At 39.4% G+C, this 133,692-nt stretch overlaps 5 protein-coding genes, 2 long non-coding RNA genes and 5 other non-coding genes across 13 annotated transcripts in view; 6 read left to right on the top strand and 6 right to left on the bottom strand.

The window, feature by feature from the left end:
- Nucleotides 1–58,734, top strand: part of ptprga (protein tyrosine phosphatase receptor type Ga) — a 255,305-nt gene extending 196,571 nt beyond the window's left edge. The window contains exons 7-29 of the mRNA XM_046874758.1: nucleotides 4,480–4,637; nucleotides 11,593–11,773; nucleotides 19,025–19,209; nucleotides 24,394–24,502; nucleotides 24,608–24,657; nucleotides 26,042–26,795; nucleotides 30,082–30,214; nucleotides 36,326–36,417; nucleotides 38,367–38,458; nucleotides 43,084–43,180; nucleotides 43,304–43,386; nucleotides 43,814–43,948; nucleotides 44,862–44,996; nucleotides 46,688–46,860; nucleotides 47,571–47,706; nucleotides 47,802–47,948; nucleotides 49,079–49,172; nucleotides 50,010–50,086; nucleotides 50,920–51,048; nucleotides 51,467–51,613; nucleotides 51,847–51,989; nucleotides 55,374–55,509; nucleotides 56,144–58,734. Of these exons, the coding sequence (XP_046730714.1) occupies nucleotides 4,480–4,637; nucleotides 11,593–11,773; nucleotides 19,025–19,209; nucleotides 24,394–24,502; nucleotides 24,608–24,657; nucleotides 26,042–26,795; nucleotides 30,082–30,214; nucleotides 36,326–36,417; nucleotides 38,367–38,458; nucleotides 43,084–43,180; nucleotides 43,304–43,386; nucleotides 43,814–43,948; nucleotides 44,862–44,996; nucleotides 46,688–46,860; nucleotides 47,571–47,706; nucleotides 47,802–47,948; nucleotides 49,079–49,172; nucleotides 50,010–50,086; nucleotides 50,920–51,048; nucleotides 51,467–51,613; nucleotides 51,847–51,989; nucleotides 55,374–55,509; nucleotides 56,144–56,290 (3,533 nt within the window). The 3' untranslated portion in view covers nucleotides 56,291–58,734. The remainder of the gene's footprint in view (nucleotides 1–4,479; nucleotides 4,638–11,592; nucleotides 11,774–19,024; nucleotides 19,210–24,393; nucleotides 24,503–24,607; nucleotides 24,658–26,041; nucleotides 26,796–30,081; nucleotides 30,215–36,325; nucleotides 36,418–38,366; nucleotides 38,459–43,083; nucleotides 43,181–43,303; nucleotides 43,387–43,813; nucleotides 43,949–44,861; nucleotides 44,997–46,687; nucleotides 46,861–47,570; nucleotides 47,707–47,801; nucleotides 47,949–49,078; nucleotides 49,173–50,009; nucleotides 50,087–50,919; nucleotides 51,049–51,466; nucleotides 51,614–51,846; nucleotides 51,990–55,373; nucleotides 55,510–56,143) is intronic.
- Nucleotides 58,735–63,381: 4,647 nt separating this feature from the next.
- On the top strand, nucleotides 63,382–74,269 carry cse1l (CSE1 chromosome segregation 1-like (yeast)). The gene is made up of 25 exons (XM_046875589.1): nucleotides 63,382–63,535; nucleotides 64,566–64,655; nucleotides 64,738–64,880; nucleotides 64,974–65,075; nucleotides 65,482–65,627; nucleotides 66,727–66,817; nucleotides 66,903–67,010; nucleotides 67,106–67,198; nucleotides 67,540–67,707; nucleotides 67,841–67,970; nucleotides 68,074–68,139; nucleotides 68,297–68,499; nucleotides 68,612–68,696; nucleotides 68,779–68,840; nucleotides 69,112–69,248; nucleotides 69,880–69,983; nucleotides 70,096–70,193; nucleotides 70,696–70,846; nucleotides 71,121–71,329; nucleotides 71,690–71,787; nucleotides 71,869–71,954; nucleotides 72,069–72,150; nucleotides 72,499–72,645; nucleotides 72,909–73,140; nucleotides 73,698–74,269. Exons 2-25 carry the CDS (start codon nucleotides 64,571–64,573, stop codon nucleotides 73,785–73,787), a joined length of 2,916 nt encoding a protein of 971 aa, XP_046731545.1. The 5' UTR covers nucleotides 63,382–63,535; nucleotides 64,566–64,570; the 3' UTR covers nucleotides 73,788–74,269.
- Nucleotides 70,266–70,395, top strand: LOC124402651. Its single transcript, XR_006928764.1, has one exon. It is a non-coding gene; the product is annotated as a small Cajal body-specific RNA 11 (non-coding RNA).
- Nucleotides 74,270–77,712: 3,443 nt separating the features above from the next.
- On the top strand, nucleotides 77,713–80,591 carry LOC124402373. Its single transcript, XR_006928704.1, has 3 exons — nucleotides 77,713–78,008; nucleotides 78,564–78,790; nucleotides 80,015–80,591. It is a non-coding gene; the product is annotated as an uncharacterized LOC124402373 (long non-coding RNA).
- Nucleotides 80,592–90,326: 9,735 nt separating this feature from the next.
- LOC124402604 (matrix remodeling-associated protein 8-like) lies at nucleotides 90,327–93,929 on the top strand. Its single transcript, XM_046875740.1, has 5 exons — nucleotides 90,327–90,474; nucleotides 91,861–91,920; nucleotides 92,066–92,392; nucleotides 92,516–92,818; nucleotides 92,979–93,929. Exons 2-5 carry the CDS (start codon nucleotides 91,884–91,886, stop codon nucleotides 93,215–93,217), a joined length of 906 nt encoding a protein of 301 aa, XP_046731696.1. The 5' UTR covers nucleotides 90,327–90,474; nucleotides 91,861–91,883; the 3' UTR covers nucleotides 93,218–93,929.
- A 5,444-nt stretch (nucleotides 93,930–99,373) lies between these two features.
- On the bottom strand, nucleotides 99,374–101,613 carry LOC124402146. Its single transcript, XR_006928667.1, has 7 exons — nucleotides 101,476–101,613; nucleotides 100,877–101,040; nucleotides 100,482–100,590; nucleotides 100,213–100,279; nucleotides 99,951–100,002; nucleotides 99,691–99,752; nucleotides 99,374–99,507 (listed from the first exon to the last, which is right to left on the bottom strand). It is a non-coding gene; the product is annotated as an uncharacterized LOC124402146 (long non-coding RNA).
- LOC124402650 lies at nucleotides 99,567–99,657 on the bottom strand. The gene has a single exon (XR_006928763.1). It is a non-coding gene; the product is annotated as a small nucleolar SNORD12/SNORD106 (small nucleolar RNA).
- On the bottom strand, nucleotides 99,823–99,912 carry LOC124402647. Its single transcript, XR_006928760.1, has one exon. It is a non-coding gene; the product is annotated as a small nucleolar SNORD12/SNORD106 (small nucleolar RNA).
- Nucleotides 100,076–100,167, bottom strand: LOC124402649. The gene has a single exon (XR_006928762.1). It is a non-coding gene; the product is annotated as a small nucleolar SNORD12/SNORD106 (small nucleolar RNA).
- Nucleotides 100,351–100,438, bottom strand: LOC124402648. The gene has a single exon (XR_006928761.1). It is a non-coding gene; the product is annotated as a small nucleolar SNORD12/SNORD106 (small nucleolar RNA).
- Nucleotides 101,614–101,623: 10 nt separating the features above from the next.
- On the top strand, nucleotides 101,624–122,963 carry bmp7a (bone morphogenetic protein 7a). Of its 2 annotated transcripts, XM_046874902.1 has the most exons (8): nucleotides 101,624–101,755; nucleotides 108,899–109,467; nucleotides 118,084–118,267; nucleotides 120,273–120,421; nucleotides 120,504–120,719; nucleotides 120,817–120,893; nucleotides 121,037–121,147; nucleotides 121,507–122,963. In XM_046874902.1, the coding sequence occupies exons 2-8, from the start codon at nucleotides 109,053–109,055 to the stop codon at nucleotides 121,654–121,656; spliced, it is 1,302 nt and encodes a 433-aa protein (XP_046730858.1). In that variant the 5' UTR covers nucleotides 101,624–101,755; nucleotides 108,899–109,052; the 3' UTR covers nucleotides 121,657–122,963. The 2 variants fall into 2 exon arrangements, with proteins under 2 accessions (XP_046730858.1, XP_046730857.1); XM_046874901.1 differs by lacking the exon at nucleotides 101,624–101,755 and having other exon boundaries at nucleotides 107,062–109,467.
- Nucleotides 122,676–129,036, bottom strand: LOC124402144. The gene is made up of 3 exons (XM_046874900.1): nucleotides 128,894–129,036; nucleotides 124,218–125,538; nucleotides 122,676–123,259 (listed from the first exon to the last, which is right to left on the bottom strand). The coding sequence occupies exons 2-3, from the start codon at nucleotides 125,331–125,333 to the stop codon at nucleotides 123,026–123,028; spliced, it is 1,350 nt and encodes a 449-aa protein (XP_046730856.1). The 5' UTR covers nucleotides 125,334–125,538; nucleotides 128,894–129,036; the 3' UTR covers nucleotides 122,676–123,025.
- Nucleotides 129,037–133,692: the final 4,656 nt, after the last annotated feature.

Genomic DNA, 133,692 nt, shown 5'->3' with positions numbered 1-133,692 from the left:
TATACATTTTCTGAGAGGTCGTATGGGACAAGATGAGAAGAAACTCTGATTATCTCTTCATCATGGCACCTGTAGTGTGTGGGATTTATCAGGCAGCAAGTGAACTTTTTGTCCTCAAAGTTGTCCTGGTAGAAGCAGGAAAAATGGCGAGCGTAAGTGAGTTTGACGAGGGCCAAATTGTGACGTCTAGACGACTGGGTCAGAGCATCTCCAAAACTGCAGCTCTTGTGGGATGTTTCCGGTCTGCAGTGGTCAGTATCTATCAAAAGTGCTCCAAGGAATAACAGTGGTGAACCGGCGACAGCTCAAATTGTTAAAGAGGTTAATGCTGTTGCTCAATGCTCAACAGGTCAGGACTGTTTTGGCAGCAAAATGAGAACCAACACAATATTAGACAGGTGGTCATAATGTTATGCCTGATCGGTGTAGTACACTATGTAGGTTCTACAGCACCATCATTTTATATTATATGTTATGATCATATACCCAACTGTGCATAAAAAGCAGTTTGGGATTCTGCCTAAATTATCCCCCCTCCAGCATTATATCTCAGCATCATGAAAGCCATAATGCTCGTAAATATATACACAACAATTTTCCATAATATGCAACACACATTTCATCTTTCATGGCCCGATCCATATGCATGATGCAGTGCAAGTGCTGATGTTCGTTATGATCTCATTAATATTCATTTACATTTAAATACTAACATCTTTATAGACTCTGATTGTACACTCAGTATGTCATCACTGTCCGTGTGTGGAGAATTTTAAACACACACACACACACACACACACACACACACACACACACACGGTGCAGATGGAAAGCCCTGCACAGCCCAGCTGTCTGCTTTCTTCTGCTCATCCACTCATTTCCTTCACTTAATATTTAACCACACATTAGAACTGTGTCCATACAAAAAGTCCCATGTTAGTAGACACAGCTCATGCACTGAATTTGTCATTCCGTGCATGCGAACCCGTGTGTGATGTGTAGCATTGTGAATATTTCCGGGGACGAGTCAACCTTTATGTGAACCTCCGGGGCCCTGTCTCGGTTTAAACTTTAATGCCGGCACGAGTCCTTTGTTCTCTCGCTGTGTAAACTTCAGCATGACTTCAGGCTCGGATTGTACTGTAGTGCTGTGTTTGTAGCTCAAAAAAAAAAAAAGAAAAAAACACACTACATGCTTACCTGGCTCTTCCTGCTGAAGTCAGATTTTTTCTTCGTTTCATTCATTATGTAATGCTAGGATGGACTGGTATTTATTTGAGGATGTTTTTAGACCAAATAATGCATTTGTTTGGATTCAATTACGGATTTATTGTTACGAAGGCAAGCACTATGCGCTGTCTTCTGCATACACCAACTTACACATGCCTAAGATTGCGAGTGTCGCTCTGATTGACGATGAGGTGAGCACATGGGATCCATCTCAATCAGAACCCACAGACACTTGTGCTCTCTTGGACTCCTGTCTATGGATGGGTGTGGCACATAGAATGTTTTGACCGTTCTGAAATCGCTCTAAGATAATTACTTGTCATTAGATTAGATTAGATTCAATTAGATTAGATTAGATTGAAGTTGATTGTCATTGTGGAATGTACATGCACAGAGCCAAAGAAATGCAGTTAGCATCTAACCAGAAGTTATTTACAATGTACAGTGATGTACAATGATTAATGTACAGAAGGTAATAAGATATGGTATATAGTCATATACAGTATATCTGTGCAAGATGTGCAACATGCTCAGATGATTTACATATGTACATATATGAAGTTTGTATTGTACAGTTTATACAGAATGTAATTAGGTTGAATATACAGTAGTACACCGATTATGACATTATAACATTATGAGCAGTAAAGTGAATAACTTATATAAAGTGATTATCTCTTCGTCATGGCACCTGTAGTGTGTGGGATTTATCAGGCAGCAAGTAGACATTTTGTCAGCAGCTCTTGTAGGATGTTCCTGGTCTGCAGTGGTCAGTATCTATCAAAAGTTCCCCAAGTAAGGAACAGCGGTGAACTGGCGACAGGGTCACGGGCGGCCGAGGCTCAGTGATGCACGTGTGGAGCGAAGGCTGGTCCATGTGATCCGATCCAACAGAGGAGCTCCTGTAGCTCAAACTGCTGAAGATGTTAATGCTGTTAATGATCGAAAGGTCAGAACTGTTTTAACAGCAAAATAGGAACCAACACAATATTAGTCAGGTGGTCATAATGTTACACCTGATCTGTGACCATTAAGTTGTGCCTGGTTGGGTTATTTGACACCCCAACATGATTTTTCAACTCATTCAACGCAAAAAAAACATGCTAGATATGAAATAAAACTGTTATTTTCGGGCAGGTGTTGTTAAGAAATAAACCGACCTTGCTGTATGTTTTTTCGCACCGGCTAACATTCACTCCTCCACTGTGAAGAAATCATTTATTTTCCCCACAGTGACTCATGCAATATGATATATAATCATGAAAGCACAGACAGACTCATAGAATTCTGCTCCTGCTGTTCAGAAAAGTCTATGTTTTAAGGACAGACTTGGTAGCTTGCTAGGTTGGTTATAGTTCTGCAGTTGGGGGATTCTGACCCATGGCTCTGGGTGTGCATGTGTGTGTGTCAGTGTGTGTGTGTGTGCAAGCAGCCAGTCTCATCCATTACCATGCCACTGAGCCGCAGCCTCTCTTTCTACCTCTCTTAGTCTTCCTCACTCCAGTTGCTCACCTCCTGTGTAATCTCATGTGGATTGCCATTCATTCAACCCTAACTCTAATATGCACACTGCAAAAACACATTAGCATAGCCACTTAAACACACTCCAAGCAAACCCATACATCTTAATGATTTCCTCCACGCCTCTTCGCCACCCCCTGCTGTCCGATTCAGTGAAATCTTAGAGCCCTTGGAAAGAAATGACCAAACTTGGAATCTGTCTTTTTTTAACAGTAAATGAAAGCAAAACTGGATTAATATTTTAAAGATCTACTGAACAATGACAAGCGCTTCCTGAAACATCACTCCGAAACCTTCAAGTGTCCAGCGAGTGTGAAGATCATAGTATGGTCTTATCAAATCACTAACTGAACCATGTGGGTGGGGACAAGTGGATTCCCAGCACCAGCAGTCTATCAGAACTAGTTCTCCTTTCCTCGGCTTTAGGCTTTTTAATCCCGACTGCTCTGATTAAGTAGGCCACGGCATATGCAGCAGCTTTTCATCTGCTGGTAAACCCTTTTGAGCAAGATTCTCTATTGTAGTCTCTCTCTCTTTTATTTTATTTTATTTTTTCATTTCAAATCTGGGCTAGTGATTTGACAAGCTATGCTTACATCATTGTCACTCAAATCTTTCATTTAAAGGATCTTCATGTCATAAAGCCAAGCTGAACATTTGTGCCTCGTGGGTGCAATTCGATCCAAACAGGATTGGGATGAGAACGTCACAGATTGCATCCTTTGCAGAATTGGTCAGCTTTATTGGGTTTTTTTTGCTATTGATCATGTGTCATTCAGGGAAAGCCAACAACCATGATAAAAAAAAAAGCTTTTGAAGCATTCAGAGTCAAAAATACAGCTACTGTTTGCTGTGTATACAAGCAGAGATTTGTTTTATCTGTTATGTTTGTAGATGCAGAGTAAATTAGTGGATTTTCCAGTATAAACCAATATTTAATTCAGTTCAATTCAGGTTTATTTGCATTTTTTTTACATTGTCCCAAAGCAGCTTTATAAAGGCAAATAGGTAATGAAATATAAATGTATAAGTTTAATGCCTATAAGTTTAATGAGTGATCCACCGGAGACAATGACAAGGAAAAATTCCCTATAATGGTGTGAGGACGAAACCTTGAGAGGAACCAGACTCAAAAGGGAACCCATCATCAACTAGGTGGCACAGAATGAACCGCATGACTGCTCGTGTTCACATTTCTCTGCTTGAATGTAGGAACTCTATAAATTGCATGCAAATAAGTTTCCTGTCCTGTGGTTCACCAGGATGTCAAAGCATCCCAAGGATTTTTATAATAAATAAATCTTGCATTAAAAAAAAAAAGTCACAGAGCCTAGTGCTAATGTTAGATAAGAAAGGTTAATGCATCATCTGCTTATCAATTCCCTGCATGAGTTTACCTGGGTTGTGGAAATGGAAAGCTAAGACTTATACAACCGGCTATACAACACAATAAATTAAAATATGAAGGTTGCACATAGGTTGTTGCTTCAGTAGTAGGGTTTCTGCTCTGAAACATCTGTTCCACAATATACTTTGTGTACAGAATACTCTCACAGTGTACTATTATGAAAATGCATTGCAGTTATTTTTAATGTTCCAGTGCATATCTTCTTCTTCTTTTTCTTTCGGCTTCTCCCATTAGGGGTCACCACAGCGGATCAAAATTAACCTAAATTGCTATGGATGGAAATGCTGTATATTTACAATATATTATCCTGTTATTTTCAGAGAAAGAGACATTTCTGGAGCCCTTTGTTCTGAGGGACCTGTTGCCATCTTCTATTGGGAGCTACTACCGGTACATCGGCTCTCTCACTACTCCACCCTGCAGTAAAGTCGTCGAGTGGATTGTCTTCAGCCGGCCCGTCTTCCTGTCCTACAGACAGGTGAGTGTATGCATGTTATTTGAAATGTGTAAGAGTTTTTTTATTTCTTATATGCATTTTGCAACTTCGAACTGGCTCACTTTATAATCTAAGAACTGGTGAGCCAGCCAGGAGCTGCAAAATACAAAGAAATGCAGACATTGCAGTGATTTAACATACATTTTATGGAGGGATCATTTCTATATGAATGTTCACACCGTTAAGCTCTCACCAAACTCATACTCAGGATAATAAGAATGTGAGCATCCAGAAAAGAGGGTGTTTAACACAGATTTAACCCAAATGCGCCGCCCTGATAGGTATTTTTCCACGCTTATCACACAAACCTCACTTATCGTACTACATTAGGTGTGTTAGCTGAGGTTGCAACAAAATTCTGCAGGGTAGTAAATGCCTTACGAAATGAATAGCACTTAGGAATAAGAGCCAGGCTGCACACTGGATCTTTCTAATTATCTGCGATCACAAACACAATCTCAAACTCATTCTCAAACTCATTTCATTCTCTTTCATCCACTGCTCCTTCTCTCTTTATCTCTGCGGCCTGTTCGATTCTCTCCCACATCAACATCAAGGTCGGGCATAAAAATGCAAGTTGCTGGATAATTCCATCCTCCTGCACTTGTTAATTGACACAGGCGGCTCACATAGTAAGCTGTATGCCGCTCTGTAATAATGGAAACAAACAGCCGAAGGAAGCTGTGTGACGGTGCGTTAACTAGACGTCCCGAGGCCTCCTACCAACCTCCCACCACCCTCCTCTCCTTCTCGGCTACCCCTCTCCTCCGCCTCTCCGGCACGAAGAGTGTTTGGCTTAAACCCTAATGAGCTGAAATGAGTTTGCTTATGGAGCGCGACGAAAGCAGGCCAAGTGTGGATGACGAATTCAGCTGATTTGTGCGAGCACGCCGAGGAAGCAAGAGACACGACGATAAGAAGGGGGAGGAGGAGAAGGCTACTGGGGCGGTCCAGTATCGCACACTCATCCATGGAACGGTGAAAAGATAGAATCAGTCTATCAGTCGGACAGCTGGTGTCAGCAAAAAGGAGAAGGAGAGGATAAAACCGAGAGGACAGAAAGTATATTTAGTAAAAAAACAGCAGGATAAATATCTCTAACACAGATTTTTTTCATGTATATACACATGTGTAACTTTGACAACAAGCAGGAATAATGTTTCAGGTCACGACTATATTTACATTTAATTCCTGTGTTCACTTTAATTAGCTACAGAACATAGGATTTTTGAGCATAGGACAGAAGAATATGCTATAATATGATATTTCCGTGAGCAGCTGTGAGTCTGTGTGGCAGCCCTGTAATAGTCATTCACGTTCTGTGCTGTGTGTCTGGAGCGCTGAGTCACAACTGGTCGAAAATTTCATACGCCGGCTCGGATACATCACACATCAACTTCAGGCGGAAGAGAAGTTTGATTGTTTTTGACACGTAACTGGATTCAAACGCGATAGATTTTTCTTATTGAGCACTTATTTGCCCTTATAATTTGGCTGTAAATGATTTTTGGTGTAAGTTTGTACCTTTGAAGGTTGGAATTATGGAGTATTAAGTGTGAAAAGCTACTTTTTGGTTTATTGTGTGAGCAGCTATGATGATTCAATGACAGAGCAGTTTGGGTTGGTAAAGCCTTGACGACTTTTTTCGACAAAGAATTTTAAGTTCAGAAGTCTTTGGAGTTGCGTTCTGTAGTTAAACACTGTACAGTTAAAAAAATAATATACAGTTTTGCAATCGACAAGACAGGCTAGTTTTATACTCTTACACTATATTTTCACTGACTAGTCCGTATCATTGGGTTTTTTCATGTCTGTTGATGTTCGACACTTGAGTAGCCTTGGATAACACATATTTCACATAAGACCGGATCAGCCATCAGACGCTTGCTTTTTCACCTGCTACTCTTAGAGTCTCACTGATATTAACAATAAAGATTTTTTTTACTTTGTAATATTAGGGAAGCACAGCCTGCGGTTATATTCTCCAAGTTGTGAATACTTGGCTGTCATTCTAAATCCCAAACTTTTTTTTTTTTGTGGTGGCATTTTATAACACTGTACGTTTTGAGTTTAAATGTTTAAGAACGACACGTAGTATGAAATAATTAGATTTTTGTACTTTGCTTATCAGGATGTTTTCTGTACATCTGAAAACATTAAAAAAGATCGATAGAAGGCAATGAAATTATTCAATTATTATATTATTCAGCACCGAAATCTTGTGCTGTTATAGTCTGGGGTCGTTTGACTGTGAAATGTCTGTCAAAGGAAGAATTTGATTTATTTTTGCCATGTATTTCATTATAAGTATGACATCCAGAGAGAAAGGAGACGCAGAGGCACAGAAAGAGTTTTTAACCTAGGGTGGCTCACAGCCTTTCATGACAAGGCAAGACTTTATTTCCATCCTTTCTCCTCCAGTTAGTGGCCATTAGGAGGTCATTTAAAGCGATTGACACCGGGAGCGCTTTTGTCCTCCTGTTTCCTCCTGTGATTTGTGTTTGAAAAGAAACAGATAAAAGCGGCCATAGACGATGACCACAACCGTGCCGCCTCTCTCTTATTTCTTTTTTTGCACTCCGTATTTTTCCCCTCGCGCTCTCGTTTTTTTCTTTTTATCTCTCTTTGTTGCTGATGAGTCGGTGAAACTAGGTCACAGCGAGCGACAGGCGTAGCTCAGAGGTACTTTTAGCGCAGATCGATGCCTTCTCGCTCACACAGGTCTGACACACAGCTGGTACATGTCACACACAGGCTACACACACACAAAAACGCATAAACCCTTATGAATGAATATTGTGACAGGCACTCAAATCTGTGTTGTGTAAAGAGCTGGTGTATGGTGTGGCATCTCATCAGGGATTAGTTCACTTTTTTTGCTTCATGCACAGATTCTCAGGATTATTGTTGCACTAAGCTGTTTACCTCCGAGGTTTCGGCCATATTAAAGAGTCGCAGATTTGGAGATTATCTCACATCGCTGCATATTGACACATGGCTAGAGCAGCTCTGTCTTGTGGATCAAACGTCCTCGTCCAAAAGATATCAACATCTGACGGTTTTGTCATCGTGGAGTTTTTGACATTTGGCCTGGTGAGGAAAACACTTTTTGTTTAATCAATCCTTAGTTCTATCATAAAACATCTAGTTCTAGCATTAAAAAACTTTTGGTCAAGAAACAAAAACTGAACAAAAAACAAAAAAAAAGCACATGAACATTGAAGTGAGTTCTGAGGATTGTTTGAGATACAACAAAATATAGAATATCACAACATCTGTCTTATTGCCAAGCTGAAAAGCAACATTGTTAATTCCAGTGCTAGTGCTAACGAGGCTTGCAAACCCGTCCACTTGTTATTTGTATCCTGTTTCATGAATAAACTCTCCCGATTCTGAGAAAACGTGTCACAGCGTCTCCCTGTCACCAAGCAGTGTCTCTTTCTGCACTTACTCCCTATCTATCTGATAAATACAAGAGTTTTATCTAAAGAGTGTGTGTAAAAGAGAGAGAGAGAGAGAGAGAGAGAGAGGAATGGAGTGATGAAAAGCTATAGGGACAGGGAGGCAGAGTGTTGGGCAGCTGGTGCTGATGGAGATGAGTTTGTGTGATGGTTATGGCCTATGTGGCGCCCCACCTGGCCGTGCTTTTCTTTCACACCTGCTCTCCGACTCGCTCGGTCTTCACGAGAGAAGAGCTGTTTAGGAAACGAGTGCAAAATGAGTAAATAGGATGGAAGGAAGGGGATTTAGCGAGAATAAATCCCAGGCTGAGATTCATCTGATCTATATATCTATTCAGTCTCTGGAGGCCTGTTAGAGGGCAGTGCTTACAAGCACTGGTACATACACACACACACACACACACTCAAACACACACACACACACACACACACACACACACACAGATGTCTGTTGTGCTGATATAGCTGTATTTTCTAGATATCATATGCCTCTCTCTGTCTCACTTTCTTTCTATCTCTCTTTCTCTCTCTCTCTCACACACACACACACACACACACACACACACACTATATGTTACATTATACATTATAGTTACATTAAATGTCAATGGCACTGCTCGGTTTACATGACCGATTACACGACCGATTTGCGGCCTCTGAAATGCAAAACGTAAGCATGGCGAATGAAAATATCTTTAATATTGTCATACTTATGTAGTGTTTTTATTATACATTTACAATAAACCGAATATAAGATTATACCTGTTTCTGGACTCGTTTTCAGCTTAAGATGAGTATTTTTTTTTTCATTTGGCAGATAATTTTGCATTTTTCTACAAATAAGTGCTTAAAATATATATATATATATATATATATATATATATATATATATATATATATATATATATATATATATATATATATATATAAACAGTACATACACACACTTACACATATATATAGTATTGGGTGACATGTCGTTTTTCAGCCATATGTAGTTCTTTCCTCAACCTGTTCCCACAAATTTGGAGGCACACAGTATAGAATGTTTTTGGATGAGGAAGCATGAAATCTTCTCCTCACTTTTCACTTTAACTGGGGGACCTGAACCTGTTCCAGCATGACCATGCCCCTGTGTACAAAGCAAACTCCATGAAAATATGCTTTACATTGGTGATCATGAGTGAAATGCTCTAAAGCTCAAACCCTATCGAACACCTTTGGGATGAATGTGAACACTGACTGCAGGCCTCCTCACCTCACCTACATCACTACCTGACTTTACTAATACCTTTGTACCTGAATGATCACAAATCTCCAAAATCTTGTCGAGCATCTTCCCAGAAGAGAAGGTTGGATGTTATTATAAAAGCTTATGAGGACTAAATGTGAATGGGATGTTCCAAAGGCACATAACAATCTTATAGTCAGGTGTCCACAAACATTTGTCCATATTGTGTATATTTATATAATATTATAATATAACAAATGCAATACAAATGTGATTAGATTTTTCTGTCCTTTTTGCAGTGTGGTTAGAAACATTACACCAGGTGCAGTGTGATAATCAGATTACTGTTATCTTTCTATGGATTACTTGCTAACATTTTTTTAATCATGGTCTATTAATTCTTAATTTACAGAGTGTGTTCATAAACTGCTTGATAGCTCTCATTACAGCTGTTAATGATATATCTCCTGTTTTGGTCTTTGGAGCTTTTTATTCTCTTCATTGAAAGGGTTCATAGTAACGATTTATTAGCAAGTGTATTGTAGTGATGATTACTCTTCATGCAGTGCACACTACCTAAAAAAAAAAAAAATACTTAATGAAAACACATACAGAATGATTTTTTTCTTCTTTTTCTTCTCATACCATTTGTGAAACATTCAGGTGAAACGTAGCAAATTGCAAAGCCCACACTTTCCATCTCATGAGTAGTGGAAACTTGAAAACACGGTTTGTGCCTCTTTTTTGGCCCTCAGTGCCCTCGTCATTTCTAAGACCCGGATCCATAATTCTCAATCATCTGTTATGTGAGGATGCGGCTCTTTTAAACAGACGCGTGCATGCTAATCGACTTTCGGCCGTGCTTGTAAAGGGACACTTTTATGTTTGGTAATAAAAAAGTATTAATATCAAGTTTGTGTAATAAATCCAAAATCAATCAGGTTATACCGCAATAACTCAAACGTTATAATTACATTTTCAGAGTCATTTACCCAACACTGATTATAATTGGAGTGGCACACTGGGGATCATTGCTGCCTTGTAAGCTCCAGGACCTCTGGTTTAATCCTGAACTTAGAGTTTTTGGTGTGAGCGTATGAACGGAGGTACACGGTGGATATTTTATGTCTGATTGTGATTGGAGTGACACACTGAGGATTATTGCTGCCTCATAGCTCCAGGATCTCTGGGTAAAACTTTACCGTTTAGGGTCTGGGAAGAGTTCTGCATGTGTCAGCGGGGTCGTTCTTTAGTTTCAGTAAATTGGCTCTAGGTGTGAATTAGTGTATAAATGGATGGACAATGGATGTATTTTCATCTCAGGCTCATAAACCCTTCTGGGAAATACTTTTTTAAAAGGTGTAATATAAAAAGAATTGGGTGTAACGCAAATCGATGAATGAAGGTATGAATGAATAAATAAATGAATTGTTGTAGGATTTATATATGGCTTTAATATTGTAATCATCAGATGACCTGATTACATTTTGCAATTGACAAGACAAGTTCACAGCAAAAGCAAGTTTTTTTCTTCAATTACGTCCCCTCTATTTGAGTATATATTATAGATATTTCAGCAACTTAGGAACAAGACAGACTAGACTTGTTGGAGGAAAAGGTGTCCATGTCGACACCAATGGCTTTGAGTTTTTACTTCTTAAATACTTGTTCTGTGCAGTATGTTCCAGTGGGCAGCAAAGCTCTTGAATTGTCTTAAATTAATTGTGAAAATGGATGCAGAAATAATATTTCAGAGCAGATTGAATTAAATAAAGAACACAAACACACACACTGTAATGTCAACGCAAGTCCTCGGCGCATACTTTTGGATCATTGCAAATGCGGGTTTTTTAATCTTCCGCTTAGTTCCTGTGACAAAACCCTCAAAAAAGGTTTGAAATAATCGGCAGATTGACTGAATAATCCTCACAAGAGGCGCTATTCTACGCCGGGGGTTGAATTATGTGATGTACTCAAAGATGAGTTTTTTTCCCTCTTTAGCATACGAGCTGCACTTGATGTTATAATGTTATGTGCTCTCTGACATTCTGAAGCTACTGTTCTGAAGCACTCTGAGAGGAAGCATGTTTCTCTTTGCATGTGTGAATGTATATAAAGCAGATTTCAGAACTTAGCAAAAACTTATTCAGCCAAGAATTTCTTTTCTTTAGGTAAACATAGCCTTGGTGAAGTTTTTTTGTACTGTATTGACAAACATCTCTCTGTATTTGTCTCGGTGACGCAGCTGGAGGCGTTCTACTCCATCTTCACCACCGAGCAGCAGGACCATGTGAAGTCAGTGGAGTACCTACGCAATAACGTTCGCCCACTGCAGAGCCTGGACAACCGGGAAGTGTACAAATCTGCCGTCAAAGACGCCTGGCAGTCCTATCTGACAGACCCCTATGGCACAGAGTCCTCCAAAGGTGTGTGTGTGTGTGTGTGTGTGTGTGTGTGTGTGTGTGTGTATGTATATATATATATATATATATATATATATATATATATATATATATATATATATATATATATATATATATATATATATATATCTCAATGCATGCATTTCAATGTCCATGACTTTGTTTGGGTACCAATAGCAAACTCTTTCTCAATGACAAGGGTGTGTGTGTGTGTGTGTGTGTGTGTGTGTGTGCACGGGCACATTGCCCTTGAAAAGCTGCAGTCCAGTGCCTTTCCTGCGAGAGTGTACTGCTGTCATGCAGGGAGGAGAGAGGAGGCTGGGTTAAGATGGAGTGCATAACAACACGCCATATGCTACCTACACACATACACACACACACACACACACACACACACACACACACACCCTCTCTCTCTGTTTCTCTCTCTCTCTCTCTCTCTCTCTCTCTCTCTCTCTCTCTCTCTCTCTCTCTCTCTCTATCCCACACACAGACACACATGCATACAGTTGCATTCACTAATAATAAGTAATGATGTTACTAGTAATGATGCTACATGCACCACAGAATATAAACATGGTGAGGTGTGTACAAGCATGCACATGTTTGTGTAAACACACACCTTTATACCTTATAAATAGGTATAAAAAAGAATGGTGTGTGTGTGTGTGTGTATACATATATATATGTATACACACACACATCGATATAACATAAATGGGAATAAAGCAATAGAGCACATGATAGACACAGACTCTGCATGTGCATATGGTTCACAGGAGCGTCCATGTTCTTTGTAGTTAGCTCACGTTTTCTCCGCTTGCAGGCGCTTCATGGCGAGATAACGATAGCTTAGTCCCTCACGGCTCCTCCGTCCATCACCTCAAACGCACTGTATTTTTTTTCCCCTTCCCCATTTCTTGCTGTGTTATGATTCATGTCCCCCTCTGTTTTTAAACGAGCACTTCAGCATGTTTTTAGCCTAATTCGTCGAATCAGTTCCGGCTAATGTGACGGTCGAAAAATGAATCTCTAGTGAAATAGGAATGATATGAACATTAAAGATAAGTTTGGAGGTTAATTAAATATCGCTTTAAGTTCTCGTTCTCTTTACATCTGATTTCATGCGATTCATTACTATTTTCGTTTTTCTTCCAGTGCAAATTCAGGCTAATCAAAGTTTGAGGGGTCATGACCTCATGTCATTGAACTCAACTCAAAGCTCAATTTTTTTCCCACCTCGTCATCCGTTTTCACACAGACGTTTCCACGACACGTTCTAAAATCCCACCAAACATACCAACATAGCCTGGAGCAACCTCCAAGCTCTAATCAGACTCCGAATTAATTTTCAGTGCTCAGAAATAATACAGGAACAAAAGCAAAGGAGCTTTATTTTATCCTCGACGTGTGATTGTTTCATCTTGGCAGCATGTCAAAAAAACATTTTGGACGCGATTCTGGAAGAACGGGGGCGACAGTACGAAGGGGTGGGAGTTCAGAAGCAGGTGGTGTAAAGAAGGGATATACGGAGGCGTATCAAGGGAGAGCTGGAGGCGCGGGTGGACCGCTCATGCTATGTGTCAAAGCATATCATCAGATGAGTAAGCAGAGGGGTAGCGTGTGGTCATGGGGCATTGGCTTGCAGTGTATAGGCCTTGTCTGATAACCACACACTTCTAGTTACGACTACTGAAGTGATATTTCAGCTTAAATCTTATACTAAAATTCTCTGAAATCGTTATGCTTGTCCGCCCTTCTAGCAATTGGCACTTTTGGATGCCTCAACTCCCACAAACTGACAAGATTTTATTAAAACGGCGACACCAGCACACAATGTTATTAAACCCGAATAAGGCTGCAGAAGTGAAAACTTTCACTTTGAAAAATATCCCTGAACATGTTATTTTACATTGTTATGAATAATATATGTAAAATAATACACTGTTTAACGCCGTAGAGCTACCAAAAATGGACTGTCAAATCTCCGCATCTTTGCTTTCACAGAAACATTTCAGGATCTTTGAATGTGCAAGAGTTTGGAATGTGAAAAGTTGACTCTTGCCATCGCAGTGAGCTAGCGAGCTAGTTTACATCTTACTGCATTTATCACAGGGTCTCCTAATGGAGCAGTTCGATATCAGACTCTCATATTCACAGCTGTACACCACAATGACGAATGTATTAAATATTAATTCCATATTTTTTCAACATTTATTATATATACAGATTAAGTTTATGGAAAAATGCAAATAGTGAAACACCGATCGAAGCCAATATCCAAACAGGAATAAAAGTGAAACAGGATCCACTCCAAAATCAACCTCGAGCCTCAACGACCATATGAAAAAGGTTGTTAAACACTGACCACTTTGTTTTAAAAAACTCTATAGCACTACAATAAAAGTACATCCCCTGCCTTTCTCTCTTTCTATTTGTTCAGCATGCTAATGATCTCCACTTCTTTTGTGGTCACTTTGCATCACTTCCTCAAGGCCTTTGCTAATTGGCTGCATTTTCACTCCGATCTATATTTCAGTACTGTATTAGCGTCTGCGTTTTTTCCTTTTGCTTTTTTGCACCCCAACACACACTAACGCACACACACACACACATTAATCTTCTACGACTCTACTAGAGTCAAATATCCGCAGGGTCAGGAATAGCCTTTTTTAAATTAAATGTATTTTTGCTTGTCTCCTAAGAGTGCTGCTTTCTCACCATGCACCCCAATCCACAGGACAAAAAACAGGATCAAAAATAAATCTAAGGGGACCGACATGCTAACCGGTGTTTCTCTAGTTCTTATTGTTGCTGACTGTGTTACTATCCACTCTACTGCTGTGTGTGTGTGTGTGTGTGTGTGTGTGTGTGTGTGTGTGCGCATGTGTGTGTTTGTATATGTGCATCCACTTGTTTAGGCCCAGTTTTTTCCACACTATTGCCTACTGTCTTTATCTATTACTATAAGGGTCTGTAGTTCAGTCGGTTAGAGCAACTCGAAACATCAACTATCACGCCACACACACACACACACACACACACACACACACACACACTAATCAGCCTGAGGATGCTCGTTTCCTCCTAAATACACCGAATTAGAGCACCAGGACGTCCACACACAGACCCAGTTTACAGCAGGGTTTTTTTGGGATTAGGAAAGGAGCCTTGTTTGTGCTCAGAGTAAAGCCTTCATAAATCCCAGTGGTCAAAACACATGTTGTGTGTTTGTTAGCTAACCTGCTAGCACACCAGGCCGACGCTCTTGCTTTTGCTGTGTGGCATGTTTTCTTTTTTCGAACAAGATTTGGTTTATAATACCGCGCTAAAACAGATTAAAGCTCGATGTTACATATATACAGAACCATATGCTACCACCTAATATGCTAATCTCTTCATTTTTTTCCGTCGTACAATCAAATTAGAGCACATCTTCAAACAGGAAGTGTCACACTATAAGCTGTTTGGCTCCAAAAAAAACCCTCAGAGCACCAAAATGAAAATAGCAACTAGGCTAATAAATATATATTATAAATATATGAGGTGTTATTGCATCTTCTCCCAGTGCCTCTGGTATTCCTGAATTGTCTTTACTTTTGATATTGGAAAAGAAAAGGTTCTTTAAGTGTAATATCCACCCTGGCAAGCGAGCATTAAATTACATTATTGTGTCAGGAAACCTGGCTTTTCTGACATAACATTATTACTAAGAGTACAGCCGAGATTTAGATTTATATGAGTATGCGATGTAAAAACAATTTCCGTCTTTATTATTCCAAATGGAAGACACACAGACACAAAATGCCTTTTGAGCCAAACGAATATTTTTATTTTACTGCTCGTTTGTGCTCATATTCGTGACTTACCTTATGACTGGATTCAGCTCATAATGTGTCACTTAATGCTTCGAATACACATTTAGTCATTATTGAATTAGTGTATTAATTCTTACTCTATTAATAACATCTTTACTTGACTGTTTTACCTCAGAATGTTATTGCAACTAACACAGACCATTACTGCTAGCATGGTGCACTGCATGTCACTGTCCAGTATTGCTTTATTAAGTACATAAAGGCATATAAATGGCATTTTTTCTCTATGTAAATACAAGCATGCACTCTTTTCAATAGATGTGAGCTAAAGCACAGGAAGTTTACTCAAACAAATGTCCTGAGCTGGAACATTTGGAACTTTCCCTTCCTTTCTCTATTATCTGCTAAAGTCAATCTTTTCTGATTTTACTAGTTTAATTCTTTCATAGCTCACTAGCTACTGAAGCTCTCATAATGAGCTCGCTTGCTTCGAGACATTCTTTCTCAGATAGGCTCCGTTCTGTATTAACATTAATGATCTTCGATTAGCGTTAGCATTAACGTTTCTAGGTGTAGCAGGACGTGTATTTGATGTTAGCGTTTGCAACATGGCTTTGCCTTTATTGTGCCCGGCCACAGGAGAGCGATGTGTACTGTTTTACTAATACACGCTGAAGATGCACCTAGGTCATAGATTTGTGTGTGTGTGTGTGTGTGTGGGTGGGTGGGTGGGTGGATCATGGCCACTGAGGCATGTTACGAATGAAAGTCATCTCACGCATTACCATAGGCATTATAGTGCGCGATTGTGCCTGCATATTTATTAGCCCTCTTCTCCATTAGCGCTGGTAATAGGAGCCTCTTCAACATTACAAGTATCAGTAGAATTAGTTTAATTAGCATCGTTTTGCATGCAGTGGTTCCCCTGTGGCTGTAGGTGAGCGTGTGGATGTGTGTGGGGGGAATATGTGTGCGTGTGTGGATGTGTGTGTAGGTGAGTGGTGGGTTCATTGGAAGCAGGGAGGAATAAGATCTGTGTGTGTATTTGTGTAGAAGGTGGCCATGGTGATCTGAGAGAGCTGGTCAGAGGAGGGGCAGCATGGAGACGAGCAAGGTTTGGGGAAGGCATGACGCAATCCACAAAGGGAGAAAGAGAAAGAGAGAAAAAGGAACGAGTGGGCACTCTGGTCAAACAGAGCCATCTACTGGACACTTAGTGAGGAGGTTTATGGGAGCTAGACTCGGAGAAGATAATAGTGGGAGAGTAAAAAAAAAAATACCAGACATAGCAGTGTTATTTTCACTGGCCTCTTATTTAGTTCAGTGTTATTGTGGGGTTTAGAAAGAGGCAGAGACATTGTGTAGAGCAGCACATGGGCTACAGTTAGTAATTGTAGACCACGTTGATGTCACTTGGCTCAGTTTTTAATCCGAAAATCGCATATCAATATAAGCTATAAGGTCTCATTTAAATTAAAGTGTAACGATTCCTCAAAATCTTGTGTCTTTACAGCCAAAAGAATCTCCATTGTTTGTCTAGCTAAGAGGAATTGGGTACTGAATGGATCCAGGTGTCTGTATACGTCTATCTAACTGAAGGTGGGGCCACAGTGCCTGTCAGTCCAAATGGAAAATGTTGCTGAGACTAATGAAAGGTGTGCCAGGACTAGAAAAGTAGGCAAGGCCTTTAATCAGTCTCAGAGAAGAAGGTATACGGCCTGTGTCTGTCCGTCTGAGAGAAAAAGGAGTGGCCTGTGAATGTCTGTCCCAACGAGGCATGACATTTGTGCGTGTCAGTCCCAATGAACCCTGTCAGTGGCCTTTCTGCCTTTCTGAGTCACTGCAGGAGGTGTGGTCTTTGTTTTCAGTTTCAGTTAACTATATATGACTGCTGGAGGCCTCTGTGTCTGTCGGTCCCAGTAAAGGAGGTGTGGCCCCTGCCTGCCAATCCCAGTGATGGAGGTGTGGCCCCTGCCTGTCAGTCCCAGTGATGGATGTTTGGCCTGATCCTGTCAGTCCCAGTGATGGAGGTGTGGCCTCTCTCTGTTAGTCCCTGTGATGGAGGTGTGGCCTCTCTCTGTCAGTCCCCGTGATGGAGTTGTGGCCTCTCTCTGTCAGTCCCAGTGATGGAGGTGTGGCCTCTCTCTGTTAGTCCCCGTGATGGAGGCGTGGCCTCTCTCTGTCAGTCCCCGTGATGGAGGTGTGGCCACTGCCAGTTAGTCCCACTGATGGAGGTGTAAAGGAGATGTGACCATTGTTTGTGAGTTCCAGTGTTGAAAGTTTGGCCTGTGCCTGTCAGTCCCACTGATGAGGTTGTGACCTCTGTACCTGTAGTCCCAGTAATGAAGGTGTGGCCTCTGCTTGTCAGTCCCAGTGACAGAGGTTTGGCCTCTGCCTGTCAGTCTCACAGTTGGAGGTGTGGCCTCTGCCTGTCAGTCCCAGTGAAAGAGAGCAGACGTTATTTTGTTTAGTTTTTTCCCTTGAGTGTGTGATTCAGAAAAAGTTAGAGAAGGCCGAGACAAATGGATTTGACTGATTTGGAGAAATGTAATTATCCAGCTCCCATGGGGTGCCAGTGTCAGGTAAATATAGCTCTTGTGCATGATAACGGTGAAAAAACACGTTAGTCACAGAGCTTCACTCAGAAACACATCACTGCAAATTTGTTCCAGAACTAAAGACGGTGATCAAAGGCTCATTGACCATCAACAAACAAACAATAACAATATATTCAATGTTCCAAATGAAACGCGCAAGTATGAGTCGAGAACCGAATATCTTACAGGGTTGATGGTAGATTGTGGATATGTCAGCAGTAATGCTTTAATGTTTACACTGTGCTATTTTCTTTTTTCCATTAAAAGAATGGCGTATATAGATAAAAAAAAAAACAACACACACAGCTCACAGCAAAACCTATTGAGAGCCGTAGGAGAGAAGAGTTGCCGGTGTTTTTACATTTTCTCATGTAATTTGCGCTTTATCTTCTCGGATGAAGCAATAATCACCGTATGCATCTCACACGAACGTACGCCGTTTTGTCTCTTTGTCTCTCTCGTGCTCATTTACTGTTGTTTATCCGTGTTTAAGAGAGAACACAAAAACACACAAAACAACACACGTACTGGCAGTATGAATGACCTGCAGGCAGGTATATATGAGTTTGTGGATTATATTATGCACAGTGAGGCCATGGGGAGCCATGACTCACCCTCGCACAATTACAACACTCTCGATTTCTCCATATCTCTCACTAGAGCCGTTCCATCGTGCATCCTGCGTTCATCTCTTTGTCATTCAAAGCAGCAAATAGACGGTCATGTCCTAATCAAAGCAGTCATTATTAAACTCTCCTCTCTCTCTCTCTTTCTCTATCTCTCTCTCTTTCTCTCTCTCTCTCTCTCTCTCTCTCTCTCTCTCTCTCTCTCTCGTACAGCCTGCAGCAGTGCTCCCATCAACATGCAAGTTCAGCCTCTGAATAAAACAGCCCTGGTGGTGCGATGGTCCCGGCCCGAGATTATCTATGACCCGCCCATCATCAGCTACCTCATCTCATACAGCTGGACCCGAAACGACGAGGAGTACGAGGAGACGTACTTCAAAGGAAGTGATCAAAAACTGGTGAGTCCACAGTGTCAAACAACTAAATAATAAAAAAAAAATCCTCTACAAATAAAATTGTCAGTAATGGTTAATTGGACAAAGGTAAAAAAAAATCCCCCCCACCACCACCATCACACACTCGCGTTGCAAAAGCGATTATACACCTGAATGAATTAAAATGCGGCGCGTGAGAACGTGCATTACCGATCCGTGCAGTTACGATGAATTAGGAGCGTTCCTGTACGCATTTAATTTCATTTCTGTCACATTAGAAATGCGTCTGTTTATTCGCCAGTCGAATGTAAAATGAGGAAAATATTACCGAGGACCTGGAAAAGTGTAATGTGACTCCACAAGGGTGCATATTGCAGAATATAACTCACTCCACACTCGGATCATTCTTCATTTCACAGTTATTTTTACCAGCAAAAGCATACTGATATACAATCTTGTCAAAGGGGGTCTGGCCAAAAGTCTAGCATAGATTGAATTCTTTGTTTATGTGCTAAGAATTAAGAGCAGTGTGCTCAGGTAGTGAGGGTATTATTTCGTTCGAAGGAGTCCAGGGATGTTTGTTTCTGTTGTTAATGCCACCGTTTTGACCTCTGGATCAGTGGTGTACGAAATACACAAGCCATGTACTTGTGTTGGAGCAGAGATACAGTAAGTAAAATATGACTCGAGTAAAAGAATAACTTTCACTTGAGTAAAAGTACAAAAGAATTTCCTTCAAATGTTCTTAAGTATTCAAAGTACTATGATTTATCATGACTATAATGATTTATTATAAATTTAAATGTATTATAATTTTTCTCACAAGACTGTAAAAAGACTCTGTTACTCTTAATACAACAATCTATTAATGTTCATATTAATGAGTCAAACACTGATTGATATCTATTCAAATTATCATGATCCCCACAACCTTCTTTTTAACTATGTCATAAAAATAATGCAAATAAGGCCACGGGTGGTCTTGAGTTTCTTCCATCCTTTATTCCTCTCTGAATGTTCTGCTTGCTGTTGAACTGACGCTGAACCGCGAATACCACCAAGTACAGATACATGAAAAAGCTACTTACTGTACAGTAACAAATTAATTTTACTTTGTTACTGTCCACCACCGTTCTGTATACGGCTATTGAAATTTACCCCAATTGAGGCATTGAAGCCACGATTGTATTAAACAAACATGTCTACTGCTGTAAGAGTAACTAGCTAACATCTGCTAGGTTGCCACATCCAAACTCATGCAAAGAAACATGTGATAAAGAATAAAATCCTAATTGAGCTGGAGTAAATAATTGTGTGATTTAAGAACTCGGTCCCTCTCCATTATTTTCAGGTTACGTGGTCACATTCAGTGGACACATTTTTTAGCATGTCTGCAGTCTTGATCGGATCCAGAAATCCTGTGCGCTGATGTTTGACTTCACTGAATATGAATGAAAAAGTGACCGAAGCGTTTGGTTACCATCAGTGAGCAGCGTTTCATGTGTATGTATATGTGTAACAGCCGAGAAGAACTTGGCAGATGTGTATGTGTGTGTGTGTGTGTGTGTGTGTGTGTGTGTGTGGGTGTGGGTGTGTGTGTGTGTGTGTGTGTGGCAGATTTCAGGTGAAAATCTCAATAAACCTATCTGTGAGAGCTCAACTTTAATAATGAATTTCAAATAGCCAAAAATGCTGCCATTATTAAATTTTTTTTTCTTTTCTGAGATTTTAAAAACACTAAAACGTCATTTGTTATTGAGATGTGTGCAAGAAAAAAAAAAACTATTTCTGTTCAGGAAATAGAAGTTGGGGGGGGGGAGCAGCCTTGGAAGTCTTCATTTGATTAAATCATTTGCCAGTTTCGAATTCACTTTACTTTCTTCTTTTTGGCATGATTTCATTTTAGAAGAGAGCTTCAGGAACACAAGGTGCTCAAGCCAAGCTTGCCAAGTTCTGCTTTTTTGCAGTTGTTCGTGTTGCCTATACACAGTGGGTGTGGGTGTGGGTGTGGGTGTGCAGGTGCATTTGCGTATTAATCTCATGTACGTGTACATTATATCTTCCAACTGTACCACAGATCAATGACTTAATGCTGCTTATGCTGAGCCACTCCGCTTTGATGCCATTAATCTTACATTCGGCGCTGCTGTAGAATAAATTAGAATAATGCAGACCTTATAGGCATTCAGGCGCTAATACAGTATTCATGCCGCTCTTCTCCGTCGCCGTTATCTTTGAAGTAGCGCATTAGGCACATACACAATAACCCGCTCACACCTGCGGCCACACCTGTAGTCATTTGGATGCCGCCATAATTATCCAATGGCGCGTACTCCATCTCGTCTGTAGAGCTAAAAAGCTTCAATCAGTCCAGCTGCAGATTATCCAGTGCATTTCTGGACATTAGCGAGGAAGGGGTCTCGGCAGGAGCACCCGACCTCCATGTTCTGCTTTTGGAAATACTAATGCAGTATTCACAAGCCTCGGAGCACTCAAGTAGACGGTCCAGATTTTGCACGTGGTTTTATTATGTAGCAGTTAAAAAAGTGGGAGGGGGGGATTAATGAGGGGACGCGATTGCCAATTCCCTGCTCCTGGGTGACGAGAGGTAGGGATGTTTTCTTTCTTTTCTTTCTTAAGCTTTCCTCTGCGTGATCGGTAATAAAATCACAAGCGCCACGGAGACCTTCTCCCCATCCACATCTGCCCACGATCCACATCCCTTCTGTTGCTTTACCTCTCTGTTTCTCTCAGCCTTTCTCAGCTGCTCTCACTCCCTCTTTCTCTCTCTCTCTCTCTCTCTCTCTCTCTCTCTCTTTTCTTTTCAGAGCTTCATTTCCATTTTTATTCTCAATTTCCTCCCAAGACACTGCAGTTATCTGGGTCACATTAGGGACCGCTGTGGCTTTATGAAGGCGGGAAAAAAAAAACTTCGACCAAATCAACGAACAATCCACTCAAGATCTGACGGCTTTTCCAGCACCATCGTATGAGGTGGATAAACTGATTTTACAAGGGGGTAAAAAAAAGAGCCTCTTTAGCGGTATTAAATCGTGCAGGACTGGAATAGAACAGAATTGGCTTGATATAAAATTCAGGATGAGGTGTGAATCCTCACACGGTGGTGTGATGCAGGTACGCTTGTGGTCACTGCTTCTACATGATGAGCAGTGAAGTGTTAGTGTAGGTGTGGTTTGGAGCAGGGAGACTGCATGAAGAAGGAAAAGAGGTTGCTGGGCAGCTGTAGGCAAATAATCCTCTATAACTACAGTATGAAATTTCATTCCTTTACCCAAAATGTTTTCTCAAACAAATTAGATCCTGTTATATGGCTTGTTATAACAAGAATGTCTCGTTAGAAAGACATCAGAAAGAGGGCTGTTTTGAATGTTGGACTGGAGACTCCGCCCAAAAATTCTAAAGTAACATCATACTAAAAAGTCCAGAATATACCAACAATCTTATTTTTGTTCATTTCTTTTTTTTATTCATGCTATGTAGACTGATAATCTGCTGTGTACCTGTCATATGACCCTATAACCCTTACGTTTGAACTCTGATCTGTGTTCTTCCTTAAAGGTCACATGACTAGATAAGCAAACATTTGCACTAAAGCTAAGCTTGTCCAGGCAACTTGTATTAACAAGTCAATATTAGCTCATAGGTCTCATCCATATTGCTGGAATTCCCTAGAAATGTAACATGCGAAAAGGGCTGCGTGATATCACTCTTATTATTTGGCTCTAAATAGATTTACATTAGAGCTCATTTGCATTTTCTAGTAAAATTTGTTGCTCTCTATATTGCTCATAAACTCAAATTATACTCTATTACTAGTCATTGTGGCCGATGAGCTCATTTATTTTAATCTTTTTATTCTGGATCTTTATCTCTATCTTTTAATTTTGTCTCAATTCACGACACTTTTTTTCATATTAAATAATACAAATGACACCGTGTACACGCACAGTGTGTGGTTTGTAAATCAGCATTTCCCTGTTCAGGTTTGCTAAAAATATGAGTTAATTTCCCTGAAATGACTGGGTGTATAAATGAACGGCCCACCCAGCGTGGGGCCAGCTCTATCTCTCTCTTTCTCGCTCTTAATCTCTCTTTCCCACTCAGTGAAGCTTACAGGCCTTAGGGACAATGAAGGTTACATGAAGCGAGAGAGAAAGATGGAAGGAAAGCACTAGTGATATGTGATAAAGACTCCTGAACTCAAGAGAAAGAGCTAAACATTTCAGAAAAATGCTATTTCACGGGCTGATTTCTACCGCATGCCTACACACACTATATCGACAAAAGTTTGGGGAACACCTGATCGTAAGTGCGACCATTGGTGAACATCCCGTGTCAGAGTTAGTCTACATTTGCTGTTGTGAACAGTACACCTCCACAATGATAGAACTGTAATGAATAGACAATCGGTGCCATTCAGATGAGGATTGGTTCCCTATTTGACTCTGGGTCTTCTCAAGCTTTCCTCTCATGTCGTCTACGGGAGTTTTTCATGCCATGGCTTGCTCATTAGGGATAAAGTTAAAATCATAAGAAACAAACTTATAGGCACTAAACGTATACATTCTTTTATACAACTTTATAACTTTAACTCTGAGTTAAAATGAATTGAATAAAATTGAATTGAATTGAACGATAACCTCCACTCTCCTAGTGAGATGTTCCACTACATTTTGTTTGAGGAGATTTGTGCACATTCAGCCACAAGGGTGTTAATAAAGTCAGGTACTGATGTAAGTGAGGAGGCCTGGGGTGCAGTCAGTGTTCACATTCATCAAGGTGTTGAGTTTAGTACTGCTCTATAGCAGGCCACTCGAGATCTTTCACTCTAACCCATGTAAACACAGGAAGACCTGAAGTTGTCACTGATGATCCAAACCAAAGCAGGTATTTTTTCCTTCTGGGGTGCAGTGCAGCCATCCAAATGCTGCCTGGCTTTCAACACCTCTTTAAAGAACATACGGGGTGAAAATAGTTTTGATAAAATAGTAAAAGGCTGTGTGGATGTTAGCTTGTTGTTTCTATCCTCCCTTTGTGTTGTGAATCAAACGCACCCCGTGCCTTTGTGAAGATAACACGCTCACATCACACACTCCTCTTACAGGAAGTGCTCCCCTGCTCTGCCTCCGAGCCCCAGGAGAGCCCGATGCTGCACTTATTTCCAGCATGTTTGTCTGTGTGTTACAGGAGGCTGTTATCAAGCCAGTTTCACCAGACGTGCTGTATCTCTTCCGAGTCCAGGCAGTGTGCTTGAACGACAAGCGCAGCGACTTCAGCCAGAGCATGTTGTTCAGAGGTAAATACACGCACACCGCCAGCCAGACATACACACACACGCAAACACACATTTGTGCTCTTAGAATTTATTGGTCACATCCATATGTTTGCTTTGTCGTTACAGCAAACACCACCAGAATATTTGAAGGGACGAGGATCGTGAAAACAGGAATGGTAGGTTCTTCACTGTCCAGCAGGTGGCAGCTCTTTTTCCCTGTTTCATACACACACACACACACACACACACACACACACACACACACACACACACACACACACACACAGATATATTTTGAGTCTTCCAATTGAGAGTTTGAGAACAAATAATATGAAAGCGATCCGATTGTATCATGAGGTGTTTTTTACATCTAGAATAATCTTGAAATGCTTATCCTTATAAACACATAACAGCTAAGTTTCAGTTTAGTTTATTTATTATTTTTATCTATGCTCTGTACATTGCACTAGAAGGTATAGACAGTCACTCTGACATGTTTTCCTGTACTGAAAGAAAAAATGCAGGCTCTCAGGCATTTGATGGCAGCCCTAATGACAGCCATAATAACCACCCATAGACTTCCATTATAGTGTATTTTTGTCTACAAAAAAGAAATGTTTTTTCAATACATCGAGACTGCACAAAAACACCATATGATAAAAATGTCTTCTAAAAAGAATAATTTAATATGTGAATAACATAGAAAAACCAGTCCAAATGTACTGCCACAGTGTCTGTCAGAAGTTTGCAGGTTCCTTTTGTTTATGTGCAACAAACTTTATTTTAACTAATATATAGGTACAAATTAATTTCAATTACTTTGCTATACCTTTTATACAACTTGGCAAAGGTTTTTTCACTCGTTGGAGATTTCTTTCTGACCTTGTGATCCAGTTCATCCCAGAGCAGTTCAATAAGATTTGGGTGCAGTGACTGGACAGGCCATTCTATGATAGGTATCACTCCGGAGGACTGTTTGCTCTGTAAACACAGAGTTGGGACGTATGCTTCGAGTCATTGTCTTGTTGTATGGTGAAGTTGGTTTCCAATTAAATTTCTTCCAAATGAAATTGCATGGTGTTAAAGTATTAAACAGTGTCATGTTGGTTCAGTTTTCCTTTCACCCGGAATAAGTCTCCGACCTTCCCTGCTCCAAAACAACCCCAAACCATCAACTTTCTCCCTCAGTGTTTGAGTGTAAATGTGAGGCAGCTTATCTTCTCTCCAATTCTGGTGTGTTTGTCTTTTTTGTTGAATATAAGCAAAAGGAACATGCATGTGTCTCAAAAATGATAAATAAAGGTGTTTCTGACAGGCACTGTGAATAATAAATAAAAGAATATCTCTGTAGGACCTTTCTATGCACAAGTGAGATACCAAAGTCATTTTAATAATAATTCAACTAATATTTCACCCAAAAATGGATACAAAATTTATTACGATATTGTTGCGATTATTTCTATTCATACCAAATATGAATTCATTTAATCTTGTCTCTTACACACATACACACACACACACACACACACTCTCTCATCCTCTCGTATTCATTTCTCTTAGCCTACAGTGTCTCCTGCTTCATCGGCTGACATGGCTCCCATTAGCTCCGGTTCGTCCACCTGGACCTCTTCAGGCCTGCCTTTTTCTTTCGTCTCCATGGCGACTGGCATTGGACCTTCTTCCAGCGGTAGCCAGGCTACAGTGGCATCCGTGGTAACCAGCACTCTGCTGGCAGGGCTGGGCTTCAGCGGCGGTGTCATTTCCTCCTTCCCCAGCTCCGCTTGGACCAGTCTCCGCCCCCCGGCCCAAACTCCACCGACTACTGCACCCACAGAACAGGCTTCTCCCACCACCACCCCGGAAAACGCCCAGAACCAAGCATCGGATGACAACGCCGGAGGTGAGAACACCATCAATCCTGAGGGTGAGGAGGGTGAAAGGGAAGGCGAGGAAGAAGAAGAGAAGGACGAAGAAGATGATAAAGGAGCGGAGGGCAAAACCGCGAAGAACGCCCCAGATGACGTCCAGACGCAGGTGAACAGTTCAGCAGACCAAAAGCCACCCACAACAGCGCCCGACTCCACTGCCAAGGAGAAAGGAGGAAGAAAGGAGGACAGAGTGATGCCATCCACTGTAACACAGGACACACAAACAGAGAGGACAGAGGACGAGGAGGAAGCCGCTGTGACCCCCAGCACAGAGTCTGGGATTGCGGGGAATGACAGTGTGGTGCTTCAGGTCCCAGAAGTCCCTCCGAATAGTGGGAAAGGCAGCATGGGGGACAGGAGTCAATGGCCCTTCTCCTTTCATACAGGTGAGAATGAAATCAGGATGAAGCCACTAGGGCCATCAAGTGGAAGATAAGTGATCTGCACATTAACTAATGAAACAAGGAAGCAGAACGTTAAACCCAAATATGGTGATGAAAAAGCGGAGACAGAAAGAAAAAGTTTATTATTACTATTTGAAGCTGGATATAAAGTGCCGGCAATTAAATGGACCAAAGCATAAAAAAGATTATAAAACCATTTAAAATCCTTTTATTTATTATTCAGGGACTGACATAACATTTTGCTCAAAGAAAAGTGCACATAAAAGCACTATAAATGACCCAGGCAAAAACATGTCTGTGTTTAATAAACGGCTAAATGATCATTTATAAAACGTGGAAAATATATGATGCTAAGCAAATCAATATGGTACAGATAGTTCGCTTTCATTTCTTTGGTTTAGACAGACAGCAAGTCATAAATTGACTGAAGTGCCTCTGCCTTTCACAAACAAGCCTTTTAGGGCAAAAAGAAAAGGTTACATAAAACCAGACGTTCTTTTCCTGTTTAGTTTCCAGGAAGATGCAGCTCTACCTCTGCCATGTTAATCTTTATTCTGTGTGAATGTCAGGACATGCCTCAGTATCCGTATAGTTGTTATACATCAAATTCACTTAGCAGCAGTGGTGCTGAGAGAACATGCTCAAGAAACCGTATAGTGAGGAGAAATCAATCTACATATAAACTATTGGTCACATCCCTCACATTTCAGCAACCATTTTAGTATCTTCTCAAGGGACAATAATAAAGAAATTGAGACTTTGATATATTTTAAAGTAGTCAATGTGGAGCTTGTACAGCAGTACAGATTTACTGTCCCCTCAAAATAACTCAACATACAGCCATTTTTGTCTAAATATCTGGCAACAAAAGTGAGTACACGCTTAGTGAACGTCTCATTTTTTTGTGTGAGCACCATTGTTATCCAGCACTGCCTTAATTCTCCTGGGCATGGAATTCACCAGAGCTGCACAGGTTGTTCCTGGGATCCTCTTCCACTCCTTCATAATGACATCACGGAGCTGCTTCAGGACGCCCCACAGGTGCTCAATAGTGTTCAGGTCTGGAGACATACTTGACCATTCCATCACCATCTTGGTGTTGTGTTTGGGGTCAATTATATGTTGGAGAAGCCGCAGTTCGGCAGTTTCTGAACGGAGGGCGTCATGTTCTGCTTCAGAATATCATAGTACATGTTGGAATCCAGTTTTCCCTCAATGAACCGCAGCTCCCCGGTACCAGCAGCATCATGCAGCCCCAGACCATGATGTAACCACCACCATGCTTAACTGTAGGCAAGACACAATTTAATCTTAGTCTCGTCAGACCACAGGACATGGTTGCAGTAATTCATGCTTTTGGACAGGTTGTTTCCGCTTCTGCACCCTCTAAAGCAATGCTGGCAGCACTCATGCGTCTGTTTTTGGAAGCCAACTTCTGCACTTGACGCACAGCACGAGGACTCGACATCCTTGATTGATACCCGGAACCTGTCTTGGAAAACCTCTGTACATATATTTAGTTATTATTGATGACTGTCGTTTTAAAGTTGCAGGAACTTGGAAGACAAGCTGTAAACACAGTTTTCAATGCAGATAAAACATGAGCACACTGAGGAACGAGGCATCGTCATCCTCACATATTCCTTGTTTTTTTGTTTAAGAAATAAGAAAGCATTTTTATTACATTAATTATGCAGGAGTTTTGGATTGAATTTTTTGAGACTATAAGCATCTAGAGCAGCAGTCTCTCTCTCTCTCTCTCTCTCTCTCACACACACACACACTCACACACAAACTCACACACACCTACAGCACATAAACCAGTAGTGACATCCACAGCTTATCACCTTCAAACACATCTCTTTCATTCCTCTTTTTTTTTTGGTCCCCCTCATTCGAAGCGTTTCTCTCTTTGTATGTTGGGGGAGACACAATCCTGGCCTAGTTCTGCAGTCCAGAGAGAATGAGAGGGAACAGTGTCTCAGCTGCATGGGGGAGGAAAAGAAACTTCATTTTTAGATCTCTGGCACCGGAGTTATGTTTGGCTCTGCCACATATATATATGTATATATATATATGTGTGTGTGTGTGTGTGTGTGTGTGTGTGTGTGTGTGTGTGTGTGTGCTTTCCCCTCTTGTAGCAGACCTGTTTTTTGGTTAAAGAGGCAGGAAGCAGGCAGCATCAGCAGCATGTTAGTGTAGTGTGAGCTTAATGCTGTAGCAGCAGCAGGTTTTTATAGAGCTCACGAGCTTCGGGAGCTGCAACTCTGCATTGTTCAGGCCCGTCACGGTCGCCTCTGACTCCTTAACATGGGCTCCAGGAATGATTCTGCAGTCTGGAGCTCCGGTAGGCTACGTCTGTGCGTGTGCGCGTGCGCGCATGTGGGTAGAAGCTGCATAGCGCGACCGTACGTGTATCGGAGAAAGACAGAATAAGAAATCATTGTCTGTTGTTTGATAGGTTCAAAGTCAGTATTAAATTATTCTTTTTCAGATTGCAGACACAAACAGAAAAAGAGGATACGGATGGGTGTGTGTGTGTGTGTGTGTGTGTGTGTGCGTGTGTACGCACGCACGCGCTTGTGTTTATAAGAGCAAAAGTGGTGCGCAGTGTTGCATGAGTAAACAGTGCAGAGTACGCACACACACACACACACACACAGTAACCACATGACTGATCATTTCAAACAGGTCGCAACTTTACTAGAAGACTTTTGTAGTACAAATAAATTACAAAAATTGCAACAATGAAGAATTATATATAATAAATAAATATGACAATGAGGAGGTTGAGAATTATTATATTATATTTATTAAAACCCACAGAGTGAGTGTAAAAGGCATCTTTGTGACAACTGAGAATTTCTGACAGTGTCTGAGCATCAGCGATTTCCATACATATGATTCCCGTCATTCTCTACACAACGGCAGTGTAGATCAGTTCAGCTTTTAGCGCGCTGCACATTCCGTGTCCAAACAAAAAACAAAAACAGCGGAAGGGCAAAAATACCATTTGAATAATACAAGCTGCCACACTGGTCACTGTATCTGTTTGAGTGTTGCCATAGAAAGGGCCTTCAGAGAAGAAGCACTTAAAGGGCGCCAATACTTTTGCAACACCTTCTAGTGATCGATATTTGTAAATCCGTGTGACTAATTTTTCTTCCTGCACAAAAATAGTGCACTAATGTTAATCTGGGTCTGTGTGTGTTTGTGTGTGTGTGTGTGTGTGTGTGTGTGTGTGTGTGTGTGTGTGTGTATGTTTCAGAACGGACCGTAATCTCCAATATGCGACCAGTTCCCGGGTCAGGCAGGATGGAGTGGATCATTCCTCTAGTAGTGGTGTCTGCTCTGACCTTCCTCTGCCTCATCCTGCTCCTCGCCGTCCTCGTCTACTGGAGGTGAGAGAAGGAAAGAGAGAGGATTGAGTATGAGTGTGGATGTGAATGTATGAAGTGGTATCAAAAAGTTTCGAGACGAGCTCTGTTGACAAGAAAGTACCTTATTTGTCTACGTTTACACACCATTACCTTCAAACAGTCCCCTTGCACAGCATTACAGTGCTCCCAGCGTTCCTGCCACTTCCGGAATATGTGGTCTTTTTTTTAAAGCATGTCAAGCATCTTGAGGAGAAACTCGTGTGCGAGGAGAGCTCAGTGACAGAGAGCACACGTGGTCAGAAAAGCAGACGCAGTAACTGATTTATGAATTTCGGTGCTCCCTGTGACTGTGTGTGCAGCCTTGTGCTGCCATCTGCTGGCGTATTACCAAAACTAGTCTCGAAACCTTTTGATACCACTTCGTACAGATTCAGCCATGAGCTTAGCTTTGTTCAACGGAAAACAAATCTTCAGTCACGTCTCGGCTGACTGATTGCATTTGAGGTGAGCCATATGAGGCGATTGATAACAAATCACTGTGTCTGGTTGTGTTTTCTTTCTCTTTCTTACACTTTTGGCCCTCTGTTGTTTGGCTGTTCTGCTGTGTGCGCGTGTCTGTGTTCGGAATCCAGTTCTAAGAACCAATCATTCATCATCTTGAGGCTCTTGGAGCGTTTACCACACTATAAGAGCAGGTTATGAGTGCATGTGTGTGTGTGTAAATTCCAACCCACATGTGACTGTAAGTAAGATGAAGAGGATCCACGGTCTACCCCTTAAGGACATCGCCATGGTGACACAAGGACCATAGAAGCAGTTACCAAGGACCTGTTGCCGTGGCCTTCATTCAGACTTGGTGAAGTAGGGTCCTAAAGAGGTTTGTGGAGAGAAAAAATAAAGGAGATGGAAAGACAGATACAAAGCATGAGATAGATAGAGAGGGTGACAGAGATGAAGGATAGAGGAGTAAGAGACAGAGCCTGAAGATATAGAGTGAGTGATGGCAGAAAGATGTAGGATAGAGAGAGTTTGAGCGAAGACAGCGAGAGAGAGAGAAGGGCAGATCTATGGGAGAGAGAAAGAGAGAAATGAAAAGAGACAAATGGATGATGGAGAGAGAGCGAGGAAAGAGAGATTGAGATGGAGAGAGATTAAAGTTTGGCAGTGAGAGAGACAGAAGAGGGTAGAGAGAGAGAAAAAGTGAAAGGATAAAGAGTGATAGAAAAGAGAGTACCGTACATCATCTGACATTTGACTGTGTGAGGAATCACATCCACAGGTTTAAAGTGTGCATTTGAAGCAAATCTGTTTGTTTTCTGGCCCAGAAACGATTTCCAGAGTTGATCTGGGACAGAACTGTTTGCTGCATCTGCTGCATCGGCTTTCCACCTTAAAGAAATGACACACTGCTTCTTTAAAATGCGTTTCTTTTATTCTCTTTTGTGCTACTTCACGAAAGTCTTTCCCTTTATTTTGAAGTTTTTTTGGACTTCTGCTCCCCCTTGGCACCTTCATTAGAAATAAAGAGGAATAAACACACTTCCTTTTCTCTGTCACCAGTCTAACAATTAGCATGCACTGCAAACAGAACGCGATTTTCTTTCTAATTAAACAATGCCCTTTTGTTTAAAAATCACAGTCTGTACCCACTCAGTGTGGAACACAGATTCCCCACATGTCTCTGATTGCCTTGGGGAAATGCGGGAAACGCTTGTTTTTTTGCGAATTAGTCCAAGATCCAGGTCTGCTCCGTTTCAGTTTTCTGGGAATTTCTTTCCCTCAGCTGTGCAGTTTCATCTCCCAGAAGTGTGTCTTGTGCTCACTGGGTGTTGGCGTGTTTACTAAACAGCCCGGACTCAGCAACTCTGCAAGGAGACACAGCAGCTCATCTCCAGGTCACAGCTCTCTGCCCCGAGCGCACACACACACACACACACACACACACTCACCCATCTGCTCACACTTACTCAAATGGAGATCGGATCCTTCAGTCCATGCACTGGGGCGTATCTGTGTATGTTTATGTGTGTGCATGAGTAAGTAGGATGGTGTAATGAAGGTTGGGGTTTCTATGCAGATGTTTTAAAGTCTCAAAACACACACTCACGCACAGCTCTGTGCACACTTAGAGTGAGATTAGCCGTATTTTATGTCAATCTAACATTCATTGGCCAACCAGATTATGTTACATAACCCCTAGCATCTGCTCTGCTAAAGTCTGGATGCTTTACTGCACTTTCGGTTTACTTATTAATGAGCCTCTTATCAATTTCTAATTAATTGTGATCGTTATTATTAATTAATAATCAGTTTGTGGCTTTACTACATTTAACATCCTAAAGATAGCAAAAAGTTCGAACTCGGGTGTTGTGTATAGTTTTTTTATTCACGGTTGAAAAACTAAATGAATTACGATGCTTTCATTCCTTTTCTGACTTAATATTGAAAGGGAAAAAAAAAACAGGAGAAATTCTCTCACACTGCTAAATATGATCGATGTCCTAAAGTGCACAATATTTCCAATCTAATTTCCCATACTGGGGGTAAAAGGAATTTCATTGGTGGTCTTTTTTTAAGGGAGTAATGTCCATTCTGGAGCCATTTGCACAAGTGATAAAATAATAAGATGCAAACTAGAAAAGCATAATCAGAGATAGCAGACAATCTAGTAGAACGTGGTGCAGGGTGGGGTGGGGTTGTTTGGGGTTGTCCTGCAATGAGTGTGAAGATTCTGTTCACAGACTAACACTATACTATTAGAATAACAATAACAGACAACGGTTCGCTTTTGAAAAGCACGTAGTGATCCATGTGAAGTTCTTGGAGTGAAACCCAAATGTTGGATGAAGCCACTGGTGGATTACATGCTGATGGTTGATTCCGGGTTTGTTGAAGAGTGCCACAAATCCAAATAAATTAAATTTTAAAAAAACATAAGATGGCAAGAAACTATAAGTCAGGCGTCTTTTATATATTTTACATATTTCATTTAAAAAAAAAAACCAAAAAAACAAATAAACCGATAATATTCGGGGGTTTTTTATTTTTAAAAATAATAGTTTTATTATACTGGTTATATTAATTATAGGTTGGTGTGTGTGTGTGTGTGTGTGTGTGTGTGTGTGTGTGTGTGTTGGCTGAAGGAGTATGTATGAAAGGCTGCAGTCTCCATGACAGATAAACTGACCAGACTGATCAAACCATTCATCAATCCATTACTTTCTCTCTCCATCTGCCCCCCCTCAACTTCCCTGCCTTTGTGTTGTCTCCCTTTCTCTGTCTCTCACTCTTTATCCCGCTCTCCCTTTCTTAGCCGCCCATCTTCTTTACCCCTTTTTGTGTTTCTCATGTCTTTTCTGCTGCTCTGAAAGTGTGTGTGGAGATCAGGAGTCTCCTCTGTGTTCTGTGATGGACAGGGTTGGGCTTTAGCGAGGGCTGCAGCACTGACGTTAAAAGCCTTCAGGCTGTCAGCAGTCCATTCAGAGGCACTTGATGAGCTCTTTATCTGCCAAGAGACACACAATCGCTCTTTAATGGACAGATTCAGCGCATCAGCAGCGATGCTTATGTGATCTGTTTACTCTGAGTTTTGATTCAGTGATAACGTATTGTTTTTTTTGCAGCAATTAGAGGGTTCTTAAATTCTTGACTTGTTCAGTAACCGCAGGTTTATGGGTAGTAACCCTCTTGTTCTTCGCTGTTTCTGGGAAATGTGACAAATTTTTTTCGTTCTCTTATTTTCAAGAAAAGAAAAGACAAAGGCTGATGAGCGAAAAATATTATTTAAAAAAAAGAAATTATGAAAAATATTAATAAGTAGCTGCTTACAGATAAAAATTATATGCTGTTTTATAGTTAAAAAAAAAATTAATTGTAATTGTCGGCATTTTTCTGGTGTAAGAAGAGTAACTTTTTAGGTCCTACCGCTCAGTTTTCTTCTAGCACACTTACAGTACACTCGTATAGCTGATAATTACTTTTTTTATTGTTTTAAATTGTATTGTATTCAACCCTCTTTAGTCTGATTTTGTAATTTCATCCAAAGTAATTTATACACCTTTATTTATTTGGACCATAATCTCACAAATGCCATTAAACACAATATAACTGTTAGAATTTCCTAATTGCATGGACTGCAATAAGCTGTAATATTTTATGACACAATAACCCTGTGACATCTTTAAAACCTTTCTAAATGAGATTTTCACACTTGGACCTCGAATCGACTCACCCAAAAGCATATACTGTAATATTTACACTGCCATTGTATTCATTTCATGTGCTCTTTTGTAAAGCTGTGTGTTTAAATAGGCCTAATGAGATGTGCTGTTGGCTGTAATCCTGATTCATACGGTTATCATGGGAAATTCTCTTCCGGTTCTGCCTCTTATACAAACCGATCGGAGTTAGTTGACCTTTACTGTTTAAACGATTCCTAAGTTGTTCTGGATCGTGTCAGGAAGCGTGTGAAGACACCTTTTATAGCTCTTAAATCACCCGCCACCTTGATATCCTGCTTTAGGTTCTCAGCGGTTTTACGTGCTAATTAATGCTTGGCTGTGGATTCCCGTGCCGTAGTTTGGCCTTTGTTCGGCAGAGCAGGCGTGTGGAGCGCCGTCACGCGTGAATTTCAGCGCATGAAAGAACACCAGGGGGTTCCTGAAGAAAACTAAAGACTGGTCTTTCTGGCACGGCTGGGAGCAGGTTAATGTAATCGCCATTGCTGTTTTTTCCAAACTTTTGCTTAGTGACCACAGAGGCTAAAAGTGTACAAAAAAGGACATGAAGGAGTGTCCAGGCAGCAGGGTGTGTGTGTGTGTGTGTGTGTGTGTGTGTGTGTGTGTGTATGACAGAGCAAGCAGCAGGTGTTGTGGGTGGAGGCAGAATGTCGTGCAAAGTTAATCCTATTGCACAGCCTAAGGACTGCCTCTATGTCACCTCCCTGCACTTCAGCAGATCTGAGATCACCCAAGCCGCTCGTCAGGTCAGGGACAGACACGGGAGACTGTTCCCGGGTCAGTGTTTATTCAAACGCTGTGCGGCTTTGACCCCGAGAGTTAAAGGAGTGTGACACAAGAGAGACCCTCCCTCAGTCCTCTTCTTCTTTCTTAGCCTCTCTCGCCCTGTCAGTCATCGACAGCATGCCAAAGCTTCTGCTCCTCTCCTACATTGCTCCCCAGATCCCTCGTTCTGTCAGAGGATGAACAGATTGTGTTCTGTCCTGTGTGTGAAGTACAGGTAGGAAGACAGACTCGCTCTCCTCCGTTCGGGGACACTTAAAGACTACAACTTGTCTTTCTGTGGTTTTTCTTTTCTTTTGCTCCTTCTTGCGCTCGCTCGCTCTCTAGCTCTCTCTCTCTCTCTCTCTCTCTCTCTCTCTCTCTCTCTTTCTCTTTTTCTTTTTTTTCTTCACTTTTTCTCTCAGAGGTGTTATCAGCACTGTTTTGTTTTTGCGTGATCCAAAGAAGCAAAACCAGTTTTCTCATGCTCTGCTTTTGGATCTGGAGCAGATTCTTCTTGACAATCGTGTCATTGTTTTTTTGTTTTGTTTTGTTTTTTCCGCTGAGTGCCGTATTCAAGAGCGTCTGTCTGTGCCGGGTTCTCGCCGGATCTGTGTAGACTTAGCACTCTCTGAGGTCTATCATACTGCCATATTGTGTTTGTTTTGGAAAAGGCTTTCTGGAGATAATGTTTCCTTCTACATTTGTAAATGTGTGTGTGTGTGTGTGTGTGTGTGTGTGTGTGTGTGTGTGTGTGTGTGTGTGTTACTTTGAGTGTGTGTGTGTGTGTGCTTAGTTAATGTTTGCACTTTGGTTATGGGTGGAAAGTTCACTTTGATCCTGGCCCGAGTCCTTCACTGCTGTATGATGAACAGCGATCTCTACAGCGGATGTTACTCGCTGTGACTAATCTGTCACACCTTTTCTTTTTTTTCCTCCAAATTTCTGTATCACTCTGTTGTCTGAGGGTCTGAAGTCTATATATGATTATATTTCAGATTTCCAGTTAATTTGCAGGACTTGTGAAGTAAGTCGAGGGCATGTTTATTTTAGGACTCGTGGTGAATTGTTAATTTTAACAGTTGCTAATGAGCTCTCTTTCACACTCTCGCCTTCTCCATGTGTGTATTAGGAGGTGTTTCCAGACGGCTCATTTCTATGTGGAGGACAGCAGCTCTCCAAGAGTGGTGCCCAATGAGAGTATTCCAGTTATCCCTATCCCAGGTGAGTTCTGCTCAAGCTACACGTGTGTGTGTGTCCTTATCAATAGCAACATGTAGCTTGCCTAAACCGATATTTATTAGCACACCTATAGCATCTTATATACATAAAAGGAAATGAGTAAAATATCGACTCATAGTGGCTGGTAGTGATTGATTGTGCAGTGTCACATTGTTGCTATTTGTTTTTTTGTTTATTTCAAAATCAAGAGTTATTCCTTAAACAAATTCACCTGCTCTGGTGTATAAGTTCTTAAGTTAGTCTCCATATATCAATGTTTCCCTGTTAGTGTACACTTTACTTTCAATATATTATCAAATCCTTGAACTTTTATGCCTAGATGTGGCTGGAGAAATATTTTCTAATCAAAGCCTCGGCACTCAAGCGCTGGCAGTGTTTGTTAGTGAAAATAGGTCAGTGTTTCGAGCGTGTGTTTTACTCTATGCTCAGAACATGGTTGCGCACCAACCCGTAACACGACGTTGTTTACGATGTTTGGGTTGTGGGTTTTTAGCTCGGTAGGTTCAAGGATGGTGCTATTATTCATACGCCACCTCACACACCGCTCATATATTACCCATTTCTCTCTCTCTCTCTCTCTCTCTCTCTCTCTCTCTCTCTCTCTCTCTCTCTCTCTCTCTCTCGCTCCCTCGCTCTCTCTCCCGTGCTCTCTCTGCCCTTTTGCACTCGATGTAGAAATAATTGGAGCTGTCTTGTCGAATGAAAAGTGTGTGTATGAGTGTGTAACTGTGTAAGAAGAGATGGAGTGGAGTCGAGCTTATTTTACTGCCTGCCCCAGACTACCCCTGTGCTAGATTAGGGTAATGACCCTTGGACATAAAAATCCATCATGGCATTGATTTGAACATGAACAGGGAGTGATGAGCTCTTCACCCAGCTAATAAAGATGGGTAAAGGAATTTTACTCTGCTCTGTTATGATTCTTGCAGGCCCTGACTGATTTTATAACTATTATAGTTATTAACAGAATCAATACCAAGTTCTGGAAGAAAAAAAAAAATCTAATTAAATACCAGACTCACCAAATTGATTGCAGTTATTGGGGCAATTAATTCTCCTACACACAGAGGCTTGTATGAGTGAAGACAGAAGAGTCAGTCTGTTTTGTTTATTTTCTGATGCTAGAATATCTGACCTGAAATCTGTGAAAAATGAGCCCCTGTGTCTGAAGTTACACTGTTTATTTGCTCATTTATATCAAATTATATTAAATCCACCACCTTTTACGTACACACCCATTTACACCAGCTCCAAAACACCAGAAATCGCTCTCCTTTTCTTGCTTTATTGGGTGATGTGGAGGTTTGATGATGAGTGAAAGTGAAAATTACCCTTTTTTTATTATGTTGGAAATGTGATTTTGACTCTGCATTTATGCTTCGGAAGTACAGTAACTTCAGTTGCTCTGATAATTGTACATTTTTGTCGACTGCTGTGATCTTAAAGACTGTCCTTTGCTCATCATTGACAATCCTTTCAGCACTCGTTTTTTACTCTTCACTTTTCTACACCTGTATACTGTATTTATTTAGAAACCCACTACACCATGCCACCCGGAAGGTCCATTTTAAGTTTTCGTTCCTCTTCCTTCATAATGAGTTTTTTTCTGTCATTATTGTCACTTTTGGTGTCTTTATCTGGGGATTAATATTTGTATGTGAAGTCATGTATAATGCCTGTGACATTGTTTATTGTCCCAAGGGTTAATTGAATGTCTGAAGTGAACCACTGTACATAAATCATTGTATTTGTGTTTGTATTTGTATTTGTTTGTCTCTGTGGTGCATTTAAAAGTATCTGTATCGTGGACAGTGCGTCATGTGTTATCATTTTCAAGACCTAAACATCTGCTATTACCTTACGTTCAAAAGGCAGAAAGAATGTATTGCACTTCTTCATCTGCATGCTTCTGTTATCTGGCTGTGTTGCAGACGACATGGAGGCGATCCCTGTAAAACAGTTCATCAAGCACATATCAGATCTGTATGCCAACAACCAGCATGGATTCTCTGAAGACTTTGAGGTGAGATGTCATGTGTCATGCTTTCTTGTACGGCCTACACACATACAAACACACAAGCGTTCTAATGACTTTAGTTCATGACATTTCGTCTTTGTCTGCGAACAGCTGGCATGTACACCGCGTGTGTTTGTGTCTCCACAGGCTTGAGTGTGTGTTAAGCATTTCTGGCAGAACGTCATTATAGGCCAGACTGGCAGCACTCTGTCAATGTGTCAGTAAATAGGGGTGGTTTATAGCCCTTCTGTGAGTGTGAGTATGTTTGTGTGTAAACCAGATGGTCTTGGACATGACCAGCCCTCGGTTGTAGCCTGCCTCGCCCAGGCCAGAAAATCATGTCACATCTGTGCCGAGCTGTCAGACCCTTCAGGCTGTATTAATATTAATCTGCAGCCGGATCACAAATGATCAGTAATCCACAGAGGCACGAGACCACACGTTTCCTATTATCAAACCGTCTGCTGTTTTATACCTAATAAAAAGAGGTGTCAAGAAATTTTATATTTGTGCACCCATGAGACAGGAAGTGAGTCTGACATTTTTAGTCACTCGGGTCATGTACAGTGGACTTCTTGTGTATTCAAAAACTGTATAATTAACACTTGTGATATCAGGAGATTGACCCGATACCTAAATCCTGAGGTGTGAATTGATGTAAATACACTGAGATGGAATTAGTGGGTCATGTTTGTTCAGTAATGGTTGGTCCTGGGTGGCAGATGTGATCAGTTGTCTTCTCTGTCTGGAAAGTGTAAACTATTCTAAGAAAGTTTAAAAAAATAAAGTGGCGGGTCCCGACAAAGAACGTTTCATTGACGAATATCAATAAACCCTTTTATTATTTCATAGCTGTGAATTGCAAAAAGTTTACATTTTCTTTCTATTTATTCGCTAATGTGGTTCTTTGAGTAATTGTGAAATCGTTTCTATAAGATCTTTTTTAGTTAAGGTTTATTAGAAGAAAATGGTTGCTTTGCTTTGTGTTTCCTAAAACTTTTCTGATTTCACATCACTCACTGGGTCTGGGAATAAGGCATTAAGAAGCTAGGGCTCAATGCTTATTTTTTTACACTTTTCTGGCCACTCTTTTCAGAAACGCCACTGTTTTGACCTAACCGGCTCTCAGGTGGGAAAGACTTTCAGACTGTGGCGATTTTAGAGCACGAATGGGATTGAAAAAAAAACCCTGTTTGAAATGTCAGTCAAGCAACATCATCCTGCGAAAGTACCGTAGTCAGCAAATCGGCCACGGTGGTTAAAGCTAGGTTTGTTAAAGCTAGGTCTTTAGTTAGGTTTTTAGGTCTAACACCTGCTAGCCTGGCATCAGATCTGCAGTTTGAACTGACCTGTTTTATACTTTAGCTGTTGTGTTGTAAAGAAAGTGTCGTTAATTTTAAAATATAACTTTAAGAAAAAATCAACAGGTAGATGTGATCTCTGTTTAAGATAGACATAGCAAACTAATTAGGTAGCCAGGGTCTGTAAACATGTGTGAGTGGTAACACTAAGCAGCACTTTAATGAGCACAGAGAGTGAAGGTGAGTGTGTGGATGACATTTACATGCACGTACTTGTCTTTACAAACTCAGAGAAGGGGTGTCAGGGGGCCGTCCTGTCCTTCAATAGCCTTCTTATCTACTGCCTCCTCCTTTCTTCCCCCTGTACCTCTCCATCCATTATAGCAGCATAGGATGGAGCCAAACCCCCACTTTTAGAGGGAGCCTCTAGGGCCTCTAACAAGTGGCTTTGTGCTGCCCTGGCAAGAGAGAGAGAGAGAGAGAGAGAGAGAGAGTGATGTGGTTGGGGTGGCAAGAATTCAGGCTTGTGTGCAATCCAAGTGGGAGATTTTAAAGGGATTCCTGGGAAAAGGAAGAGGGTTTTAGGAGAGGGTGCCAGAAAGATTGGGGGGATATTTGGAGTAAGACATTTTGTACTGGTGTCCTGCCAGTGTGTGCTGAGAGATAAAGAGAGGGGGGAGTAATTATGGATGAATAGATCGAACAGGACAGAGTCCAAAGACTTAGGAAGGAAGAAAAAATTTTGGGAAGATTTGGTGCAATGTGGTGCAAGACTCCACTGAATTAATCAAGTTTTATCCTCTGAATGATCCAAACATGGACTTTAGGGCCTTCTGTTGCAGATGAGTTACATCACACAAAATGCTTATAGATGATAAGTTACACATTATGCATTCAAATTTAACATATTTGCCTTTGCACACATGCAAGCTGTAATTTCTTACCATTGCACTTTGTTCAGCGCCTAGGTTCTACCTGGTAGTTGTTAGGTGCTATATAATTATAAATTAAGATTGAATTAAATTGAATTGAATATTTTTTGCTCCTGATTGTACAGAGGATTTTTTATGCACGAGGAGATGAGACAAAGGTCAGACTCTATAGTTTGTAAGCACACACTAACCTTCTAACATGAAACCTAACGTTCCTATTTTTGTGTCAATGTGAGTGTGACATTTGGAGCGTGTCGGCCAGTTGTCATTTGGTTTTACATTTGGTTTAACATTATGACATAGTAAAAAAAATCTACTCACTGCAGATGCCAAACCAAAAAAAACAGGCATTTCCTGTATGAACTTCTCAAAACACCACTTTTGAACATTAATCGGGTTATACATGAGCCATCGATTTATTACTAACTATATATAAATAAACTGTAACAATTCCTAATCCAATTAATCCCAAATTAAAAACCACTCACTACATGTAATACCATGTGTGAGATCAGTAAATAAATAAACCCTAATACAAGGGCAGAAGAAACTTCATTTCATGTCAACAAGATCATTATACCTGCAATATAATTATACACTATAACAAAAATACCATTGTGCTGGATGGTAGTAAAGGTCCACACATAATATATTCAAATCCCTGGTAACCAATGCCTGTGTTTCACCTGCAGGGATAATGATAACTTATATAGATAATGATAACATGGTTATATTATTAACCGAGTAAACAACCTCCAAAGCCACCGTCCTACGCCTCGGTTTTGTATTCTTGTTTTGGTCACAAAAATAGAGCAATCATAGGTTACTGCTGTCATGAAATCTCTAGTGTGTGTGACAGAGAGAGAGAAAATGTGTGTTTTCTGAGGTGTAGGCAGTTTGCAGGAAACAGATGCCACTTGCTAACTCTCTGCTGTTGCTGTCGCCTCCGGCAGTATTTTAAACGCCTCGGAAGTGTGACACTATCAGATCAGCACACCTCACTTCAGTGTCACCCCTCATTTACAAACACACCGACACACACCCAGGGTATATCAGTGCGCATGCGTTTGGATACTACACAATCTCTCTGGCGTCTGATTGGTCAACGGTACTTACGTGTTAATGGGCTTGTGAAATAAAGATCATTTAGATAAGTGATATTTAAGTTTGGGGCTGAACTTCCCAGACTGTGGTGCTGTTTGAGGAGCCGAACATAGTCAAATCATTACTCAATAAGGTGGAGCATTATTCATGTAGCACTCATCAAGGGTTTGATCATCTAGTCAGGTTTAGGTGTGTGTAAAGTTTTGTATGTTGTATGAGTTGGTAAAAAAAAATAAAAATGTTTCGAGACACACCAACAGATGGCAGCACAAGGCTGCACGCACAGTCACAGGAAGCACCGACCTCATCGGTGTGCCAAAAAACATTGTTCTGTGTAGAGTGGAACTTGTGCATTACCACGTCAAGTTAGAACAAAGAGGAAAACATGAAAATCTGCATGAACCTGGGCAAATCTCTCACGCATGAGTTTCTCGCCGGAACCAACACGATCTCACTTCTGTACACAACCTACTCGCGAGATTTGGCTGCTGCGGACTTCGTGTGTGGGTGTGGGTGCATAACGCATTGAAATGAGCGACGAGGATGGACAGGATTAGAAATTAGTTTATTATGGACATGGTGATGGAAGACATGCAGGTAGTTGGTTTGAAAGAGGCAGATGTAGAGTTAGAACTGGATAATCGGTTGTGGCGAACCCAAACTGTGAAGCAGCCGAAAGAAGAAGAATTGTGAAATCTGTGGAATAATATATATATATATATATATATATATACTGTTTTTTCAATCAGTGTTTGGTGTATATAGAGTAGAAAATGTCACAATTCCACCAAATGAAGGTGTTTGAGGTCCTCCGAAGATCGCTGATTATTTATTCATATATAAATGCTGCTTTACTGGTCAACAGTAATTCACAAAACCTTTTTTTCACTGCTCATGTCTTCTTTTAATGGTGGTTATATAAATAATTTGAGGTGCTGAAGTTGTTGCCATGGCAACACAGTGAACCACACCTCCATGAAGACTTCTACTTTGAATGTTTGTAGATTTCTTTTTTTGCCGTTGATGTTGGCTCGAAAATCTGCATATGAATAATGAGTATCTGCAGGATACTGAAGGCGTGTGTGTGTGTGTGTGTGTGTGTGTGTGTGAGATGCTTTTGCACACTGTTCAGAATCATCATTTAAAATAAATAGAAAAGGCTGATGCAAGTGGGACAATGTAAATCATGCTTTTTGTTTTGTATGTTTTTTTTATAATTGGCGTTCATGCGTGTGTGTGTGTGTGTGTGTGTGTGTGTGTGTGTGTGTGTGTGTGTGTGTATGTGAAATTATAGGAAGTGCAGCGTTGCACAGCTGATATGAAGATCACATCAGAACATTCAAATCATCCAGACAACAAGCACAAGAACAGATACATCAACATTGTAGCATGTAAGTATCCCTCCTTTTCTCTCTCTCTCTCTCTCTCTCTCTCTCTCTCTCTCTCTCTCTCTCTCTCTCTCGCTCTCTCTGTTCTGTATGCTGCTCACTTCTGGTGCCTCTGTCCCTTTCCAGATGATCACAGTCGAGTGAAGCTGAGGCCATTAGCCGGCAAGGACTCCAAACACAGTGACTACATCAACGCTAACTATGTGGACGTGAGTGTTTTCCTCAATGTCTGCTCACAGTTTCACAAGAAATTTATCATCCCCAGTCATGTGGACATAACTGTTCATCACTACCATTATTCCTGGTTGTTTGTATGTCTCAAAGGGCCATATTCAAAATTGAGATAAACGTGTACAGAAGCGTAGTTCTGGCTGCAAGACAAATCATGGACTGTTTTTTTTTATAGCAACAGCTCATTCACAGGAAGTGATACTGTACGAAGAATGGTTCGAACAATATACGTTTAATAATAAATAGATATAAAATATATACAAGGACATGTAGTATAAAAGAAATGAAACATCACGCTGCATCTTTAGGTTTTACAGCCCATTTATATGTTTTGATCTGTCCTTAAAAATCAAAGTGTGTAAGCTGGTGTGTGTGTGTGTGTGTGTGTGTATACATGTCTCTCAGGGTTACAACAAGCCCAAGGCGTACATTGCTGCTCAGGGCCCCCTCAAATCCACCTTCGAGGACTTTTGGAGGATGGTGTGGGAGCAGAACACAGGGATTATTGTCATGATCACCAACCTTGTGGAGAAAGGACGGGTGAGTTCCTGCGTTGCTCTCGTCTTCGACCGGCTGGATCTTTGAAAATCTTCCTGATGTGCTCTAAAGTAAAAAAAAACAGCTTTTTTGAGACTGTTAACAGTAGCGATATATATCCTGTTCTTTACATTCAGTTTTTGAATTTGGCAATACGAAAACCAAAAAAAAACTCAAATATTTAACAATTTTCAACCTAGAAAAGATTAAATGCAGACCAGAAAACATTCATATCATGTAAGTGGCTACAGCAGAAGTTTGGTTTTTGAAAGGGACCCAATGAAAACAAAGACAAAAGTACTATTTAATAGCAGGAATAAACAGAATTTGACTAACGTCGGGAAGTTTTCACATGACGCTCATGATCTGCTTGTTAATTACTTTATATCAGATTATTTTTTGCAAATAATCGTAAAATAATATTGTATCTCTTTTTTCCATCAAAAAACTTGGAGGAGATGCAAGCATTTAGCTGCATCCATTTAGATGTTTTTGTTAAACATTACAACATTGGTGTGACTATTAATAATAATCTGATATCTTACAGTTTATTCTGCCCCAAAGAGACACTTATTGTTAGTATTCAAGCGTAGTTAATTACAGACACTGCAGAAGAAAATGATGGGGTGATAATGGGTAGAGTGAACTGTAATCTTTACATAAACCCTCAGAAGCGAGTGACGTCGTAAACAAAGTCGGTAATTAACCCTGACATGAGAACTGGATGTCGCTGAAACCCTCGTGTGAGTTTGAGAGGAGAGCGTGTCTTGTATTGCAGAATCGGAACATTAAATCTGTCAGGCGGTACTTACAAAGCAACTTGTTTGGATGGGAATGTGTTTACGTGTGTGTTTTTTACGTGTGTGTGTGTGTGTGTGTGTGTGTGTGTGTGTGTGTGTGTGTGTGTGTGGTACAGAGAAAGTGTGATCAGTACTGGCCGACGGAAAACAGCGAGGAGTACGGTAACATCGTGGTGACGTTGAAGAGCAGCAAAGTGCACGCCTGCTACACACTCCGACGCTTCACCATCCGCAACACCAAAGTCAAGAAGGTCAGCGTCACTCCCTCTCTCTCTCTCTCTCTCTCTCTCTCTCTCTCTCTCTTTCTCTCTCACACACATTCACAGACACAAACACTCACACTGCACGCAGTACACTTTGATCCGATTAAATCAAAGCGTCCCGAAGACTTTGTTCAGACGGAGCAGGTGTGTCCACTTTGGGTTGGGAGTGAACTCTGAAGAGCGATCACTGCTACTATTTGAGATATCTAGCTTGGAGCAGATGTTTAAGTAGAGATTAGATTTTGGGCCAGGTGAGGAGAATGTGTGCTGTAGCTCACTGGCTCCTGGTGTTACAGGAGAACTGGAACAGATCCGTAAAAAGGATTTGCACTAAAATGAACACGCTGCAATAATAAAAATGTATTAATGATGTGTACAGCTACAGAAATCCATATACAGTAATCAGTAATAATCGACGAGCACAGGTAGGTGGTAGCATTATTAACCACTTTGGGACCAATAATTTAGGCCTAAAATGCACAGGAAGCAGAAAAGAGAATGCTGTGACACTGATCGCAAGCCAACATAAGGCTCTTCGTGCATACGTTTTACCGCGAGACCGAAGCGCTCACGAGTTTTTCCGCAAGCGTCGGTGTCTAGTTCCAAGCACGCGACGTGTACCGAAATATTTTTCAGTTGTCATAACATTACGAGTACAGAATTTTCCGCAGCCGACGAGTACCGAGGTATTAATGTATAAGATTTATAGTTTTAAAATAGACTTTATCATTTTCCAATCAGTTGTGGTTCTTTCCCAAACTGTTACCACAAAGATGGAGGCACTCAATTGTATACGAATGCCGTAGAATTTCCTTTCACAACATGAAGGGATGGCATGCCCTTGTGCACAAAGCCAGCTCTATGAAGATCTGGTTTACTTGGGATGGACTGAAAGATCTTGAGTGGCCTGCTTTAGAGCTTAAACCCTACTGAACACCTTTGGTATGAATGAGATCTTCTAACCACACCTACATCAGTACCTGACTTTATTAACACTCTTGTGTCGGAATGAGCACAAAATCTGTTGGAACAACTTCCAGGAAGAGTGGAGGTTACTATAACAGCAAACCTGGACTAAAGGTGGAATTTGATGTGTTTAAAAAGCACATACAAATCTTATAGGTTTTGCACATATAGTATATAAGTAAAAGTTCCCGTTTCACTGTGATGGAATTGTTCTCAATGTTTTAGCTTTTAGGAATTACGAGGCACATTTTGGCGTGAGATTTAGAGTGTGTAGTTAAGAGGATTAATTCTGCTGCATTACAGAAGTTTAACAAACACACATAAAGTGTTCAGCCAGCCATAATAATGGCCATTTGTATGCAAGCCTCTTCAGTATAGAGGGGGACCAGAGGTTAATCTATTTACTTTTCCACAATACATTGTTCTCTGTCATTATGGATTACGTATGTGAATGTCATTGTGTGCTGTGCTTCAGGACTGTGGATGTTTGATGTGGTGATGTGTGTGTGTGTGTGTGTGTGTGTGTATGAGAGATGTATGTGAAGGAATTGTACATGGAGCATGGGTGTGTATATAATGTTTTAAAGGTCAGAGCTGTGTAGTGAAAGTTGGTCTTTGTAATTTTGTGTGTGTGTGTGTGTGTGTGTGTGTGTGTGTGTGTGTGTGTGTGTGTGTGTGTGTGTGTGTGTGTGTGTGTGTGTGTGTGCATGTAGGGTCAGAAGGGCAGTGTAAAGAGTCGTCAGAGTGAGAGAACAGTAATCCAATATCACTACACTCAGTGGCCTGACATGGGCGTTCCTGAGTACACACTGCCTGTGCTCACTTTCGTCAGGAAATCTTCTGCAGCACAGACACCGGAGATGGGCCCTATGCTCGTCCACTGCAGGTACGCACACACACACACACACACACACACACACACACACACACACACACACACACACACACACACACACAAATACATATACATATAGAGTTGTATACACACTCTAATTATACAGTGTAACAGCTAATAAAAATGCTCGTTCAATAAAAGCTTTTATTTCTTTATTCATGATACCAATACTTTTTAACAAATTAATAATAGCAATAACAATGTTAAATTTATGCTGAAAAAAAGCAACAATTTTCCAATAAGTGTGAAAGAGTTGGGATTCTTTGTGCTAAAATAAAAATCCTGGATAAATAAACACAAATTGACTGGTCATAAAATTGAACTACTATTATAACAAAATGATTTTTCTTTTGTACAACTAAATATAAACAGCATTCATTTGAGTCAGCGATTTTTAAGGTCTGTCCTGTCTAAAAATCTTAAATCATAAATGAAAGTGTAACACGGTTTGTACTATTAATGTTTGATAAGTGTGTACATGTTTGTTTTTTGCAGACGAATACATGTGTACTATCAGAATAAAAAGTTACACATCAGTAATTACAGATTGAAACATTAATGAATATTGAAAGCTGAATGATTTTATATATATATATATATATATATACTGTAAATACACTGTATGCTGTATGTACATGTAGCGCTTTAGGGTGTGTGTGTGTGTGTGTGTGTGTGTGTGTGTGTGTGTGTGTTCTCCACAGTGCTGGCGTGGGCAGAACAGGAACGTATATCGTGATTGACAGCATGCTGCAGCAGATTAAGGATAAAGGCTCCGTCAACGTGCTAGGTTTCCTTAAACACATACGCACACAAAGGAACTACTTGGTTCAAACTGAGGTTAGACTCAGCAGTCTACTTTACATCGCTTTCACTTTCTTTGACACTCTGGCACATTTCTTGAAGCGTTTGTTGTTGTTTTCTCATGTGTTTAGGAGCAGTATGTTTTTATACATGATGCCTTGTTGGAGGCCATACTGGGGAAGGAGACGGAGGTTTTGTCTGGGCAGCTGCACAGTTACGTCAACAGCATCCTGACCCCTGGCCGGAGCGGCAAAACCCGGCTCGAGAAACAGTTCAAGGTCAGACCAGGCTCTGAGACTTCTCATTTTTTTCTTTTTATCCACACATACATATGAAGATAATGGATTACATGGATTGCACTGGAAGATGCCCTGCTATAGAGCATTGACCTCAACCATACTGAACGCCATTGGGATGAATTGGAATTCTGCACCCCCAGGCCTCCTCACCCTACATCAGTATCTGACTACTAAAACCCTTGTGAATAAATGAGCACAAATCTCCACAAGCACACATAATCTACTGGAGCATCTTCTCAGAAGAGTGGAGGGTATTATAAGCACATATATGTTTAATAAGATGCCAGATATTTTTATTCTAAGCAGCCAGAGCTGAGGTTTAACGGCCCATCAGTGGCTGGTTATGATATATAATGTGTGTATGTATATATATATATATATATATATATATATATATATATATATATATATATATATATATGGATAAATTAAAAGTGGATTTTCATTTTCGTGCCACAGGGGCAACCGGAGTGTGTTTTCTCTGTGGAAGACAGAGGGTATGTGCGGATTGTGGATTGTGCTCTAATTTGAATCATTTTCCCTTTCACACACACACACAACGCAGTCAGTCCCCTGGTTATGTGAGATCGGGGGTGTTCGTGCGGAACATTGCGAGGCTCCATGCTTTAATGTAATTAGCCTTGAGGCTGAAGTTCATCTGTTTGTCTCTTCTGCTTCTTTCCACAGAGATGTTTCCTCTTAGATAGCTATTAAATAAGCCCTGTTTATTTCTTTTCCTTGTCTATAAGTAGATCTTTATTAAAAGGCTTATGTGATGTGCTGTTTTTTTTGTTTGTTGTATTGAAGCCAAGCTGAAACGAGGTCAAATGCATGCATGTTATCGTTTCACATTTTGTCTGCCACGTGGTTTTCTATCAGGCATTAAAGCAGACGCACAAAATTTACCCTATTTAAGATGATTTTTAAAAAAAGGATGATTTTAAATATTTTTAATACTCATACGTTTACTATTCCTTTAATATGTCAAAAAACTCCATAGTGAGTTATAGTTTTTTTTTTAAATAATTCATATGTAGGCATTTCCTTGTTTTGTCTGGATTTGGAAAAAACTAAACGTGGCATTGTCGTTTGTATTTTTGCCCCTGTAGCTTGTGACTCAGTGTAATTCCAAGTTTGCGGAGTGTTTCAGCGCACAGAAAGACTGCAACAAGGAAAAGAACCGCAACTCCTCTGTCGTTCCATGTGAGTGAGTCACAGCTGAAGGATTTTTAATCTTACGCACCGCGGGTTCACGGCGATACTTTATGGTTGCTATGGTTACTGTATGTATAGGCTATAAACTATAATAATAGTTTTATTGCTGTGTTTTATTGTACCTATGTTTCTGACCTAATTAACTACGGCATAGCAACAAGCTCCTGACAGCCGTAGAAACTGACACTAGAACAAGGAGTCTGTTGTGTCATCCATATAATACTATAAATGGCTTGTTTAAAGGTTTGGAATATGAAATAATTTAGTCTTGTTTGATATTGAAGTCCCATCTTATCCCTGGTGAACATTAACCATCAATCCACTATAAAGTTGACCAAATGAGCAAGGCATTGTTGTGCATTCTATCAAAGAAAAGTGTAAATGTAAATTTTGTATTAAGTAATTGCCCGAGGTATGAGGACACCCAGGGGTTCCTTCAGGCACAGTCAAGGGGATCTGTAAATTTAGTAATTTGTTAAAGGTAATGATATTCTGTCTATGAATAATGTCAAATAATATTTAATAACACTTTTAATAAACATGAGTGGAGAGGATCTGTGTTATTTTTTTCTGCATTAAAGGGAAAAGTGAGAACCTCTGATATATTGTAAGATACAGTATACTAGCCGTCATATATCTCAGAAATGGATATCATTGTGGCCATAATTGTAGGGAAACTATAAATTGTCGAAATTATTAACCTTGCTACAGACCTGCTAATAAACCGTATTTGTGTAGGATTTGAAATTGTCTTTTCATTGTTTTGCTGCATCCTACGCTGTCTCTGGTTAATAAACCTGTCTGTGTGTTCTGTAACCCTCCCAGCGGAGAGGGCGCGTGTCGGCCTGGCTCCACTTCCTGGAATGAAAGGCACAGATTACATCAATGCCTCTTACATCATGGTGAGTGTTGGTCTATATCACCCTGTCTTGTTCAGCATGAACTCCAGCTGCAGCACATGTAGGGAGACTCTTTAGGGTTCTTCAGCTGTGGAGTCAGCGTTTCTTTACAACGCGTGTCTGCTGCTTTGTGTTGCGTATATATTCGTAGCAGTGTGTGATGTAGATATATTATGTAAATAATTATTTGTTAATCGTTAACCTGGTAAACAGATATTTGTGAGACGGGGGGAATACATTTTTCAAGCTCTATATTTCACACTTGAGTTTTATTTCATTGTTGGGCTAAAATCTTAAGACCAACATATACAAAGTTATATAAAGCAAATTTAGCGAAGTATACAATAAAATATTCTGGATCTATTGATAAGAATCGAGAAAAGACTGGAATAAATGCATAAAAACACATAATACTCGAATGGTTGTAGTTACTTATAATGACCTGTAGATGGCACAAGGTTTCAAAAGAAGAGAAACTGATTTGGATTTCTTTTTTAACCAGTTTTATTACACCAACAAGCAATTCAGTGTTAAAGCGTTATACAATAAAAATTCATTGAATCGAATTAAATTGCTCGAATGTTTATTAGAAGATTTCACGCTCATTGCATTCACACAGTGTTGGGAAATTCTCAGAACGTCCGCTCGGCATTTTGTGTAATGCGATTGCCCAGAGGACACGTTAAACATGATTTTTCGACAAATAAGTACCATTTATTCCATACCGGGATATTTTTGCTGTACCCTAAATTACGTTTGCTTTTGACCAGTAAAATTGACCAGAACTTCTGATCAGTCTTCTTTGTTTCCTCGAAATCTCCCGTGCCGTCTTGCAGGGTTACTACCGCAGCAACGAGTTCATCATTACCCAGCATCCTCTGCCTCACACCACTAAAGACTTTTGGAGGATGATCTGGGACCATAACGCGCAAATCATCGTCATGCTTCCTGACAACCAGGGGCTGGTGAGTAACTTGAAAACTTTGTTGGGGAAGTAACCAGTGTAGGTTAAAGTTATATGTCTGAAAAAATACAATTTACATTTCAACCAGAGCCAATTACATTTGATCTCATTTATACATGGGGTTAAGGGCCTTGCTCAGGGGCCCATGAGTAGCAGCTTGGTATGGCTGGGATTTGAACTCATGACATTCAGGTCTAAAGTCTTATGCCTTAACCACTAAGGTATAAGCACACATGGTATCAAAGTGGTGGTTATATGTGGATTATAGAAAATATAGCAACAATTAAGTGAGTAAACAAGGCTCAAATTCATGTTTGTTCACTAATCTGTCCTCTCCCTGTGGTGCGTGTGTGCGTGTGTGTGCGTGTGTGTGCGTGTGTGTGCGTGTGTGTGTGTGTGTGTGTGTGGGACGGACATAGGCTGAGGATGAGTTTGTTTACTGGCCGAGTCGAGAGGAAGCCATGAACTGTGAAGCCTTCACCGTCACGCTCATTAGCAAAGACAGACTCTGCTTGTCCAACGAGGAGCAGATCATCATTCACGACTTTATCCTGGAGGCTACACAGGTCTGTGTGTGTGAGTGTGCATGCATGCATGTGTGTGCGTGTGTGTGTGTGTGTGTGTGTGTGTGTGTGTGTTTTGGGTGAATAATTATGTCTAATTGCTCAAATCCCACATGAGTGTTTTAACTGTTTATTTCACTAGGATTTGTGTGTGTGTTAGTCTGCTTCCCTCATTTCCCATGTGTCTACCTGAAGACTCATACACATCTTCACTTATTTTTTTTTGTCCATCTAAGGATGACTACGTGCTGGAGGTGCGACATTTTCAGTGCCCAAAATGGCCCAACCCGGATGCGCCCATCAGCAGCACGTTCGAGCTCATCAACATTATTAAGGAAGAGGCCATGACCCGAGACGGACCCACTATAGTGCACGACGAGTGAGTTTCAGGCCACTTTGTGTGTGTGTGCACTAGTGGTGGACAAAGTACACAAAGCATGTATTTGAGTTAAAGTAGAGATACACTGGAAAAAATATGACTCCAGTAAAAGTGCTCTATTTAAACTTTCACTTGAGTAAAAGTATAAAAGTATTTGCCTCCAAATGTACTTAAGAATCCAAAGTACTGTAATTATGGCTGTAATGTATCTATTATATTTTTTGTCACAAGACTGTTTATGTGAAAAGACTCTGTTACTCTTAACACACCGATCTAATAATAGAATAATAATAATAAGTCAAACACTGATTGATTTCTATTCAAATGATCATGAGCCCAAAACCTTACTACTTAAAAAAATGGTATAAATAACTTCGAGTGGCGAGTTCGAGTCTGGAGTTTCTTCATCATTTATTCTCTCTAAATGTTCTGCTTGCTGGTGAACCAGTGCTGAAATGTATGTTGGAGATCAGTAGATCCACCAAGTGCCAATCAAAACAAGTTCATAACAGAGCTCTATCCTGATTGGTGGATCAGATTGGTGGATCAGATCTGCTCGATCCTGATTGGTGGATTGCAGCGTGTTTGACCAGTTAAGTTTTTATCCACTCGGAAACAAAAAGGAACGACTGATTTCACAAAATGTAGTTGAGTAAAAAGTATGAAATTCGAAATTCTTGAAATTTAGTAAATTGAAAGTAAAAATCTCCACAAATGGAAATACTTCAGTAAAGTACAGATACGTGAAAAAGCTACTCACAGTTCAGTAATGAATTACATTAACTTTGTTGCTGTAATGTACATCACCACTGGTGTTTATTACTGACCTGTGTGTCTTGTTTATAAGAAGGATTTAAAGGTTTGTCCACTAGAGAGCAGGTCTGAGCCAAAAGCCATTTGATTGTGTTAAAACAAAAAAAAGTTTCTAATCTCAGTCACCACCTCATTACTGGCCTCTGTTGAGTCACAAGATGAGGTTTTAGCGCCATCATCCATCCCCTATGAACAGACAGAGACAGGAAGCAGAGGTGTCCCCAAAGACACTAGTTTCATTGAGATGGAGTGATCGGGATTCCATCAACATAGAGGAGACACGGCCTTAAAAAACAAAACTCGATCGCAGCTGCTGAAACAACATTATCCTGACAAACATGTCCCTTCTATTAGAGAATGTGGCGCTAATTAAGACAGCCATCTTTGCTAAACCTCTTAGGGGTGATAGCATAGTAACAATACATCCACTAAAAAGCCCAATTAGTCGTTCTCGCTTTATCAGATGAGACGAGCGGTACTTCATTTACATAATGAATAAACATGAGGGGAGCCCCGGTGTTGTGCTGTTGTTCTGGCTTTTTTTCTGCTAAAGTGGTGTGTGTTGAAATTAAAGGGACACTCATTACGTGTAATTGGATCACAGCTCCTTCAGGTGTTGTATACTTGAAACAGTATAAGAGAAAAGCTTCCCGTAAACATTCGGGTTTCACACCGTGAAGCTTTTTTGCCTGTGTACGTGTATATGTGTGTGTGTGTGTGTGTGTGTGTGTGTCATTTGAAGGTAAAGAAACTAATTTTACATCCAGAGGCTACTTTTTGCATTAGCGAGGTCTCCAGAATGGCGTTTTTGAGGCACAGTGCCAGCATCATAAATAACAGAAATACAGAATGCATACACTCGTAGGCTCGACTTCCTTCATTAAAAGCTTAGAAACCGCTTTAAGTTTATTTTTTCTAGGCAGTATGCACTTATCGAATCATCTCAAGTATATATATATATATATATATATATATATATATATATATATATATATTAGGGCTGTCAAAATTAACTAGCTACTAATGCGTTAACGCAAATAGATTTTAACAGGGCTAATTTTATCAACCATTTTTATAAAAAAAAAAATAAAGAAATAAAAAAAAAACACTAAATAAATATAAAAGAGGTTAAATTAAAACCTTCAATGCAGCAGGCCATACAGGTCACTTAACCCTCTGGGGTCGACAAATGCGTCGGCGCGTTCCTCATAAAGCCGAAACGAACTTAAATTTCTGTCTTTTTTGATCGAACAGATAAGAGCAATACATCATTTGAATCTGTACAGGGTCTACTTTTATTTGTATACACTCATAACAATATCAAAATGCAGTGCTTTTGTCAAAATAAAGAAAACTGACACGGGGTGCTCTGTGCCATCTCTCTCTCTCTCTCTCTCTCTCTCTCTCTCTCTCTCTCTGTCATCTTTCTTCACAGACACCCAAAAACAAAACGACCTGAATCTCAGTGAATCGAAAACAAATATTCTCTGATTATGTAATTATGTAAATTATGAAAGTTAGAAGAGGTACAGTTTCTCCGGTATCACCTCATTAACCGTCCGTGTGGAAACATAACAAAAGTTCGGTGTCTAATGATTTACCTAATTCAAAACACCGTAATTACTTTAAAACATTTACAAGTATATTTTATCTTCGTGCTCTATTTTCGGTTTGGTTTCACGAATGATAAACATACATTTACATAAAGCATCCATATTTGTCCTTGGCTATGTTGATTAGAGTAGTAAAAACTTGAAAATTATTAATTTAAGGTACATTTAGAACAGATAAAAATGTGCGATTAATTGCGAGTTTAACATTAATCACTATTAAATATTTTCATCGATTGACAGCCATAAATATATCTATATTATAAATATATATATAATGTTTAATTCAGATTCCAGAGCTGAGGTTTAATGGCCCAACAGTTTACACATTGATCACAATAGGTTCATAACAGGGAGGTGATCAGTTAGGCAATAGAACAGGCTGATAATAAGGTTCCAGTGACATAAAAATCTTATTTATGCTTTCAGTGATGAATGTTAATCATATTCAGCAATATATGGCATGTAGGACATTAAGACATATTGTTCTGAGTGTAATAAAAGCAGGTGCAGTGACAGCAGAACTGGCTTCGACACCAGCTGAGGACTTTGCAGCACATGCGCCTGCTTAGAGGGGCGTTTTTTTAATCGAAATAACATCACTAAACTTATTTATCTTAATTTAAGGATTTTCGGTTGGCTCGGTCTTTAAACATGACAAAAAATAATAAATCATTTGAAGCATTTAAAATTTCAGTATTACCACCGTGACAAATGTTCCTATTAGCAAAGCGTAAAGCTCCCATATTAAATGAAAGTAAAACGGATTCTTAATCTGTGAATCAGCAAAACACCAATAATCATGAGCAGCTTTAAATAAAAAGAATAAATTACATTAAAAACTCTCTTACCGAGCAGAACGTTTAATAACCCGATATGATCCCTGTAAGGAAGTTAGTGTTTATTCTGAGATCTTTCCTGCTTTGATTTAGCCGTGTTTTTTGTACGGGTGGGTTGCCAGGTATGGAGCGGTGTCAGCGGGGATGTTCTGCGCCCTCACCACTCTGAGTCAGCAGCTGGAGAACGAGAACGCCGTCGGCGTCTATCAAGTGGCCAAGATGATTAACCTCATGAGGCCTGGGGTCTTCACCGACATTGTGAGTGCGGTTCGAATAGCACAAACACAGGAAGCTTTCACACACGTCCCATTCAGTCCATTTCGATCGAGCCCTGGAGCGTTCGCCTTTGTATTACGATGACAACAATTATCTGCCCCTGAGCGCCACCAAGCAAATATTTAGTGTTGCTTTTTGCCTAATTCAATAATTTGAAAGGAAATTATTCCAAAATTATTCTGATTGAGAATCAGCAAGCGGAGGTGTGAAAGTCCATTCACGTTTCGATGGCGTCCTCAAAACACACAAAACACAATCGGGAATTAGTGCGTCAGTGTCATTACTGAACAGCTGGATGTGGTTTGAAGGATATAATTATTGTGTTTCAGTGAAACAGACTGCCTTTAATCTCCATTCAGGAAAAAAAAACATCTACAGTGGCTCGTATTTTTGTTGCAATTTGCTCAGAATATTTCGGTGTGTGTTCCAGCTCTGGTTTATTATCAATCAAGAGTGTGTGGAATGCAGGCGCGCATTTCCAAATCGTTACACAATACAATGAGATTCTTCATTTATTATCTTTATCTACATTTTTCATTAGTAATCTAGTGCAAATACCTGAGATTTTAAAACGTGTGTGTGTGTGTGTGTGTGTGTGTGTGTGTGTGTGTTACAGGAGCAGTACCAGTACCTTTACAAGGCTATGCTGAGTCTGGTGAGCACTAAAGAGAACGGAGCTGGTCCTGTGTCCATAGAGCGAAACGGCAGCATGGCCCTGTCTGACGAATCGGACCCTGCCGAGAGCTTGGAGTCTCTCGTCTGAATTATACACACACACACACACACACACACACACACACACGCCAGGAGGCGCTTAACTTTCTTTGTAAAACTTCAAGGACTAAGACAGACTTTTTTTCTGAGGCCTTTTTTGCCAGAACTCTTGGTTAAATGAATAACCCGATTACTTTTTTACACTGATAAAAAGTTTTTTGATATTTATTTTTTTTCCCTCGCCATTTTATGTCTTAATGTTATCCTACTGAACATTTGCACCTCTGTTTTTGAGTTCACGACAACAAACACACTTCTGTCTAGTTTGCACTATGAAAATATCAGTGTTACTGCCTACTTCAGTCCTACGCTCTCTATTGTTTTGTTTCGTTTTTCTTTCCTTTTCTTTTTTTTATCCTTTCTGATTGTTCTCACGGAAACCAGATTTTGACATTCCATTAGGAAGCTACACTCGACAGCTTGGAAATAATCGCGAAAAGATTTAAAGATCCCACTCTTTTAGAAAATCAAAAATCGTGAGAAACAAAACGAAAACAGAAGGTCGCCGGCATTCGGAGTCGTCGACAAGCAATATTGGGTTTCTGCGCTTAATTCCGACATCATAACGGATTTTTTTATGATTTTTTTTTTTTGCATTATGCATATATTACGCCTGAATCATTAACTTTCTGCAGGTGGTATTAAAACAGCTACTGTGAACTTTCCTCTTTTTTTTATTTTTTGAATGATTCATATTATGCTTTTAATATATATATGAATATATCGTATCTCATTATAACTTGTGGTTTTGTAAAAAACAAAAGAGAAAAAAAAGTTAACCATCATAAGCAACTGGTTCCTTGCAGGCTTGGTTCAATGGTTTTTTGCCTCACGCTTTTCAATAGCAGTCTCCACGTCCTCTCTAGCACCCCCTGCTGGTTTTTATTTCTTTACCCCGCAGGCTGCTGCTAAACACTCTGACTTTGCTCGAATGGGGAAATCCTAGTCATGCGCGCTTTACCGTCGGTTATCAAGTTCATCGTTTCTTTTCGTTTATTTCTGCGTACGTGATTCGCATCGGTCAGGTCTCGATGCCTTCTGTAAAGTCTCGATCTCATCTCCGCACGTGTGCGACGTAAGAGTGTGTGTCGTGTGTGGTGCTGAGTCAGTTTACTCGACGTGTGTATAATATATTCCGGGAAGAAATGCAGACCGTACACGGTCCATGTCGCTCACGTCCTGCCTCCGTGTCTCAAAGTCTTTTCACTTGTATCCCAAGTCTTACAAACGCCGTGAACAAAAACAAACAGGAGCAGGAGCGTGTGTGGACGGTGTGTATCGTGTCACACAGCAGCACAATGATGGCCTTGTTAACGCACCAGTTACCCAACAGCTGCACAAGGAACATTTGATTTGTCAAGTTTTACCAAAGACTTCAACTTCAACATTTCACAAGTCTGGTTGTGTCTGTGGCAGATGTTGAGATGGTGTGTGTGTGTGTGTGTGTGTGTGTGTGTGTGTGTGTGTGTGTGTGTGAATGAATTACACGAGACTGAGGTCCCAACTTGGTTCATTTAGCACTTTTTATCCAATTTTATAAAAAAGTCACCATAGACAGTAAAATGCTTTTTTTTTTGTTGTTATTATTGTTGAAATATTTGTGCTTTTGTGATGACAAGATCAAGGCTTTGACACCACATTCTTGAAAAGGCAGCGACGTTGTTCGTTTTTGCCTTCTTAACTATTTGTTGACTTTTTGTTGTAATTTTATTTCTCAACATTCTTCCTGATGTCTACCTTGTTCGGCTCGGGTGTCGAGCCTTTGCTTATATGCTGCAATTTCACCATGTATCTTTCTCCTCTTTTTCTTCGAATGTACATGTTTTAATATATATTTTTTTAGTTCGTCTGTCCATCGGTTTTCTTCACGTTATCTCCTGGTGTACGTTTCTAGAATTTTATTTTCGTATAAAACCGTCTCAGAATCTCAGCTCTCTGGATGTTTTGTGCAAAAACAAAAATGTACAAAAAAAGAAAAAAGTGAGTGTGTGTGTGTGAGAGAGAGAGAGAGAGAGAGAGAATAACCCGGTGGTTCATTCAGCGAGTGACTGACGTCTCATGCCTCATATACCAATATACCACAAGGCAGTGATTGTGATATTCTCTTATTGTATTGTTGATTGTTTTTCATTTCCTTCAATGAGATTATAGTTTTGTTTTTGTTCTTGTGTTGTTGTTTTTTTTATTCTGAGGGTGTCATAGGCAAGCTCCACTGATTAAGTTTCCCTCATTCACTTCTGTAATGCAGGCGGGTGTTGAACGACATCATATACCCTGTTTTTTGGCATCTGGTATACCACAAAACGAAGGACAAAAAAATGTGTTTTTCTTGTTTTGTTGAAAGCTATATCAAAGCATTCTATTATAGTGTTATTTAATATGTAAATTGTATTGCTATACATAAAATAAAATATGGGTTTTGATGTACTTTAAGCATATCTATACCGTCTGTGTTGTACCGTATGTTTACGTATATTTACATATCTATACCGTCATGTTTTATTCGATTGATCGATGTACTTCTTGAACCGTGACAGAGAACACGTAAGTAAAACCAAGCACAGATGTGTGATCCTTCCCAACCCATTTCCTATTTATAATATCTTCCACTCTTCTAGGAAGATGTTCCACTAGATTTTGGGGAGTGTGCTTGTGGAGATCTGTTCTCAATCACCCACAAGAGCATTAGTAAAGATACTGATGTAGGTGAGGAGATCTGGGGTGCAGTCAGCTTTCACATTCATTCAAAAGGTGTTCAGTAGGGTTTGTGCTCTATTGCACTCATGATCTTTCATTCCAACCCATATAACTCTCCATGGAGCTGAATTTGTGCATTGGGTCATGCTGGAACAGGTTTGTGTCTCCTAGTTCAAGTAAAGGAGAGATTTAATACTCCCACATCCGAAGACATTTTATACAACTGTGTGCCTCCAACTTTAAGCACCACATATGGCTGGAAAATTCAGCTGTCCCAACATTTTTGTATATATTGTCTTTCTTGTGTCAAGAAAACATCATTATACCATCTCCACCACTATACTCAATTCATTTCAAAGTTTGAATTTTATATAGAGCTTTTATAAAGTCAATTTGTTTCTGAAGCACATTTAAAGTCAATGACTGTTGACTAAAATGGAGCATTAAAGAAGGATACAGACAAAGAAACATAAAATACAGACTCTTGTACTGAGCCAGAAGCTAATCCTTGGTCCAGCGACTGAAAATGCTCCATCACCCTATACTTTAATTCTGTCCTAGAGGACAGATAACCTTTAAGCTGTTTGAGGACCTCCTCGCTCTGGGCAAATGGTGAATGGAAATAAGATCTGTATATAAGATCTTCTAGGCTCTTATATAGAAATAAAGGACTCTCTATGAGACTTGGAGTTGATGTAGAGAACAATCAATGGAGTCATAGACTTACACTTTCCAGTTCGACTAAAGAAACTAGTAGAAGCATTTTGAACAAACTGAACCTAAGCTACAGCAGACGTAGAGGCCCCCAGATTCAGCGCATTACAATAATCGAGCCTTGAAGAAGTAAAAGCATTTATTCCAGATTTCAAATGATTAAAAGTTTAAAAATGTCTTTAATTTTGCAATACTCCTTAATTAACGTAAGCTGCTTTTTACTATACTGTTAATTCATCTTTCAAAAATTAAAGCTGAGTCAAAGATAACACCCAAATCATTAACATATAAATGGGAGAACGGAGCCCAGATTACCATTTACCATTTCAGAAACATCCAGGGGCCAAAGACTAAGACGTCCATCTTTGATTTTTTCAGCTAGACGAAGTTATGATGAAATGAAGTGAAATATAAAAAATGAAATTATTTTTTTAAAAAGCTCCCAGGAAAAACATAGATTAAGAAATAGTTTAGGGCCCAAAATGCAGCCCTGTGGTACCCCGCAACTGAGAGAGGCAGAAGAGGACAGGTATGTTGGATTCTGACACAACGCATAAACCGTTTTAAAAAATGGAATGATTTAATGTATCAAAAGCTGCTCTAAGATCCAACACTACTGAAACCACACTTATCCCTGAGACTACAGCCAACAATAAACTGTTTATAAGCTTAATATGAGCTGATTCTGTACTATGTACTTTACCTGAAATCTGGCTATTGATTTAGTTTGAGATCTTGAATGAGACAGCAGCAAAGAAAAAACTCCCTGATCTGACATGAGGAGGAAACCTTGATAGATTAGAACAAGACTTAAACCAGAATCCTTCCTTTTCAGCATGACACTGGACATTGCAATTATTACTCAGTATTCAGTATAATTAATCAGTATTCAGTATTATTACTCAGTATTACTCGGTAATCATTCACAACTACAGTACCAAGTATGATAGAAGGATCTCCTTATTCATATTCACATAGAAAAAAGAAATGATTAGCATTCCTACACTATACAAAAAATCTACCCCATAGGTGAGTTTGTATAATTTACTATTTATAACTGTATTAAATCTGTTACTCTGAGCAGCTCTGTCCATTTCTGATGGTTTAAACTGGTACAAAACACTGTGAATAATTACAAATCATGTAATTAGACCCAGACTGTATGATACACTAGCACAACACAAGATTGATAAGGATAATCCACCACTCAAATCAGACCTGTGGTGGTCCCTTTAATAAGGCTCCAAAGTGCCCAAAGCCAACAGTGACCCATAATCACTACCTAAACTGTTTGTAGCTGTTGATTAAACTTGGTAGCACATGTGAATGCATTTTCACAGAATTTATTAGAAAGGTAGCTATTGAGCTCATTTTGTTTATACACTACAAGACCAACACAATTTCGACATCTGGCCATCACAGCCATGCACACCCATTCCAAATCCCTAAGTCATAACATGTAGTTGGTCCTTTTATTCTGTTATAATAACAACCTTCGTTCTTCTGTAAAAGCTTTCCGTTAGATTTTGGAAAATAGCCACCAGCATTAGTGAGAGCATATGAGGAGGTCTGGGGTGCAGTCAGTGTTCAGGTTCACTCTGAAGGTGATCAGTGGAGTGTCACCGCTCTGTGCATCGTCATCATCAACCTTGTAAAAGCACTCGCTCTGTGCAAATTGAAATTGTGATGTTTCTGCATTTCAGATAATATGTTTTTAACTACAGTCGATGGTATTTCAGGGAAGAACCATGTATGAGTGTGACGATCAGGTGTCTGCACACTTTTGGCCATATCACATATCTGAGAAGAACCCACTTATACCTAAATGTAGGGCTTGCTTTAAATTCACGCACAGTTCCCTTTTTCTTTAAATATAACACATTAACTTTACAATATACACAAAATGCAACACAGGGTGTAGTTATTGATCCATGAATTCGTTGGCTTTTTGAAAGACTTTTATGATGGCGCCATCTTGTGGTTAAATCGCCATCGAATTAGGAAGAATTTAGAAACTGATATTTAAATAAGGCTGGTTCAAATTGCTATATCAATATGTTCACTACAAGCCAAAAGTTTAAATAAACCTTTTTATTCTGTGATTTTCTCATAAGATGTCTCTTTTGCTTGTTGTTTTTCCGAAGTAATGGTTTCTTTGCCGCAATTCGACCATGAAGGACTGACTCACGCGGTCTCCTCTGGACAATGGATGTTGAAATGTCTGCCACTTATAATCCGAGAAGCATTTATGTAAATTGGCGGTTTCTGAAACTGATAATTCTAATAAACTTATCCTCTGCAGCAGAGGTAGCTCTTGGTCTTCATTTTCTGGGACAGTCCTCATAAAAGCCTGTTTCATCATAGCATTTTGAAGACTGCACTCGGGGGATACATTTAAAGTTTTTGGGATTTTCTTGAGAACTGTGAAACAAAAAGCATTCCAGGTGACTAATCTGATGAAAAAAATATCACGCTGTCATCACAGCTAAACGGACAATCTAAAATATAAAACATATTGCGGGTTTTTAACATGATTTCATTTGGTACCTAATTCCATACCTTTTCTTTCATAGTTGGATGTCTTCAGTATAAATGTAAAATCAGAATTAGATTGTTAGGATAGGATTATTGGCCAAGTGTGTTGACACACACACACACACACACACACACACACACACACACACACACACAAGGAATTTGGTTCCAGCTGTTGGTGACTCTCAGAAGTACAGACATAAATAACAACACTATACATTTAGTTTGGAATTAATAAGACAAACAGACAATACAAGACAAAACAGTCTATACGAGACAATACGGACAATACGTGTATTAAATACGACAATACACAGAGTATATGACAGTTTAGTAATGTACATAATGTGCAAGTTCATGGTAGTGCAATTATCAGTATTGTGCATCACGTAAGACAGTTTACTTTAGAACTTGTGTACAATATACAGCAGCAATAGTGTGTGACATATGGGGATGATGTGATGAATTTTAATAATGCAGTACTTATAGATATGAAACAGGCCAATGTTAAAAAATAACAAAACATAAAGAAGAAACACTGAAGGAGAAGGTTGTGTCCAGACGTTTGACTGATTTCAATCTCAACTTGATAACATGATGCAAAACTAATAGTTCAAACGTGCTTTTCATCTGAGTATTGAATATAAATTCATATTTAGTGCCCTGGGTGGCCCTGAATTGGGATTGGAGACTCAGTATTGGAGTCTCAGTATTGGAGTCTCAATATTGAAGTCTCAGTATTGGAGTCTCAGTATTGGAGTCTCAATATTGAAGTCTCAGTATTGGAGTCTCAGTATTGGAATCTCAATATTGGAATCTCATTATTGGAGTCTCAGTATTGGAATCTCAGTATTGGAGTCTCATTATTGGAGTCTCAGTATTGGAGTCTCATTATTGGAGTCTCAGTATTGGAGTCTCAATATTGAAGTCTCAGTATTGGAGTCTCAGTATTGGAGTCTCAGTATTGGAGTCTCATTATTGGAGTCTCAGTATTGGAGTCTCAGTATTGGAGTCTCAATATTGGAGTCTCAATATTGAAATCTCAGTATAGGAGTCTCAGTATTGGAGTCTCAGGATTGGAGTATCAGTTTTGGAGTCTCATTATTGGAGTCTCAGTATTGGAGTCTCAGGATTGGAGTCTCAGTATTGGAAGACGGGGCTGCACTGAGTCGCATTGCGCACGCGCGAAGTCGTGACCGCGCACTTGGGTGAGACATTTGAAAGCGGGTGAAGTTTGTGCAGCGCTCCGGCCGCCGCTAATCACAGCACTTACTCCTCCAGCGCAACGGTACGCAAACACCCGGCTTTCATTTCACTCTATGGCTCCTTTTTTTAATTAAAATTTCCGTAAATAGTCCCGGGACTCGGTTTATTTAACATTTGCTACTCATTGCAGAAAGTGAGAAACCATGCTACACGTTAGCGGAGGGTTTGAAAGCTAACGGTAGCTTCTCGGCTAGCTCACTTACTGTGCTAACTAGCATTGCTTCGGTTTTCGTTTATTTTTATATCCTTATTGTTTTATTATTAAACTAAATCCAAGGGAAAGTCTAATTATATCTCTATGTACAGTGTAAGCGTGGTTTGTAAGGCTTTCTCGTTATGCAAGCTACGTGGGAATGTTAGTTCGGTTAGCTTAGCCATTATCATGGCTGCTTTGAGAATGATTTAGCAGAAGAGATTAAAGTAACATTGTTTGGAGTCACATGTATATAAGCAATTAGCTTCCAGAGCTTTCAGTGATACTTGTTAGTCTGGTTGTGCTGCTATGTTAGAAGAGAACGAGGCATCGTGGTGAGGCAGAGACACTCCTCCAACCACCCAGGAGGTGAAGGCCTTGTTCAGGCACTGCTGCATTCAATCATATTAAACATGGGAAAACAGTTTTTGTATAGTTTTGATCTTGATGAGAACCATGGACACGTGTCAGTCTTAGAGTTTATTATCTGGATTAATGTGGAAATGTGTCTAAAATATTTCCATGCTGAACACAGTGGACAACAAGACAAGGCTCCTGGATGCCATGAGCAAGACTCCTAGAACAATTAGAAGATGCCATGCATGAAAGTTAAGACTGTAGAAGAGCTTTGATGTATGATGAGATGAGGACCTTCAGGGTGCTGAGCACGAGTTAGACTCTGATCAGTCATAGCTGGAGACGTGGAGGAGAAAGGGAACGATGTGAGAATTAGATTTCTGTAGAGGTTATAGATATGAAGCGCATCTTATGTCAACACTATTTCCATATCGACATCTCCTTCTGTATGAATTCAATGATAAAAATGATTCATCACATTTTTTCTTTCTAACTTTTCCAGCTATCATGGAGCTAAACGATTCCAACCTGCAAACCTTGACCGAGTACTTGCGGAAAACATTAAACCCTGATCCGCTTGTCAGGCGTCCAGGTAGTATTTCCTGCTGTGATAAAAAGCGTATTGCTGTTGTTTATAACTGCCCTTGCTTTATGGAAAATTATTTTTCCTACAGCGGAGAAGTTTTTAGAGTCGGTGGAGGGGAATCAGAACTACCCCATCCTGTTACTGACGACGCTAGAGAAGTCCCAGGACGACGTGATCAGAGTTTGTGCAGCAGTCACCTTTAAGAACTACATCAAGAGAAACTGGCGTATAGTGAGTCTGAGAGAATTCAAGATAACTGCAGGCTGTGAGGGTTTCATTTAAAGCATTAAATTATGTTTGGCCTGGTTTTCTTTTTCTTTCAAGGTTGAAGATGAACCAAACAAAATTTCAGATCCTGACCGGACAGCTATTAAGGCCAACATTGTAAATTTGATGCTGACCAGTCCAGAGCAAATCCAGAAACAGGTACAAGCTGTTCTACACATCAGATCCAGACAATGAGCCATGTCACTTTAATTCAGTACTTGAATCAATAACCTAATCTCAGTTGTTAAGATGATTGATCCAAAAATAAAAATTATGAGAGAGAAATACCAACTGAGAATATGCCTCCAACCTGATGAGTTAAATATGTATTATGAATTTGCATTCACATTTGCTTTCTGGTTCAGGTCTAGATTTTCACTATTTGTAATTCCTGTGTATCAACTTCACTTATTTATTATATAAAACAACCCCTATAATGCTGTTATAAACTAAGACAGGAGACATGCCTTTGCATATGAATTGCATTTATGTGAAAAGGGGGGAAAATTATATATCTGGCTGATGTTTAAAAACATTCGACTCTGTTGCTTTTGCTTTTCCTCAGCTGAGCGACGCTATAAGCATCATTGGGCGTGAAGATTTCCCTCAGAAGTGGCCTGATCTCCTGACCGAGATGGTAACACGCTTCCAGAGCGGAGATTTCCACATTATCAATGGCGTGCTCCGCACCGCTCACTCGCTTTTTAAACGGTGTGTCAGGAAGTTCATGGTTTCTTTTACTTTATATGTGTAATGTTTATTCAAATTCAGTTGTATTTATTTAGCGCTTTTTTCTTTTTCTTTTTTTTTTTTTTTTTTAAATGGACATTGTAAAGCTGCTTTGGGACACAGATGTAGCTTATAAAATGAAGCATTTCATGTATTTGCCTATAAATTATCAGTTTATTCCTATAATGGCCAAGCCAGTGGTGACATTGGCAAAGCAAAAACTTCTGATAGTTTGAGGAAGAATTCTTGAGGGGAACCAGTCTATCTGGGTCCACTCATGGACGTTGTCTCAGCAGCTTTACAGAGATAAAACGGTTATAAAAAAAAATTATTAATTTTTTTTTTTTTTATATTGTAAATTTCCCCCTAGTGAGCAGGCCAGTTGTGACTGTCAAGGAGTTGTGCTATTGAGTCTACTTTTTTCGGCTGCTTCCATTAGGGGTCGCCACAGCGGATCATCCGTCTCCATACCCTCCCCTGTCCTCTATATCTGCCTCTTTCAACCCAACCCAATTACCTGCATGTCTTCCCTCACCACATCCATAAACCTCCTCCTTGGTCTTCCTCTTTTCCTCCTACCTGGTGGCTCCATCCTCAGCATTCTCCTACTGATGTACCCCATGTCCTTCCTCTGCACATGTTTAAACCATCTCAATCTCGCCTCCCTCACCTTGTCTCCAAAACGTCCTACATGCGCTGTCCCTCTAATAAACTCATTTCTAATCCTGTCCATCGTCGTCACTCCCAACAAAAACCTCAACATCTTCAGCTCTGATATCTCCTGCTCCACCTCCTGTCTTTTACTCAATGCCTCTGTCTCTAAACCATACATCATCACAGGTCTCACCACAGTCCTATAAACTTTCCCTTTCACTCTTACAGATACTCTTCTATCACAAATCACTCCTGCTATCACTCTTCTCCATCCACTCCACCCTGCCTGCACTCTTTTCTTCATTTGGGCTATTCAGTGAACTGTTCATTTTAAACCCTTTCTTTAAGGGCTCTATTATTGTTGCTTCATTTTAGAAACTCTGCTAATGGCAGATAATGACCTCTGTTAAATGTCTTTCTTGGTCAGGTATCGGCATGAGTTCAAGTCTAATGAACTGTGGCAAGAGATCAAATTGGTGTTGGACACTTTTGCCCAGCCTCTTACCGAGCTCTTTAAGGTAGATACTCAGTGTTTGTTTATTTTTTCTCAGCTTGAGCTGTTCTGTTATAGAAAAAAAACGCTAATTTTTCGTCCACGCACAGGCTACGATTGAACTGTGTCAAACTCATGCTACAGACGTCAACGCCCTGAAGGTCCTCTTCTCCTCTCTGACACTGATATCAAAGCTTTTCTACAGTCTTAACTTCCAGGTATGGCATCTTCTCATTATGATAAAATAATTTTTTCTTACATTGAATTTCTAATAGCTTTGTTTACATGTTGTCTTGCTGTATGTTTTGTCCAGGATCTTCCAGAGTTTTTTGAAGACAACATGGAGACCTGGATGACAAATTTTCATAATTTGTTAACCTTGGACAATAAGCTCTTACAGACTGATGTGAGTCCATATTTCTAATCTAGTTCAGAATAGTGACATTGATTTCCTTTTTACTGATTAATAGTATTTTTGTAAGGTTCATTTATAGTACAGTGGGTTTGTGAAGCAACAACACTGCAAAATTAGCATCACATTAAAAACAAGTTCTCATCCATACAGCCAGTGGTCATAATGTTAAAAAATGCTGAAAGTGTGTGATTTTTTTCATTATTTTGTTGCTCACACCTGTAAGGTAACCCTATAAGGTAACTGTAACCAAGTTAAAATAACACTGACTTGTGGTGCTGATCTGTCGAAGTTTTCTGTGCCAATGAGTTTACTGTAGTTTGATCATATTTCAGGATGAGGAAGAAGCTGGACTCTTGGAGCTGCTGAAATCCCAGATCTGCGATAATGCAGCTCTTTATGCTCAGAAGTATGATGAAGAGTTTCAGCCGTACCTGCCTCGCTTCGTCACAGCAATCTGGAACTTGCTGGTTACCACAGGACAAGAGGTCAAATATGATTTGGTGAGTTTTAGCTAAATATTGCTCTAGATTGCTTTTATTTTTTTCTAGACTGCGCTGGGGAGTTTAAGTGATTTATTTTCCGGCAGCCCTGGATGTCAAACATTATCATAGGGTTTGTTGTTGTCTCTCACAGCTAGTGAGCAATGCCATCCAGTTCCTGGCATCGGTGTGCGAGAGGCCACACTACAAGCATCTGTTTGAAGATCAGACCACACTCACCAGCATCTGTGAAAAGGTCATCGTCCCCAACATGGAATTCAGAAGTATGTTCTGGGTTTATATATTTATTTATTATTATTTTCTTTTATGAAACCTATGGAAATGTTGGTGTATTTGTAATCACTGCTTTTAATGATTTGTGATCAGGTGCAGATGAAGAAGCATTTGAAGACAATTCAGAAGAGTATATTATAAGAGACCTTGAAGGCTCGGGTATGAATTTTACTAGTCCCTAATTGTTTATATGGTTAGAAATTTTTTACATAAATATTTTTTTTACTTATTAATTTCAGTTAGTGTATGTTTTGCTTTTGAACATGGAAAAAAAAAGAATAATTAGAAATAAGGCTGCAACTTTTTCTTTCTTCAGACATTGACACACGGCGGCGAGCTGCCTGTGACCTGGTGCGAGGACTCTGTAAATTCTTTGAGGGCCCCGTGACGGCCATTTTCTCCGGTTATGTAAACTCCATGCTGAGTGAATATGCTAAGAACCCAGCAGTGAACTGGAAGCACAAAGACGCCGCTATTTACTTGGTGACATCGCTAGCCTCCAAAGCCCAGACACAGAAGGTATGAGGTATTGAGCAGTAGTCACTGCATTCTTCAGAAAAGGCAGAAAAAAGGAAGGGGGGGAACAAAAAAACATCCCCAGTTTGGCTGATTAAGTTTTGTTTCTGAGCAGCATGGGATCACGCAAGCCAACGAGTTGGTGAACTTGACAGAGTTCTTTGTGAACCACATCCTACCTGACCTGAGGTCTCCCAATGGTAAAATGGATTTACGTATTGATCCTGATTAATATATGCACTGCTGAAGATTTAACACATGGTTGTCTTGTTCAATTTGCAGTGAACGAGTTTCCTGTCTTAAAATCAGACGCCATCAAATACGTCATGACCTTTAGAAGTCAGGTAAACACTTTGACGTTTATTATGGCTTGTTATTGTCATTTGGAATGGAAAATTGTGCAAATCTCCTATCGTCAAGTAAAATGTCATGTTATTGAGTGTGTTTGATGAATGACAGAGAAAAAGAAGTTTGCATAAATCTTTTAAAAATAGAAGACACGAAACGTAAGATGGACTGTACGTTAAAGAATGTCAGCACTCCTATTTAGCAGTGAAAGTTGTTAGAGCAGTCTTATGTAAAAGGACGAATCTTCATTTGATTTGGACTCCTCAGCTTCCCAAGGAGCAGCTGTTGGAGACCATCCCCCTGCTGGTTACTCACCTGCGGGCCGAGAGCACGGTGCAGCACACCTATGCAGCTCATGCTTTAGAGCGCCTCTTCACCATGAGGGGAGCCAACAACTCCACACTGTGAGTGCAGCAACATTCCTGCTTCATGTTGTAAGAAAAAATTAAGGACAATGATGATCATAATGAAGTTTCATCAAAATAAAAAAAACACGGAACAAATTCTGCCCAGACGTTTTATACAGTTCTTCCCTTTGAAGTGTAAATAGGATATAGCCTTTAAATTAAGTGTAAGTTAAGTGTAGGAAATAAGTAAAGGAACACATGGCTGGGTGATAAAACTATCAAGCCAGAGGTCAGCAGGTGGTGGTCACCTGTATTGTTTTAAAAGATAATCATGGACTCCTTTTGCTTAGAGAGAGTTCTTGAAATGAAATTAAAGCTGTTTTGTGGATGAGCTCATTTTGATATGGAGTGGGTTGGATTTTCACTGAGGCAGTCTGTAGATTCTTACAATGTAGATCACCAGTTTCAATTTGTTGTGGATGCCTTGTTATACTTATAGGTTACAGAACTGATGCTATATAGAGTAAATTATAAATTTGTGTTAATCTTTTGTGTCAGTGGCTATTACATACTTTTTTTTGTAGAAATATATAAAAATTGTTCCATGCCACAGATGTGTTTGATGTAAGAGATCGGATAAACTCATTCACTGGTCATGTCTGTGTTTTTCTTCACTTCAACACTTCAGCTTCTCAGTTGCTGAGATCGCAAATTTCTCAGAACAGCTCCTCACCAACTTGTTTAATGCTTTAGCAATCCTTGGCTCATCAGAGAATGAATACATCATGAAAGGTACCTCCTATTCAAATACCACAAAACTGTTTTCTATATTTGATGTGAACTCTACCAGAAATGTTTTAATCTTATTTTTTTAGAATGCAAATTGATTTGATGTGTTTTACAGCCATCATGCGAAGTTTCTCGCTTCTCCAGGAAGCTATAGTGCCCTATATCCCTACACTGATTGGCCAACTCACTCAGAAACTCCTTCTGGTCAGCAAGGTAGGAAAATCGCACACCTGCGTTTATAGAATACAGAAACTTCTCTACAACAAGTAATTAAAAGGTTGTGCAGTGTCCAGTCTGATAGCCCCTGTCTCCAGTCATGGCAGTGAGCACACAGACAGGACACAGACTAACAGCCATCCAGTTAAGGGGACATTTCCGCGAGAAGGAATTGGTCCTAAAGGCAGGATGGCACATTAATTTGGAATGTTTCAGTATTTGCTAGAAAGGGAAATGGTGTCTCTATTTCCAGTGTTGTGGTTTTCTGTATGTGGTTTTCTTAATGTGAAATAAAGCAGTAATAATGTCTTTAGTTTGGTGTTTTCAAATACTCTGAGGGACACAAATATCTGATTAAAAGTTAAGTGACTATGATTAGTAAAAGATTTCAGTCTTCAGTATCACTTGTAATTTAATGAACGTGTTAGTCGAGTGTATAATATTGTTTTTATTTTAGCAGACATTTGAAGAGTGAGCTTGATGTTTATTCTTTTTGCAGAATCCCAGCAAACCCCATTTCAATCACTATCTGTTTGAGTCACTGTGCTTGTCCATTCGGATCACCTGTAAGGCAAACCCTGCGACTGTGAACAGCTTTGAGGAGGCTCTCTTCCCGGTGTTCACAGAGATCCTTCAGAACGATGTGCAGGGTGAGTAGACTTCACTTTCATCAACCAGCATTTATACCTTGATATTAATCTTTATTTTCTCACCATCACCAAGTGACCCTAACATTCAGTGTACTAATGGGATTTTGATCAAAAGTGGTGGCTGAAACTCTGTTTAATAAAGCTATAAAAAAATATATATTATTAATTTTTTATCTGGAGCAGAGCCTTGAGTGGTTGGTAAATTTAAAGCTACCGCTACCTTTTAGTTATTTTTGAGAACTTTCTTCATCTGTCTCTCTTTTGCCCCCTCTAGAGTTTGTCCCATACGTGTTCCAGGTGATGTCCTTACTGCTAGAGATCCACACTAGTGACATCCCTTCCTCCTATATGGCTCTGTTTCCTCACCTGCTGCAGCCTGTTCTGTGGGAGCGCACAGGTAACATCCCACCTCTGGTACGCCTCCTGCAAGCTTACCTGGAGAAAGGAGGAGGCTCCATCGCCAGCTCAGCCGCAGATAAGATTGTGAGCACGTGATTGCACGCTATTCGTTTTTTTTATACATGTATGTATATAGTTTCCAAATGTGTGTGGAATGAAGTCGAACAAACGTTACATTTTCATTCCTGGATATCTTTAAAAATAAAAAAATAAAAATTTAATTGCTGCTTGAATGCATTCGAAACTGAACTTGTTAAAGCAGAACTTCTCAGTGCGCACGTTTAGGTTTACTTGTACGATGATTGAAATTATTTTAACATTGTCATTTTGCCATGTTGTGTAAATTGAAATGTAATTGTTTTAACAAATTGTTGGCAACAAATGAACTACATTATAATTAATTCTCCTTTATATCGTAATCTTCTGCACGCCTTGCTTCTCCAGCCTGGTCTTCTTGGCGTGTTCCAGAAGCTCATTGCCTCCAAGGCAAATGACCACCAAGGTTTTTACCTGCTTAACAGCATTGTTGAGCACATGCCCCCGTGAGTAATCAAAGAATTGGTCACAATTTATTAATTAATTTGTAACTCATTGGTCCTAATCTTGTTTTCTTGTATCTCCAGAGAATCAATTAGTCAGTACAGGAAGCAGATTTTCATCCTACTCTTCCAGAGATTGCAAAGCTCCAAGACCACCAAGTTCATCAAGAGTAAGTGGAGAGAATTGTCTTCGTTCTTCAAGCAAATGAGATTGACATGACACGAGAATCACGGAGTCTAAGAAGCTGAATAAATCTGACCCCACTGTCTTGCTTTCTCCACAGGTTTCCTTGTCTTCATTAACCTCTACTGTGTAAAATATGGAGCGATCGCACTGCAGGAGATATTTGATAGCATCCAGCCAAAGTAAGTAATAACGTCTGCTAAAATGAAACTAAATATAATTTAGGTGTCGCTTTCCTGTGACATATTAAATTCGTGGCCCAGCTGTGGAGTTCAGACTGTTCATTGATGGGTTCAGGTTGAACAGTACTGATGTTCTTACACTGTTGATTGAGTAGTCATGTGTTAAGAGTGCCAGTTTACTCTGCTCAGACCCCCAAAAATGTTTTCTTATCTAAACTGTCAATGTTTTTACATAAATATATTCAACTTTGTTCCCTGCCACTTTAAGCTAGAGACAGGCACATTATCTCTTTAAAAGCTCATTCTATACCTAATAGCTTTTATTTTTGCTGTCTGTTTTATTGACAGGATGTTCGGTATGGTTTTGGAGAAGATTGTGATCCCGGAAGTGCAAAAAGTATCAGGGCAGGTGGAGAAGAAGATCTGCGCTGTAGGCATCACTAAAATCCTCACCGAGTGCCCAGCCATGATGGACACGGACTACACCAAACTCTGGTAAGATCACAGCTGTTTACCTGAAAGTTTATATCAATGTGTATATTGTGCAAATACGCAGATCTAATCCTTCTGTACAAAATCTGCCAAATCATGATTCTAGAAAAAATCGTGTGAAAGTGAATATGTAGATCATATCAGTAATATAAAATGAAGTACATTAGATTTCACACTCATCGGTTTCTGACGTTTCAGAAGTGAACTTAGTTTTACAGGAGCGTGTTCTGCTCTTCCTCTGTGAACGCTTTCACGTCTTGCCGTAGGCCTCTTGTGCTCCAGGCTCTGATCGGGTTGTTCGAGCTGCCGGAGGACGACAGCATCCCTGACGATGAGCACTTCATCGACATCGAGGACACGCCGGGTTACCAGACAGCATTTTCCCAGCTGGCCTTCGCTGGCAAGAAGGAGCACGATCCTATTGGAGATGCTGTGAACAACCCTAAACTCCTGCTGGCCCAGTCTTTACACAAACTCTCTACAGCCTGCCCTGGGAGGGTGAGGGTGCAATACACACCACAACATGCAGCATAATATTATTATTATTATTATTATTATTATTAGAAGTGTAGCAGGCCGTCTACACATTTCAGTCTGATGCACATTAAAATGGTCTCAAACTGATATTGATAATGAGAATCCATTATTCATGCCTCCTACGTTTCTCATGATCACGTCAGAATCAGATTTCTTCCATTTGCATCCTTTTTTTTTTCCATTTTTCTAACGTCTTAATAATGTGTCTAAACATCACAGCTAATTCCATGTGACCGATGTAAAACTGTGTGTTTTGAATATTGATGTGACTTTGTATGGATTTTGCCAACTAAATGAGAAATGGGAGGACAATCTTGAACAGACACCAGAATATTTTTTGCAAAAGTTACGTGTTTTGTGTGTGTGTTTTTTTTTTTTTTTTTTTTTATGGTTTAGAATTACAGTAGTTTTGCAATTGATTTGTTTCAATAATGTGAAATGTATCTGGGGGAAATGGTGGTTTTACAGTCATCAGCTAAACTTTTTAAATAAACACATTTTTGTCTTTCTTCGGGCAGGTTCCCTCCATGCTGAGTACAAGTCTGAACGCTGATGCTTTGCAGTTTCTGCAGGGTTACCTCCAAGCAGCTGCAGTCCAGCTGGTCTAAGATGGAAGCAATCTTCCCTTTGTCTCTGGAGTGAATGTGTGCGCACATGTGTGTTCAAACCGACGTACCTACCCATCTACCATCTGATGACCAGTCTGCTCAGCATCATGCTCCCTCCAGCATCAAAGCAGAAAACGTAGTTTCCCGAGTGATGAAGAACTGCTGCTTTGTCTGGTTACAGATTTACAATTTTGCATTTTCATCTGAATGCAACAGTCCACCGACATCAGAAAATCAGATTCTCCAAAACATCTTTCACAGTCATTCAGAGTGGAAACAACTAAATTGGGATGACATTTCATATCTATAATATTCAATGGGAATATTTTTTTCCATTTAGATCCCGGAGTGTGTTTTTTTTACTGTATAAATAATAAGGGCTGTTGTGGCACTAAATAATGTCAATGTTGCATGTCAGTGTTGTCTTGGTCCTGTCTTAGTTTTAAGGCTTTAATTGTTAATAAAGAAATGCACTTGTATAATTGTCATGACTCTTCTGGTTCTGTCCCTGTTCTACACTACAGTTGAATTCTGAAACCTGATTGGTTAGAAGGTGTGCATTATTGCCATGTAATTTCTAGCACACGGTACCATGAGCAATAAATACATAACTCTGCTTGCATTTTTATGCATTATATCTGTATAATTGCGGTTTGTGCTGCAGTGCCCAGGACAGGATTTGAACCCTGGTTGAACAGTTAGACATTGTAGTGTTGTCCCTCCTTAATCTAACAAACCCACCTGGAACTAATACACTAATCTCCAGCCATCTGCGAGTGGCTGTTTTAGAGCAGTGAAAACACTTGGAACCTGTTAGATGGTTGTGTATTACAGGATGAAGGTGATTAGTCTGTGCTTGTGATATGCAGTGACTGCTGAGGGCTCAGTCGTGCCAAAACCACACACTGGTGCTAAATGTTAGTGTTGAGTGCTCCTGCTTTCTGTCAATGTATCAGTGTGTTTGAATATCAGTCACACTCACAGGCTTACTGTGTATCAGAGTTTTATAGAATCAGTATCGGCATATAACTATTTTAAATTGTGCATTTTGGATTAAATTGCACCCCCTCTCCCTGCATTAATAACCACACTGAAGTCCACTATGGCTGCATCTGGGAGGGTTTGCTGTCACTGGCTGAACATACTGTCCTGCTGAAGTAGTCAGGTACAATGAATACAAATCTCCATCCATAAATCCATATATATATATATATATATATATATATATATATATATATATATATATATATATATATATATAGTGTGTGTGTGTGTGTGTGTGTGTGTGTACATCTTAATAAATTAGAATGTGATCAAAAGTGAAAAAAAAAAAAGTGAAACTTGTTTATTATATAGATTTATCACACACAGACTGCTTTATTGATTTATTTTAAGTGTTTATTGCTTTTAATTTTGATGATTATGGCTTACAGCTAATGAAAACCCAAAATTAAAAATAAAATATTAAGACCAAAAAATAAAAGATTTTTAGCACAAAAATTTTGAACTATAGAAAAGTATGAACATGTACAGAACTCAATAATCAGTCAGGGCTCCTTTGCATGAAATACTGCAGCAATGCATGGAGGTGATCATTCTGTACCACTGCTGAGCTGTTGGTGTCTCATATCTTCCTCTTTAAAACCATAGATTCTCCATGGAGTTTAGGCCAGGCCAATCAAGCACATGGATACCATGGTCCTTAAACCAGGTATTAGTACTTTTGTCAGTGTGGGCAGGTGCCAAGTCCTGCTGGAAATTGAAATCAGCATCTCCATAAAGCTGGTCAGCAGAGGGAAGCATAAAGCGCTTGTAATCTCATAGAGAAATTGTAGGGTTGCAGTTGCTTACAGTAAAATAGAGATTAAAGTAACATTATGTGTCAGAAGCAAAACAGATGTCAGAAAAGTCAGACTGCAGTAATGTTATTGCACAATAATTATTGCATACAATTGCCCAAGATATTAGCATTATAAAAGTGAGGCATGAAAATCTATAATTATGAATAGGAATAGTTATCTATATGTATGGTGTAATGGCTAAAAAAAAACCCTCAGGCACAGCATTTGTCTTTTTGCAAACAATTTTCTTTTACTATCAGGTGGACGATTATACATTTACATGAACATCAGCTTTAAGTTTAATAGAACTTTAATGTAATAATTATTATATTTTTAAATTGAATATTTTATTTTCAATTTTTTTTTTTTTTTTAGACAATATTAGTGATTCAACATTAATTATCAGACCCCCTGCACTACCACCGCGGACCTGCTAGGGGTCGCAAACGCCCGGTTTTAGACAAACGTTATATAACAGCGCTGCTTCACAGACAGGAATCTCATGCAGTAAGAACAAGTGGAATTAATAAAACAAGAAACACAATGAACACAATCCAACAAGTCTCCTTTTACTGCACCCAAAACTGTGCTACATGCATCATCTCTATAAACAGTATCAATATTAACCTCATAAAGAACCCCGTGGGATTTTTGTGCATTTTTTCCCATGCATTATGGTTTTCCTGAGATTTGAGATAGTTAAAAAAATAATAAATGTTAAATGAACAAGTATGACAACTGTTTTGTCTGACCTTTTCTCAAGAACTCCAGCTTTTCTTGTAAAGATCATCTTGAAAATGTCCTTGTAAGTGTAAAAATTATGTGTTATATACTGGATGTTAAAAGATGCATTGTTTAATACACCATTACAGATTAAGCTTTTACCATACATTAGATTTTAGGAACTAAATTAAAATAAAAACGAATAATAATAATATCTGGATAGATAAAAATGAAATAAAAGTGATTTATGCACCGTCATAAGAATCTAAAATTTGTATTTCAGTTACCTGTGCATCCTGTTCTAATCTGTTAACTATCAGACAAACCGCAGCATAAATATCTGAAGCGTGTATATCATATTTATTTCCATATAAATCCGGAATTATTTGATGTGCAATATACAGATGTAAATGTGATGTAGAAATGGTTGAACCAAAACTCAGTGTATGGTCAGTGTAGTTAGTCAGACATGATAAACAGAAAATCTTGTTGACTTGTTGATTGCAGGACTTTTATGCTGGTTTTGTCTCTGGAAGTTAGTATTTATAGGAAATATACAATTCATAATGTGATAAAAAAATAATAATAATAATTAAGGGAACACATAAATCACACATTGGATCTTGATAAGCGGAATATTCGAGTTGAAAATCTTTACTTATCTACATTTTTGTAATTCGTTGAAAACAGAATAATGTGACAGTGGCTATTGGAAACCAAAATCATCAACCCACTGAGTCCTGGATACAAAATCGCAAGAATTTCATCACAGCAACTCATAATGTACGTCAGTAATGTGTGTGGCGCCGTCTTGCCTGTATGCACTCTTGACAACATCTGGGCATGCTCCTGATGGGATGGCGGAAGGCGGAAGGATATCCTCCCAAACTTGGAGGATGCTTGGCAGCTTTAAACACTCAAATACATAAAATCCCAGAGATTATCATTTGGAATCAGGTCTGAGGAACATAAGTCAGTGAATGGCATTAATGCTTTCATGATCCAGAAACTGCCTACACCCTCTAGCCACAGGGACTGGAAACTGTCATGCCCCAGGAGGAGCCTACTGCACCAGCATAAGGTCTCACAATGACTCTGAGGATTTCAGCCAAGTACCTAACAGCACTAAGGGTACCATTAGCTATAATGTGGACAGTGCGTTCCACCAACAATATTCCTCCATAGACTATCACTTACCCACAGCTGCTGCAGGCAGCATAATGCTTCCCATGGCATCTCCAGACTCTTCCAGTTGGAACTTGCTCTCATCCATGTGGATAACAGAGCGATAATGGTGGACCTGCCAATTCTGCTGCTCTCAAATATTAGTCGAGTTGCATGTTACTGGGCTGTGAGTTACACTAGAGGATGTCAGGCTCTCATGCCACTCTCATAGAGTCTTCTTCTGACACCAGTAGCCTACTGGAGGTCATTTTGCTGGGTCTGGTAGTACTTCTCCTCTTTAAAAAAGAAACTGCTTAATTGTTTTCCTCCTTAGTCCCTGTCCAACTCTCCTCATGTGACCGGCTATCTCTGGTATCTCCTCCATACTCTTGATAATGTGCATGGAAGACACTCTAAACCTCCTCGAGATGGCACGCATGGATGTGACTGCATGGAGAAGCTGGACTACCTCTGCCAACTGATTGAGATGCAGGTACTGTGTGGTGTTATAGGTAGTCACAAAGACCCTAATAAAACACAAAACTAGAGACAACCATTCCCTGTTTGTTGGTTATCTCACTGTTGCCTCTCTATTGCACCTCCTATCACTTTTATTTGCACTAAAGCAGGTAAAACTGATTCACAATCGCTAATGCTTCCAAACTGGACACATTAATATCCCGGAAATTTGACTTTGTGTTATGTTGTGATGATTGTGTTCCCTTTAATTCTTTGAGCAGTGCATATTCACACCTCAGTTACTATACAAATCAAAAAGACAATGATCTTCTCTGCTTTTTTTAAACTCACGAAACAGGCTGATGTATTTGCAGAAGTATATAATCCTCTGACAGAAGCAAATTTGTCCTTTCCCATTCATTTTGTTTAGAATTTCCTCCGAGTGAATTAAATTTTGGTAAATCATCTGCAAATGTTGGCACCTCACGTCTCAAAACATCAAAATGTTGCTTTAAAAAATCCCATGACATAAAACTAATTTGGCAAAGTCAATCTTTTCCATAAAATATTCATGATTCTGGCATTGCAGTTGGCACAGAGGCAAAGCAAGCTCAGGATCCTGCAGGTGAATTACAGGCGAGCAGGAGATTCAGTGTTGCACTGCAACGAAGAAGCTTCTGCGTTAGGTGTCTCCAGACCAGCAGAGGTCTCTATGATGTGGAGGCCTCAACTGATACCTGCAGAGCTGAACTGCAGCATCTGTGATCCACATGGATCTCTGAAGGAGAACAATTCAAGATAAAAAAAAGGTTTCAGGTAGGAAGATTGATCTTTGTTCAGTGTTGATTCTGATAAATGTTTAGACAAAAATATACCAGAATATTCTTCCATCGTAACCTTGTGGTATCTCATCCTGACACAGAGAACTTGACAAATTTCTCATATTTCAGAAACAGATAGGTAATTATAGAAACTGCAACTGTGTTAGAGTGATTGTCTACTGATTTTTAATTTCCATGGTTACATTTCGTGTTGTACAGCATTTTGACAACTTGGAAATGAAAAGTCTGAACTTGGTTTTATGTGAATTTTGAAGTCTGAAGTCGGATTTTAAGCTCCAAAGCATGGGATTTATTAGTAACAGGTTAACAGTAATGATCATGAGTTTATAGTCATGTCATTGTACAACATGACCACCTCCTCCACTTAGGAGTTGGAGATGGGTGAAGGGGAGAAGGGCTGTAAATGTAAGCAGTGAGACTGACTCTAAATCTGAAAGATGCAGAATGCTGAAAAATGTCTTTCTCAAACACACACTTAATGAATACATTTTACCTGTATGAATGTTTTACCTGTAATGCTCATTACACAGCAAACAGGGAGCAACATATCTTAATTGTTTTTCATGCACATCCTGTATGTAGTCCTCTATGTAATCACTTCATTTATAGAATAAACATTGAAGCTTCTAATCTAATTTCTGTATTAGATAGTGTCAGCTTCAACATTGTACTAGACTGTAAATGTAATCCTTTTTTTTTGTAAAGAACATCTTGTACTCGGGATCATTAATAACTACCCAGGTTCCAGCCTATACATTTTATAACAAACTCTTTTTTTATTATAGGTATGTGACAGAATATAAATTAACTGTGTGCATCATTTATAAATTTTCCTTATTAAATGATTGCGTCTTTGTGCCTGTGATTTGAGTTTCTGTTTCTAATGAAATAAGTAAGTTTTCTCTCGTAAATGTGTTTGTGCAAAATGCCTGGACACAAGATCTCAGTTGAGTACAAGGAACTAAGAACCAAATTTGTGAGCATGATAAGAGGTTGGATGACTTGGTCCAGGTGCAGGTTGAGATGTATGTGTGTGTGTGTGTGTGTATATGTATGTATGTATGTGTATATATACTGTATGTATGTATGTTTACTGTATGTATGTATGTGTGTGTGTCCTTTCTGGTTATTCATTTTTATTAATAAAGGTATGAGTTACTCCACATTTCAGGAATTTTTTTTCCCTCTTATGTTGCAGGTGGATGCTTTTATTTATCAGTGACAGCATGGAAATAAAATCGTCCATCACCACCAACTAACCTGGTGACTGTTTCCCAAATTCACTGTCAAGTTTCCACATGTTGGGTGACCTCTACTAGTGATCATTGTTCTGTGATGTCTTGGAGAGTTTTTCTGTTTGGTTGGTATGTTCTACAGATGTGTGAATGAAAGTTGGACAGGACCTTCTAGACAACTAGCTGGTAATTGAACTAAAGCCAGTCAGATTTGGACTTTAATGAATTACGCAGATTTCTACTGAGCACTAAATGTTTTGTATGTGTAGGTGTTTTTACCAAAAATCGTGTATATTTGGGGGTGATTTTGTTTGAGAATTTGTGGCTGTCCATGTTTGGCTGTTAGTGTAATGAGTGGATTTTATGATGCCTAATGTGCTGGAGAAGCAAGAAAGCACAAGAGGACAGAGATTAAAAGATTAATGATCGTTTAAAATTTTTTTTACAATACTGTATGACAGAACAGTCTGAAACAATGATAAACATGTTTAAAGGGTATTAAATATTAAATTATTTTATTTTATTATTATTTTTTTTAAACATCGAGATCAAATTTTAAAAGACAAGCCCCCAAAAAAACTATTCTTTTGTGCAGGTGTTGGTGGTGCACTGGTAACAGCCTTGCTTCCCATCCAGAAGGTTGAAGGTTCAAAACTTGCACTGGCTGGCAGTGAAGGAAAGAGAGTTTGTCTGTGAATTATGATCTGTGGAGATAGGTGTGCCAATTTTATTTTTTTGCACTGTAGGTTTTTTAAAAAAAAAAAGTATATAAAAAAAAAAAAAGTATTTTTACATGTTTTTGTTTTCCCCAATCACCTCTCCCTTTAGTGCACGCCCTCGCACTGACTGCCCCATCTTGAGCACGCCCTCACTGTCACACTGACTGCCCCGTTCAGTGCACGCCCTCACTGTCGCACTGACCGCCCCGTTCAGCGCACGCCCTCACCGGCGCACTGACCGCCCCGTTCAGCGCACGCCCTCACCGGCATACTGACCGCCCCGTTCAGCGCACGCCCTCACCGGTATACTGACCACCCCATTGAGTGTATGCCCTGGCCAATCCATATAGTGCACACCCTCTCACTCTGGCTGTTGCAATGACCGCCCCAACCAATGCACTTTCTTTCTCTGTTTGGAATGCCCGCCCCATATTTTTGCAACGCTCCACACGTTGAGTCAGATTTGATCTGACAACCTCAGTCACCGGAGGTAAGGGACAACCAAGTGAGCCACCAATCTCACACTGCTTCAATAGCTTTTTTTTTACCAGCATTAATCAGGTTATTAGAAGTCAAGAGATTAAAAGCAGGTTTGAACCCAGAATGTACACTACTGAAGCGCATTACTCTAACCAATATGCTATTGCAGACTTACAGGTTGTTGCTGTCAACCAAAAACTAGAACAAACATTGTAGTAGAAATTATTTTACCTAAAAGGACTCTCTTTTTGGATTACTAGTAGGAACCTGTCAAATGGTGGGTTTGAACCGACGACATACAGCACTAAAGAGCGCTAGTCTAACCACTACACTATGGCAGAGCTTCTGTGCTGTCGACATGTCGAACTATTGTTCTGTCATCCAAATAATAGACTGACCATAAGTGAGCACCTTTCAAAAATAAGATGCTGTAAGTAAAACACTAACTAGACTAGAGATTTGAACCTGCAATCTTCGCATTTAAAAAATGTTACACTAACCACTACACTATTTTAAAACAATGCAACGTTTGCCATGTTGGACTTTTGTCATGTCTCAAACAAACTCTAGCACAAAAGTTGCATGGACAAATGATTTAAAGAAACTAAATAAAGGAAGTTTTGAACCTGTAACATACAGTATTAAAGATCATAACTCTTACCACTCTGCTATAGAAGAACTGTTTTCTAGTTGGCATGTTGAACATCTATATTAATTTATTTGAGTACATCAAATAAAAAATAGATTTAACATTCAACAAGAAGCTGATTCGAGCCAGCAACATACAGCATGTCAGAGTAATACTCTAACCACTACACTATTTAAAGACAGGAGCTGAGTTTGCATGTTGGACTTTTGTTAAGTCTCATCCACTATCTAACACAACTGCATCAATGTTTTCCATTTCTTGGGGGTCATTTTAGGAAACTAAATATAACAAGAGTTGAATCTACAAACTATGACATTACAGCTCATCACTCTAACAATTACGCTAAAGAAGAACTGTTGGGAAACTGGCATGTTGGACTTTTGATATCTAGCATAAAAGTCACACGAAAGCTTTTATTTCCCGGTTATTTAGGAAACTAAATAAAAGAGAGTCCATGGCATGTTGGATATTTGTTTGGTCTCAACCAAAACGCCAAATAGTACATATATATTTATCTGTGTATTATGTTCATAGTACATACACATCTGTAAATTACTCCTATATTACCTTTTTATTTAATTTATTCAACTCATGTAAACACTGTATATCCTGCACTTGCTGCTATTGCACTCTGGTTAGACCTAAACTGAATTGTGTTGCCTTGTACTTGTACATGTGTAATGACAATAAAGTTAATTCTAGTCTAATCTAATCTAATCTAAAAAAGAAACTAATCCCATGCAGAAAAAAATAATTAAAAATTCAAGAAACTAAACAGAAGCTGATTTGAACCTACAGCACACACCATGTGGGAGCAATACTCTAACCACTAAGCCATGAAAAGATAGAACATGAGTTGGCATGTTGGACTTTTGTTATGTCTCAACCAATCGCTACAATAAAAATTGCATTAAAGCTTTTTTTTTTCAGGGATTTTGGGAAACTTAATAAAACATGGTTTGAACCTACAACTAGACTCTGACAGAGTATCACGCTAACCACTGTGCACGTAGCAGGGGTTTGGGTAATGGCATGTTGGATATTTATCATGTCTTAACCAATACCCTGATTTGAACCTGCAGCATACATGTGGGAGCATTACTCTAATCACTACACTAAAGAGTGGCTTAAATTTCATGTTGGACTTTTGTTGTGTCGCAACCAATATCGAAACCAAAAATTGCATGAATACTTTCTTTTTTTTTGTTGTTGTTGTTGATTGTTTTAGAAAACTAAATGAAACTGGATTTGAATCTGCAAACTATATCGCTACAACCCGATACTCTAACCACTACGCCACGGACCAACTGAGTAACCAATTGGGGCATGTTGTACATTTGGTAATCTGAAATCAATATCTAGAGTGAAAGTTAGACAAAAGCTTTCTTTTTGGGTTATTTTAGGAAACTAAATAAAACAGGACTTGAACATACAACCTGCATCATTCAGAAGTTTTACTTTAAACACCACACTATGGAACATTTGTGTTGGTGTGGGCATGTTGGACATTTATGTCTCAATTAATAATTAGATCAACCACAAGAAAAAAACTCAAATAATATCTGTATAAATCAATCAAGATAACCAACAGAAGCTGATTTGAAGTTTCACCATAGACCATGTGTGAGCATTACTCTTAACACTACACAGTATGTGAGTTGGCATGTTGGACAAGACTATCTCAAGACTAAAAGATTTTTCCCTGTTATTTTAGGAAAGTATTTAAAACAGGGTTTGAACCTACAACCTACCACACTAGTGAGCATTAATCCAACCACTATGCTACAGAACAGCTGGCCTGAGACTGGCATGTTGGACATTTGTTGTCTTATCCAATTAACTAGACGAAACATACCTGATCACATTCAAAGAGTTTTTATATTAACCATTCAAGAAATTGAGAAGAAGCTGATTTGAATCTGCAAAGAGATAGCATTACTCTAATCACTATGCTGATTAAGTGAGTGAATAAAATTACTGCCAAAATACTACGGACCAATTGTGGTGCTGTTGGCATGCTGTTTTATTAACATTTGGTATGACACAAACAATAACTAGCCCAACACACCTGATCGTGTTTAAATTAAAAATGATCACGTGATCAATTTAAAAACATGATCAAGACTCAAACTTACTTAACACAGACTTGAAGAGAGCATCACACTAACCACTACACCGTATGAGAATAGGCAAAGTGGCGGACTGTTGGACTTTTGTCCTGTGTCATTCACTATCTGGCCCCAAAGAATTTATTTATAGGAAAGTAAGTAAAGAAAGGTTTGAACCTGCAAACCACTTCATTACAAAGCATTACCCTAGCTACTACACTATTTAAGTGTAAGAAGTTTGGCATGCTTGACTTTGGTCCTGTCTCAACCAAGAACTAAAACAAAAGTTGCATTTACGCTTTCTTTTTGAGGGTTATTAGTAGGAAAGTAAATAAAAGGAGGTTTGATCCTACAGCACACCCCACCACAAACATTAACTCTAACCACTATGCTATGGAGGAACAACAATGGTGCTTGGCATGTTGGACTTTCATGTTTCAAGTGGTTGGTAGGAACCTGGCTAAAAGCAGATTTAAAACTACAACAAAACCATATATAAGTATTACACTTACCACTGTACTACTCAGGAACCCAGCATGCAACGGCATGTCAAACATCTGTCCTGTGTCATCCAAGGACTGGCCCATAAGTTGTGCTCAAAACCTTTTTTTCCCCTTAGCATTTGTAAGATATTTTTTTAATAATTTGTTATTTGTAGTAAAGTGAGGAAAAGGGGATTTGAACCTGTAACATACACAAGAAGAGAGCATAACTCTAACCACTACACTAAAGCAGGCTTATAAGTAAAATTGCACATTGGAGTTTAACCAATATCAAGACAAACTACACCTGATTACAGTTAAATAAAAAATATCTTTAACATTCAAGAAGCTGATTTGAACTTACAACATACACCATGCGAGGGGACGCACTCATACCACTACACTATTTTGGATCAGGAATGGTGTTGGCATGTTGGACTTTTGTTCAAGTGTTGTACTTATTTGTAGAAAAGTGAATTAAAAAGAGAAAAGAAAAACAACCTACAACACCCACAGAGCATTACTCTAACTTTTATAGCTATGGAATGATAACAACCTTGCTGACAAATTGGGCATTTGTTATATCTGGCAATATTCTCAGGACAGATTGAGCTGCAGGCATGTTAGACTTTTGTTATGACTCAAACAATAACTAGCCAAACATACTTGATTACATTTAATTAAAATAAAAACTGTTCAATTGATCAAATGTACACAAAATATATTTTTTAAGATTTTAAGATCTTTGTTATGTAAATACTATAGCCAAATAACAATTCCTAGATGGTAAAGTCTTTCTTGAGTTTCCCATAAACCCCTGGGACCATGCAAATGAGGGCATGTTCGATTAGACCATTCACTACTTTAACAAAATCTATCTTGCAAAAGAAATATATTAGAGATGAGAAATCCTTCTGAATCACTGTGAACGAATTCGAGTCTCACGAGTCCTTTGAGTGACTTGAGTCAGTAGGGATTCTGCCTGCTTTTGCCATGGAATACCACTAGAGGGCACTCACCGAATCCCCAGAATTCAACGAATCTCTGGAATCATGAATCTCACTCACAAATCCGACGGAATCCCACCGTTCCAACGGTTTCGCGTGCTTTTGCCAGTCCTTCCACTAGAGGGAGCTCTTTGAATCCTTTGACTCATAATCTCTTACACTCACTGAGTCTCTCGGATTCGAGTTTGATTCCCACGGTTCAGATGACTCAACCAGGACTCGAATAGGATATGAGTCTCTTGGGTTTTCATTTCAAACAATTCAAGGAGCTACTTGTTGCTGAAGTTATTTGCTAACAACAACTTAATGGTGTAATTGGTCTAAATGGTTGATTTTACAATTTAGTTCTTTACAGATATGTTGTTATTAGCAAGATAACCATGGACTCAAGTGATCCAAGTAATTGAAAAGAAGGATTCATGAATCACGAGTCATATAAAGGATAGGGTTATTTAAACCGGATAAATCCGAACTCGCTTATCTCTAGAATATTTTTCAGCTACACCAAAATAAATGACTGAAATACTTTTAGTTTTTATTTAGAGAACATAAGAGAGCTTTATTTTAGACTGACGGTGAACACAACTACCATACAAATGCAAAAATGCATGTGACGTAAAAGCCAGTGCATACTATTGATTATTAACACATTTTATTAAAGAAATATATCATAATTATTCTTTGCTAGATCTGCTCTAGTTACTTAGCAACATTTGACAGATTGGGGTATTCCATGGATACCAAGCTTTGCAATTTATTAAACGATTCCTCTCAGCCAATCAGATTTTAGAAATTAAGTTTCCACAACATAATAGATTTATTTACTGTTACAGCATTTATGTTTACTTAGATGATGGCTTGCATTTTATTTTAATCCAAGATGGAAACTTGGGCAAAACTGGAAAGACTCTCAACTCAACTCTGAAATCCTCCAAATAGATTCAGCTACCCTGTAAACACAAGGATACAAAACCACAGCAGCAATTACTTTAAATAAATTTATCTAACTTTTTAATTAACACAAAGCATTCACTTATTTTTGGTGTTAGTGGGGAATCAGTCTTTCTTTTGGTAATCATTGAGCTCTTTGGTTGCTGATGTCAAGTCTCCTGAACCTGCTGGTGGTGGCAGGTGTTCCTCAGATATGAACCTGGAGGCTAAAGCAACGAAGGATGGAGACACTGAAAAGGAAACATAAGTGAAAATGAGAACCGCAGTCCTGTAGCTTTGATTGATAGATACAGTGTACACAGATATACAACTTAAATATCAAGTACATCTTAAATAACATACACCTCGAACAACCACTGATGGCTCTATGGCCTGTAGCATCTACTCCATTTCCTGTCATTTATTCAGCACTTATTCACAAAACAAATAAATCCTTTTAAACCAGTGCATATTTAATAATAGATCTAATTGAGTTCCAGATCCTAAAGCTCTTGCTTTATGTTTGACTGTTACAAAGCACAGACAGTTGAGACGCCTTCCATAAGAGTTATATATTAACATTGCAAACTTTTAAACAATTTATTTTTTCAATAAATAGCTTTGTCGTCTACCAACTATAATCAGTCAGATTCTCACAAACCCCTATTTTTCCTTTCTTTTTTTATTACAGACTTAAAAGACTTTATTCCTTCATAAAACACACTTCTGATTCTTCCGATGCCCTCGTTTATTTGCTAAACGAGGTACCGGAGCCAAAAATTTCACAAGATCTGAAATATTATTAATACATTCATAACCACCATCCTCTCAAAACATAATAATTTAGACTTCTGGCATGCGTAGAGATATTTCTAGCTATAGATATAAAGCTATAACCAGCATAAATTGGGTTATTGGGACATGATCCCAGTCTAGCATTATTGTGTTTGTGTGTGTGTGTGTGTGTGTGTGTGTGTGTGTGTGTGTGTGTGTGTGTGTTTATAAGCTTGTTTTGGCCCTTTAAATTATTTTAACATTTGACACCTTGTGATATTGAGCAATGCAGTATTGTTTAACTGAACCTCTGTCTTTTTGGTCAAATTTGTTTACTTCTCCTCTCTCATTGATATCCTTAAAAATAAAAAAAGCATCCTCCTGGCCTCTCTGTTCTTCCCATGATTCACAATGACACTTTATATACAATATGAGTTTTAATTGAGCAATCAATATTGTCTGCCCCAAATAGCACCAAAAAAATTAAAAGATTTTATTCAAAACATGTCATTAATTGCTAGAAAACATTACAGTTTACTCACCCTGCCATGCAGACACAGCCGGCTGTGGGAATAAAGAAGAGTCCACGTTGCTGGTGAAGAAGGACACCTGCGTATAGTGAACAAAAGCTTTTTATATGTATATCCTGTAGGTGGTCACAAAGCACAGAAGTTATTCAAGTTTGCTTAAAAGAGAAAACCAAAGGAAAGAGGTACTAAATGTACTAATGTAAAGACATGCAGTGTTCTCCATGCTGAGAGGTGTGGAATTGGCTGAAGGGATCTGTGACAATGTAGGTGTCCAACATTCCATCTAACATGCTCTCACAATTACACACTTTTCTGCTTGACCTCACCTTTGCTAACGCTAATACATTACAAATGTGACCAAACTTTTGTTACACCAACACATCTGTGTGCATTTAATTTTATTGGATGAATCTTAAAAAGCACAGTTCTTAAAAAATATCCAAATATAACAGCGATGCAATCATAACATTTACAGGATGGCTGAATTTATTGCAATGTTTTTTTTTTTTTTTTATTATAACAAAGTGGTGAAAATTAGGCAGAGGTTAACACTGAATTAACATTATTAAGGTAAGATTAGCTAAGGTATTACACATTAGCAGCTTGCTTTCAATGATAAAAAAGGATTTTATTGAGACAGAGGAAACATTTTTTTTTAAATCTGGTGATCCACAGCAGTGACCTTTTAAATGAGAGGTTTGAGCAGGTAATAATAAAATTAATAAGTTCAGTGGCACTGAACTTTAACAGTTACATGTGGGAAGTGAATAAGGCTCTAGGTTACTAATTGAAGATCAGAGATTTAAGCACCAATACTGCTAAACTGGCACTGTTTGGCCCTTGAGCAAGGCCCTTAACAATCTCTGGTTGGAATGCGTTTATCAGAAGGAAAATTAATTATATATTTTTTATTATTACTTATGCAATCTGTTAATCTCTAATTCAACAAAAGTAAAATACAGTAAATTAAATACAGGAAGAAGAGTGATGTGTCCAAATGTGCCTACTGATACTATACATAAAAGTATGTAGTCTACTTTTGAGTGTGGACTTTGTCTCAGAGTGTGGTAGAAGAAAAAGGTCTTGACCTCAGTTGCAGCACAGGTTTGGAGTGACCACTCTTTGCTAAACACTGACGGCTCCTCCGTGTAGATGGTTAAAAGCACACATTTCCTTGGTGTTTACCTGACGGAGCCCATCAGCATCTCGACTTCCTGAAGAGGCTGAGAAAAATCCCAGCTCCTACCACACAAAAATGTTCTACAATTGGAATATCGAGAGCATATCGAGGCGCATCACTGCTTGGTTTGGGAATTGAATCGGATCAGAAGACCCTGCAGAGTATAGCGATGACAGCAAAGAAGATCAACTTGGTCTCTCTTCACCATCCAGCCACCTGGCAAAAATATAAGGAAGTATTCAGGACTCACAAACAGACTGTGTAACAGCTTCTTCCACAAGGCTATTAGACTTCTTATTGAAAAGAGACTGGATTGGCACACACACACACACACACACACACACACACACACACACAAAAAAAAAATTAACTTTTTTTTGCAACCCTGCACAGAAATGCTGCTATAGTCAGTAAATGTTTACATATCCAGTTCTTCCCGCTTTAAAATAAGGTTAGGACTGCCCGGCTTATTCACTTATTCAGACACATAAATAAATGAAATAGATAAACATAGAAATAAATCAATGATTAATTCATTCAATTATATAAATAAATGCATAAATAAACAAATGTAAAAAGAAATGCATAAATAAATTTATTAATAATTTTTTTTTAATAATTGCCTAAATATAATGTAAAAACCAATGCATAATTAAAAATTTAAAAAAGACATTAACTAAATTATGCTTTAGCAGATGCTATTATTCAGAAAGTGCTTTGAGTCTCTTTTAAAGAATAAATCAAGACTGGTTCACTAGGTTGCTTTTATTTAAGAAAGAAAATTGAAATAACTAGGACGCGTATACAAAATATTATTTTATGAATATCTGTTTGATTGGTCTTTAACGTTTCCTAACTTCTAGGATGAACTAAAATCGCACTGTCGGACCTTTTTGTTGACACAATCAATTATGATGTCTTTGAAGTTCAGCTGTTTGATCAAGTCGGGCAAGACTATTAAACCTTGCTTAGATTTGGGGAATTGTTTGAATAGCTTTGATTTTTTTTGTAAGTACTGTAAATGACCTTCAACTGCTAATGACGCATTCATCTGTTTCTCTGCAGCGCGAGAGCGGACTGTTCTCCAAGCGCGCTCAAGAGCACGTGCACGATGCGTGGCGAACTTCACTAGAAGCCTAAAGAACGCCTTTCTTTACACTGGCCGAATTCTCGGACTAAACCATTTTTGGGAGGGGTGAGGAGCAGAGATTTGCAAAACCTCGTTTGTCAAATTGCATATTTTTGTGGTTTTCCTTAAAATCTCAGGCACTCAACTAATTTGAATATGCGGATTATTTACAGAACAGGAGCGATATAATATAACAGGGGGATTTGGGAGGGGGGTTTATGATCGCCATCACCTTCCATCCGGGCGGGGGCGGGTCTAAACAAAAGCGGAAGTTAGACTGGAGAAAAATAAAGAAGAGTCTGTGCCAGTGGTCGTGTGAAGCGCGAACTTATAAAGGACAAGATTTTCTTAAGCACTTTAAAGTGCGAATAAACATAATTAAAAAATCTCCACTTTTGTGTCTCGTGTGAAGGAGCAACACGCGCACTATAACAGGCAAGTGGCTTTTATATTTTAACAGGTGAAACATCTGTATGGATGATCTCTACATCTGGGCGCGGATAACATCATTATTATCGAATTTAGAGGAAAGAAACCGGATTCGGACCGTATTAAAGTCAGAAAGGTGGAAATAGGACTTAATAATCACCTACTGTAGTTGCCTTTAGTAGTGGAAATTACTTGCATGCGTTACCCTTTACTCTGTTCTGAATTGTACGTGTAACACATTAAAGCAGGTATATAAACTTTTGACTTTTTTAACTTTCATATTATTATGTGGTAATCAAACAAAAGTCACCACCAGCAGAGGCTTCAGTGAACTTTGGAAAACTTTTGGGGCAAGGGCCTTGCTCAAGGGCCCAACAGTGGCAGCTTGGCAGGTCTGGACCTCCACCCTCTGATCAGTAACCCAGAGCCTTTACTGTTTAATGAAAAGTTGTCATTCTTGTTATTGTGGTTGCCTTTTAAAGTGTAGACAATAATTACACAATAAGTATGCATTAATTACCTATTATCGTGGTTGAATTTAGTAGTGCAAATTACTTGCATACTTCAAATATTAGTTTGTAATTTATATTTGTTTAAATGATGTACTGGGGAACCCTCACAAAAAATACACAAAGTCTCTACTTCTGAGCCGGAAAGTTGTCAGTCTCAAAACTCTCTTAATACAAAATCTAACACAAAAACTGCTCCGATCAGAAAATGGCTCCTGATGAAGCAAAGTGAAATTGAATACCTGTCTCCTGATTGGTTGAACACAAAGCTCAGATCATAAAATAGCTCCTGATAAAGCAATGTGAAATTTAACACCCGTCTCCTGATTGTTTGAACACCAATCAGGAGACGGGTGTTGAACACCAATCAGGAGCCGGGTGTTAAATTTGGTTGAACAACGATGAGGAAACAGGAGCAATCAGATGACGTTTCATAGCACAGACACAGACAACCCAATCACAACAGAGAAATAACAGAACAACCATAGGATTGTAAAATGTATCGAACATATATTTATATTGTAATATGTATCTAATATACAGTTTTACCACACCTACATGCACACTCAAACCAAATGTAATAACCTAAAATCTTTATCAAGATACAAGCTATCTAAATAATCTACCTAGGGCATGTTCTTACTGAGGATTTGCCTCTAAATTGCATGTTGAGCAACAGTGTTGTGATCTTGAAACAATCAAAATGTAAACATCAAGAGAGAATTTTATAAGAGAAGATCCCGGCGTTCGAAACCTCTATGGCCCTGATGCTACCTGATCTTTACTTCCAGGTCATCAGTCCGTATTTAGTAGTAGATGTAAGACTACTCTTTGTTCTTTTCACTTTATCTTAAGTCAAATAATTTCACTTTCATCATTGCAGGTTAATTGTATAAGAAGATCAACATGATCGTTGCAGTGACGGGCCTCCTCTTCCTCCTGGGTAGGTCTCTGTTTATATACAATATTACACATGCATTACTATCCACAGTGTCACAGTCAGCATAAAAGCCTTGCTGGTTAATTGCCAATAAAAGATTTGCTCACAATTTTTAACTTTGGATGTGCTTTTCTCTCCGTTTCTTTAGTTTGTCACCTCTCAGTGGTGCAGCCCGATACATCCTCCGATATAGCAGCCATTGTGAAAGCACCTCTAATTCTCCAATGCAGCTGCTCTGGGAAAGTGGTTAAATGGACGACCTATTACTTTTACTCCACTGAAACACCCATTGCCGAGTGTAATAGTGGGATGTGTCAGATTGAAAAGGATTTTCAGGACAGATTTACCTTCTTGGATGACACCAGCGCTGGAAATTTCTCCATGACCATCAATTCAACTGTCTACAATGACATTGGCTACTACAAATGCACCTGTGATGGAAAATCAGTTAGTGGACTACAACTAAAAGTATATGGTAAGATTATAACATGTTGCTTACAATCTAGTTTGTATCAGGTCTTGGTTTTTACACCTAAAGAAAGAAATAGTTACTATATCATAATATTTTTTTCTCATTATATTTCTTTGCTTGTGTTAGACCCTGTGGTTGTGGAGGTTTTCGAGGGGGATAACGCCACACTTCCATGCTACGGCAACACTCGGCGTGATGCCCAGGACATACAGTGGATGAAAGATGGGGGAAAGTTGCCGGTCTACAAATATTCCATTGCCGGTGAAGCTGCAGCAGGCAGAATAACCATGTCAAAAGAAGGCTTTCAAACTGGCGATCTCTCGCTGCGAATCGGAGCCGTTCGTCACTCCGACGCTTCGCTTTACTTGTGCCTTATTCACCAGGGATCTCGTGAAGGAGACCCGCGTGCCGTCCTGCTAAAGGTGAAAGGTAAGTTTACCCTTTAATCCGGTTTTTAAGTGGATGAAGTTAATGTTCGGGTGCTTCTAGAGAAATAAGTAATCCCAGTCTATAGACATTCCAGTTGAAATAATTTGTATTACAATATTTATATTTTATATTATTCTAATATTTTTATTTTTTTCCTTAGAACATCCATTGGCGCAAACCCCACCCACACCCTCCAGCTGTATTACCCCAAACTCCCAACTAGCAATAAATGTAGTACTGGGATTGCTCCTTTTCCTCCTCTTCATCAGCGTTGTGATTTACTGCGTGAGAAGCCACAAAAAGCCTCAACAAATGGCAACCAACAATGAAGCTGCTCCTGTTCAGGAAGAAACCCCAATGATGCCAAAGATTTCTTCAACGCAGATGATCCAAGACTAGTCGTGTTAGTTGCAGTAGCAGAATGTGTATAAAATGATTCCCCAGAATCAATTCCCTCTGTTACATAGTGAGTTCTCTCAGATACACTCTCAGTTGCACTTTAGCTTGAAGCGGTGTAAGATGACACTGGGGTTTCTAACTAATCGGAGAGCCAAAAGACATGTTGCCTGGGTCAGAGGAACTGCCGTACACCATACAGTGTAATGACTGGAGGTCCATTTATCTTCTAATCAAGTGTCCATTCCCTATTTATACTTTTGCACTTTTTTCTTCGGGAAAACGAATGCACTAAAAACACAGGGTCATTTCAAGTAAACATTGATGCATCTGCTGGAGAATAAATTGAAAGGAGACACCACTAAATGCCTGCGTTTTAAATGTACTGCATGCTACTGTTGTCAATGTCTTGGGTTTTTTTTTTTGCTATTGTAAAATTGAAGGTTAAGTTTGTTTGTTATGTTTGTTTATATTATCTGATGTCATTTATACCTTTTTGATAGTAATATTTTATACACCAAAATATTTTATAATACAAATATTTTGGAATAAACACTTGTTATACTGTTTATATTTTTGACAATTTTCCATAATTATTTGTTTAATCTGCTTGTACAGTGCAGTAATGATAGCTATATAATATACACCTTTATATTTGTTAGAAATGCATAACAACGCTGAATAAATGTATAGCATATTAAAAAAATGTAATGCAGCTATTAATATATTAGACATTTATATTTATAAATATATTACCCATGTATAAGAGCCATTACAATTTTTTTTTTTTACTTGTTTTCCCCTTCACTAAGCACCACTGCCAACACAAAAATAATGCTTTTTTCATTATTTATTATAGACGAATTGGAATAAATACACCATTAAGTTAGTTTTAACTTAGCATCCTACCCACTGGTAATTTTTTATTATTGTTAAACATTGTTACACAAGCAAAATTGTGTTAGAGCCATTTTAATGCCTGTAGATTGTATTACAGTTCAGAACCCAGCCATTAGGGGGGCACAAGCCAGTGCACTCTTAGTGCCAGTCCCAAGCCCGGGTAAATGGGGAGGGTTGCGTTAGGAAGGGCATCCAGCGTAAAACATGTGCCAAATCAAATATGCGGATCACAAATGAGAATTTCATACCGGATCGGTCGAGGCCCGGGTTAACAACGACCGCTACAGGTATCGTTAGCCGACAGGGTACCGGTGGAAATTGGGCTACTGTTGGCCGAAGGAGGAGAAGGAGAGGAGGAAGACGTCTACAGAGACGGCAGGAAAAGGAGCAGTGTAGGAGAGTAGAGGTTCGGGTTGGTACTTTAAATGTTGGTACTATGACGGGTAAAGGGAGAGAGATAGCTGATATGATGGAGAGGAGAAAGGTAGATATGCTGTGTGCTCAGGAGACCAAGTGGAAAGGGAGTAAGGCCAGGAACATTGGAGGTGGGTTTAAACTGTTTTATCATGGTGTGGATGGGAAGAGAAATGGTGTAGGGGTGATTCTGAAGGAAGAGTACAGTAAGAGTGTAGTAGAGGTGAAGAGAGTTTCTGATAGGGTGATGATCGTGAAGGTGGAAGTTGAAGGATGATGATAAATGTCATCAGTGCCTATGCTCCACAAGTTGGCTGTGAGATGGAGGAAAAGGAAAGATTCTGGAGTGAATTAGATGAAGTGGTAGATGGTGTACCTAGGAAAGAACGATTGGTGATTGGGGCAGACTTTAATGGGCATGTAGGTGAAGGAACAGAGGTGATGAGGAGGTGATGGGTAGGTATGGTTTTAAGGAGAGGAATGTGGAAGGGCAGATGGTGGTAGATTTTGCTAAAAGGATGGAAATGGCAGTGGTGAACACGTATTTTAAGAAGAAGGAGGATCATAGGGTGACGATAAGAGTGGAGGAAGGTGCACACAGGTGGACTATGTGCTATGCAGGAGATGCAACCTGAAGGAGATTGAGACTGTAAGGTGTTGGCGGGGACAGTGTAGCTAGACAGCATCGGATGGTGGTCTGTAGGATGGTTTTGGAGGCGAAGAAGAAGAGGAGGAAAGTAAGGATTGAAAGAAGAATAAGATGGTGGAAACTGAAGGAGGAAGAGTGTAGTGTGAGGTTCAGGGAAGAGGTCAGACAGGGGCTTGGTGGTGGTGAAGAGGTGCCGGATGATTGGGCAACTACTGCAGGAGTGATGAGGGAGGCAGCTAGAAAAGTACTTGGTGTGACATCTGGAAATAGAAAGCAAGACAAGGAGACGTGGTGGTGGAATGAGGAAGTGCAGGAGAGCATTAGGAGAAAGAGGTTGGCAAAACAGAAGTGGGATCGACAGAGTGATGAGAAAAGTAGGCAGGAGTACAAGGAGATGCGGCAGCAGGTAAAAAGGGATGTGGCGAAAGCCAAGGAAAAGGCATATGAGGAGCTGTATAAGAGGTTGGACACTAAGGAAGGAGAAAAGGATTTATACCGATTGGCCAGGCAGAGGGACCGAGCTGGGAAGGATGTACTGCAAGTTAGAGCAATAAAGGATGGAGAGGAAATGTGTTGACTAGTGAGGAGAGTGTGTTGAGAAGGTGGAGGGAGTATTTTGAGCAGCTGATGAATGAGGAAAATCACAGAGAGAAGGTTGGATGATGTGGAGTTGGTGAAGCAGGATGTAGATAGGATTAGTAAGGAGGAAGTGAGAGCAGCGATTAAGAGGATGAAGAGTGGAAAGTCGGTTGGACCAGATGACATACCGGTAGAAGCGTGATGATGTTTAGGAGAGATGGCAGTGGAGTTTTTAACCAGATTGTTTAACAGGATTCTGGAAGGGGGGAGGATGCCTGAGGAATGGAGAAGGAGTGTGCTGGTACCGATCTTTAAGCATAAGGAGATGTGCAGACCTGCAGTAACTACAGGGGAATTAAGTTGATCAGTCACACCATGAAGTTATGGGAAAGAGTAGTGGAAGCCAGGCTGAGAGAAGAGGTGACCATCTGTGAGCAACAGTATGGTTTCATGCCTAGGAAGAGCACCACAGATGCCTTATTTGCTTTGAGGATGTTGATGAAGAAGTATAGAGAAGGACAGAAGGAATTGTATTGTGTATTTGTGGATTTAGAGAAAGCGTCGACAGAGTGCCAAGAGAGGAGTTGTGGTATTGTATGAGGAAGTCAGGTGTGTCAGAGAAGTATGTGAGGGTGGTGCAGGACATGTATGAGGACAGTGTGACGGCAGTGAAGTGTGCAGTAGGTACGACAGACTGGTTCAGGGTGAAGGTTGGACTGCATCAAGGATCGGCCCTGAGCCCTTTCCTGTTTGCAGTGGTGATGGACAGGTTGACGGACGAGGTCAGACAGGAGTCTCCTGGACTATGATGTTTGCAGATGATATTGTGATTTGTGGTGAGAGTAGAGAGCAGGTTGAGAAGAGCCTGGAGAGGTGGAGATATGCGCTGGAGAGAAGGGGAATGAAAGTCAGTAGGAGTAAGACAGAGTACATGTGTGTGAATGAGAGGGAGGGCAGTGGAGTGATGCGGTTGCAGGGAGAAGAGGTGGAGAAGGTGGAGGAGTTCAGGTACCTGGGGTCAACAGTGCAAAGTAATGGAGAGTGTGTTAGAGAAGTAAAGAAAAGAGTGCAGGCAGGGTGGAGTGGGTGGAGAAGAGTGACAGGAGTGATTTGTGATAGTAGGGTATCTGCAAGAATGAAAGGGAAAGTTTATAGGACTGTGGTGAGACCTGTGATGTTGTATGGATTAGAGACAGTGGCATTGAGTAAAAGACAGGAGGTGGAGCTGGAGGTAGCAGAACTGAAGATGTTAAGGTTTTCGTTGGGAGTGAGGATGGACAAGATTAGAAATGAGTTTATTAGAGGGACAGCATGTAGGATGTTTTGGTGACAAGGTGAGGGAGGCGAGATTGAGATGGTTTGGACATGTGCAGAGAAGGGACATGAATTATATTGGTAGAAGAATGCTGAAGATGGAGCCACCAGGTAGGAGGAAAAGAGGAAGGCCAAGGAGGAGGTTCATGGATGTGGTGAGGGAAGACATGCAGGTAGTTGGTGTGAAAGAGGCAGATGTAGAGGACAGGGTGGTATGGAGACGGATGATCCGCTGTGGCGACCCCTAATGGGAGCAGCCGAAAGAAGAAGAAGAAGATTGTATTACAGTTCAGACTGTAAAGGATGTTTTTTTTCTGCAACATTTCTGCTTCTCACTCACCTTTTGTTCTACCCGCATCTCTAATAAACTCATTTTAAATCCTGTCCATTCTCATCACTCCCAATGAAAATCTGCATCCTAAACTCATACCATTGCCACGTCCAGCTGTCAGTGCTACAGCCTTTTAACCATACATCTTACAAACATCTGCCTCACTTCTCCACCCACTCCACTCTTCTTCACTTCTTGATCCCAGGTACCTACTGTAAACTCCTCCACCTTCACCACCACTCCACTGCCCTCCCTCTCATTCACACACACATGTACTCTGTCTTACTTCTTCTGACTTTCATTCCCCTTCTTGTCAGGTTCATGCCTTGACAGAAATTAAAAAGTAAAAGTCAATCACTATAGTATTAATTATGTGCCTGAACATGTTTGGAGGAACAACCGACCAATCTGATTTTTTTTTTTTTATTACCTAGTAACTCGTAAGTGAATCAAATCATTCGACTCATCCAATCTTAGGAAAACAAGCGCTAAATAATCATTATTATCAAATTAGAAAAGCACATACCTGCATTGATGGCATCGTCCCAGTCATTCAGCAGCATAAAGCAACGCCATCTCACGTTGACAAAAGATTCGACTCATGGAACCGACTCATCCAGAAAACGACACATTAGTTTCTACGGTCTGTTTATAGTTTAAAACTGTTTGAATGGAAATAGCAGAAGGTATAATCGGATTAACTCCAATATATCGTAACGCTGAAAGCTTGTAGTTTTAATATTTTATCAATTACAGCCGTTAATTAATTATTCAGCACTAAAACGTTAGCATTGTTGTTTTATTAGGGTTTATCGCTTACCAGTTTGTTGGATCTTAAATACCCTGGCTGTGTCTCTCTTTCTTCTCATTGTCCCCATAAACTATTTTTTTTTTGTTTATTCAATTAATTCAATTCATTTTTATTTGTTTAGCGCTTTTAACAATGAACATTGCCTGAAAGCAGCTTTACACAGATAATGTGGTGATTAAGGACATATTTGGACCAATCAGAAGCGTCGTGAAAATCACGTGACCTCTTGTGGTCAGTGCTGGATTCACAGGACGCATATTTAAATAAAATTTAAATAAATTAACTTTTGCCCTCAAATTTAGGTCAATCTTAATTTCTGTAGCAAAGTCTAAACAGTCTAAAAAAATAAACTAAGTTTGTTGTTCCAATAGAAATAAAGCATATGCGAGTACTGACAATCATCTTTGCAAAATGAAGTGGTTTTTGCAAAGATTTGTTTGAAATTATTTTAGTGGGTGAAAGAGCAAAAATAAAAGGCACTGTAAAATCTAAAATGTCTTAAACAGTAACCTAAACTGTTGTATACCAGCAATTACATTTATAATCGCATGATTTAACTGTATGGAGTGCTAAATGTCACCATATCTTGGTTTTTTGTGATCATTCTCATCTGCGCTTTTTGGCTTATGTCTTACAGCTGGCAGGGCAGAAGTCATTAACCCTGTGAGAAGATCCAAATCAGCTCATGCACACATCTACACCATTCAAGTCAAACAGTATAAAAGGTATATTGAGCTCTGGAACACATCTCTGTCTGGATTAAATGTGTAAAATGCTTCTTTAATCATTGGGTACAGCACATGTGTGTAGAGTAGAACATCATTTGAACAACTGCAGTGTCTTTTTATAACAACCTAAACGATAAGGTATATCTTACTCGAAAAAAATTAATGTTCAACTGAATGCTGAAACACTTTCAGCAGTGAATAAACCAGAAAAATGATCCAAGCATAGACTGAACAAATGTGTAAAATGTACTTCACAGATCTCATGCTTGCGTACCTAGATCAATTCATATTTCAATTATTTAAGTAAACTAAGAACCTTTAGTCTAATTTTCTTTAATCTTGCCACAACTACCTACAGTCACCATGTCAAAAGAGCAATACATGTGTATGAATATGGAAAGGTCAACCCTCCCACAACAAAAATCAGACAAGGTAAATAAGAAATATCTTTATTTTTAACAAGTTACCACCATTGGATCGATTACGTACAAATCATTGTCGAACTGATGTCAGTTTTTTCTGAATGCAACTTAAACCAGCATCTCAGCTTAAAGCTCCACGATGGCCCTAAAAGCAAGAAAAGACATTAAAACTCAGATCTAAACATTATTAGCCAGAACACTCAATTCAGTGCATCAGAAATCTTTTGGCTTAAATTCACAGGCAGTCAACATGGTCGATATGCCGGGGAAAAAAATGGTCATCATAAACACAATCATGAAAAGGTCACTGCCAATCATTAACAAGTACCTTGTGCATTCCAGACGAGGAGCTTCCATGAACCCATTCCAGATACTTCATGATGTGGTCTCCTGAATTTAAGAGTAGAAAAGCCTTTTTAAAGACAATGGCTGCATGCAAATGATCTAAGCACATGTTCTACATGGTGCATCAGATATTTTGGCTTAATTATAGAGAAGTCAACAGTGTCGATCTGCTGGGGAAAAAAGTTCAGTCATCCTTTACGCCATTACAGTCTAAAGCAGGACTGCAGATGTACAAAAACTCACCTCTTACACCCTCAAAGAAGAAACGTGTTGGGAACACAACGAGCCCCACAATCTATAAGTAATAGAAGATAAGAAAAGTAGTGTTAAAAAGGGAAGTCAGTCACAGGAAAAAGTTGTACATACAGAAAAATGGCTCAGACACTTTGGCTTAATTTTCAAAAGAGGTCAACAGAATCGATCTGCTGGGGAAAAAAGTTTAGTCATCATTTACACCATGTAACAACAATCAGATTGGTTCAGAAGGAAGGCAAGAGAAACGTACCAGTTTTACATCGGTAGAAAGAAAACCAAGACTAGGAACCTTTTCAGCATCTGCAGGGTCCCTGGTTCTGGAAGAGGTAAAAGTAAAAGTCCATCACAACTTAATCTCTCTAAGGGCAGTTTAAAGGTATGCACTGTGACAGCGGCTCAGACACTTTGGCTTAAATTTTAAAAGAGTCAACAGAGTCGATCTGCTGGGGAAAAAAGTTTAGTCATCAGAGCCATGTTTCATGAAAACCCAAAGGCATGAGGTCAGGAGAAACATCTCACCAGGACACATTCCATATGACCATCATGGTGAAGAGCAGCTGACTATCATTCACGAGTAGCTGTGCAAATTTGGTACCCATTTCACCTCTCCACTGCTGGATGATCTAACCTGAAACAAAGTTTTTTAATGCGTGTTTTAGTGACCACAATTAAAATCAAAACAACCACCACACTATCGTAAAATTACACACTACCTGTTCTTTTTATTCTAAAGCAAAGCCTTTGTCTTGGTACCATTTTATATACACTAATAAACAACTGAGGACAAACTATCAATATGGTTTTAATTACAAAATAAAAATGATGTTATAGATTACTAGTATCAACTAAGACAAGTGATTATAAATAGGAAATATAATTAATTTCCAACTGCTAAATATATCATGATGTTTTACCTGCTGGATTGTTATTGAGAGCAAAGGCGCATTGACGCCCCCCACCGGCCAAAATGCAACATGAGGGGCAATGAGCCCAAACCCGACAACCACGTGACCCGGAGAAGGAAGTGGTTTGTGCAGCATGGTCATTTCCGGGAAGTAAGCAGGGATCCACGTGGTGCCTTTAAAAAAAAAAAAAAAAAAAAAAAATTCTCCATTTCAATCCCTTAATTTAAAAACACAAACACTTAAAAAAAAAATATATTGCATTAGAGTAACATCTATTGGGAAATATATGTAATTAAAAAAATTTGATGAGAAAATTCAAAACATTTTAAATTGATCTCTAATTTGGCAGAAATCTACCTTTTTCCAAACACATACAGAAATTAATATATTTCCAATTAATAAAGCAAGCAAATATGAAACATGAACATGTGTAACAGGTCTAATCCTTGAACGTGTTCCCCAAGCACTCTTCCTTTTCAAGTACACTTCAAACTATCAAAAACACATGCCAATCAAAAATCTGCACCATTATTGAGTAATTTCAATAATTTTAACCAGTCACAGGTAATTGAAAATAAAACTCTCTAAAGAACTAAACACGCTCTTACCTCTGTACTGCAGACCGACTGGGGCGAACACGTGTGTTCAACGGTTTTAAGTAAGCACTGCGCATGCGTCGTAGCAACGAGTCTTGCGCATGCGCATACCCGTGACGCCCCGTTTCCGCTATTTTCGACTGAATAAATAATAAACCTATGTAAAAGTTCAGATCATAGACCAGGTTTAAAACAGAAGAAACAAAACAACAACTTGGAAGCCGCGAAGGTCTTCTCGATCCCGAGTTGAATTCGTGACGTCATTTCAACATGGCTGCTCACGTCGTCAACAGTAAATAAAGTACCACTTCTTTGTTTTTAAACGACATCGTAATCGTATTTACAGTTAGATTCGTCATCAGACACGTATATTTGTTGAATCTATACCATTAATAACACTAGTTCACGTTTCCCCAACTTTGCAGTTCGAATAATTGAGGTGTCGTTTGCGAAACGCATCGGCTCTTGAGTCGGCTCTTTCAGGTGAACAAACTGGAAGCGATTTAACAGTTGCGGATTTAATTAATTTTTAGCATTTGAAAGGTAAAGGGAGATTTTAGGAAACATACCTACACATGGTTAATAGGAATAGCAATTGCTTTGCACGGGTCATTAAATATGTCAACGAGCCGTTTAGGTGATCCAAAGAATCGATTCTTTAATATTGAGCTGAGTCAAATTGAATAGACTCGGTTATTACTCAAGGAGTGGAAGTACCCGGTCCATTATGTGTGCAATACTTTTATAAATATATATTAAGTGTCCTATAGTCGATTGGTGTGCATCTGTCTTGCATGAATACTAACTTATGATGTATATAAAATATGTCTATCACTCATTAAATACTCTAAAAGTTTTTAAATTTTGTCATCCTGTATGGACCACTAGGTGGCAGTGTTAGCCAGGTTGAGTTTATAAGATTAACGCTACCTCATTTCCCATATTAATTATATTTAACTACAGAAAGACAGAATATCAGTACATTACTATAATATATACTATATATACACACACACACTATATTGCCAAAAGTTGGTCATAAGGATGGTATGTTCTTTTTGAGCTTTCCATTCTGTATTTCGTCACAATTTGCTCGTATAATTCCCTCCACTCTCCTGGGAAGATGTTCCCCTAGATTTTGTAGTAAAGTCAGGTACTGATGAATTTGAGGAGACCTGGGATGCAGTCAGTCTTCCAATTCCTACTATGTGGTGTGGTTCAGTGTGTGTTAGGTGTGGGATGATCAGCCACAACTCTGGTGGTTTTGCAGGTGCAGCCTGTGGTGGAAGTGACCACAGTGGAAGGTAGAGAGACCCTGGTGATCTTCTCAATCGTCCTCACTATCTGCTGTAGGGTCTTGCAATCAGAAATGGTGCAAATTCCAAGCTCAGGATGCTCAGCAGCTGCATCATACATGTAGGCATGTACATACAGTACATAATTTATAGTTATTGCAGTGTATTATCTAAGAATAAATCGATTTTATTCATATGGATGAATCAAATGTATCATTTTTACAACTCATGTTCAATACCCCCCGCCCAAGCCCACCATATTTAAATCACACAAACACACCTACATGCACGCATCACTGCACCTCCCTGCAGACCAATTAACACCTAGTTGTGTGACTATTAACACCTGGGCTGTGCTATATGCCAGGGTGATGTTGGCATGACTAGGGTGTGTATAAGCTCTTTGTGTTGTAGTTCACACACTCCCAGCGTGAATAAGGGATTAGCCTTTGAGAAAGATAAGCAGATTGCGTTGATTCCTTCCCCCGTTTCATTCTGCACGACGGAACACAAAAACGACGTACTTGTGTTCAGTAGGTCAGTAATGCAGCAATGTGTACACTACATGGATTAGAAAAAAATAGTTCCTCAGGGGTCTCTCTATCTTTCTACATAAAACTTTTACAATTTCAAATGGTCAAACCCGAGAATGATATGTTCAGATTTCAGTCTCGAAGTTCTAGCTGGATGCTTTCCATTAAAAACAAGTGTAACTGTTGATATGTTGGTGATTTATTTAACATCTGGAAGGAGTCTCCAGTCTTACAGTGTAAAACTACAGTTCAGGGTGTGCCTTTAGAGGAAAATGTTTACCCCTATGGTGGATTTTAGCATCAGAATCAATTCCCATGCACATTTCTGTTTTAAAAAAGTAATTTATGACTAGCAACGAAGAAATGTTTACTTGCTTATCAATACAATTGCAGCTCCAGTGCAAAACTAATGATGCCTACCTAACTTCAGAGAATAAACATGTCTTGTTTTGAGGTAATGACAGAATAATTTGCATACATTTTTGTACAAGCATTTTATTTAGGCTTTAGACCAACTACGTGTGAGAAGCATTTCATCCAAGTGAAGCCACCAAATGATTAGATTATAAATCAAGAGATAAATGTGTCTTTTTTTAGTAGTGTTTTTCTGATCAATGATTCCTCAATGCTTATTCTTTACCAGGGCCGAAAATCGAATCTATTTCGCTTTGATTTAAACTCGGAAAGAATAAAATAAAGCGCAGATTGTAGCATCATTTAGTGAGAACTAATTTTGTGCTACAGATAGATGATGCTGAGCTCACAGCATGTACGAGTTAACCAGGGTGTGGGACACGTTTGACCTTTAGACCTGTTTCGGAAGAGGAATGAGGGCGGCGACGATTGCCATGTCGCTGTCTCTAGGTTACGGTCGATGTGGCAGTGGGAAACGGGGCGCAGGCACAGCAGGTGGGAAGCGCTGGAGATGTCACTTGTGATCTTTGCCGCGTCCCCATAACGGGACAAAGGACAATTAGAGGCTTGTCATCACTTGTCTGAGGATAAACCGGGTCAGTGCTGGATCAGTGTGAAAGCATTTTGGCAAAGTTTTTCATTGGCTATTGTGGGAATTATGGAGGTGAACCTATTAATTCAGCCGAAATAAACTTATATATTTTTTTGGGTAGTATAAAGGGCTGCAATGTTCATGATTAGATTTGGTTAGGTAACTTATTTTGAGCTTTTAGAGCTCAAATGCTTTGCTATATAGTTATATTACACTGACCCAAGTGGCACAGTGTAGAAAGTCTGATGGTCTGAAGGCCTCGTCACAGAAAGCCTTTAAGTTGCGTCCCTGCTCAAACTCAACTGATTCAACTTATCACCTTATGATCAGGACTTTAGGTGTGTCAGTGTGAGGTTTCTCAACTCATACTCTGGGCACTCACAGCCCTCCAGAGGTGAAACCTTTCCCCAACAAACCCGTTGATTGGTTCAGTTTATCAGTTAATCACCAAAATCACAGTGAGTGAAAGGTCAGTTGGAAAAACCGTAACCGTCTCAAATCACTTATTTATGCAGTATTTTGGATTTTTTTGAGGAGAGCTTTGGTGAAGTGTATATAAATGCAAGGTTTGTAGTAGATAAGAGATTTTCCAGAGAGCTTTGGATTCAAATAAAAAATCAACAGTACAGCAAACATTGTTGGTTAAGTAACTGAAGTGATTCGTATTGAACCAGTGTTACCAACTTTCTTGGCTTTTCTAGGACTTTTGAGCTTGATGTAAAAAACCTAATGATAAATCTACTTTTCAAGCGGATATTAGCAAATATCCATATTTATGTTACTAATAACCAATTACTGTTCACAATTTTTAACTAACAACCAATCACTGATTATCGTTTTGTTCTAACATCCAATCACTGATCACAATTATTATTATTATTACTTTTTTTTTTTTTTTTTTTTACTAAAGTGAACAACCAATCACAGATCACCATTTTACCAATAAACAATCACAGATCACCATTTTAACAATAACCAATCACAGATCACCATTTTAACAATAACCAATCAAAGATCACAATTTTAACAATAACCAATCACTGATCAGCATTTTACCAATAACCAATCACTGATCAACATTTTTACTAACATTCCAAATCACTGATCAAAAATAGTTGAACATTTAACAATGGTCAATCTCTGAACAACATTTTTACCCATAACCAATCATTGAACATTATTTCTACGTATGACCAATCATTAAACATCATTTAATTTTTTGCCAACAACTAATCGCTGCTCACCATTTAAACAACTAATCACTGGACACATTTATCGATTTCCAATCACTAAACACCATTGTTTTGTTGAAATATTAAGTGTTTTAGTAGCAAGTTAATTTGTAGCTGTATCTTTCATGTCCATCTCCCAACTACCCACTAACACTTCTTTATGTCTGTGTTCTTGATAAAAAAAATAAAAATATTTAGTAATTTTGTAAACAACAGATTAGATTCTATTTTATTAATTATATAATTGATAGTTTATTTATTGTGCCATGAGAAAAAGCGTACTTCTTTCTTTTTCAAAAACATCTTTGCATGGAAGATCGCCTGAAAAACTACTTTTTTTTTGTACACTAATTTACAGTTTTTCCCAAATCAAGTCAAGTCATATTCCCAGAATATCTATTTCAAGTTAGCTCTAAACGAACCAGCATTTAAATGCAATTGCCTGTTCATGTATTTAGTCCACGGTATGTTGTACATCCCAAACGTCTGGTTCAAGTCTACATAGAACATACTTTTAAGTATGATGTCGTAGAATATGATTTAAGACGGAGCACTAAAGTTGAACACCCCTGCTGTAACCAAATGTGTCTTAACAGTTACTTTCCCTTCCTGGAGAGTTTAGTGCCAGCACCTTTTAAAAATCTGATCGCATGTGACATAGGTAAGCAAGGTCTTTAGGGGCCTCTGAACATTAGAGCAGGTTGTGTTCAAAGTGAACTCTGCAGGGTAGAAGGTGTCCTGCAGTCAGCGCCGAAACTAAAACACATGGACTATGGAACAGGGGCGTTTGGGTCTCATAGGGGAAGGGGGATGGCCGTGAGGGTTTAAGACACAAAATGACTATGTTACAAAACAAAACCCAGACCGTCCATTGGGTCGAACTCCTTTAATCCCAGCTCAGTTCATCAATTAAACCCATATGTGTACAAATGTTTAAAAGCGTACACTGTAGATAGTACTGTATACAGAATGTATTCATTACCTCATATATCTTTACTTGTTTTATTACCTTAAAAGTAACAACACTTTATAAACGAGTGCCGTACAGGTAGATGGAATTATCCACAGTTTATTATATACAATGGGTCATGTTATTTCACTGCTCATTACGGTTTACATGTTCGCATCGCCTGTAAGGATCAAATGTGGCTGTACAATCTTGAAACATTCACAATTAGATCTTATTTGCTGTTATAGTAACCTCCACTTTTCTGGGAATATGTTCCATTAGATTTTAGAGTGTGCTTATGGAGATTTGTACTTAATGTTTTGGTAAAATCAGGTGAGCTCCGACCCCAGCTTCCGAGCAGGCTGGGATATGCGAAGAAAGAATTTCACTGTGCTGTAATGTATATGTGACAAATAAAGGCTATTCATTCCTTTTATTCTATTCTGTACTGATGTAGGTGAGGTGAAGAGGCCTGGGGTGCAGTCAGCATTCATATTTATCCCAAAGGTGTTCAGTATGGTTGAGGTCAGAGTTATATAGCAGGCCACTCAAGATCTTTTACTCCAACCCATGAAAAGCATATCTTCATGGCGCTGGCTTTGTGCACAGGATCATTCTCATGTTTGAACAGATTTGGGTCTCCTAAAGGGGGGAAATGTCATGCTACCACACCCAGTCGCTTTTGGATAAAAGAATAATAGAGCATCAGAGCTGGAGGTAGCAGAGCTGAAGATGTTAAAGTTTCTGTTGGGAGTGACGACGATGGAAAGGATTGGGAACAGGTTTATTAGAGGGACAGCGCATGAAGGACGTTTTGGCAAAAAGTGAGAGAGGACGGATTTGAGATTGTTTGAACATGTGCAGAGGAGGGACATGGGGTATATCGATAAGAGAACGCTGAGGTAGTTGGTTTGAAAGAGGCAGATGTAGAGGACAGAGTAGTATGGAGACAGGTGAGCCGCTGTGGCAGCCGAAAGAAGAAGATTTGCAAGTGGCCTTCACAGATCTCTAAAAAAATGTACATACTTGTACATCAACTAAATTACAAGCCATAAACCTTTTCATTTGAAGTCAAGACTGCATGTAACTTCAGTTAGAGAACTTAAGTTGTCCTTTTAATAAAAAAGACGACTGTCAGTTGAACTATACATTATCTATAGGCTGAAATACCAAACCCAAGATACAAACATACATACAAATTCCTGACAAAATATATCAAGGTGGCAAAATATGCAGTATCTTAAGTATTTCTATGGACATTTTGGTGACACTTCCAAACTTTTTACTGAAATTATTATAGCAATATGAACAGAACTCAGTAGACAAACTGAAGTTGTGTTATGTTTTAGCATTAAACACTTCTGTTTTTAACATGAGATTTTTTTTATTAGCATGTTTCTCGTACACTTTTACAGATTTAACCCCTTCCACTCTTCTAGGAGGATTTTCCAATAGATTTCAAAATATGGCTTTGGGAACAATTGGGCCGATATCAGCCACAGAAGGATTAATGAAGTCGATGTTACAGTACAGTTGATCTCAAAGGTGTTGAGTTGAGTTTAGGTCAGGGATCTGTGCAGGCCTCTATAGTTCTCACACTCCACACGCCTTGGTGAATCATGTCTTCATGTTTGGGCCTCATAGCTTCATTGAAATATAATGCAACTGTAGTATTACAACATTTAAAGGAAATTGTGTGAATCCATCAATTTGGGGAAGAACCCCATATGCATTTGGCGTTCATATGTCCACATTATTACTGTGTGGTTTTAGATGTCTTTTAGAATTATTGGTGTTCACAATTTTGGAAATCTTTTAAATATAATAAAACATTTCTGTACTGCTAGAACTTTGACGTTGGATGTCTCCGGTTAAAAATACCCATTTTGAGCATGTTGTGCTTTGTGTTCTGTGTGTGGTGGTAGCTTTGTGCCTTAGCTTAGGCACTGGACTTTGGTCATAAGTTTAAACCCCTACCACACCAAACTGCCTCTCTGGGGCCCCTGTAAGTTGCTCTGGATAAGGGTGTCTGCCAAATGGCTTAAACTTACAACGAAGAATGAAAAGTTTTTTTACCAGTATGACCAACAGTCTAACACGTAACTATTGATGTCATTATTTTATTGATCAAGGCTCCATATCTACATTCCTATTATGTCCAGGTTTTGTTGTTTCTTTCATCAATGTAACTTCCAATCACTGGTTATACTGTTTCTTCTGCCTAGAATGTTTCTACAGATACACACATGGGATACACTTTGTATTGTAGTTATTTATTTTATTATGTAGCAGGTAGTAATTGAGCTGGAAAAAAAAAAGGTTCATAATTTTTTGTGATGATTATTGTGTGTTATTTTTAATCAAACCCCCACTCCACCCCCTTTTTTTGTTTGACCCCACCCTCTTCCATCATTGATGAGGTCCACCCCTGAGGTGCAGCGCGCTCCTTAAAGTCTGCGCGCAAACCAGAGGCGCATCGCGTGAGGACACGAGGGAAAGAACCCTGAAGAGTGAGAGACCAAACTTAGGAACTAATAAACCGACCGGAGCTGCTGCACGAGCTGATCTTCCAGCATGGCGAGGGTGAGATTGAGATTAAGACTGAGGTTGAGGTTGATGGCGGTCTGGTGGTGGTGGTGTTGGTGGTGCTCGTGCGTCGCGCTGGTCGCCGCGAACTTCACGATGGAGAACGACCTGAGCTCGGCTTTCGTGCACCGTGCGCTGCGCAGCCAGGAGCGCCGCGAGGTGCAGCGGGAGATCCTGTCCGTGCTCGGCTTACCCCGGCGCCCGCGACCTCACTCTCCGGAGCGGCGCACGGCGGCGCCTATGTACATGCTGGAGCTTTACAACGCGGCGCTCGAACCCGCCGCTTCCGGCTTCGGTCGCGCCGCCGCGCCGGTCCTGGCACCGGCACCAGCACCGGCTCCGACCCGACGCGACCAGCGCTATCTCAGCGACGCCGACATGGTCATGAGCTTCGTCAACATGGGTGAGGATTATTATCATTATTATTATTGTTGTTATTATTATTATTGGTGTGTTGTTCTGATTGTTTGTTTATTTGTTTGCTCCGATTATTACGTCACCAATCTATTACGTATCGCATCTTCTAAAGGACGCACCTTTACGCACACTCATAATCCGATCCTCATAAACCCTGACATCAACTGTTATTGTCTCCTCGGGAGAAGAAGCATCGCCACACCCTCCTAACGACTGTTTTTGATAATATTGTGGGTGTTACTTTAAACATTTGGTTCTGGAAAACATGAAAATCCTTTAAAAAACAAAACGCTGCCATGCCTTGAGTTTATGATTCTTTGTTGCTCTTGTCTGGCAGCTGGTACTTATACCAGCTCTCTCCAGGATTACATGAAATTTCTAATAAGACAACTTTTGGGGGCCTTCAAGAGTTAAATAAATATGAAAGCACTGGACAATTGAGTGAAATCTCTTCAGGTGAGAGTAAAACGTCTCTGTAGGTCAGCGCAGCAGGTCGACATCTGCACTTAAGGCTTAAGCTCAAGTTTCATTAGGAAAGTAAACTACAACAGAAACCAGAAGACGTTGCCGTGCAGCCCTGTCTCCAAGAGCTGTTTCATGAGATGATATAGATCTGTTTGGATCCCAAAAGACATTCTGGTATGTCAATATACACTGTAATGGCTGGATTTCTTTCTTTCTTTTTTTTCTTTCTTTTTGCCTGACGGTTTACACGGCTGCTTTCTATTCCTCTTAGAAGGCTGTAAAACGAAGAATTTTTTTCTTTTGTCCAGAGCTAATGGTTTGCCATTTCGAGAACTTCGAATCTGCTGTGAAGAGGGCTTTTCACACGGCTTAGTTTGGGGGGGGTGTAAAAATCTGAGAAGGCATTTTTGACCTCGAAGGAGTAAGATAAAGCTGTTAAGAGATAAAGACCAGTTTAGGAGACCCTCAAGTGTGTGTGTGTGTGTGTGTGTGTGTGTGTGTGTGTGTGTGTGTGTGTGTGTGTGTGTGTGTGTTTTTTAGGTATATGGAAAGAGTGGGAGAACGATGAGATAAACAGTGGCTGATGAAAGATTGTAATAATAATAGTAGTCTTCTTATTAGTCTCGCTATCCGGCTTTGCTTGTGAGCGATCGCAGGTTTCTGTGTGGATAATGAAGAAGGTCTGCATGTATTCAAAGAGCTGTGGGCATGACCGGGGACTTCCCTGGACATTACTGAACTTATCAAACCTGAATTCTGCCTTTGTTTCGTTTGGAAACCATAGCATTGCCTGTGTTTCGCTGTAGCGAGGGCGCATTCCTGTAGTGGACACGAGTCTCCTTCCCCTCTCTGTACTCCCTTCCTTTTATCCACAAGCTTTTTTTTTTTTTTTGTTCAGTGGGAATTTCATGCCTCAGAGCAAAGAACTAAATGTTTCAGTCCAAATCTCCTCGATGGTGCACGGTGGCCTCTTGGAAAGTTCAGCTTTGTTTGCCGAGCCAGCTGTCACTTGTGTAATCCCTTCATAAAAAATAACATCTTACATTACTGTCGAGACACGGTTATGATGTGAGCTAGAAAGTCTTTAAAAAAGGCCCAGCCTAGGTTCAGGATCGTTGTTTTTTTATTTTCCATGTTGGGCTGGTGATTGACAGGATAATTTCCTCCTCTTGTTGAGATGTGTGTTGAGGCAAGCAGGCCTGTGTTCAATCCGGGACCACCCTAAACGACTGTATTAAAGGTATTTCCTTCCCACACAGCCACAGCTACTAGAGAAAAAAAGTCGAGAGAGTAGATTTCGAGCCTCTTCAGGGTTAGTTTGAAACATTTGAATGATATTTCGATGGAAAAAAAAGTGGATTTCTTTTTAAAATCAAATAGACTGAGATAAATATAGACTGTAGTAGAACGGTGAAAGCTGTAATGCACTGAATAGGTCGAGTCGGAAGAAAATAATCAAATCTCCCCATAGATATTGCTGTCAAACAAAGTCAGATAGGACTTGTGAAGTTCAGACTCCATCCTGCACACCAGCTGCAGAGCCGTGTCGAGGCTTCTGCTTGGAACCGGTCGGCTTTTAATTTTTTTTCCCAGCTTGTGTTTTACCTGGGAATGTGCCATGGATTGCTACAGATGTGTCTAAGAGGTCTTGTTTTTTTTCTCAGCAAGAGCCAGCTGTTCCCTGGAATGGAAAGGCCGTCTACAATCTGTTCTTCCTTACGTTAACACGCCGATGCCTCTTCAGCATGAGCCTGCTTGGTTTGTTCCAAGTAATGAATGGTTAAGGCTTGAGTTACCAGGTGGCCTTAGAACTTTTTTTTTTTTTTTTTTTTTTGTTAATTTCGTTTTTCGCTTGTATAAACTCCAGCGACATTGTTTTCACTCTGGAGATTTGCTACATGTGAGATCAGGTTACTCTCTTCCATTTCAGACCTTTTCTCCTCACATAGTCCCGCTTTCTTTTCAGTTTAACAACAGCAACGAAAAGAAAAAATGTTGATTATATTTCAAAGCCACTTATTTATGATTTACTTCCGTCTTAAGAGAGGAAGAGACGACGAGCATAAGCACCTGAAGCTGTTTTGCAATTGTTTATCCCCCCCCTAATAAAAAAAAATGTTACACAGAGAATCCCTGCAGCTCACTGTAATTCTGCAGAGAAGCAGTCATGCTCCAAATGTTTACACTGATAAGCCAGCTTGGCCAAGTAACACTGAAATCCGATTATTCTTCAGCCTATGATTCTCAGAAAACCAAATCCAATTTTTATAGTGTTTTTAGTTGTTAGTTTAAAACATTCTGGAAAGAGTTTGAGTGCATCTTTTTTTTTTTATTACTTCCCATAATACAATTAACGAATCAGGTGTGGAAAATGGGTTTTTTTCTTTAAAGCAGTGCTGATGGACCAAAACCCAGAGACAAACTCCAAGACTGCAGATTGTAAAACATTTCCACAATACCACAGATTCAACCAAACCCCCCACCCCCCACACCACCCAAAAGGCTGTATAATGTACTACAAGGCAATTTACAAAATATTTTCCATCTTATTTGCATCAAATGGCAATAAAAAGTAACAGGAAGAAATTTGGTGATTGTTTTTTTTTGAGCATACAGAGCATCTTCCTTTTTTTTTTTTTTTTATTTTGTCCAATCAGAGATTCTAAATTATTTTTATAATTTCTAAAATGAGTTCAAATTCCAGTGCTGCCAATGCTGGGCCCTTGGGCGAGGCCCTCAATCCCCAACTGCTCAGTTGTATAAATGAGATTATTAAGTGCAGTTACCAAATAATGTAAATGTAAAGTCAGAACTTTGGGGGGAAAAAGTCAACCCAGTGTATATGAACTTCAAGGCGAAGGCAAAAAAAAACATGGATGCTTCCAAGGTCATCTTTTGTTAGCATCAGTCTAACCACCGCACTGTGATGTGGATCCTTAAAACAAAGTTTTACGTTTATGTTATGGCTTTAATAGAAGTGATTATGACTCTTTTTTTTTTTTTTATTTTGTCCAATCAGAGATTCTAAATTATTTTTATAATTTCTAAAATGAGTTCAAATTCCAGTGCTGCCAATGCTGGGCCCTTGGGCGAGGCCCTCAATCCCCAACTGCTCAGTTGTATAAATGAGATTATTAAGTGCAGTTACCAAATAATGTAAATGTAAAGTCAGAACTTTGGGGGGAAAAAGTCAACCCAGTGTATATGAACTTCAAGGCGAAGGCAAAAAAAACATGGATGCTTCAAGGTCATCTTTTGTTAGCATCAGTCTAACCACCGCACTGTGATGTGGATCCTTAAAACAAAGTTTTACGTTTATGTTATGGCTTTAATAGAAGTGATTATGACTCTTTTTTTTTTTTTATATATATATATATATATATATAACATGGCACGTTTAAAAAGGAAGAAATGCTGTTGTTTACTGTTGAAGCCATGTTGCTTGGATGTCTTGTTTTGAACCTGTGAAGAGTTTAGAGTTTCATAGAAGGAATTTTGAGTATTTTTTTATTATTTTTTTTAATCTTCAATTTATCTTTGTCTGAGATCGACTTCATAGTTTGCAATCGAAAGCATCTTTTATGCCCCGTGTCCTTTCCCCTTCAGTGAAATGTTTCAGTGAAATGTTTCAGTGACATGTTTCAGTGTCGTATCAGGAAACGGCAGAAAAAAAAGACACCGTTTTTAAAGGTATATCCTGTATAACGGTATGTATAACATAAATCATTAACATCAACACCTCTGGAATTGTAAAGTTAAGTTAATTTGAACTTTTGAATATGATGCTCGCTCTACCGTTTAACGGTGAGCACGTGAAATCGCATGACGTCTTGCTTGTACCGAAACGAACACTGGAAACAGTTTAAGCTCGAGCTGCAAGGTGTGCTGGAGCCCCGCTGTTATAATTGTTGAGCGCTGATGTTAATTAGTGTGTTTACCCTCCACTGTAATTTCTCATCGTATCAACCTATGGGCTTGGAGCAAAGTGTTGAAATGTGTGTGTGTGGAGCAGTTTGCATATCTGAACGCTGATCTTTGTGCCTAATGGCCTTAAACATAAACACAGCAAACCCTTACAAGCAATTATTGCCTCCACAAAATGCCGGTGCTTTTCTTTCCAGTGTTCAATTGCGGTCAAATAAATGACTCTCTGCCTTCAGTATGCGCTCGGCTTAAAGAGAGCTTATTCCTCCTCCTCCTCCTCCTCCTCTCTTTTTCACTCACGGCTGGCCACGCATGTTCATTATTGCACGATGATGGAAACAATTTGAGCACGTGCACTGTGGCCGTTCTGTAGGCTATGATGTCATACGTGGCATGCAGGATGTGTGTAAAAAGCAGCAGTAATCATGGTTGTCATCGTTATTGACTGACCCCCACCAGCACACACACACGCACACACTTAAGGCCATTTTCCTTTCACAAAGCACCGGAAACTGGCACCAGAAAACTCGAACTGTGCTTTTTCCATCAGTAACCAGTCCTACGTTTTAATGGTTTTTGGTACCTGTTCAAGATTCTCCAAGAGGAACTTACGGTTTTGTTGCTGATCATACATGACACCAAAAATACACAGAACTACTGCTTCAGCACGGATGCGGTACTGGTACTGGTACTCAAAGCGTTCCCTATTTAAGATGCGCTCCTCCGCCAACTAAGTCTGCTTGCGTCCAGAACAAAAATGCAGCTGGTCTGGAACCAGGAGCAAGTGATGTCAAGAATTACGGGGTAGTGGGTATTTTTTTTTTTTTTACAACAGTTCCCCAAAACAGATTTCACATAAGCATCAGCTTTATGAAGAGTAAAAAAGACAAAAAAAGGGAAATCATGGACAAAGTCATGATGCCAGCATTTATTTCCTTCTGCGTGTAAAGAATTGAACACTTGTGGCTGTTGTAGGACAGTACGGTCTGACATGAAACACTTTTCAATAGTAGTGCACGCTGGTGTTTCCTTCCTTTCATACCACAGCATCTTGACAGTGTTAACAGTAACTTTTTTTATTCCCTTTAAATCTATTTATACTTCTGTGGAACGTCCATAAAACAAGTCAGTTCCTGTTATCACTTATATTATAGCGGTTATAAACAATCTCCTCAATTGTATCATGAAGTTAATTCGATTGAACGCAGGTTGTCACGTAGCCCAGAAACTGTAAAGCGCAACATTCGATACAAAGAACTGACACTGGAGACAAAGTATGCATCTTTCCGGGGAAAAAAATAGAGCAGTAGATAGATCAGAAAGTCATGAGCCCAAGGTCATTACAAGCATTCGAGTCTCCGATTAAATTGGTGGCGAATGATCTAGAACCACAACCTTCAGTTGCCTCGACTTGCGTCCATCTCTTTTGTTTTTCGAACGCGCTAGGTGTTTCCTTTCACCTTTTGCACCAGAAAAGCAGGGCATGCTTTCTTTTTCCCTCCCATGGATAAATGGATTGTGTAGCACTAAGAAAACAGCTTCCCAGAAACCTCCAGGAAAGGTTGAGCTTGTGCCACATGCTGGAAACTCTGAGAGGATCTCAGCTGGCCCGGGGTGGGGACGACGCTCGGCCAACATCTGCCAAAGGTTCATTCTGAAATCATGGATTTTCCTCAACAAAGTCACTTACTCACATAAACTGGAGGTTTTTTTTTCTACCCTTCATTGAGTAGTTTTTCCTGCTTTATAGGGTGTGTGGATAAACACACTCATAAAATGTCATCCTGTTGACTAAATGTGACAAACATCACGGCCTCGCCGTGTGGACCTCCTCCTTCTCCACTGCGGGAAAACGGAGAAAAGGATTCATCCAGACATGATGCTGCTATAGAAATGAGAAATCGCTCACCATGTTTCATGATGGTAAATTGTTTTTTTTAAGGAAGACGAACGAGTGTGTTCAATCTCAGCCTCGTGTAGGAACAGTGAGAAAATATAAACTAAACGTAATTAGTTGAGTAGCTGAGGGCAGAGGGAACTTAATCCAGTTCCTGTTGCTTTGATGCCTCAGAGAATTTGGCTCAAATCGGGACGGGGCACGCTGTCGGAGACCTTTTCGAGGAAGTCGTTTTTTGCACTTTCACGAACGAGAGCAGGATGTTGGAGCGGAGTGCAGCCGAGGTCACTGACGGATTAGCAAGGGATATAAAGGCCGTAGGGGCTACTACTTACGAGTCCCAAGTAACATGTGTACGATGCATGTGCGTTAATCCGTGTGTGCGTGAGGGGTAGAAAGGAAAAGACTGTGTGTGTGTGTGTGTGTGTGTGTGTGTGTGTGTGTGTGTGTGTGTGTGTGTGTGTGTGTGTGTGTACATGTGTCTGTGCATATGGGGCACCACTAGTTTCCGGGCCAGGCCTTTTACAGAGCTTTTCTTGTGGTCACACATGTGTGTGATTTGAATCCGTAGCCAGGCTCAGTAACCCCCCCAACCACCACCACCACCCCTCCCAAACTATGTTCCCATAATTCATGTGTGCCTGGGATCCGGCTTATGGAAGCAAACGTTTCTTTTTTGGCCGCAGTGATGTGGGCGCACCAATCAAGCACTAGTCCTGTGTGCGATTGCTCAGCCGTTCTGACACTGTGCAGTCTTTCTTTTTACGAGAGGACTTCTGTTCATAGTTGTGTGTGTGTGTGTGTGTGTGTGTGTGTGTGTGTGTGTGAGAGAGACGTGCGGTTTGGCCTAGATATTCAAAACGAAGCGAGGACACACAGATGAGCGATTCGCGCCAAATGAGACAATTACGGCTGCAGGCGAAAGAAGCGAGCACTTCGTTCCCGCTTCCACAGTTATACCCCCCCACCTCTCCCCTCCTTCAATGTACTAGGAGTGGAGGTCGTCTAGCTGAATATCACCAGTTGATGCAGGCTTCTTTGGCCCGGCACTTTAAAAACCCGTGTTTACGAAAGCTTGTTTTATACCAGAGGCATCGCAGAAGGACCAGCAAACCAGAATCTTTCCATGACGTTTTGTTTTTACACAAGCGGCGAGTCCAAGACGTTGCAGGCATTCTGTTTTGTACATGGTGCGACGGCCATGATGCTAATACGTACAGCAAAAAGTGGGAGCGTTGTGTAAATAAGATATCCGTGTTACATCAGATTCACACACGTAACAGCTAATTCTCGGTCTCGACGAAGATCCGCAGAGTTGCAGTATTTCTTCTACCTGCTGAAACGTCGTCTCATCACTTCTGTTATTGCATTTTTTTTCTGCTCAGGATGGATTTATCTTAAATTTATCAGAAGTTTTGGTGAAATTACATTTTCACCAAAACGTCCTCATATTTAGGATTGATCAACAGTAAACTTGAGAGATTTGTTTGCTTATTGTATATAATATGTATATTGTTGGTAGAACTCTATATTCTTTCCCTTTCAGGAACTGATTCAAATAGAAAAATAAATCAATTGATCCAAACAACCCCTAAGGAAATAGCTTATAAGGTCAATTGGTATAAAAAAGCATATCCTGTTGAAAATTTTCCACAGCACCAAAAAAAGTCATTTCCTTCTGGTTCCTTACAATGCGTTTTAATCCCAGGAAAGGTTCCAGGTGGCCCACAACAAGAAACGACCCAAATGTGCTTTCTTGAAGACTATAATTTTAAAAGATCAAAAGCCATTTGCTTTTATACACTTTTTAAAAAGTACAATCAATGTCTGAGTTCTTGAGTTTGTCTCTCTGGATCAGGTTCCATGTAGAACTAGAACTACCATGTGGTTCCATGAAGAACCCATTGACTTTGAAGACAATGAGAAAATTCGAGCACTTCAAAGTACCATTTTCATTTAAATATGAATTTACATCCAAAGATTGTTAATCGAATGCCACAAAATTACGAATTTGTCATAATAGCAGACACTTAGGAACCTTGAAGTTGAGCCCTTGAGGAACGAATGATAAGGTTTTATGTTTTTGTAGTTTAGCATGAATGGTAGTTTTGTAGTTTTTGACTGAAAAGATTCACATCTTCAAATGATGCCTTAAACAAAGCATTTAAAGAACTCCAAATGACAATTTTTTCATTGAACGAATATAACTTTAAACATTTGACAAGCCTCCAATGCTTGTTAAAAGAATGCCACCTTTGTTTGTACATGGTGAACTGATGTGTGTGTGTGTGTGTGTGTGTGTGTGTCCAATCCTAGTTGATCCTGAAGAAGGCCTGCACGTATTCCACCATTTCCACCGATTCGATCTGTCCCGCATTCCCGAAGGAGAAGCCGTGACGGCGGCAGAGTTCCGTGTCTACAAGGACTTTGTGCACGAGAGTCACGAAAATGACACGTTTCATGTCAGCGTGTATCAAGTGCTCCGGGAATACGATGACAGGTAACCACGCAGCTGTGGACTGAACTTTGTGTTTGTTTAGATTATATGAACCATGTTTGTGATGCTGTTTTTTTTCCCCAGTTGGAGTTGTTTGTTTGTCTTATTCTTGTCCCGAATAGTCAGCCCAGTGTGCGCCGTCGGCCTGCAGCTGTGGTGCGTTAGAGTTTTATTAGAGTTTAGTGTGAAAGCCTGAGAGAAAGATTGGGTGAACTGTGCGAGATGAAACATGTGCTGCCTCCCACTCAGTCTGGGTCTGAAAACGCACACGCGTGCACATGCTGATGGGCCTGCCCGATGGTAGGTGTCCAGTGCCAGGTCTCCCACTGAATTCCTTGCGCTGATTTACAGCACAGCTGTTAGCACGCCGACCATTACAAAGCCATTACTGTCAGTTAGTGAGCTGCAGAGACTTGAACAGGAGAGAAACTCCACTACCTCCTCATCTCTATTTGCATGGTCTGTCTTTTTATCTCCAGCCATATCTCCTGTTTGATCCCAGTGCTCCTCCCGAGCAGCACGTTCTCAGTTCTCTCAGCCTCAATGTTTAATATCCACACAAATACACATTCTCACGCACACGCGCACACACACACACGCACACACACACTTTACGTCAAGTCCACGCTCTTTATCACCCCTGGGGTAATGTGAATCATCGCTCGTACTCCTATTGTGATGCAGACGCGTCACGCAGACAGACGCCGTCTGCCCAGCGCCCCCCAGGGGGGATGAAACCTGACCCGCAAACATGCCATTTGCTCCTCAGATCAGCTTCAGTATCTCTCCTGAACCAGACAGGAATTTTAATCTGCGATAAGAGACGTCCCGATTTAGGGAGGTTGATCTGGGACACGAGGCAGAGGGCAAGCTCTGGCCTGTCGACTTTTTTACTTTTGTGATGTTTTTTTATTTTGGTTATTGTTGACACCACAAAGACATCACAGCTCATCAGACACACAAGTATCTACTAGTCACATATAAATCATGAAAGCTGCTAGTGATTAGAGTCTTTGTTGTTTTGGGGAGAACCAGGATGTGGGTTGTGCGTGACATCAAGTCCTGAGACTTGTAGTTCTGCAAGACCGTTGTTTTCTGGTTACCCTAAGCAATATGAAATGAATAGACAATGTGATATTGCCAAAAGTTTGTAGACACCTGACCATCACTCTTTAAGGTTGTTTTTCGACAGATCTTTATCTCTGTTTACTTTGCCTCCAACGGAACACATAGAGGTCAGATGTTGGTGAGGAGGCTCTCACAATGTTTTAATCCCCACAGCCATGATCCAAAATCTAGTGGAAATCCTTTTCAGAAGATTGTTGGTTATTACAACCTGACAATGATAGTTGGTCCATATATTATATGAAATGTAGATGTCTATTTGTGATGATAAAACTGGTGCAATGTATGTATTTTTGGGGAAGTATATGTGTGTGTGTTTATGTGTATATAACATTATACACACACACCCAGTCGTATGTGGTTCTTCCCCAAATTGCCTTTGAAACAGCTGAATAAAATTTTTAAGACCCAAAACTGTTCCATGAAGATACGGTTTGCTTAGGTAGACCTCTTAGCTCAACCCTACTAAACACTTTGAGGATGACTTGGACAATAACTGCACCCCAGGCCTCCTCACCGTACTTACATCAGTCTCTGAATGAGCACAAATCTCTACACGCTCCAAAATCTGGTGGAACATCTTTCCAGAAAAGTAGAGGTTATTATAACAGCAAATGGGGACTAAATGTAGAATGGGATATTAAAATAGGACATGCCAATATTATGTTCAGGTTTATACATGTATGTATACACATTATATATATATATATATATATATATATATATATATATATATATATATATATATATATATATATATATATATATATATATATATATATATATATATATATATATATAAAATTACACACACTGCCTGTCCAAAAAAAAGTCACCACCTGGATTTGAGGTTTTTGCAACGTGTTATATGTGTTCCTGGCAGGGATTCAGATCTGTTCTTGCTGGACTCACGGGTTATCTGGGCTGCAGAAGAGGGCTGGCTGGTTTTTGATCTCACAGCTACCAGTAACCACTGGATTTTGCACCCGGGTCAGAACCTTGGCCTGTTGCTTGTTCTGGAGAGTGCAAATGGTGCGTCAAAGCTCCTACTTCTTTCTTTTTTTCACATTGTTTTTGCTCAATGGTTTTAATTGTTCTCTGTTTTCCACTACAGGTGATCGTATGAACCCCAGGGTTGCAGGGCTGGTGGGCAACCAAGGTCCCCAGAACAAACAGCCATTCATGGTGGCGTTCTTTAGAGCGACGGGCGTCCGTTTGCGTAGCGTCCGCTCGGCTCCAGGGCACAAGCAGAGGAACCAGAACCGACCAAAGACCCCGAAAAACTCGCCACCTTCCAGCCAGGAGGCTCTGAGGTTGGCAGAAGCTGCAGGTAGTGTATCTCATGCTGGTCTGAATAAACATGAGTGGAGGTCCACATTTTTAAATCTTATTTAACATTTGAATTACTTTTTTGTTTTTTTGTTCAGAGAACGTTAGTGTGGACCCAAAACAGGGCTGCAAGAAACATGAGCTGTATGTCAGCTTCAGAGAACTTGGATGGCAGGTATAATGAAAGACATAAAAAATCTCCCTCTCTCTAAGAGAGGACAACTTGAGGACAACACATGTTCCCTTTATTTTTTCCCCCACCCTTCCTTTATTTTCTTGCTTTACATCATCGCTTTCCATCTCTCCCTGTGTATCCAGGACTGGATCATTGCCCCAGAAGGCTATGCTGCGTACTACTGCGAGGGCGAATGCGCCTTCCCTTTAAATTCCTACATGAACGCCACCAACCACGCCATTGTGCAGACGCTGGTAAGTTCGCAGCAGGGTTTCGTTAGACGATCTCTACAACCAGAGCTACACGAAGTACTTACTTAATGAGTGCACATTATTTAAACTTTCTGAGTCGTCAAAAGGTGTGGATTTTCAATAATCAGACGTTTATGTTGGTGGGCTTTTTCTTGAACGTTTCTATAGTAACATATTGCACAGGGCAGATGTTACACATATTACAAAATAATAGAGGTCTTGTCTATTCATTATTAACCATTTAATATCATAGTGCAATAATTTATTTTGCCAAAACGTGCAACAACATGATACAAACATTATTGAGGAAAAAGGGCAAAAATGTTTTCTCATTTATCAAAATGTAATTTTCTCCCTGGCAGGTTCATTTCATAAACCCGGACTCGGTCCCAAAGCCATGCTGCGCCCCCACTCAGCTCCATGGCATCTCCGTGCTGTATTTCGACGACAGTTCCAACGTCATCCTGAAGAAATATCGCAACATGGTTGTTAGAGCGTGTGGCTGCCACTGACCGACAGACACGTACACTCTCGCACACAGAGGACAGAACAGGAGGAGATCGAACCGAGGCCGGCTGTGCCTTCAGGAATCATAAGTTTAATAGGACTCGTTATTGGAGGGAAAAGCTGGACCACTATGCCGCGCTTACATTTTTTGAAGCGCGTCACAACTGCAGCCGAAGTCAAGTAGGAGCTGCGTTCGTTATATGCTGTAAAACTGAGAATGGAAAAAAAACAACCGTACAACCTTGATAAAACCAGCACACGACAAGATGTGTAAGATTAGATTTAGGCACACTTTTTCTTCGCCTTGAATCACTGGAGACCAAAAAACAATATCAGTGTGATGAACGGTGGGAAATACTTTTCATATCTGAATCAAAATGACGTCAAAATTACGAGCTGTTATTTTCACCCCATCAGATCTGAAGATTTACAAGTGTGTGATTTTATATATGCAGGTGGAGGTTGTGTGTGTGTGTGTGTGTGTGTGTGTGTGTGTGTGTGTGTGTGTGTGTGTGTGTGTGTGTGTGTGTGTGTGTCGTTTGTGTGTGTGTGTGTCGTTTGTGTGTGTGTGTTAACCCCCTTGTGGCAAAACCCCCATCCCACACACTGCATTTATCACACAGCCGAGTGTTCAGCATGTGTTAACTGCCGGCAACAGGACCATCACTTACTCCGTCCTCTCCTCTGAAGCGGGTCCAAAGCTGCGGGTGGCGGCCCCGACAGCAGCATGTGGTTCTCATCTGCGTTCTCTCTGTAGACCGGATGATAAAGCAGCTAAATAGAACTGTCTGGATAGGGACAGGTGCAATTGATTTTTATTTTATTCTTTTTTTTTCTGCAGAGAACTGGAATTCTACAGCTGTTCTTGGTCATGCGAATGTTATTATACAACAATGCTTACTCGCGGTAATGAGGGAATACAACCTTCAAGTCCAGATGTTTTTGGAGAAATGGGAGATGGGAGTCTTTTAAAAACTTATATTCCCATTTGTCAAGTTGATCATCAAACGCATAACTACAGTCAGACGGGGATTGACTCTTTTATTGCACAAATCCAACAAATATTCTTGCCTTAGGACATGAAAAACATTTTTAGTTTGTTTTAGAAAATGACACAATGAATTATTTTATTCAACTGTTGCTATTATTATTATTATTATTATTATTATTATTATTATTTTTTTTTTTTTATACAAAACACCTAAGTGCAATTTCATAGTAAGGTGATTCATAGAAAATATGACCCATCATCTTTTCACTGTGTAAGCGGCTGTACATAGTTATATTATAAAATAAACTTTGTTACTCTGTCGACCTGTTTGATATTATTGTACGTTTTGGATTTCTGGGGCTGAATTGTGTCTCTTTCTCAGTTTAGTCGGTTTCGTGCCCTCCGCGATTCAGAAATCCGACATCATCGGCACCGGTTCCAGGCCGGGTCGACTCGGCAGGTGGAACAGGTACAGGTGATAGTGCCAGGCACACGTCCCCCAGGAACAGCTGTTGGCAGCGGAGGCAGCAGAGCTTAGAGGTTCTGTCTGGGCTGCAAGAAGACCAGCCACGGCCGCACACGAACAACGGGTACTCCTCACACACCTCCAGCGAGATCTGCGAAACACACCCAGGCTTTATTCTTACACTCGTTCAGTGTGGAACGCAAAGCATAAGGATACCGATTCACATTTCCTATAATGTTTCCGTGAATGAACAGTGAATGCCAGCTTGATTACGTCATGTTGTTTAAAACAATGGGAACATCAGGGTAACAAACAATTTTCTCATTGATACTCAAAGGCTCACTCGTGGCACTTTTCCATTCAAGTGCCATGCTGCGGAAAGAGATTCTGTGGTCTAATGCTGGCTGATTATAAATACCCATCATAAATTTAGTCAGAAAACTTGCCTTCGTGTCAAGAATACAATACAGCATTTGAAACCAACATTAGTGACTTCCTCTGAGCATAACATTGCACAGACAGTAACCCAAGTTTTGGATTAAACAAAGGTTTTTTATCCTATAAATAAAAGTTCTCTTTTCTCAGTTGCTTTGTTTTTTAATTTAAAACCCAATGGTGTGTAAAATGACAGTGCCTATCTTTGCTAATCTTGTTGGCTTTTCAACAATTAACCAATAGGATTATGTATAAAATATTCACTACTCTGCAACGTCTAGACAAGGAGATGTGTGGACATATAATGTGTAGAATATATTGAGTATTTATTATATGGATTTCTTACATTTTTGTGCCAAGTCTAAGCTGGCACTAATGAAGACCAACATGTTTTCGAGTTATTAGGGTTAAGAAAAAAGTTCATTCAGACTAAACATTTATAATTATGGTTTATGAGGTGGGTTGTGATTTGAATCATTGCAACAACTTAAAAAAATCACCAACAGTTCAACAGGTACAAAGTGTACCAGGCTGTTCCTCACTGTCCACTGGAAGAAAAGCACTTTTGAGGACCTTTTGGAGAATCTAAATTAATGTTTCCAATGCTTTCCTAAGGATTTCTTAAAGGATTCTTCTCCACTATTTGCACCATAACCATTGTTTTGTGTGTTTACCTTGGAACGGGGGTTATCATCAACCTCTACTTCCAAACACATCACTCCAGGTTTATCAGAGGACGTGATCTTCTTCACAGTGAATCTTGTCAGACTTAACTCTGGGCAGGACGCAGTACAGCATTCAAAATCCTCCAACTGTAAGTCCTCTACACGCTTTAGCCGTCCCCCATCGAGTTCGATCAGAGAGCCTTCAAAAAAGCGTGACAAAAGCTGAGAGGAAGGTAACACGAGTTCTCTCTGTTCTTGTGTCTCTGCTTTTTCACCCCTGGCCAGTAGAGGGTGCTCATTTCTCATTGTCACTTCAATCCCTGAATTTAATTGCACATTGTTGCAAGACTGATGAATAACAGGAAACCGCTGGCACTGGAGATCTTCTGTTTTGATGGCTCTTGCTTGTGATAAGTCCTTAAACTCTGAACAATATTTGTGTATGGAAAGATCTGTTCCAGACTCAGCAATGTGACCAGAACTCTGTCTCATTCCTTCTCTCAAATAGTTCCTCTTCCTTGTCCTCGAATCAATTTTGGCGCTTTCATTCTGTAGTCTCTCATCCCACTGATCACCACTCCCCACATTAAGGAGAACCTTTTTGGTGTAATGAGATGCCAAAGACCGAGGTACAGGCTTTATGATTTTGGGCTTGCACTGATTCGAGACCCTTCCATAGCTTTTAAATAACAAATCTCTTTGTTCTGTAAGATGAAGGTAGCTCCAGTAGGAAGAAGCTCCATAAAAGTCATGGACGCTCATCGGATCGTTCCTGTTCTGGTTGGACACACCTAATAGTTGTTCACTGTTTTCACAATATGGACCCCATGAAGGGAATGGGGCTACAGTGTCACGTAATGGGTGTAAAAGAACTTGGTTTGAGGCGCAGCCAGCCTCAGTCCACAGTGGATGATACGTGGTTGCGGAATGAAGATCGATGTAGGAGACGGCTGCCGGTTCTCGTATTCTCCTTGGTCTCCTGAAAATATTCTGATTCCAGAAAGGAGATGGCGTCTTGAAAACCGGCTCGGCCGGAGCTTCGTTTGCATCCACACCTGAATTCCTTTTCTTGGGTGGGAGGGATTTAGGAACGGGAGGAGGATCACTTAGGCCATTAGTTGCCATGTTGAGGCCGAGTATTCTAGCACTCTACTTTCAGATGGTGCTTTTTCACATGTTGCCACTAAGTCATGACTGTGTAATTGGCTGTATTTCTATTTACTTATAGACTAATACAATTTAGGGAAATTTATCCAGTCCAGATTTGAAAGGTTGTAGATTTCTTGGTTGACACATCAGTGGTCTTTGGTCCAAGGGTTAGGGTTCCGGCCTGTTAGAGAACAAATATATGACATTTGATAAACATATAAAACATTTCAGATACAAAAGCATGTATGCTCTTAGACTAGAACCTTGTCACAAGTACCAAATATTCTCGGAACCCCTTAGGAAACCCGTTTATTAAACGGTGTACATGCAGGATTCATACTTTTGATGTCTTTTTGGCTTTGCTATGGGTTCTCCGCTTCAGTCCTAGATCCCGACTTCCCTACACTCTTGGAAAAAAGGTTTCCCAAGGATTCTTTGGATGGTTATCGGTCCAAGCTTTCTAAAGGGGGTTCTATTTGCAAGCTTTTCTGAAACAAAATACCTTCCCCAGAGGTTTCCCTAGGGCTACAAGCTGAAAAACTCTTCAGAGTGCTACTTTTCCAAAGTGTACACTGACTTTTAAGTTGCCTCTGACCTCATCAGACATGGTTCAGTTCCTGAGGGAGTTGATAATGAGCTGATGTATTGGTTGAGAGATAAACACACGGTGGCCCAGAGATTAAAGTTCTGTGCTAGTGACTGGACGACTGTGAAGTCAAATCCCATGAGTTCCAATGTTGAGCCCTTAACCCTCAATTGCTCAGTCGTATGCTTGGGTTGTATTCTGGATCACTTTTAAGTGGTTTTGGATAAAAGCATCTGCCGAATGAATAAATGTCGGTGTCCGGAACTGGAGAAAAGACATGAAACTTTGCAGATCGGTTTGCCTTGAGTGGAGCGCACATTCTAAAGGAAACATAGTGAATTATGTGGTTAGATGGCAATTATGCAGTGACGACTGTGGACCAATGAACAAAAAAAAAAAAAAAACCCACCAAAGAGTGGTATATAAAATAGGAAATCTTTTCTTCAGCATGCTGAATATCAAAGGCTAAAGGTTGGGTTTCTGAAATAGTCAGTGGAAATGAGTTTTCAAAACTGAGACTCGCCAGTTACCAGGTTATATCGCTGCACATGAAACTCCCACAGTGATCGGCAGTCGGCAGAAGCAAGTGCACTGTTAGGAAAGTAGCTCCCAAAACAAGTGCTTTTTATAACGCTTTCTGTGACTGCTTTCAATCCCCGACGTTCTATAATGTGATACTTGATTAAAGTCTGCAAATCTCAACCTCTAATCTTGTCTAAGAGCGTTACTATGGAAACAAAGTGCATATCGCAGTCTATACGAGGTTAAGAGTGAAATAACTGCAGCTCATGCTGGAAGGTTAAAATAATATGGCAGCAGGACACCTGTTAATTCAGACGACGCCGTCTCTTGAGTGAACTGTACCGGCTTGTATATTGTAGTGAAATTTATGGTTTCTATTAATAACAGCAAAAAAAAAAAAGGCTTGCGAAGTTATAAAACTAACCATACATTCAAAGGACGTTCCAGTCTTTATGACTGAATGTGGTGTATTTATTAGTAGCCATTAAACTGAATTGGCTTGGACATGCACAGAAGCCACTTTTTGTTATTTATATGTAAATACGCAGTATGAAAAATCCACAGTGGACTTTAGGTTGAAACGAGGAAAACATTTTTCTAAGCGCTAATGAGCTCTGTTTTCTTATTGCAATAAGTAATCTTTATAATGTTTTTTTAAATAATAGAGCCTGCGTTTTTTGTAATGGCATAAGGACATGTTTTTTGATGGTCTGTAAGAGTTACTAACATCTAAACTTTAGCCAAAACATTACCATTTTTGGATCCGTTACCAAGGTGATACACAAGCCACCTGAAAACTTAAAAAAAAATTTTTTCTTCACCTGAAACAATGTTCACGTGATCAAAATTCGGCCTCAACACAAGCCAATGGGAAAGGACGCCAGATGTGCGCTTTTTGCATTGCAGTGCATTCATCTGAACGTATTTTTGCATGTCGTGTTAAATCGTAGAATATTGAATTCATTCCTTCTGTAGCAATTAAATAAGTTGCTCACTCGACCGTATTATAGCTAAACATTGATTCACTAGATAAGTCCATGGTCTTCCATGATGAACATGGATAATATTTTATATCTATAAATGAGCTGACACAGGGTGCATGTAACACACTGAAAGACTTCCATATGTTTAATATTCTGGTTTTTAATAAATGTGTGCTACTCCTGAATATTTCTCTCCATCTGTTTGATATAAAGGCAAAAGAAAAACCCTGTAGTATTTTTCTTTTCAGGAAACAGAGAGACAGCACAGACAAAGATTAAAGCTTGTTAAACATGATTTATAAATCAGATTACCACGCTTTGTAAGTAAGACCTTGTGTGTGTGTGTGTGTGTGTGTGTGTGTGTGTGTGTGTGTGTGTGTGTGTGTGTGTGTGGACTAATTAACCCTTCAATGTCTCAGCTATTCAATCTTAAACATCCATCCATCTTAAACATATGATTCAGTAACTACAACAAAACTAACAGGAAAAGTGTAAACTTCTGAAAGGTATGACCATAAATCTGGATGTTTCCGTAGAGTTTAAAAAAGAACAGGATGCAGACACGTAGCAGCATGTCCTGACCTAATGTGTATGATCAAGTTCTCAGCCAAGCAAGGGACAGCCTATGTGCTGATGTATCTTTTTATTTAAAATATATATATATATATATATATATATATATATATATATATATATATATATATATATATATATTTTTTTAATATATAACTTGTATATAGAATATATCTATGTACAGTATGTGTGAAGCTCCATGCCTGGTCTTGCACTGGTTTATACACTCTGGCCCTTAAAAATAATCATGCTCGAATCAATCTCTGATAATAAATGCAATATTGTTTTTCATGTAAATACAATTCAATAAAATTAAATACATCACATAGAAAAGTGAAGTTAGGTGATGGCTGGAAAAGGTGTGTGAGACAAATGATATTCATAGATCTATAAAACTTCATTTATACAGATTTAATATACTGACAAAATCCATCCAAACCTGCTAAACACTGTTTATACATTCATACTGTATAATAAACAGATATCTAGATCATATGTATGATCAAAAAAATGATATGTGAAATGAAATGTGTACCGAATTTTATGACACAGAAAAAAGTGCTGACACAACTACACAATAGTGTAGACTCACACAGACACATGCTCATACCCATAGTCATCAAGGCAATCTCAAGATTTTTGCATTTACACGGAGCCTTATTATACCTTAACACTCATTTGATTGGATATTAGACACATGGACCTAATGGCATGTATGATCTAAGAAGCATGGTATAACTCTCTAGACACTTTCAGGTCTGAAATATAGGTGTGTACAGAATGCCATTTTGAAGCAATTGCATAATAGTGAACACACACACACACACACACACACACACACACACACTCCACTTTAGAAATGCATGCCCTACCTTGTTGTTCCCAGATGAACACAACGGTCTGGTCTTGATGCAGCACCAGTAGGAAGTGCATAGAGTTTTCATGCAGACGTGCACACAAACTGTTATCTTTCATTCCTCCTACTCTCTCCCTCACTCTCAGTCTCTTCTCTCTCTCTCTCTCTCTCTCTCTCTCTCTCTCTATCTTTCTTTTGCTCTCTCACTCTCTCCCACTCTCCTCTCTCAGCTCACGCTATCCAACACCTCTCAGCTTGTGCCCTTTCTTTCTCTCTCTGTCTCTCTCTCTCTCTCTCTCTCTCTCTCTCTCTCTCTCTCTTTCTTTCTCTCACTCTCCCCCTCCATCCCTCCCTACCTCTCTCTCTATCATTGCAAACCGTATATTAATAAACATTAATGCAGTTTCACTAGTAGTGGGCGAAAAGCTGTATCGTGTGTCCACCATATCCATGGTATATTGCATAATGGTTTATTGCATGGTGTGTGTGTGTGTGTGTGTGTGTGTGTGTGTGTGTATGTATGTGTTTGTGTTTTACACATACACAACCATATACATTTTCGTTCTTTAACATAATCAAGCAGATTTATTTAGAATGATCACACTTTATTGAGGCCAGTTATGTTTAGTGAATACTGAGTGCTGCACTGAAATGTCAAACACATCGTAACACACGGCTCAATAAAGAGAGATCAAAGTGTGTTACTCCTAACTTTACATCGTGCAATTTAGCTTGTGTGACTGAAGTAAAGCCCCCACACACACACAGAGACATGAAGAGGGATTCTCTGTTTGAGTCATATCTCTGATCATCTGCCCACACACACACACACACACACACACACACACACACACACACACACTACCTATCTCTCACACACACAAACTACAACACTCAATGTAAAATCAGGCGTCTCCAGAGTGCTCGCATGTATGTGTGTGTCCGTGTGTTTGTGACATTTAAGCCTAATGCTGATAGTTATGTTTTGCACTGTGCCCACACATTTCTAACAGCTGTGGTAAACTGTCTGTCTGGTTCCGAGTGCAAAGTCGGTGCAGTTCAGCAGAGCTTGATTTTTTGATGATCATATTAAAAGAGGCCGGCATGTAATATTAATCACAGACGTAACCGCTTTCATTTAGAAAACTGTGCCAATTCCCTGAATAAGTGCAAAAATAAATGATATATAGCAGGTCATGAACATTACCAAGGAGACCAGCAATTTGTATGTACTTAGGTGTGTGTCTGTATGTGGGAGTGTGAGAATAAATGTTATGTCAGCAAAGCAGACAGGGTTGGGCCAACTATATATTTTTTTCTCAAATACACTCTACTAAGCTATGGACATTATATAGGCATGTTAAAGTTATTAAGAAAAAAGTGTTTAATGGTTTTAGTGTGTATAACCCAGCAGCAACAGTGAGGTTATTAAGTTCTGAGTTCACTTCAAAGTCTAAATGAATACATAAACGTAGCTGTAAATGATTTATATCTAAAATTTAAATCACAGGAAACTACATTGCAGGACAGTGAAGTAACCAGTACGTAAGTAGTATCCATGACATGAGGTAACACACACACACACACACACACACACACACACACACACACACACACACACACACACACACGAAATTCCCCTTTTTATTTTTAGATTTTGTTCTTTTGAAGTTTTAAATAATGTGCTATTTTTATGTATTTACTTTACATATTCCCCACATTAAACATTCTTTTTTTTTATTTACTCATTTTAATGTTAGCAAAACACAGGGTTGAGCTAGCGCCTGTAAAAAATCATTTATGTAGATGTTGTTCTTCAAAAATGTAGCTACATTCAAGTAATTATAAAAGATTTGCAATAGTTTTTTTAAGGGTAGGGTTCTAGATTCTCAAATTATTTGGACAAAAAAAAAGTGATGAATAAACAAATGCAGACATAGATGGAAAATTAAAATGTTTTTACCTCAGAAAAGTGTAAGTAACTAAACTACCTAGGGAGCTACATCACATAAGTGAAGTACAAATTTAATAAACAATATAAATAAAGATTTGGTTCTTTTATTGCATTATTTGGTGTAAGCTGCTTTTAAAGAAGGTAGTCAACTAAAAAAAATCCCCTTGTCTAGCGGTAAAATTTCGAATCTTTGTTTTATTTGAAAGCAACATCTATTATGGGAATTGCTATAAAAATACAACCATTTACCTGAGAAAACTTTAGAAAGTGAAACTATAGATTACATAACAGGACACTGAAACTACATATATGTAAAAAAAAAAAAACCCCAACAATTTCTTTATTTTTTTACACATGAAGTAGTTCATTAAGATAAAGTGACAAATAAAGGAATGAATAAATGAATACATTTGTTAGTAGATGTAAGGGTAGTAGTTATGCTACATAAACATATTATTACAGATTAATAATGATCCTTACGGGAAATGTGTTGGGCCTCACAACCTCCATAAACAAATAACACCCAGGCTTATGTTCAAAACCACATGCAAACTGCTTCACAACTGCAACTAACACTGATTCTAGGAAGTAATTGTTAATGGTAAAACAATCGCTAATATGGAGCTGTTTGTATTATAAACTATAATTTTATCTCTCACTCTTTGTGTAATACCTGCTAAATTAAAGCTATATATCAGAAAAACTGTATTACAGCTATTTTCTCTTGTATTTTCCATAAGAAACAACACCTTATTTGATTTCATAATCAATAGATAATCTAAATAATCAGCTAAGGAATGTATAAACGTAGCTAAATTGAAGCTGTACTTCACAAAACTACATGACAGGCTATTTGTGTATAGTGCCTTAACTAAATGAAATCCACCGCAGGTGATCAGTGCAACCTCTTTTATGAATAACAAATAATAATAACAGATGATTTGATTCAAGAAAATGGAGCTAAAATGGAGCTTCAGGGTAGCAATATAAAAAAAAAACATAAATGTCAACACTAATCTTTTTTAACAATCTACTTGCAACCGAATTTCTATGTGCGTGTGGGGTTTTGATGAGAAAAGGCGAGTGGTTAGCACCAAACAGATAATGCTGTGTTATTTAACACCCACCTGAACACACTGCATACTATCAGAGACAAATCAGTCATTTGCATTCAGTTTATAAAATCCACAGAAATACCAATTACCAGGCCTGATCTGATCTGGATCTTTCTATTTTTTTCCTCAGTTCTGTGCTAAGAGAGTTTAGTCATTAGCAGCCATTAAACTCAAGTTAATTCGGCTTTTTGACAGAAAAGCATAACCTACTGAATAATAATAATAATTATAATAATAATAACAACAATAATAAATAGAGTTGAAATATTTAAAAGTCGATGCTTTGACTTATCATTAACACTTAACACTTAACACTATTTGGTTTATAATATCCTGGAGGTTTTTTTCAAACGTATTCGATATTTTGAAATATGTATTTTATGAAATCATTTTGAACCCTTTCCTTTTTCTTGTTCGAATAAAGGCGATTCACATTCATGATCATGTTTATTATGATTACTGAGCGTTTTATAGTTCACAACATGGTTTTATTACTTTTCAGGTTTAATACAGTGGTTGAAAGAAACACACACACACACACACACACACACACACACACACACACACACACACACACACACACACACAGATATTATAAAACTTAAATATTTGATACTATTCATTTTTTTTTCAATCATTAGCCTGTTTATCTGGTCAATTAAACTGAATGCTAATCCAAACCTTGAAAACTGTGTGGGAAAATCTTTTCTAGCGCGAATAAATAGCCCAAAATAAGAATTTTATTGGTTGTTTAGTTTAATTAGGCTAGTAAAAATGGTACTGGGGGGTTTGATTGAAATATATTTTCAGCTAAATTAATGTACCAAATTTGAGAGTCATAAACTCAACACACAGAGGGTGCAATGACGCAAAGTTACCATAAGATGGCGATATGAACAGCAATCTTTCAAACAAGTGGGAAAAATAGACGGAAATGGGCATTTAACTAAAACTCAGCTGAGCAAAAAAAATGCTTAAGAACATAAGCGTATTAATCAAACCGGCATGAGATGTTTACATTCATCTGACACAATTTGGCACAAGGATTTAATAATGAAGTAGCAGAACATTGGTAGGTCAGAAAAGGTTCTGCATTAGACACCAGAAGGTTGTGAGGTCAAATCCCAGCTATCTGAATAGATTTATTTAATAGTCACAGCAGTTATACAGTGTGCAAAACACTGTACAGAATCAAGGTGCAGTGTTGTGCATTATTAGGATAAATAATAGAACATGAACAGCAACATAAAACAGTAATTATATTTATATATATATATATATATATATATATATATATATATATATATATATATATACAAACTGCTTTTTGTAGAAGAAGCAGGAAATTAGTGTACATTAGAGCACTGTGACATTCTTTCTATACATATCACAGTTTGTTAGGTAACTGGGGTCAGAGCGAGTTAAGCAGAGAGGGTTAAGGGCCTTGCTAAAGGGCCCATTAGTGGCAGCTTGGCGATCCTGGCACTTGAACCCCTGACCTTCTGATCAGTAATCTGGAACCTTAACCACTGAGCTACCACTTCTCTAGTCTGCCTTTATCACTTTTCTATCTGCAACATACTCTGAAAATAGACTTTGGTATTCAATAACAACATTTTGGTTTGATTTGTAAAGGAGACCCCATACAGAACTATATACAGTAATATGTCATATGGGGTTTCCCAGACCACACAATTAAGGTTGTGCTATTGAGTAGGTGTAGATGAATGTACTTTGGTTTATATT

Source organism: Silurus meridionalis, chromosome 19 (genome assembly GCF_014805685.1).
Source record: "Silurus meridionalis isolate SWU-2019-XX chromosome 19, ASM1480568v1, whole genome shotgun sequence".
Classification (NCBI taxonomy): Eukaryota; Metazoa; Chordata; class Actinopteri; order Siluriformes; family Siluridae; genus Silurus; species Silurus meridionalis.
The sequence above is the reverse complement of the archived record's forward strand: the minus strand, read 5'-3'. Positions and strand labels throughout refer to the sequence as shown.

Coding starts and splice junctions, on each gene's coding strand:
- LOC124402144 (XM_046874900.1), bottom strand. CDS start 125,333: ATGGCAACTAATGGCCTAAGTGATCCTCCTCCCGTTCCTAAATCCCTC. Junction 123,260..124,217: donor ATGATAACCCCCGTTCCAAG/GTAAACACACAA, acceptor TGTGTTTCGCAG/ATCTCGCTGGAGGTGTGTGA.
- LOC124402604 (XM_046875740.1), top strand. CDS start 91,884: ATGATCGTTGCAGTGACGGGCCTCCTCTTCCTCCTGG. Junction 91,921..92,065: donor GGGCCTCCTCTTCCTCCTGG/GTAGGTCTCTGT, acceptor CCGTTTCTTTAG/TTTGTCACCTCTCAGTGGTG. Junction 92,393..92,515: donor ACTACAACTAAAAGTATATG/GTAAGATTATAA, acceptor TGCTTGTGTTAG/ACCCTGTGGTTGTGGAGGTT.
- bmp7a (XM_046874902.1), top strand. CDS start 109,053: ATGGCGAGGGTGAGATTGAGATTAAGACTGAGGTTGAGGTTGATGGCG. Junction 109,468..118,083: donor CATGAGCTTCGTCAACATGG/GTGAGGATTATT, acceptor GTCCAATCCTAG/TTGATCCTGAAGAAGGCCTG. Junction 121,148..121,506: donor ACGCCATTGTGCAGACGCTG/GTAAGTTCGCAG, acceptor TCTCCCTGGCAG/GTTCATTTCATAAACCCGGA.
- cse1l (XM_046875589.1), top strand. CDS start 64,571: ATGGAGCTAAACGATTCCAACCTGCAAACCTTGACCGAGTACTTGCGG. Junction 65,076..65,481: donor CAGAGCAAATCCAGAAACAG/GTACAAGCTGTT, acceptor GCTTTTCCTCAG/CTGAGCGACGCTATAAGCAT. Junction 71,955..72,068: donor GACCACCAAGTTCATCAAGA/GTAAGTGGAGAG, acceptor CTTTCTCCACAG/GTTTCCTTGTCTTCATTAAC.